The sequence below is a fragment of the Canis lupus genome, chromosome 8 (assembly GCF_003254725.2).
Source record: "Canis lupus dingo isolate Sandy chromosome 8, ASM325472v2, whole genome shotgun sequence".
In the NCBI taxonomy this organism is placed as follows: domain Eukaryota; kingdom Metazoa; phylum Chordata; class Mammalia; order Carnivora; family Canidae; genus Canis; species Canis lupus.
The window spans coordinates 18,817,857-18,962,035 of record NC_064250.1 but is presented as its reverse complement, the minus strand read 5'-3'; the positions used below and the strand labels follow the sequence as shown (position 1 = coordinate 18,962,035).

Below are 144,179 nucleotides of genomic sequence, written 5' to 3'. Positions count from 1 at the left end.
TGGTGGGAATGTGAACTGGTGCAGCCACCCTGGAAAACTGTGTGGAGGTTCCTCAAAGAGTTAAAAATAGACCTGCCCTACGACCCAGCAATTGCACTGTTGGGGATTTACCCCAAAGATACGGATGCTTGAAACACCGGGACACCTGCACCCTGATGTTTCTAGCAGCAATGGCCACAATAGCCAAACTGTGGAAGGAGCCTCGGTGTCCATCGAAAGATGAATGGATAAAGAAGATGTGGTTTATGTATACAATGGAATATTAGCCATTAGAAACGACAAATACCCACCATTTGCTTCAACGTGGATGGAACTGGAGGGTATTATGCTGAGTGAAGTAAGTCAATCCGAGAAGGACAAACAGTATATGTTCTCATTCATTTGGGGAATATAAATAATAGTGAAAGGGAATATAAGGGAAGGGAGAAGAAATGTGTGGGAAATATCAGAAAGGGAGACAGAACGTAAAGACTGCTAACTCTGGGAAACGAACTAGGGGTGGTGGAAGGGGAGAAGGGCAGGGGGTGGGAGTGAATGGGTGACGGGCACTGGGGGTTATTCTGTATGTTAGTAAATTGAACACCAATAAAAAATAAATTAAAAAAAATTTTTTTCAATGTAAAAAAAAAAAAAAAAAAAGAAAGAAAAATGAGTGGGAAATATCAGAAAAGGAGACTGAACATGAGGGACTCCTAACTCTGGGAAATGAACAAGAGGTGGTGGAAAGGGAGGTGGGCGGAGGCTGGGGGTGACTGGGTGATGGGCACTGAGGAGGGCACTTGATGGGATGAGCACTGGGTGATATGCTATATGTTGGCAAATTGAACTCCAATAAAAAAAAAAAGACAAAAAAAAGATGATTAATTGGGATATGGTTGTCTAAATTGGGAATGAATTCAAGATTAGTAAAGTTTTAAACTGGATATGAAATAATACTTGTGTTCCGTTGTGGTTACCCAACCATAAGTAAGGGAGCTAACCTCTTGGTTGTTTACCTCCACCTCTGCCCTTAAAATTAGAATTTATAGGAAAAATATAACACATGGTATATATTCAGACTCTTTAAATTGTTATTCATATTATGTTAACATAAAGGAACTTAATAAATGAAATAAATATTAAGTCATTGGATGACTAAGGTTTGCAAACAAGTAAAGGTAAATCAGCATGGGTATCTTTATGTTAGAGTGCAGGAGATCCTGGGAAAACTGTGGAACATTCTTCTGAAGTATCCATTTTAATCAGTAAAACTAATTGGAAAACTTCATTAAGCATTTTTCATGGTAAATGGACTACTTCTACAATGTTACCGGTTCATGGACTGTGATGCATAATATTACAAAGTTCAGGTAACTACTCAAGGGTTGCTCTTATAAGGAAATTGAATTTATAAATTAAGTATAATTCTGTTCACTGAGAAAATATTTTAATTCAGCTCTCAATTAGTTATGAGTCATGCACTTCTTTTCAGGAGATATCAGTTAAAGTAGTAAGTACTGTTCAGAATTAATAATTATGGGATCTTTGAATAAGACAATATTGAATAAGTTTTCACAGAACCTGGATATTTTGAACTATAACAATGGTTTACTGTTCCTTTAATAAAAATATGAATGCATTTTTTAAATTTTTTTATTGGAGTTCAGTTTGCCAACATATAGCATAACACCCAGTGTCCCCTTCAGTGCCCATCACCCAGTCACCCAACCCCTTGCCCACCTCCCCTTCCACTACCCCTTGTTAATTTCCCAGAGTTTGTTGTCTTTCATGTTTTGTCACCCTCACTGATATTTTCACTCATTTTTTCTCCTTTCCCTTTATTCCTTTTCACTAATTTTTATATTCCCCAAATGAATGAGACCATATAATATTTGTCCTTTTCTGATTGACTTATTTCACTCAGCGTAATACCCTCCAGGTCCCTCCACATCGAATCAAATGGTGGGTGTTTGTCGTTTCTAATGGCTGAGTAATATTCCATTGTATACATAGACCACATCTTCTTTATCCATTCATCTTTTGATGGACACCGAGGCTCCTTCCAGTTTGGCTATTGTGGACATTGCTGCTATAAACATCGGGGTGCAGGTGTCCCGGCATTTCACTGCATCTATATCTTTGGGGTAAATCCCTAGCAGTGCAATTGCTGGGTGGTAGGGCAGATATTTTTAGGTTTTCAGGATGATTTGAAAGTTATCTAGGTAAGTTGGTGGGGACCGGTGACTTGGGGACCCTACTCTTCCACCATCTTGCCCCGCCTCCTCACTCAATAAAAGTATGTATGCATTTAGCACTTAAAAGATGTTCTCAGCTGGATATATTTTACTCTCTTGCTAAACCCATAATATTAGTCTTAAACTGTCTCATGTCACAGTAATTATCCCATGTTACTTATGGAAAACAAATCTGTCATAAGACTCAAATACCCCAGTTGAAGAAAGTGAGAATAAATCTATCAGAAAAAATATCAGAAAAAATATTCAGAGACTAATAAGAGAAGACCAATATTTAGAGTATAAAAACATGACCTAAAATAGTCTGATGCCATTGGGAAAGAGGCCCTTTCCTCCCTGTAGACAGTGGATTAGAAAGATTTTTGAAGCCTAACTCCTTAGATTATCACTTAAACTCTTATCCAGGAAATCTACCTGTGAAGCTAGATGAACTCTTCTTCATGGACTGCTCACTGCAGAGGTAGATTCTATGTGCAACAGGGCAATTTCAGTTACAAGAAAAAGTGTGTACTGGATTTTCAGGTCTATAAAAATCCATGCTTTATTTACAAATTTAGGTCTGTCCACTGACCACAACTTAAAGATCAAAGTTTTAAATGCAAACATTTAGGTTAATCAGAGTAACAAGGCAAATGTCAAGAAAAAAGTCATAATCATCTTATATTACTAAATAGCATTACTGCCACTTGATAAGTCATCAGAATAAGTCGACATCACTGTTAAAGACATAGTGATATTACTGTTATGCTTCAAACAGAACATGGGAAAAGGGAAATACTACCTGTAAACTATGCTTCCTCTGTTTCCACCTTCCTATAATTTTTTCCACTTAACATCAGTGAAGTGCAGTGCAGTAAGGGACTATATGCATGTAAAATTACAGAGAAAACTTATTTATAAAAAAAATCATTGGTACATTTATAGATCTTGCCCTGATGATTACATCCCTTCAAAAACGCAATTTTTCTTGTTAAGGAAATAAAAATAATGATACATTTTCACACAGGATTGCAATATGTATTGTAACCTGTTAAATGCAACCACCCAGTCTCCAGGTGTTAAGCCAACTACAGGGAAAAAATGATATTTGAATATAGATTACATTTTCATGGTTCAATCTAATAGGCAAAATTTTACATTTATATTTCTAACACAAATATCAGAATGTGAATATCTTTTGAAAAGTGCCTGGTTGCTTAAATAAAGGTAATAAAAGCCTGAAAAAGGAACTTGTGAAAAATAAATAAGGGATAATTATGTAGTAATGGAATTAAATTCCTTGGAAGCCATCTAATTAGAAAAGACCGCTTATTAGTGTTAGATAAAATTTTAGTGTAATTTCCTCCTTTATGTCACCATTTAATAAATATTAAGCTTATAATATTCTTTCCTAAGAATGACATTAGTTTTTTACAAAATAAAAGATAATCATAAAAACCAATATCATTAAGATGTACAGTGCTAATTATTGTAATAATCAAACAACGACTGAAAGTAGTTAACTGTTGATATATAAAATTAGCCAAACATTTTAACTCAAAGATAGGTAGTATATTTTACATCTATGTCCTTTCTCTACCTTTTCTGTTTTATCTTTCTTCTTATCTCTTTGATTAAACAGAAAAGTGACCTAAATATAATTGTAACTTTTTTCCAGAAACACTTTTGCCCATAAACAATCAAAGTGAATCATGGACTACAGAAGAACAGTTTATATGGTAGAAAGAACAAAAAGACTCCTGAAGTTTTTGTAATGAAAATCAAATTTTCTGAAATGCTTTAAAAGTTATCTTGTTATAATTGCATACATATGATATTCTGGAGAGTACATTTGAAAAATAGATAATAACATTAATAATTTATAGGAGAAAATATTTGGAAAATGTTTCGGGAATATATTTCCCACCCCAAAACTTTAACATAAATGGAATGTAATCCCCTAAAGGAGCAACAAAGACACGTGATAAATATTCAGTGTTTGCTTCTGTACACTGAGTGACAGGATTATGTGTGAGTGGTAAACTACCAGAGTTTTTTAAGCTTTTAGTTTTTACTTTTCTATGGATTTTTCCCTCCATCTTGCATATGTAGAAACATAGATCAAAATATTATTACTAGATAATAGAATATATATTTTTAAATCTTTAGAATTAAGACAAGAAACCTACTTAATTATAAGTCAGTTTTGGTACTTTTTTAGTATTTATTCATGATTAATTGCCATAGTAAACTTAAATGATCAGGGTTGTGGTATGATGCATTTTGTATAAAAAATAGGTCTTTCAGTATTATAATTGAAAGAAGAAAAGAGGGATTTAGATACAAAGTCAAGAAGAATTTTCATATTATGTAAGTTTCATATTGTACTGTTTTAAAGAAATTGAAATATTTTATGATCATCATTTACTGAACATCAATGCTTAACATAAAATCACATCTCTCTCTAATTCAAAAAACTTTCAAAAGTTAAAGTAAAATATTTTCAGGAAGTTGTTTAAAGAAATTTAGTTATAGATGTTGGAGATATTTTTTAAAGATTTATTTATTTGTTTGAGAGAGAAAGAGAGAGAGCACATGCCTGTGCTAGTCAGACGAGAGACAGGGAGAGACTCTCAAATAGATTCCACACTGATCATTGAGCCCAACTTGGTACTCAGTCTCAGACCCATGAGACTATGACCTGAGCCAAAACCAAGAATAGGACGTTTAACCAACTGAGCCATCCACGTGCCACTGAAGCTATTTTTTTTATAAAGTTCCTGACAATTACTTTTTCATTAACATAGTTATGTGTAACACATATGCCCTCAATTTACCAAACTAATATTAAAAAACATTGGCTGCCCATTTTAATTTTTTTTTAAGATTTTTATTTGTTCATGAGAGACACAAAGAGGGAGAAACCTAGGTAGAGGGAGAAGCAGGCTCCATTCAAGAAGCCCGAGGTGGGACTTGATTTGGACACTCCGGAATCATGCCTCATGCCCTGAGCTGAAGGTAGATGCTCAACCACTGAGCCACCCAGGTGTCCCACCCATTTTAATTTTTTGTTCAGTTTTTGCTTATTTTTTAAAACCTATTAACTAAGAATATTATGTATTGATATTATGAGCTGAAAGGACTTAGTATATTTGCAATATTTCATTCTTTTCCTCTTGCCTAATTTTTATAACTTCTTCATGCTATATGACAAGCTATGGCAATTATCTGGAGACATTATTGATTATCATAACTTGAGTATGGGTTGTTACTACCCTCTAGTGTATAGAGGCTAGAGATGCTGCTAAACATTCAAGAATGCACAGGAGAAGCCTCAATAAAAAAAGAACTAGCCAGTCTAAAACATCAGTATTACTGATATTGCAAAACCCTGTTCTAAGGGAAATACTAAAATTTCCACATCTTGCTTCAATTTTGTCTTTCAGGTACTCACTATATTAGAATAACACTTGTGCAGCCCTAATAGCTTTCTGCTCTTCTCTCTCTTTTCATCTCTTTATTTAAGAACTATCAAAGTGATAATATTTAAGTCACATTCTATAACAATATTCAATTCTTCTAAAAGAAGAAGAATCTATAGGTTGATTCAAAAAGTTGGAAACTGTACAAACAATACTTGCATTATATTTTTGTAGCAAGCTTAATTTTTTTCTAAAGATCCAAACAGTAGGCTAGGATTACTTTTCTTTATTGGTATAATGTCATAACTTCTGTTTCAGTTATAAAATTATTGTTAGCATTAGGTCAAATTAAATTTTATTTTTTATAAAGCCATTAATTATTCAAAAATAATGAAAAATTAAAACATAAATTTGACAAAGGTGTTGACTATGGCTTTACCTTGTATTCAAATTTGACTCACTGGCCTTTTTTTTTTCTTTTGAAGAAAAGAAATGAAAACCTTATTTTCTATACTACAGTCAAATAGTTATATAATTTATTGTATTGAATGTATTTCATTTTTTGTTATTGTTTTTGAAGATATTTCCATTGAAACTCAGCTATTTTCTTCTCTAATTTTTACCAACTGATTTTAGGTGTGCCACATGATTTGGGGTTTATTCTATTTGAATTCATTTTTTTAGATATACAATTATTTCATTCCTTTTCATTTATTTCATTTTTATTTTTGCTTTGTTAACTCTATAATTCAAGGTACAATGAATGGCAAATTTTTCAAAATTGTTTTATACTTGAAAATGCCACTTTCTGTCGTTTTGGGGGGTTTAAGTCTCACACTTACATAATTGCTTAATGGCATATATAATTTTTGGTCCATAATAATATTGATTCCAAATTTTGAAAGATTTTGTTTTAGTGTCTTCTTGTACTCAATATTTCTGATCAGAATCAACCTGAAGTCAGCCTGAATCTTCTTCCTTTGTAAGAGACATATTTCTACTTCTAGAGGCTTTTAGCATTTTTTCTTTTTTTCAGTCCTTCAAAATTGCACAATGAAATGTCAATCTAGATCCCCCCCCCCCTTTTTCTACTCACCACTTGATATAGTGAACTCATACAGTTTGAAGTTTAGAGTCTCTCTTCAGAGGATACAAAATGTCATACACAGTTCACCTCTTTGAACTAGAGTTCTTTAATCAATGGCTTGAATAAAGAATTTAAATGATGTATTTTGTACATACAATAGAAGGATTTCAATGAACCTTAATTTTCTTGGTTGTGAAATATGAACAATAATAAGATAATAAATAAGTAGCTCTTTTTGCCATATTAACATAAATTTGACAACTTTTTTTTGTCTTATCCAATCTATATGTAATTCATAATTTAAGTCCTGGGATCCTTAGTTTTTGTTTAATTAAATTAGAAGAATAAAGATTGCAGGTTCACTATATCCATGGCAAAGTTCAGTTCAATGTTAAAAATCAAATGAACACCAATTCAGTACTTAATTAGAGTGTCAATGTCTTAATAGATTTCTTTTTTTAATTTTTCTGTGTCCTCAGCTATGACTAGGAATCAGAAAATCTTTTGCCTTTCTCTGATTTTCCTTAAAATGGGCTTTTTAGCTCTATTATACAATAAAGTGGCCAAGTATTATTAGTTCTATATCTAGCTGATTCCCATCCCCTCATCCCATCCCCAAAAAAACACTAATTAATTCTGGGTAAAAAAGGAATCATTTTTTTCAAATTGCCATATTACTTATTTTTTAAAAGACTTATCTATCTATTTGCAAGAGAGAGAGAGAGAGAGAGGTGGGGGAAGGGCAGAGGGAGAGGGAGTCTTAAGCTGACTCTGAGCTGAGCGCAGAGCTTAACAAGGAGCTTGGTCATGTGACCTTGAGATCATGACCTGAGCCAAAACCAAAAACTGGATGCTTAATTGCATCACTCAGGTGCCATAATACTTTTAAAAAGCCAAACATTTGTTAGATTAATGAGTTATAGATATCTGCTGTACAACCTAATGCTTATAGTTAATGACATGGTATTGAGCACTTCAAAATTTAAGAGAGTAGATCTCATTTGAAGTATTTTTATCATAAAAAAAACCAACAGAGACACAAGGAAACTTTACAGTATGTTGAAAATGTCTATTATCTTGATTGTGGTGATGATATAACAGTTGTTTGCATATATCCTAATTCATTAAATTTAATACATTAAATGGTACAATTGTGTATCAATTATACCTCAAAAAAGCTGTAAAAATGCCATATGTATTACTGATAAAACATATAAAAATTTAAATAGCATGATATGAAATTTATGCAATAAAACATTTTTTCAAATGTTTCTGATTATCTTAGGGTACATTTCCTGAAGGCAAATTTCCAAAGGCATACCTACTCTTGATTTGTGGTAGCTTATGGAATAGAGGACTGAAACTGAATAAGCAATAAAACTGGGGCTGTATATCAGGGAGGAAGTTTTAAAAAGTTATTTTACTAAGTTAACTATTTCTGCTCCTTTTAGAACCATTTTTTTTTTCAAATGAGACTTCATCTAGAAGTGACTTTCCCTGCCCAAATACAAAACCTATATAATTCCTTTATTACAGTATATTTCAGAGGCAGAGAGAGACACTCTGGATGATGCAGACAGCTAAAGCAGGCATTTTCCAAAAAAAAAAGTGGAATACAAAAAAAAAAAAAGTAGAATACAAAAAAAAAGTAGATCAGAGAACATTGAGCAATGAGTAAATCCATGGGAAATTTTGTAAGATATATTGAAAAATTAAGAACTTGCTGTAGTTTGTCCTGAGGCAAAGTGGAAGTGTTATATACCAGAGAAGGAAGTTAGATTTTAGAGATACTACATTTAAGAACAGGGGCTTATCTTATATATAATACTTTTCCCACAGAGAAGTTAGAGCTTCAGAGAGATTTGTGGCTTAGATGGGAGCCTGCTCATTTCCTCCAACTTCCCAGGAAACAGAATTAATTATTTCTCCAGCTTCAATCACTGCACTGTTCCTTACCCTTTATCACCAAGTGTACACAAATCCCTCTCATATTAAAACCAGAAAGTTCTTTATTTCTAATGTGCCTATTTCATTTGTCCTATCCTTTACCTTTGCATTGCCAAACTTCCTTAAGGAGCAATTCATACCTATTTTTTCTTTTATCCTAAGGTCTGAATTACATCTCAACCTACTTTAGCTGGCTTTTCATACATATTCTTACATAATTTTTTTCTTTTAAAGGCTATTAATGGGGGCAGCCCCGGTGGCTGAGCGGTTTAGCGCCACCTACAGCCCAGAGCCTGGTCCTGGAGACCCAGGATCGAGTCCCACGTCGGGCTCCCTGCATGGAGCCTGCTTCTCCCTCTGCCTGTGTCTCTCCCTCTCTCTCTCTGAATTAAAAAAAAAAAAAAAAAAAAGGCTATTAGTGATCTTTTACTTTTCATATCCAATAGTTTATGCTTCAAAGTTTATCTTATTGGGCTTTTCACCTTTTCACCTTCATTTGGCAATTTCTCGTCTGATCATTATTGAAATCATCTTTCCCTATTGACGTCTACATATTTCTCAAATTATTTCCTCTTACTTTAACTTCTCAAGTGTTCATTGTATCTGTAACTTTCTATATTAGGAAACTTTTGTGTTTCTCCTTTTCTCTCACAGTATAACATACTTCATTTCAATTTTTGACACCAGATATGTGGGTTTTCCATACATCTAGCAAATCTCTGACATCAGCTGAATGTCCTACGGTTTAACTGAATTTTGACACTATCTACCTGCCCCTCCCTTTAGGTGCCAATTGCAAGTCCAAAACTGTCCCCTATACTTCTGATAGACTAGCTATAAATTGTGGTTCCCATTATTCCCTCTATGGGTTTGAGAATTTGTTAGAATGGTTCACAAAATTCAGAGGAACAATAATGCTTACTGCTTTATTATATTAAAAAGAGGATATAATGAAGGAAACAGATGAATAGCTAGATGAAGAGATACATAGAGTAAGGTCTTGAAAGCTTCCAAGTTAGGAGCTTCTGTTCCCATGAAGCTTGGGTGCATGACTTTCCCAGTATATGGATGTATTATCCAATCTGGAAACTATCCAGTCCCATATTTTAGAGATATTTATGGAAGTTTCATCATATAAACATGATCCATCTTTAACTCACCCTGGAGCTCTTCTTCCTCTCCTGGCACTTCTAATTATGATTTGATCTTTCTGGTGATCTGTCCCTCTTCTTAGAAGAGACTTCTAGAAGTTCTCCTGGACTTCTATCCAGGAGTCCACTAGAAATTGCCTTATTAGAACACAAAAGACACATTTATCACCCAGGAAGTTTCAACATATTTAGGAGCTCTATGTCAGAAACCAGGACCAAGACCAAATACTTGAACAAAAGACATCCCTAGTTCTCTTGTCACTTAGGAAATTTCAAGGATTTTAAGAGCTCTGTGCCAGGAACCAGAAGCAGATCTAGATGCTAGATCTAGATGATAGATAGATAGATAGATAGATAGATAGATAGATAGATAGATAGATGATAGATGATAGATAGATATTTTTTTCTATTATTTTATGCATCCACCATTATTTTATATGTAATTGATTTCAGAATCAGTCAATGCAAAATTTCTCAAGTGCCTATTGAGTATCTGTTTGAATAAGCATAGAGCCTCAAACGGAATGTTTAATGGTCATTAACACTCTCTTCCAAATGCTCATTTGTATTCTCTATCTCACTGAATAGTGAGATACTACAAATATCCCAACATACTGTGAAAGTGAAATCATGGTAGTTTCATGAATCCTGTAACTTTACCCTATCTACTTCATCTGCAACTGATATGATATTAAATTGCATCAATTTAGCTTCTAAATACTTCGCTACATTTATCCCTATCTCCCCATTACCTTTGACACTGCTCTCTCTCTTTTTTTTTTGATCTGGGCTATTACAAAAGTATTCCAACAGATTCTGTGGAGTCCATAAAAGGTTGAGACTTCTTTTCTCCATTCACCTACTTTTCGTATCTTTTATTTATTCATTCATTCATTCATTCATTCATTTATTTATTTATTTTTATCTGAGTATAGTTGACACACAATGTTACATTAGTTTCAGGTGTACAACTTAGTGATTTAACAAGATCATACGTTAACTATGTTCACCACAAATATAGCTACCATCTGTCCTATTACATTGCTATTACAGTATCATTGACTGTATTCCTTATACTCTGCCTTTTATTCTCATGATTTACTTAATGAAGAAAAGAAAGAACTGATTTGCACTGATTCAATTCCATGGATTGGATTTTGCCATACTCTTAATAGATGGAGCTTTCATCATCATCATCATCATCATCATATATTATTGATTAAAGGCATACTATAGGTCAGGTGCTATTCTAAATAGTTTACATGATATATCCAACCATGTGAGTCATCATGAACATATTACAGGAAAGTAATAAGTAACTTGTTAATAAATAATGATATTTGGGGTGGAGTTAGTCTCTGTTATTGTCTTTCTTATTTTCAAATACTTTGTCATAATTTGCAATTATATTCTTTAATTTTTGTGTTCTTTATTTTTTTTTTACTTTTCCAGAACTGAATAGACGAAGAAAACAGTGAACTTTGTCTGTTTTGACCGTGATTGTATCCTCAGTGCTTAAACTAGGACCATGTACACAATAGACACATATTCAATAAACAATAAGGAAATGCAGAAAGTCTAGCTCTCAAGTTTGTGCTTTTACATTACCCAGGACACCGTGCTGGTCAAATGAACGTAGGTGATTTTCTTTTCGGATTCTCTCTATTCTCTCAAGTGGCTATCTATTTGTTGGCCTTAGATGCAGGTACCTAGGACTGAGACTATTTATTTAGTCCATTCTTGTCACAATATTACTGCATAGAAAACCAGTCTAAAACTCAGAAATTAAAACACTAACCAAGTATTACCATATTCATATTTCTGCAAGGTCCAATTACTATCTCTAGCAATGACTCTAAGAAGCCAAGCAGAACTCCTGTAACAATCAGCCCTAAACATCAAGACTTGATTATTAACTGATAGTTACCCTAAATCCTGTCCCTATTTCCAGTTAAGGCCAATTAGAAAAATCCAAGAATGTCTCCTGACCAATCACAGAGTATGCCCCACTTCTGGTTAGGCCGTCCATGGCTACTTCATACCAACAGCCTATAACTAGGGCATATCGAGAAGGCTTCTTTTTAAAATTTCCACTACTGGGGCACCTGAGTGGAACACTTGGTTAAGCATTTGACTCTTGGTTGCAGCTCAGGTCATGATCTCTGTGTCTTAAGATCAAGCCCATATTGGGCTCACTCTGTGGTAAGCATGGAGTCTGCTTATTATTCTCTGCCCTTTCCATTCATGCTCTCCTTCTCTCTCTCTAATAAAATACATAAATCTTTTAAAAAAGAAATTAAAAAATAAAATTACCTCTATAAAACTTTTGAATCCCATGTGTAAGAATTTCTCTGTATTCATTTATTAACATTAAGCAACTAACTGCATGTTCACTTTGCTCTATGTGCACTTAATTTTTAAATTTTTTTTGAAGTTATATTCATTTTACTGTTCTTTGAAAGTGCAGCCATTTATACAGTATCAACAATGTGTGCGTGGATTTTCTTGCAGACACTCAACACAGCTTGCTATTAAACTTTGTAATCTTTAAAAATTTTGATTCACAGGCAGCCCTGGTGGCTCAGCCTTTTAGCGCCGCCTTCAGCCCAGGGCCTGATCCTGGGGACCTGGGATCGAGTCCCACATCAGGCTCCCTACATGGAGCCTGCTTCTCCCTCTGTCTGTGTCTCTGCCTCTCTCTCTCGCACACAGGAATAAATAAAAAATACTTTAAAATTTTTTAAATTCACATTTCTATTATTTGTATGAGGATAGATATATATTTTTAATAAGCATCACAATATATTAAGGGACAATTTCTTCTGAAGGTTCAATGGACAGTGTTACTGTCCATAGCTCATTGAAAAAGGACAGTATTTCTCTGACTTGGAAGAGTTTAAAGCTTAGAACACATAGCCAAATGATTGTTTTTTTGAAAAGGAAATTTAGATACATTTTAGGTTAGCGATTCATTATTTTTCCATACATATGAATATATCTTATTTAGAGAGTAAAGTTAAATAATCAGAGCTGCTTTTATAAAAACATATTTTCTTTATTTACAATGTTTTATCATCATGGACTTTGGGATTTCTAGATATACTGCAAATAATTTGACTTATGAGGTACAGCCTAAGCATCTTTCTAATAGAAGACATTTATTGTAAAATATTCATTTCTCACATCACTACAGATTGAGGTCAAAATGACTCAAATACCTCATTTCACTCCTAGGAACAGAGAATTTCTGAAATATCAGTAACACCATGCCCACTAAGGATGCTAAAATTACCATTTATTTGTGTGTGTGTGTGTGTGTGTGTGTTTTATTGCAATAGTGCGATGGAATGCTATTTTTTCTGATACTGGTTTTCTCTGATGACAGTTTTGGAGTAGGTGAGGCAAGGGAGATCAAAGCAGGAAGACAGAAATCATTCTTTGTAGTTTTCAGATTTTTTTTTCTTTTTACTGAAATTTTTCAACCAGATACATTAATTAGAATAATGACATCAATTGTTGAAAGAATTTGGGAAAGACAATTGCGTAAGTTGCTAATAAGCTTTGCAAAACTTGACATTCTTTGAGGAAAGTTCCCCTAAGAGATAGGAAATACTATTGAACAACAGTGAAGTGACCACAGACAGCATCAGCAGAAACTAATCAGTGTTTCTGCAATATATATATCAAATGAAAAAAGATTTTTTACCACATAAAAATGAGAGCATTTAGAATTGGTTTAATTAGATGTAAATTTAAATGGAAGGAAAAAGAGAGAAGTTAAGAAATCATTTTACATTGTATTCACCAACTCTTTTGAAAGCTCAATCAGTTAAGCCTTTGCCTTCAGCTCAGGTCATGATCCCAGGGTTCTGGGATAAAGCCCCAACATCAGGCTCTCTGCTCAGCCAGGAGTCTGCTTCTCCCTCTCCTGCTGCCACTCTCCATGCTTGTACTCTCTCTCTCTCTCTCTCTCTCTCTCTCTGTCAAATAAATAAATAAAGGCCTTTTGTAAAAAAGAAAGTTTTTAAAATATATTCTTGAGGCACATATTTCAAATGTGAAGTTAAATGAGATTTTAATTTTTTCAACAATATTTTATATTGAGAAGGTGTGATGCAAACAATATTATAAGTTGAGAAGGTACCATGTACCAGACAATGTACTAGATGCTGAAAACACCATTAGTAATAAATAAAACAAGCAAAATCCCCTGTTTTTGTGGAGTTTACATTCTGGAGGGAGACAAAGAAAATAAATGACTTAAAACTAAATAGTTATTATTTAGTGCAAACCGCTAAGGGAAAACACAAGGAAAGAGGACAAGAAATGCCAGTGGGGGTTGTTGACACTTCAGGTAAAGTTTTCTGAGTTAGTAATTCTCAATTAAGAACCAGGAGAAAATAAGGGAGCTAGCTGCATGGACATCTAGGGGAAGAATACTCAAACAGAGGTAAGAGTAAGAACGAAGACCAAAGGAAATATTGTGCCCACTGAGTTCAAGGAGGAAGGAGAAGAGTATGGCTAGAAGACAAGAAAAAACAGGCAGAGTCACAGATGAGAACAGATTAAAAACGAAGAGCCACATCATGAAGGTCTCTTAGGTCACAACCAGTGTGTTGGCCTTCACCCTGAGAAGGGAGAGCCTTAGAGAAACGTGATAGAAGCATAACATAAAAAGATTTACAGTTTATGATCTACTATTTAGATAAATAAAGTGATAAGAAATTATATTTACACTGGGTCTAAAAGGGAAATGCCTGGATCATCTCAAAATGACAACATTCTTTTTTGGAGTTTTGTATGATGTGTAGGTGTTGTAAACACACTGGGTTCACAGATAAAGGATTGAACTAGATGATATACAGGGTCTTGACTATAGTCCTGTGGTGAGCTGTTTAAGGGTTAAGAAAATCAACACACAATTTAAATCCTAAACATGGAAAGTTTTAAGCCATGTCTATGGAAAAATGTTCTTATCAAAACCATGGCATTACAACTAGACCAGACATTATATAGTCTATTTTGGATGACTTCTTTTTAGCTGAAACTGAATTTCACTCAATTTTTACAAGTCCTATTTTTCAGATGAAGAAACAGATTTCATCTTCAGAAGAAACAACAACTCCATACAATGAAAGAAATAGCGGCTAGCCAATTAAATGTTAGGATAAGTTTTGCCTATTACAAATATATTGGGAAAGAAATTGACTTATAAAAGTAATTTTTAGGAAAAAAGCAACAATAGGATTAACAATAAAAATCTTAGGCATGGGGCGTCTGGGTGGCATGGTTGGTTAGCATCCAACTGTTGGTTTTGGTTCAGGTTATGATCTCAGGGTCATGGGATCAAGCCTCATGTTGGGCTCCACACTTAGTGTGGAGTCTGCTTGGAGTGCTCTCTTTCTCTCCCTCTGCCCCTTCAAGTCATAATTGCTCTCTCTCTTGCTCTTTAAAATAAATCTTAAAAAAATCTTAGGTGCAAAATTTAAGAATAATGCTTTTTATATACAGTAATGTTAAAAAAATACTGTAAAGCACTGATACTAGTAAAAAAACAATTGGTTGAATACAATAAAACAGCACACTTTGTTAATTTATTTTGACAAGTATAATTGAGTTTCAACTATTTATGAGTTTTATGAGTTTTCCATATGAGGTAAATGGACTATATCATTATTAAGGACCATGAAATATTTATTCTTATCAATTTATGTCATTATCTTATTACTGAGATTATTCTTTGAAAAAAAGTATGAATACCAGATGCATTTGTTAGAGAATGTGCTTGGAACTTAATAAAGTGGACAAGGACTCAGTATATAAATTTCATATGGCTTAACAAGAAACATAACACTATTTACTAAGATTTCTCTCTAGTTACCTCAAATTAGAAGAAAGAAGTAAATAATTGTATGCTAATATTATACAGAATCATTTAACAAAAATCACTTTGCTAAGAGTATTTAAGAATCATATTTAAAAAGTATCTATATAATCTTATTCTCAAACTATAACTAAAAGCATAAGAATTGATCATAAACTCTATCATGATATGGGACAAAAGATTTGACCAGATTGATAAGTATAATTCTGTATGATACTTCAGGTTAATATACAAAATAAGAGAAAAGGAAGAGAATATAGAGGCTAAGGAAAATAAAAGGCAACATTGTATAGTAAATATAGTCCAATAATTCCTTATTATCAAAAATTAAAAAGGCAAGTGGCAAAATTCATTCAAAAGAAATGTAAATGCACTAAATAATGACAGAGCTACAAATAAAAGTCAAGTCAGTAATATATTTTTAAATTTGACAGGAGATAGAATATACTTTATTCACCAGTTGTCTTCAGAGACAATAGAATACTTAATTAAATTAAGTTGATAATGTCCTTCCTTATATCCCCAGTGAGCCATATTCTCCATAGCTAGTAAAAAGCCTAAAACATTAAACAGGATTTAGTGACTTGGCTACCCACTAAATTATGAGCTTCTTAAGAATTGAATTTATGTTTTATTTATTTGTTCTAGTACTTTCTTTTGTGCAGCAATGACTCATTAAAGAAAGCCTAAAGGACTGATCTGAATCACTGTCTTCCTTCTTAGTCACCCATTTTCTTCTATTCATTTTAGTTGGTTTTATCCGCAATGATTCCAAAAAAAAGGTCACCAAATGGCATCTTTTTATCATAATTCTATTATTATTTCTACTTCCACATCTTAATTTGCCTTACAACAGCATTTGCAATAATTAATACTCCCTTTTAGGATAACTGTTTCTAAGGCTTACACCTCAGTTTTGTTATTTTTTCCAATCTGCATTATTTCTTTTATACTGTTTTCTTTGTGGCTTCCATTTCTTGTTTTATCTCCATGTTTTGGAGTCCCATGACAAAGACTGCTAGTTCTCACCAGTATCTCTGACATGTTCTTTTTTTTTTCTTTTTTTTTTTTTTAAATCTAGTTATGGCTTCAGCACATATATTAGTCTTCTTAGTTTATGCCATGAAATTAGCTCTGGCCAATGAGATATGGATCGAAGTGATGCATATCATCTTCAGACATGATACTTGGAAGCTTCAATATTCCCTATTTTCTTCCCATGCTTCCTGGCCTGATGCAGAGGATAGGGAGAATTGTTAATTATTATTAACTAATTATATACATCCCTTTTACCTTGCCATTGTGGGTGAGCGGATCATTTGTTGAATTATTGGGATTCTAATTTTGTTTTATTTTTTAGTGTTTTATATAGATGAATACAGTTTATCCAGATGACAGTTTGCATTTTTGCATTTTATGGACAGAGATGACAATTTTGTTTATCGGGTTCTTATTTCAAAGTTATCTCTTTCCTTTAGTGTAGTAAAGAATGGTTTATTCATTGGGTAGTTGTTTTGAGGAAAATTTGGGGAAGCATTGTGTTTCTTTACATATTTAATTTTCTTTTTTCTTGTACTGTACTAAGTTACCCCTTCTTGTTGTTTTCATCTTCACTGCTTATTTTCCTTAGAGCATCTCACACATGATTCTATTTCCCTTCTGTCGTTAGGACACTATCATTCAAAGGCTATCCTCTCATGCATCCCATGCACTATTTCATCTCTTCTCTGGAGTTAGTGCTTTAACCTACTAATAGATTTTCTCAGTATTTTATTATTACATAAAATAGGCTTTCTTATTCTGGGGATAGATTTGATCAATATTTGTCCTGCTGTCATTCCTCTTCTTCTTCTTCTTCTTTTTCCTTTTCTTTTCTTTTTTTTTTTTTTTTTTTGCACTATTTCCTCCATTTTTTCTTCTATGAATACATGCAGTGGAAATGTGGTAGATATCTTATGGATTGGGTGATATTATGCGTGAGAGTGTTTCACAAGACTTGGTTTCCCAACTAAACCTTTGAAAGTCCTCTATGAGCTACATATACTAATATATTTTGCCAATATTAAATTTTCAATCCTTAATATATGATGTATTCATTTGACATATATTCATTTTGGCTTTAGAGAAAAGCTGATTTCACACCATTATTGGGAGGAAAAACCTACAAAATTAATCCAAGTCTTCAAATTTCCTAAACCCATACTTATTTCCTTGTTCAGAGATCAGATAATATGGTGACTTGTCTGATTTTTTAGCCTTCTCACTTGTTCCCATCTCAGATAAAATTCAATACTTTAGTAGCCCGCTAGGAACAGAGACTTTAAACACTTAAAGTTCAAATTGAAAAGTTATTTCAATTGGACTTGTGCTGAGCTGGGATTTCAAGATGTACTTAAAATTCTATTTGATATTTGAATAATTTTAGGCAAATATTATTTAATCTCAGTCTCCTAGTGACTATGAGTTACAGTCAAAGTACTATTCTTATTTCCTCTTATAAATAATGAAAAGCTGCAAAAGAAAACTTATCGTGATACTTTATCCCATAAGATATATAATATACATTTAATATATAAAGTAGGAGATTTTCATAATATTTTTAGATATAATTTTGGCATACATATACATATATGTGTTTGTGCATGTGTTTGCATATACTGCTAAACACATCGAGTTTCACAGAGAGGCAAAAAGCCATGTGAGTAATTTTGTAAGATGTGAATCTATGGTAACAAGTGGAGGATTTGGTTTATAGATGCCTGGCATTTGTGACTTCCTTGAAAATACTATTCCTTGTTTCAAGTTCTCATTACCTCTTTTCTGACTTTGTGGTCTTATGAATACTTTTCCTGAAAATACTGAATCTTCTTCAGACTTGAATCCAAACTCAACAGCTACTGTTGTCCAAAGACACAAACTTGCACATTTGGTACATGAGTCCTCAATAAACAACCAAAAATATCCTAGCTTCATATTCACCACAATTTGTCACAAAAACAATAATGTGACTTTTTACTCTCACCTCCTCAAAATTCTGATATGTCTACACTGCAAACATGAACTTCTACTTATTTTTTCTTATGTGTATACTCAACCAACCTTCCTCCCTGTTTATACTCAAGCTGTCTCTTCACTATCTTAGGCACTATAATCAAGAAGAATTTATTAATCTTCTGTTAGAACCAAATTCTCCTTAAAATTCTTCATAGTTACTAGACTCCCAACATGCTATGTTATTTGTTCTGTGGTGATGGTGGTTCTACAATTGTAACTGATCACAGGCTTGATCTCATTAAAAAATATATTTGGATAAGTTTTTTTGATAGTGATTATGACAGATTTACATACATGCATAATTTTTTAAATGTCTCCTAAGGCATGGCATCGTGCTCTGCACTTTTCACATGATGTTTTATTTAAAAACCAGAAACATCAACTGGTAGAAAGACAAATTGACATGTAAAGAAGTTAAAAGAGCTTGCTATTTATTTTCACTGAACTTTTTGCTTCAATTTAATACATTCTTCAGTTATAAACGTAAACAACACAACATAGTACTATTAACATTTTCAGCATATTTGTCACCAATAGAAATCACATATATTTTTATAACATTATAGATATTGTATATATTTAAGCATATTGTTTACTCCAATCACAGTTTTTAAATGTTACAGTACTTAATAGATTCACTAATGGATATTGTTATTTAACATGTAATAAAGAAAATGCTATAGTAATCTCTTTCAAATTCATTTTTTCAAATAATATTTATTTGTTAGAGTTGTTTTAGGTTCTAGCAAAATTGAAAGTGAAGTACAGAGATTTCCCTTATACCTGCTGCTCCTGCATATGCATAGCCTTTCACATTATCAACATTCCCCCCAAACCAACTGGTGCATTTGTTAGAAATGATGAACCTGTACTGGCACATCATTATTAGCCAGAGTCCTTAGTCTACTTCAAGGTTTACCAGTAGATAACTCCTTAACCAGGAGATAACTGGGGTATAGCATTCTCCTAACAAATGAAATGATCATAAAATCTGAGCCAAACTGTGTAAGCATATTAAGGCCTGCTTGAAACATATCTACTAATATTTCATTGGCCAAACATCTCACCTGACCAAACCCAACACCAGTAAGGCAGGGAAGTATACCCTGCCCACAGAAGAGGGAGTTCAATATTTACTGAGAATAATCCAAGCTATTCTAAGAATCTCTGCTCCAACCCTTATGATATAGTTATTTTTATTATTATTAATTTTCAGATGAGGAAATCAAGACTGGGATGGTTAAATAATTGACCTAGTTATTTATATTTGGGAAATACCACAGGCAGATTTCAAGACATGTCCGTTTGATTCCAAAGCCTCTTATATTTCTACCATATGTTTATCTATATGGTGGCTATTATTAAAAAAAAAGAGAGAGAAAATAAGTGTTAGCAAGAATATGGAAACTTGAAACAGTTGTACATTGCTGATGATAAGGTAAAATGATTCAGTTTCGTGAAAGACAATATGAATATGGTAGGTCCTCAAAAAACTATGCATAGAATTACCATTTAAACCAGCATTTCCACTTATAAGAATATAACCAAAAGAATTTAAAGCGCAATTCAAACAGATATTTGTACACCATTGTCCACAGCAGCACTATTCACAATAGTCAAAAGGTGGGAACAACTCAAACATCCATTAATAGGCAAATGCATAAATAAACTGTAGTGTATTGCATACAATGGAATACTAATCAGCCTCAAAAAGGAATGAAAATCTGATACCTGCTTCACCGTGCACTCACCTGAAATAAGCCAAGTACAAGAAGACAAATACTGTATGATTTCACTTAACAAAAAGTACCTAAAATAATCAAATTCATAGAGACAAAAAGCAAAATGGTTGCTACCAGGGATTTGGGGGAAGCAGGTATAAGGGGTTATTTTTTTATGTGTACAGAGTTGCAGTTTGTGAGGCTGAACAGGTTCTGGAGATGGACAGTGGGTGATGGTTGGAGATCAATGTAAAGGTATTTATTGCTACTAAAGTGTACACCTAAAAATGGTTACAGTGGTAAATTTTATGTTATGTATGGTTTGTAACTATTAAAAAAAAACAACCTTTCCCCCCTAAAAAACTAACCATGAAAGAGTCTGAGGTGGGTGATTTGAATACACAAGTGTTAACTAAGTGGATACACAGTGAAGAAGCAGGGTTTTCCAACTTTCATAAGCCTGAATAAGGCAGAACCATGTATGTGAGCATAACTTAAGCTTCTTTCAATACAGCTGGTGAAATGAGTAGGGACTTGGATTGAGTTTTGTGAGCTGAAACAGGAAAATGGTGAAATCTCAAGAACAAACTGGAAATTCTGTAATGAGAATTGATCAAAGACCAACAAACCCAGGACCAGGTAACTGGGCTAAATGGTATTAAATTCTTCTTACTTCTTCTAAAGATTTATACTTTAAGGTGGAGGAAGTCAGAATTATTGTTGGCATCACGTAACTGAAGATGTCAAGAGAATGAGACCAAAGAAAAGTAAACAAGACTGATAAATGCACACTTTCTTTTATTCAAAGCCTGTATCTGTGGCTCCAGTAGTTTTAATAAATCCGTGATACTTTATAATTCAATAGAATTTTCCCATAGCAGAGTAGAAATTGATAAATGTGACTTCAGCTAGCCTATCAACAGTTGATGTTTGTCAAGAGAAAAAAAAATGGAAGTATTTTCCCTCTGGTACTTTTTTGTAATAAATCACAACACTTAGGTTATTTGACCAAAGAAGACAATGAATCAACAAAAGTTATCATTAATTATCTTACCTTTCTATAGTCCAGAAATTTGTTACTTTAAAATTGTTTCTGTTTTCTAGCTTTTACACATCAATCATGTAGTTCACCTATATTCAAAAAAAGTCAATATGCAACTAATATCTGATTATTAAAACTGTGTTACAAAGAATAAACCAGATGTCATGTAGCAGCTTTTTACCCAGGTAATAAATTATGAAATAATGATAATTTGACTTTACAAATTTATCTTCCACACGAGCATCCGATTTATACTTGTCTAAGTCCCTGTCAGTATTAATAATGTGCATCATTAAAGAACACTAGCGGCAGCCAGGATAAAAAGGAAAGGTGAAGTAGAATAAATAGAGAACTATCTTTTAGTCAGTGAAGGTAATCCATACAAAAGGAGGAAAAATAAAATCTTCAAGAAAAATATTTGAATGCACTATAAAATATTTTAAAACTTATGGAGATCAGGCTATTAAGAAAATATTTTTTTCATGCCAAAATCAATCGATCTAGTTTAATTTTATACATACAGATGTTTATAACTATAGTTTATAATGATTTGTTGCACAATTAATCATTTTGACTCATATCTAGCAAGAATGAATGTGCATCAGTGTAACTGTTATAATAATTACTCCATAAAAGTTAATTTTAAATGTCTACTATAATTCAATATTTGTTTTACTCTATAAATTAATATCGAAATAATATTTTATTATTCCATAATACTAAATATAATTTTTCTTCCAGCTATACATACACATATGTATATGTATATATATATAAATTGATAGTATATATATCAAATTTATAGTGGGCATTCTGAGTATCCCAAATTAACCATATACCTTTCCTGGAAGGTACTCAACTCCATTTTGAAAAAGACCCTATAGAAAGATTGGTCTTCTATAATCATTTCTCAGTGCTAGGTTTGTGGGAAACTCTGAGTTATCGGAGAAAAAAAGAAAAAGAAAGACCTCTTGTAATAGGCCTACAACCTCCTCCTAATATTCAGACACTGCAGAGAAAGTTGAGCCGCAAAACTTGGTTTGTTATGGATCATCTTCTTAGTTATTGTTTACACTAATTGATCGATTTACAGTTAACCACGCATTACCTTCCTGAAAATGAAACCCAAAGAATTTTGCAAGTAAAAATAGAACAAACAGAAGTCCAAATTCCAGTAGCAATGTAACTTTTGTAAATTTCAGACTTAAGAAAAAAGGTTAAAGGCACTGGAGATTCACCAAAAACAGGCAGGAATTAGAAAAATAGACCCACAAATGATGGAAACTATATTGGGTGAGGTCCACATTGATATGAATTTTACCCAAGGACATTCTACAACCTATGAAGCATAATGTAGCTATTGTCCAAACAAAAAAATCTGTTATGGCTATAAGTTAGACAAAATTTAATTGGATTCATGGATCAGAGAATTAAATTTAGGCTACCATAGCTTGTAAAAATTAAGAGGGAGAGCCGCAGATAGGAAAACTCATGAGGAATTTATAAATGTTTCTGTAAACTATGCTTAAATTCTTGAAAGACACCTGAATGACATGTGCAGGAAGTTCTCCATGGTTTCCAGAAGAAACATTAACTAGAAACACTAAGAAGACTAAGCATGAATTTCAGCTGCTGTTCCCCTATTTTTGAAGAGAGATGGAGTTTAAAAGTTAAATGTAGCTAAATTCAAAAATCTACGAAAATGCTAATAAAAATTCCAGTGAAAGATAACTGAATCAGGAACTGTACAATGCATTATCAGTAATATGGAGTATGTAATTAAATATAACAGAAATATTGAAGAAAGAGGAACATGTACACCAAGAGACACAAGAAAAATAAGTAAGTAGAAACTACAAAAAAAATACAGCTGTTAGAATTAGCAAAAGGTGGCTTTTAAGGAATATTATAAATATGCTTAAGGACCTAAAGCAAAATGAGTGAACAGATGGAGAAGAATCACAGGGGTAAAAATGAAAACTGTAAAAAAAGTACAAATTCCTAAAGTGAAAAGTATAATACCTAAAATGAAAAATTCACTGCATAAACTTTGCATCATATTGGAAAAAGTAAAAAAAAAAAAAAAACGTGTTAGTAATCTAGAAGATAAATTAACAGAAACTAGTCTGCCATGACAGATTGGGGAAAAAAAATATTTCAATTAAGTTATATCTTAAGTCATCTGTAGAAAAATATCTAGTGGTAGACCAAATGCATAATTAAAGCTATAGTAGGAAAGGAGAGAGAGAATAAAGCAAAAGCAATAGAAAAAATAATTTCTCACCATTGAGGAAAATCTAAATTTATAATTCCAAGAAATTCAACAAATTGATATGATAATTCAAAGAAAAGCACACCTATGAACAATGTAGACAAACTGTTAAAAACTTAAAAGTAACCAGAGAAAAATACCAATATATCACCTAAAGGGAATTAACAATACAAAATAAGCTGGTTTTTCCTTAGAAATAATGGGACCAGAAGACAATAAAATGGGATTTTTAAGAGTTGAAATGAAGACGGGCACCTGGGTGGCTTAGTGATTGAGTGCCTTTGGATAAGGTTGTGATCTCAGGGTCCTGGGATCAAGTCCCACATCAGGCTCCAGGCAAGGAGCCTGCTTCTCCCTCTGCCTATGTCTCTGCCTCTCTCTCTGTCTCTCTCTCTCTCTTTCTCTCCCTGTCTCTCATGAATAAATAAATAAAATCATTTAAAAAAAGTTGAAATGAAGATATTTCAAATGAACAAAAATATATGATAATCTGTTAGCAGAAGAAATAATAAGTGTTCAGCATAAAAGTGAATGGCAACAAGAAAATTTTGGATCCAGAGTAGAAATATGAAGAAAAACAAACCTAAAATATGGCAAAATTAAAAAATTATCTCTCTTTTAAAAATCCAATTTATTTATTTGAAGCACAAATAATGAATTGGAGCTTTAAAAACACTGAATTATGGAATTCAGTATATGTGAAGTATATGACAGTAATACAGTAATAGCATTAAAACTAAGGAGGGGTAAATATAATGTTTCAAAATATTTATATTTTATATGATCTAGTTAGTAATAACTCAAACTACTTTGTGATAGGATTAAGATGCATATGCTAATCCTTCGTATAAGCACTAAGAATCATATAAAGTGGGATAGTTAAAAACCTAATGAATAAATAAAATTAAATCCTAGAAGAAAAAAAAAAAAAGAGCACTGCATATACCTGCAGTAAGTCAGGAGAGAGGAAAAGAACCAAATGGGAAAAATGGAAAATAGATTAAAATGGTTAAACTAAACCAACAGGATTCAAATTTTCTTTAAGTGAAAATGGAACAACCTATCGAATTAAGAGTGGAAATTTTTAGGAAAGATAAAACAGGAAAAGAAATGCATGGTTTCACAAGTGATGAACTTAAGAGAAAAATACAGTTATTTAAAAAAATAAAACAATAAGGAAACATATACCATGCAAAAAAATAAATAGCCCAAGTGTCCATTGACTGATGAATGAATAAAGAAAATATGTGTGTGTGCGTGCATGTGTGTGTGCACGTGCACGGATATATATGTATGGAATAATAGCCATAAGAAGAATGAAATCTTGTCATTTGAAATAACTCATATGGAATCAGGGAGTATTATGCTAAGTGAATTAGGTCAGTCAGAGTAAGACAAATATCATATGATATCACTCATATGTGGAATTTAAGAAACAAAACAAACGAGCAAAGAGAAGAAAAAATGACAGAGAGAGGCAAACCAAGATACAGACTCTTAACTATAGAGAACAAAGTGATGGTTACTGGCGGGGAGGTAGGTGGGGGGATGGGTGAAATAGGGATGGGTATTAAGGAGGGTACTTGTGATGAGCACCATGTGTTGTATGGAAGTATTGAATCACTATTGTACACCTCAAACTAATATGACACCACAGTTTAAAAACCCTAAAAAAATAGTTTAGTTTAAAAACCCTAAAAAAATAAACACATGGAAAATCACAAAGCTATGTTAATACATGTCAACTAGTCTAAGTAAGTAGTAAAACCCAGATATAGTGGGAGATTTGATCACAAAACCCCAGAAAGACATAACAATTATAAATGTACACACCCGATAACAGAACTTGAAAATATGAACCAAAAACTAACAAAACATGAGAAAACAGTAGGTTTTAGTACTCCTCTTTTACTAATTGTTGAAACATATAAACAAATATTTAAGTAAGAATATAGAAAATTTGAACAACTCAATAGAGTTGGCATTAACTAGCATTTCACAGCATTGCAGTCAGTAACTGGATATACTTTCAGAGTTGTATATGCACAGCTACCAAGTTAGTTCATATGCTCAGGAGCTTTAAAAAAACTTAATAAATTATAAAGGAGGATTGAATCCTAACAGATAAACTGTTTTACACACCATAAATTAAATTAAATAGTAAAAAAAAAAAAATAAAAAAAATAAATTAAATAGTAATAAAAAGAAGATATTTTGAAAAACCATGTGTTTGAAAACAAAGCAGCACACTTCTCTGAGTAACCTTATGTCAAAGAAAAATATCATTAGGGACATTATAAAGCATTTATGAAAACAAACATATCAAAATTTGTGGAACACAGCTACAGTATGCTTAGAAAGACATTCACAATATTAAGTAAAACTATCAGTAAAGGAGAATGATTTTAATTACAATACTTAATTGTAATTAAGTTTAAATCCAAAATTATTAAAAGAAGGAAGTACACAAAATAAGAATAGATATCAATGGACTAAAAAACAAGAACACAATTATAACCAAAATTATGTTCACTGAAATAATAAAATGACAAAAGTTTGACAAGACTGTACAGAAAAACAAAAGAGAAAATAAAATTTACCAATGTCAATACTGAAAGATGGTTATCATACTTTCCACATTTGCTTAAATGATAATAAGAAAATAGTGTGAATAAATTTGTGCCCATAAATTTGACAACATAGATAATATAGACAAATTCTTTGAAAAATAAGTTACCGGGACACCTGGGCAGCTCAGCGGTTGAGCGTCTGCCTTGGGCCCAGGGTGTGATCCTGGAGTCTTGGGATGGAGTCCTCCCTCCCATGAAGGGAGCCTACTTCTCCATCTGCCTATGACTGCCTCTCTCTGTTTGTCTCTCATGAATAAATAAATAAATAAAAATCTTAAAATTAATTAATGCATTTGACTATACTAGCAAAATAAGGGAAGCAGAATTTAATCATCTTAGTATATGCAAGAAAAACAATTGACAAATTTTCAAGATGCATTTATAATAAGAACTCTTAGCAAACTAGAAATAGAAGGAAAAGTCTTCAATTTAATCGAAGGCATCTACCAAATATTTATAGCTACTATTGCAGTAATAGTAATATTTTCCCCCTATGAATAGGAACAGGAAAAGGATGTCCATTCTGACCACTACTTATTGATATTATATGGAAGTTCCTACCTATTGAAAAAGGAAAGAAATAGAAATAAAAAGTATAATAATCAAAAAAGAAGTAAAATGTATTATTTGTCAATAACATTTACACAGAAAATTGTAAGTAACTTAAATAAAACTTAAAACTAGTAAGTGGATTTTAAGAAGTTACAGGATCTGACACTAATTGACAAAAATCAACTTTATTTTTATGTGCTAAGTAGCAGCAGCAACTGAAAAATGAAGTTAAAATTTCTGATAAATGTAAGTGATTGGTATAATAGTCACTATAATTTGACAATAGTAAGCTCACAGTGCATATGGCATGCTCTGGATCAGCCAATAAGAATGATAAATAGAGGCATATCTAAAAAGCTAAGAGTAGAAATATGATGAAGTCCTAAAACAACATTCCATCCCCTTATAATAAGGCTGGATGAGGAGAAACAGGGGAAAAAACCAATGGGACAAATAGCAAATACACAAAAATTGGTAGTTCTATGTGTGATAATATCAGTGACAGCATAAATGAAAATAGGATAAACACTCCTAGTAGAAGTAGAGATTATCTAACTCTATACTAAAATCTCTAAATATTCCTCAGATAAATTAAAGAAGAGCTAAATAAATATAGAGATATACAGCTTTCCTGAATTATAAGATCAATACTTTTAAGATTTCATTTGTAGACAACTCGATCTATAGATGTAACCACTTCTCGTAATCTTGGCAGTTTTAGGTAAACAGTAATCCTGACTGCACCATTTTATGAAAAAACAGAAGGATATATAGTATAGCATACTTGGGACAATTTTGACAAAGAACATAACTGTAAGTTGTAAGACTTACAATCTGGTTGTATTACCAGATTTCAAGATTTATTTCAGCCTAAATAATAAAGTAAGCACAGTACTGACATAGCACAATAGGGATTCCAGAAATAGGTCAATTTATATAAAATCATTTTTTTCTTGCCAAGAGGCTAAGATATTTCAAAATAAAAGAGTGACCTTTCTTACAAAGTGGATGCATTTATTATATATTATATTATATTATATTTATTATATTATATTATATTATATTATATTATATTTAATGATAAAAAGCACTGATATCACACTCAAATAATTCAAAGTGGATTTTAGAAATAAATATAATGTGTACAACTATAAATCTCCCATTGAGTAGGAAGAAAAAGAAAGAAGGGAGAGAGTCTGCAAAAGTGAAAAAAGATGCAATTATGAAGTCTGAAAGCACTTACATGGCATTTAAATCTTTAGTCTGTGTGCCATTCTCATAATGAATATAAGAAAAATATATTCATAATTCACAAATAATTCATTTCATGCAGCCCTTAAATGTTTGCTTCAGATATTGCTGAGTGTAGTCAGTTTAATGCTTCATGGAGTAATATTAGCCAAGTCACTTCCTGGAACAGCTGCTATGGATAAAAAAGCCTCTGATAAGAATTTTTAGTTTTTCCTATACTTCCTGTCAGCTTTTTTTGATGTTTGTGTAAAACGTTCCTTAGAGAAGTGCAAAATAAAAGGATGCCTAACTTTGAATGTGGTTGAATACCTAATGAAATAAATATTTTAAAAAACTCTCTTAATCCCATATAGTAATTTTTAAGAATGATTTTAGCACTGTGTTTATTTTCTTAAATAAATATCTTATTACTCACTACTTAAGAAATATGCTGTGATGATATTGACTTTTTGGATACTGAACACTACTGAGGATTGTTCCCAATACTTCAATCTGGGACTGACCTCACAAAGGCAGATAATGACCTTTACAGTTATGTCAACTATATCTTGATTGTCAAATGCTGTTTGCCATCTGCCATCCACATGCCTAGACACTACTGAACTCTAGCCTTGGACTTGGTAATACCACCTCCTGAGAAATGAAGTTCCTTTGTACTTTTAACATGGGAAAAATATAGAACGCTAGACACTATTACTTAGATAAGAAAGTTGTAAGAATAAAGTAAAGATTTCCTTACTGTCTTTATTATTCATATACATCATGTCAACCCATATCTGCATGTATATATTGTTCTAATATAAATTGATCACCTGTGGGCCTGTGTGACATATATCATACAGGTTGTATAGGGAAATAAATGCATTCCTGAAAAGATAAGGTATAGCTGAGAGCAGTTTAAACAAAATCTCCAGAAAAAGTAGGGATAAGGCATAGTAGAAAAAAAATCCATAAGAATTATAAAGGACAAATATATGATGGAACATGTCTGATAGCATCATGGTTATGACCCAGAATAAATGGAATGTGCTGGAGAATACCTCCTCCAACACTGGCAAGACCTCATACTAGAAGCAAAATATCAGTGAAACAGGACATACTGTCATTATAGCAATGTTTAAAGTGTATAGTAGCATAGGCATATGCTGGAGTCACATAGTGACTCTACTTACTTTTCTACACATGAGAAGCTGCAGGATCTTCAAGGTGGTTATGTAAAGTTGAGTTAAAATTATCATTTTTAATAGATAACTATGGCATTTAGATAGAGATGTACTATCAACTGAGAAGCCCTAATCTTAGAAGACTCAAAGTTATCTTCTTCATCCTTATAGAAGGTTCATTGATACAGAACACTGTTTTTATTGGCTTTCATCTTCCATTTGTCAAGGTTTGACCCACAGGTAATGAATGACCTTCATCCATTTCCAGGAATATGCATGTGTGAGTATCCCACAGTATCCCACACACTGCCTCAGGAAGGCCCAAAATAAATAGCAAGAGAAACAATAGTCCATTTTCCTCACTGGTTTCAATCTGTCCTCACAGGTTGCAGTATCCAGATTTTTTTCCAGAGTGCCTGTGGGGTTGACCTATAACAACTTCAAGCCTACTACCAGGCAAAGAAGTAACATCTTCCCACAAACTTCTTTATTAGTGTACTTTCATGATTTATGGTGAACAACTTTTCTTTAATTCTTTAATTATCTTTCAAATCTTTGCTTCCCCAGTTGTTGCACAATTTTAGGGTTTAATAAAAAATCTAATTTCATATCACTTATAATGGTTGAATTGACCAGACCAAACCCAAATGATAAAGATCCTAACTATAAAACAGAATAAAACAAAAATTATCTGGTTTCTTGGCTCACCCATAATACAGGATTTTGGTAACTGTCAGATAATAAGTAGCAATAACTTATTTATTAATTGGCTAATGAATAAACAGTATGATGTCTATATGCCCAGAATTCCATATAGGTGAGCAATGAGTTACAGAAAAAGAACAAAATAGGTATTGGAGCAGAATATTGTGAAGAATGACATCACAGTGCCAAAAATTTAGAGTCATTTCTGTTATATTGAATTTGGAAAAGAATAAAATGAAGGAGGCAAAAGGGCAGATTCCTTTTCTCTCTGTGTTAAAGGAAAGTGTGCCTGGGCAAGTGGATGAGACCATAAAGAAACTAAAAGCAAATAAAGAATCCATTTGTTGGCCTTGTCTTTGATGAAAAAGCACACACTTGGGGTGTCCAGACATGGATATCAAAAGACAGCATGAGGATTTACCTGAGAACAAGTCCAAAAAAGAAAAAGATCCAGTTTAGTGGTGGCTTTCAGTAGTGGCAGACACTGATAAGACACAAAAATCTGAGCCTGGCATGCAGAAAGCCTAAACAAAATTTTATTCTGAAGGCTTTCTAATATAGCCTTCACAAATTTTAATGGGTATATGCATCACCATGGGTTCTTGTTAAAATGCATATTCATAATCAGTATACCTGGGCAACGACCCAAGTTTCTGCATTTCTACAAGTTCTTGGGTGATGCCTATGTTATAGGTCTGTCGATAGCATATTGTTTAGCAATAAAAATTAGTTGTAACCAAGAAAAGAAGAGGCATACTATTGGAAAGGAGATGTATAGATAACCAAATATAATCAAATGAGTCAACAAAGTATAGAAAGATGACCTTTTACTAGATAAACATAGCAATTTTAAGTCCCTTTACAGATTAATTATAGTCATCCACAAATTTTAATGAAATATATTACAAAACAAACAAGAATGTAAAATGCCTTAAAATATTAAGAAGACAAAACAAGGAAAGACCAAGGCTAAATATCCTCTCATCAGAATATATTATGTTACCTAGAAGAATACATTTCTTCTTAGAACAACTGTATAAGACAATTATTCTCAATTTAATTGATTCTAACCAAAGTCAGTGAGGTTCTCACAGACTTAGTCAAAAAGACTTAAATATCACTTAGAATAAAAAAATTTTTTTAAAGTTTAAAAAAGAAGATTAATAAGGAAAATTTACCACGCATAAAATCTACACATTATAAAATAATTAAATTGTCTATACTGACACAGGAGTAGATAGATAAATTGAACATAGCAAAAAATCCAGAAAGAAATGCAAATACATGTTAGGAAACAGAATAGGATAAAGGTGGCATTAAAAACTGCATGTAAAAAAAATTATTTCTTAAATAATGTTACCAGTAGTAATGTATAATTTTTAATCACTATGCTTCATATGCCAACAGATAATCTAAATTTATTGAACATTTTAAGTATAAATTAAAATGTAATAATTTTAATAAGAATAATAAACTGAAAATGCATAATTTCCTAAGGATGTGAAAAAATTTTAAACATGGCATTTAAAAGCAACATAAGAAGAAAAAGTTAGAGCTACTTCTATTAGTAACAGCAAAAACAATAGACGTTTGTAGCATAATCACCACTAATAAAAAGAAAAGACTACTGATGTAGAAAATTTACTGCAAGGAATTTATATTCTTAAATATAAAAGTATGTTTAAATAACAATGGAAAATAAATACTTTGTGAGTAAAACACTTTAAGAGAAAAATATATGGGGAATCCCTGGGTAGCTTAGCGGTTTAGCGCCGCCTTCAGCCCAGAGCCTGATCCTGGAGTCCCGGGATCAAGTCCCATATCAGGCTCCCTGAATGGAGCCTGCTTCTCCCTCTGCCTGTGTCTCTGCCTCTCTCTCTCTCTATGTGTGTGTGTGTCTTTCATGAATAAGAAAATAAACTTTTAAAAAATAATAATAATAAAATAAATAACAGCAACTTTTTTAAAAAGAGAAAAATATATGTAAACAATAAAAATTTGAAAATAATGCAAAATCACTTCAAATATACAATACAGTGAAAACCTAACTTACCCTGCATTTTTCAAAGTTAAATTATCAAAGTTGAAAATTATTTAAAAACTTAGATCATTGAGGTTTTTTGTTTTTGTTTTTATGATAGTCACACACAGAGAGAGAGAGGCAGAGACACAGGCAGAGGGAGAAGCAGGCTCCATGCACCGGGAGCCCGACGTGGGATTCGATCCCGGGTCTCCAGGATCGGCCCTGAGCCAAAGGCAGGCGCTAAACCGCTTCACCACCCAGGGATCCCTAGATCATCAAGTTTGTATATAAGCAGGTAAACTCATAAATGACTTAGGAAATGTCAACTGCACAACCATTCTGAAAGAAAGAAGAACTAACAACACACTTGTCATTTAAAATATATATATAGCACCTGAGACAGCTTATCGCACCCAGAAACTGACTACAAAGATTTGGTTGCAAGAGTACTTACTTGAAACATTTATAATAGCAAGAAAATGCTAAAAAAATGCTTCCACCATAGTTCAATGATTGAAAAATACAGGCAGATTATTACAGTTAAATTTTCTTCAGTGGGGATCCCTGGGTGGCGCAGCGGTTTGGCGCCTGCCTTTGGCCCAGGGCGCGATCCTGGAGACCCGGGATCGAATCCCACGTCAGGCTCCTGGTGCATGGAGCCTGCTTCTCCCTCTGCCTGTGTCTCTGCCTCTCTCTCTCTCTCTCTCTGTGACTATCCTAAATAAATAAATAAAATATTTAAAAAAAAAAAATTTTCTTCAGTGTAGAAAAAAGTGTTGCATAAAGTATATCGGAACAGAAAAAAAAAAAAAGGTTTCAAAACATTATGTGGAACAAGGTTGTATAATAGATGCTCTTTATATATTGATCCACATTCACTTATTCTAGCCAAGAGCTCTTCCCCCAAACACCATGGCCCTCAATATTGACCTTGTTTTCCAGATGGAGCTGGCCTGAAGGTAGATCGCATGATTACTATCATCACCAAACCCAGATAACTGCAGTGGTTGGACTGGACCTGGAGACTTTGGCTGTATACTGGCAGGACAGTCCTGGTAACCCACCAAAAATATTGAGGAAGTTAACCCATCACAGGAGTTTACTTTGATGATCTCTGGAAGATGGAGGATGGTATCGAGATCGTGAGTAAATTCTTCTCTTTATCTATACCCCTGTCCCCTCATACTGTTTTGAGAATCTCTAGGATTCAAATAGGCTTTCTGAACATATTGTGAAACAATTGGGTGTGACACTGGACAGACTGGTAGTGCTCTCTCATGTATGTGTTTTCCCTACATCCCTGTTATATTCCCCCCTCCCTATTTCTCCTCAAGCTTACCTCTCTGGAATTTCACTCCTCAAAAGAGTATAAGCCTTATTTTGGCTTAATATTACATTATAGTATGGGATATTATATAATTCTATATATATAACATATATATTACTATCATCTAGGTATAAGGAGTATTTGAATTATTTTTACTGATCGACTACTACTATGCCAACACTCAGCTAAGCACTTTTACATGCTTTTTTTTCAGATTTAATCCTCTAAACCATTGCATGAGGTAGATGGTGTTATTATCCCAATTCTACTGATGTAAAAAGTAAAGCAGAGATGGTACTTTGATGTCAGGTAGCTAGTAATGGAGTTATACAACTCATTACAAATTGCATTATATGATGTATTGTCTAACAATTTGTAAAGGAAAATATACATTTCTACAATAGTCACAACTCTCATGTAATAAAAAAACACATAAAATAATAGCTACTTCAGGAAATAGCTAGTTCAGAAATAATTAGTGGTAGAAAACTCTTAGGAAGCATGTAGCCCTACTACATCATTTTACAGATAATCACTATTAATCTGAAACTAAGAATTTTTCTTGGCCTCTTTTATCTGGATCGAAGTGGATACTTCAGACTCATAGGTGATATGCCAGTTCAATTTAGAAAGTAGGAGATGTCAATTAGAAAATGTCCATCGCCCATCATAACTTTTCAGGAATAACATTGCTGAACAACATTGTTTTCTATTTTAGGTAAGTCTAAATGGTTGTACTTACAAAGCAATGGAGATACAAAATATAAATAGTGTAGTCTTTATAAAATATAAAACTAATTTAAATATCAAATATATTTATTTCTTAAAATATGCTATCATTTATTGCACATAACTATCATTGCATATTTCAAATATATGGGTATAGATAATACTTGCACACACTCATGTGTATCTAATTGAGCTATGTTAAACCTTAATATGTTGTCATTTGTTTTTAGAGTTTTTAATGAAAGAAAACATTATAGTTAAATTGAAATCCTCTGTGAATCTTTCCTCTCCACTTGCCTTTCCTAGAATTAGTTAAAATGTAATTAAAATTAGTTCAATCTCAAATGATAAGAATTCTGTAAAATGATCTAGAGCTGGATGGTGACTAGAATTTAATAATTGTTACATCAATTTTCATAAAGTCATTAAGATTTTATATTTATTCTAGAGTAAGTTTTGGTAAGTAATTTTTTTCCGGGAAATTGGATAATCTAGCTATGTTTTGCAAAGTTGTTAGTTTAGAATTGTATTTAAAATTTTTAATGTTTTATCCTCAGAGATGTTCAGCATAATGAATTCTCTAGAAGGAAAACATCTATGCACGCACCAAATAAGTCAAGAAATATATCATCACTCTAAACTTTAAGCACAGTACAATATTATTGTTAGAGCACTGAGAAGTTAAGGTATTAAAACCAATAGATTGGAATCATAAAAATTATGCTTCATATTGGACAAAAATAAAATAAGAACATAAGATAATAGAGAAAAACTCAATGAATAAAAAACGGTTTCAGTGTGCCTGGGTGGCTCAGTCAGTTAGGCATCTGACTTGATTTCAGTTCAGGTCATGGGTTTGAACCCTGCATTGGGCTCTGTGCTCAGCATTGAATCTGTTTCTCCCTCTCCCTCTGCTCCTTCCCCAAAATCAATCTCTCTCTCTCTCTTTCTCTCTCTCTCTCTCCCTCTCAAATGAATAAATAAAATCTATAAAAAAAAAACTCTATCATACTCACTCCTCATTACTTTCCCAAACCTGACCTTAGTTTTAATTCCATAGATAAAACAATTTCAAATATGTTAACAAACCATAGATGTTATTTTGTGACTTCTTTATTGAACATTACGTTTGTAAAATGTAGCTGTATTGCTTCATATATAGCAGTTCTGACATTTTACATGTGGTCATATAGGAGGATATTCATTGCTACATAACATTCTATTACATAAATAAACTACATGTTATTTTTCAGATTCTGCAGTTGATAGATATTTCGGTTGTTTCCTAACAGGGTTATGAATAACATGGATATGAACACGTTTATGCATGTCTTTTAGTGCATTGCTGCTCAAATTAATAGGAATAGAATTTGCAGACAGTGATCTTCAGATCATGCTTTTAGTAGTAGTGTTCTATTTCTCAGGTATACATGTGTTATTTGGAAGTGGAATTGCCAAGTGATAGCAATTGGAAAAGGATTTAATGTTATTCACTAAAGAATTTTATTCAACGTTTGTACTGATTCATATGTGTAATGATAATATGTAAGAGTTCCTCCTCCAAATCCTTGCCAACACCTGTTTTTTTCCAGTATTTCTCACTTCAATCACTCTCGTAGATATGTACTGATACATTATTATGGTTTTAATTTATATTTCTGCCATTATTAATGAGGTTGAGCAGTTATTACCTCACCAGAGGATCATACTGAGCCTGTTTAGTAAGAAACCCAGTCTTATATGTCCATTAAATGATGTATTATAAAATACATATTAGTATCTATAAATACTTCTTGCCAGAACTATTTAAGCCATATTTATTCAAACCTTAAAAATGACCAGTACACAGGAAATAGTCATTAATAGAAGTTAAAAAGCAGATAAATATATAAACATACAAATCCAGATTGTGAAATGTATACTGTAAAACTCCACTGACCTATTCCTTTCAAAAAAGTCACTTACTGGGAGAATGAAGAAGATAAAACTATTCTAAATTAAAAGAGACCAAGGAGCTATAAAATTCAAATATAGTTCTTGAAACTTAATGTGATCTTTTAATGAAGAAGCAGCTATAGGACACATTCAGTGGGAAAGGACAGAAGAGTTTAAATATGCAATGGATCTTACATTTTAGGGAATGATTTTATATTTTCTCATTTGAGATGAATAACCTTTAGGAGATGAATGCTGAATTACAAAGTGTCATTGTTATTCAAGTTACTTGAAATTTTTCACCTATAGAAAGATAGGCAGAAAGATTCAGAGAGACAGAGAGACAGGGAAATTAATTTATGGAATATGTTAATCATTATTAAAACTGCATGTCTGTAAAAGATGTTTACTGTACAAGCTTTTGAATTTTCCTGTATACCTGAAATTTCCCAATAAAACATTGAAAAATATTGCTTCTCTGTAATCTCTTTTTTTTCTTCTCATCTCTCTCTTAGAGATATCTCCAATCTTTCCATTTAATCATTTAAGTTTTTTAAACTTAATTCCAGTGTCTACTCTGTGCTAGTTTCTCAGTAATTTATTCAGCTCTATTATATGATCCATCATTTAACTTTTAATTTTAATAACAATGTGTTTTTCCTTGTATTTTTATTTGATAGTTTTCCAATTAAGTCAGCACCATTTTTTTATTGGGTTTTACTGTATTCACTTATTTTCTTATTCAATATATTTTAGACATAAAGCATAATTTTTATGAAACCTAACAATAGTCCATTAATATCTTAAATTCTTAGATTTCTATTCTAGTTTGACCAAAGGCTTGACTTTCATAGCAAAAAAATTTAAATATATGCATTTTCTGATGCCATGATTTTATATGTAGAAATTCCTGGGATCCCTGGGTGGCTCAGCAGTTTAGCGCCTGCCTTCGGCCCGGGGCATGGTCCTGGGGTCCCAGGATGGGGTCCCATGTTGGGATCCCTGCAGGGAACCTGCTTTTCCCTCTGCCTCTGTGTCTTTGCCTCTCTGTGTCTCTCATGAATAAACAAATAAAATCTTAAAAAAAAAAGAAAGAAATTCCTGAGGAATTTATGTTAGAATTATTAGGTTAATGGGGTAAGTTGACAGGACAGAGGACATATCCTAAATAGTGTGAATTTCTATATATTACAACAAAAAATTGGAAACTGAAATAAAAATAAACTACTTAAAAAATTAAACACCTATAGTATCTAGGAATATGTATGCTTTAATGTGAGGAAATCTGTACTCTCAAAATTACAAAGATTGTTAAGAGAATTAGAAAGATCTAAATGATCTAAATAAATATTCATTGATTAGAGGACTTAATATTTTTAAAGTGTCAGTTCTCACCTAAGCGATCTATATACGTGAACACAATCCAATATAAACCTTCAGAGACTTTTCCTTTTATAAATCAATGATCTAATTCTAAACTTAAAGTGGAAACAAAAGGATCTATAATATATAAATGTTCTGAAAATAAAAGAAGAAAACTTACTTAAGTAGTTCTCAAAAATTACAATAACATGACAGTGATTGAGACAATGTGTTATTATTGTAAGGATAGGCATAATAGATATTGGGGAAAAATTAAGTCCCCAGATGCAGACAAGAAATGAAAGATATAGAGAAATTTTCTCACAAATATATAATCAATAGACTAAAATAAAACAATTTTTGTATCTTATAATTCTGTCCACTTGCAGGCAAATATCTAGCTTTCTAGATGGCAAAAAGCAAAAACTTCAAGCAGGTTAAAAGTCACGCCTGAAAATGCTACATTGTCACTTCAATTTTATTCTATTGGTCAAAGCAGTCACAGGGCTAGTCTGGATTCAGAAGGATGTAAGAACTCCATCTCTGGATGAGATAGTGGCAAAATTACAATGCAAAAGAACATGTTGGATGGGAGATATTGTTAAATCTATCTTTGGAAAATACAAATTGTCACACTCCAAAGGATGGGTGAATCTCAAAAAAAAAAAAAAAAAGTGTTCTGCTAAAGAAGGTCATCAGTTGATGCCCTTATATGACAAGACACACACACACACACACATATATGACAAGACAAACTGGAAATGGGTATGAGGACTTTTTTTGTGATGATAGAAACATTCTATATCATGATTGGGGTATTACTTGCATGGGGGTTATATATTTGTCAAAAATCTGTAGCTTTGGCTACTTTACACACTAATTATATCTAAATTTAGTGGCTTAAAGCACAAACCACTTATTATTTTTCATGATTCTGCCGGCAGAGCTGGCTATATAATTCACAGGGTTTAGTGCTAACGGGAAATGTGGATTCCCTTCTTCAAAAACCTGAAGGGGGGAAAAAACCTGAGGGGATAGGAAAAGTGTTAAAGTATTAAATATAGGGATCCCTGGGTGGCGTAGCGGTTTGGCGCCTGCCTTTGGCCCAGGGCGCGATCCTGGAGACCCAGGATCGAATCCCACGTCGGGCTCCCGGTGCGTGGAGCCTGCTTCTCCCTCTGCCTGTGTCTCTGCCTCTCTCTCTCTCTCTGATGACTATCATAAAATAAATAAAATTAAAAAAAAAGTATTAAATATAAAACTTTTTTTTTTCTTTCCTCCTAGATGTTTACTCTCATAACCTATCATGGTGGCTTTTAATTAAAAAAATAATAATAACATCATTCCTCTTTGGTAGTGGCTATACTCCCTGGTATGAACCTCACAGGTGCTGGGAGACACATCTAATTATATGGCCAGTGGCTGTGGCTCACTGGCTGCAAGATTCCTTCTCCTGTCAACTACCAGAGAAATGCAAGATAGGAAACCTATCTCTTCATACTATGGGCTTGCTGCCCCCAACCCTGGCAGATAAAAGAATTGCAACCTAGATCAAAGCTGAGCCAAAGTCTCGCTCACCTAGAAATTGCATGGCATTGCACCCTTAGAAAAGCCAAAAGCATTTCCCTCTCAGATGCTAATAAAGACATGTCCCAGGCGCTGCTGCTCACTCTCTGCCTACACCCTGCCTTGAACTTCTAAGTGGCCCCAGCAGGCGGCCACGTACTTCCTCCAGGACCTATGAGTAATAAACTCCTCTCTATTTAATATTCCCTTGTGGTCTTTGTTGATCCAAGGTTCACCATATGACACCCTGGGGCTCTACTTAACAAATGTTAATCTAACAAAAGTCACAACTCTCACAATTGTGGTTTGAGGATTCCCAAAAGCAGCAAGCAAGCAAGTCCCAGGTGAAAGCACTTTTCAAACTCTATTCTTATCTCATGTTGCAATATCCCAAGGCCAGCCCAGAGTCCGTGTGGAAGCATGTTTGCAAAAGGCTTGGTTACAGGGAGAGGGATAATTGGTAGTCATTTTTCCAATATACCAAGCTCATAAAACTGTACACTTCAGATCTGTGTTTTTCCCATGTGTAAGCTATACAACAATAAAATCAATTAATTAAAAAGTGAAAAATGATCTAGTAGAACACAAAATTCAACAGCTTCTAGGGGATGAGAGGATTATTGCTTTAGTTCGTTGGTTAATTTGGTTTTAAATTGACTCTTTTTTTCTATTCTATGAGTTTTTATTTTTTCTTTTGTTGTTTTCTTGTAAGCACAGTCGCAAATTTATGTATAAATATATATACATATATATTTGTTTAGCCAGCTTTTCCCATAAATTTGATTATTTGTTGTGAAATGGCAAACAGTTTAAGATTCATTTTTACAATAATGTTTATTTTATGTCAAGAGTATATATCTATGAAAATAAAATATGCATTTCCAGTATGGAATGCTCAAATATGTAATGTCAGTATCATTTGATTCTTAATTTAATGTGTTTAACCTATTTTAAATTTTAATGAATTTTCTGAATGACTACATTGCATTTGCCCCAGCATGCAAGGTTCATAAAAGATATACATGTCCTACCTTCTCTTCTGTGATATTTCTTTTAAATTATTGTTCAGTTAAGCAAAGGGAATAATTAGGATTTTAATTAAGTTCCCAAATATTCTATTTAGTTCCAAACCATTTCAATTAGTATCATTTCCTTTGATAGAAAAAGCATCTTTTCATAGATTCAACTGACTTGTCTTCAAGGCCATACTTTCTTCCATTATGTTATGGTTCTTTGTAAAACATAGTAACAAAGGCTTTTTTAAAGGTCATAAAATTATATCAAGAGGCACCCACTGTCAATTTTGTATTGCTGTTCCTAAAAGAAATTTGATCGCACTTACTACAATCCTCCTTTTACGAATTCCTGCTGACCAAAAATGAATTACATACCTAATTTTTAGGGAATAATGGCAGACACCCAAGTGCTCCATGGCCCTGAGATCTTGACATTTACAGTTTGAAAGCTACTTGAATTTACCCACTGCACATTATATTTTCTTAAATTTTCTTCTAATTGTATTTTTTCTTTTTCATTTTTAAGCTTGCAAGTTGTAACTTATTAGCTTTCTATTTATTGTGCCTCAACTTCAATATGCCCTGTGCATTTTTATACACATTTTGATCTTCTCTTTATCACTGTATCCTAAATCCTACCAAATAACTAGCTGAAGGATATTAAAGTATTTTCTCTCCTAAAATAAGCCAACTTTTCAAATCATGAATTTAGAATGTACTTCTCTATTCTTTCTTTCTCTCTAGAAATCTATTATATTTCATCTATCTATATTTGCCTGCAGTTCATCAATTTCAGAAGGCATGCTGTCTACATTTTAATGCCTCTGAAATTGAGTTGTGGTTTAAAAGGTGATGCCATCTTACAACTACTGCTGCTTGAACAGCTGTCATGACATAGCTGTCTTTGCCTTTGTGTGTGCAAAACTTGAAAATATTGTCATAATTTTCTCTCTTTGATTGCATTTAGGTTTAGATTTAATTGTCATATAATCTACTAAATAGACCACTGTAGATTCCACATTGCAACAGATATTCATTGGTATATATACATATATGCACAAGATCCAATCATGGAGGTATAATTGTTAATACTGAAGCAAGAAATTATCACTGGAGAAGTGATGAAAATTCCCTATTCTCTTACAAACTGGCAATCAAGTGCTTTATATCATCTAAGAAAGGAAAATATCTATAAGTAGATAGAGTTTTGCTATATTTTATTTACTGAGCTACAATAACAACAAAAAAAATTATTTCTCCCATCAGAATGAAACTGATCAGGGTAATTATAAATTATATTTTAAAATAATAATAAATTTTAGAACATATTTATATCCCAGGGGAAGAACTTAATAGAGGAAAAGAAATTGGTTATATAAAAGAAAAAAAAAGAGAATAATTGCAAGAAAGGAATTCTTGAGGTAAGAGATGATAAACTATGTATAGAAGTCAAAGCCCTGACCTTAATATGTAATTCTAGAGAGTTTTTCCAAAGTTATTAGAAAGTACAAATAACATTCATTTATTTAACTATCTATCAAACATTTCTTATATGCAAGACCTGGGCTATGCATGGGAACTTGTGCTGGGAAATGGAAAGAACAGATAATCCTGCCAATGAAGGAGCAAACTATTAGAAAAACTGTCAACCTTGAAAAATATAATTAAATACTATCATGGATTAAATTGTATCCTCCCAAAAAATATTGACCCCTGTACCTGTGAATGTGACATTATTTGGAAATAGAATCATTGCATGTATAATTAAGCAAAATCATACTGAATTAGATGGGCCCTAATCCAAAATGACTGGGGCCCTTAGAAGAGAAGAGACACAAGAGAGAATGGCCATGTAACAGTTGAGGCAGATTTTGGAGTGAAGCATCTACAAGCCAAGGAACACCACGGATTTGCCAGCAAATATCAGAAGCTACAAGAGACAATGACAGATTCTCCTCCTTCCTCTCAAAGTTTCAGAGAAATCTTCATCCTGCAGACACATTGACTTTAGGCTCCAGAACTATAAGATAATAAATTTCTGTTGTTTTAAGTCACTCAGTAATTGACAGTATAGAAAACAAATACATACTTTTTTTAAAGTGATATGGAGAAAAAGTATACAAGTGTGCAAGGGAGAGTGCAAGAGAAATCTATGAGATCTGTGGATCACAAAAGTCTTGTTCGAGCAATAGTGGGCAGAAAGAATATTTCAGGCAAACAGAAGTGTGTATACAAGTGTGTAATGTATAAAGAAATCATATGTGAGGAAGTACAGGAAAGTACAGGAGGTACAGGAATGTGGTTAGGTATAGTTATGTATGAATGGTGCTATGGTCTGAATGTCACCTCTATTTGGCAATTTGTCACCTCCAAAATTCATATGTTGAAATCCTAATTGCCAATGTGATGGTATCAGGAGGTGGGACTTTAGGATGGTGATTAGATCATGAGGGTGGAGTCTACAAGAATGGGATTAGTACTCTTAAAAAAGAGATCCAAGAGAGGGCCCCTGGGTGGCTTAGATGATTAAAGGGCTGGCTCTTGCTTTTGGTTCATATCATGTTCTCAGGGTCCTGGGATCAAACCCTGAGGCTCAAGTTGTACTCCTCAGCAGGAAGTCAGCTTGAGGATTATTCTCTCTGTCTTCCTCTGCTCCTGTGCTCTCATGCACTGTGCTCTCTCTCTCAAATAAATAAATAGTGTTTAAAAAATAAAAATAAATAAGGGATCCCAGAGAGTCCTGTTACCACTTCCACCAAGTGAGGATTTTGCAGGAAGACAGCAGTCTGCACATAAAAAGGGTTGTCACCAGAACCAAACCATACTAGCAATCTGACCTTAGACTTCTAGCCTCCAGAACTAAGAGAAATAAATTCCTATTGTTTATAAGCCATCCAGTCTATGGTATTCTGTTACAGCAGCTTCAATGGACCAAGACAAATGGCATCATGATATGCAACAAAGGGTGTCCACATTATTCCCAATACATTGATTGTGCAACAGCAAGCTAATGGAGGATTTTGAGGAGCTCATTTTCTCTTGTCTTAACTATCTCTAGCATAGTGCAATTTCATAATGACTGTTGTCCTCCAAATAGGTGTTAAAATATAAAAGAAATAGATGATATGGCCAGAATTTGGGGAAATAGTTATGATATGTTTAGAAAGGTATTCTGTGGATTCAGGGAAGCTGTCACAAACTATAAGAATAACAGACTGCATGGGTTTAGTTAAAATTTTCCAATAACCATTTGTGTAGTCTATAGTACCCAAGGGAAGGGGAATGAAGGTAAGAATTCTGATGTCATAGCATAAAGCTAATTAGTTGTTTCTGTTGAGTTTATTTTCTGCAAAACAATAAAAAATTTAAAAAATATACTTTGAAAAACTGAAACAATGGATGGAAATCTAGGAGACAAATTATTATAAGAATGATTATGGGGACGCCTGAGTGGCTCAGTGGTTTGGCGCCTGCCTTAAGCCCAGGACGTGATCCTAGAGACCTAGGATCGAGTCCCGCTGGGGTCCCTGCATGGAGCCTGCTTCTCTCTCTCTCTCTGCCTGTGTCTCTGCCTCTCTGTATCTCTCATTAATAAAAAATAAAATCTTTAAAAAAAAAAGAATGATTATGAAAGTTCTGATTTTTAAATTAATAAAACAGGGAAGCCCGGGTGGCTTAGTGGTTTAGCACCACCTTCAGCCCAGGGTGTAATCCTGGAGACCCGGAATCGAGTCCGGTGTCAGGCTCCCTGCATGGAAGCCTGCCTCTCCTTCTGCCTGTGTCTCTGCCTCTCTCTCTCTCTCTCTCTCTCTCTCTCTGTGTCTCTCATGAATAAATAAATAAAATATTTTTAAAAATAAATAAATTAATTAATTAATTAATAAAACAATTTACTATTAGAGACTAGGCTTAATAGAATTCATGAAAAATGCTAATGATAAAAATTGAGCATCACAAATGACCAATATACATATACATATCTAATGTATTCACTTAAAAGCTAATAACCACAAATTGAAATATGAAGGAATTATATTTTTTGGAATTATTTTTTGACAAATATGCTAATACATTAATTAATTCATCTTAATAATTTAACACCATGTTAGCATGGCTAGGGTTTAAAAAAAAGAAACGCACTTTTTTTGTGGCAGAGAATGCACAGGTATTTATGGGTCAGAGTGAAAAACTGAATGACCTCTTAAAGTGGAAGTATTCTCCACCTTGAACAACTGCTAGATCAAAAGGAACTCCATCCATACCTGTGAGGAGGGCTGTGGGTCAGCCAGTAAACCTGAATTTTGAGCTCAATGAAGTAAAAAAGATGTAAATTTGGGTTGTTCTCCCTGGGGAAGGGGTGGAAAGGATGAAGATGTGTACTCTGCAGGTCAAATGGTGCCCGGAGATGGACCAGGGCAAAACTATTAGCTTGTCCCCTTCCACAGTATGCAGTTGTAGATTGGAAGCAACTTGAAAGAGAATGTCCCAGCCCCTTGTAGCCATGTTAGGTTAATGGAAAAGGAATATGAGTGCCTGCCTTAGTCTTCCAGGCTAAGGCTTTTTTTTTTTTTTTTTTTTTAACTTTTTTTTATTCATGAGAGACACAGAGAGGCAGAGACAAAAGCAGGCTCTATGCAGGGAGCCCGTGTGAGACTCAATCCCCAGACTCCAGGATCACACCCTGGGGTGAATGCAGGCACTAAACCACTGAGCCACCCTGGAGCCCTTAGGCTAAAACTTTTAAAGCAGTCATTGTTTATCCTAGCTCCTAGCTTCCTTGATACGGATACCAAAAAGGAAGAAATTCAGTCCTTAATGACTGATAGGATGACAGTGGCCCCACAGAAACAAATACTCATATAAAAAATATTTAATTTTTTGCTCCAGAAAGATTTCAGGTTATATTTGTATAAGTCTTTAGTTTTTCCCACCTGATACATTGATATAGTGCCATTTGTAAATCAGTAAAACTGTCTGGTGGGTAATCTGATAGTGAGTTTCATGATCCTTACAAAGGTATATCTATTTTTAATAGATTTTTTAAAATATTTTATTTATTTATTCATGAGAGACATAGAGGCAGATACATAGGCAGAGGGAGAAGCAGGCTCCTTGTGGGGAGCCCGATGCAGGACTCAATCCCAGAACCCCAGGATCATTGTTCACAACGTAGCTATTTACTGAAGAATAAGTTACAAACAATATAATTACCCTAAATTTGGGAATAATATCAAAATTACAATGCATCCATATAAAAGAATCTTCTGCAGACAAGGAAACCATGCTTTGGAGTACTGAAGAATAACTTTTCAGTTATCAAAATATAATAAATAAAAACAAGATATATAGCATTATGTATTATATTTTTCATTTTTGCAAGAAAGGAAAAGGGGAGGTCCATGAAAATGTCAAGCATTAGTGTCAAGGTGGTGAGATTATGCATACATGCACTTTATATATTATGGTGAACATATTTTCTGTAAGTAGTGTGATCCAAAGAGTTCCATTAATTTTTTTTATTATTTTAGTGGATTCAAATTTAGGGTCACTTTAAAGTACATATTCACTTCCATAAGCCCAATCAGAATCATAACTTAAAATTAGAACTGTTTGATAGAAATGTTTCTAGTAATAATGTAAATATTCAGGTGACCTGAATTGTGTATAAACAATTATATATACTAGATACTTATTATCATCAATATATTCATGCTGACACTGCTAATATATAAGATAGAACAATGAACAGCATTTCCTTAACACATAGTTAGAAATTATACTTTTTTAAATAAAAAAACAAAATCTTGGGGCACCTGAGTAATTCAGTCAATTAAGTGGCCGACTCTTGATCTCAGCTCAGATCTTGATCTCAGGATTATGAGTTCAAGCCCCATGTTGGGCTCCATGCTGGGCATAGAGTTTACTTAAAAAAAAAAAAAAAAAAAAAAAAAAAAAAAAAAAAACAGAAACAAAAACTTGAGCAACCACAGAGGGAAAATATGTTTTCTAAAATGCATCCTTTCAAAGGCCTTCTAAACTAATTCATAAAATACCAAAGAAAACATTTAAGCCAGAGGGGAAAAAAAAATGCACAATGCATGTGGTTTGACCAAGATAAGACTTTCTGTCCCTGTGTGAAATATCTTACAATGCAAACTGGCTCTTCCTTTGGGCAAGTCATTATCTCTGTGCTATTTGATTTCCAAAAGTATGTATTTTCCTCTTTGATTAGATTTTTAAAGAAAATTCTCAACAGTCAGTAGACTTGCTTACAGTTAGCACAGCACTTATCGGATAGTAGCTATTTAATATTTATTATGTCAATAAATATATTAATTAATGCCATTACAAAAAAATGCAGTTAAATCTCCAAAATTAGTGACAGATATATTTTCCTACCTTGTAACTAAAGCAATAATAATATTAAAATATGCATAATTTTAAAAAAATTTAATACATTTTAGCTTCCATTGATATGGTCATAACTTCTATAGTGCAAGAGAGATGTAATCAAAGACATCTGATTGTAGAAAGTTGTACAGATGGTAGACAATTTGACCACAGGCTAAAGGGCCAGAGGGTAGAAGGAAGAATTAGCATTTAGAAATAGAGCAGCATCTTAGTGATTGATGGTCATGTACATCAATGAAAAGCTTTCATCAATGATGAAAGTTCACAGCCATGCCAACAAGTAGTGAATATAAATACTTTAAAAGCAGGGACTATGTCCTATGTCACTCTGTACTTCCAGTTCCTGTGTCAGCAATCTTTACAGAATAAATGTGATACAATTTTTTATTAAAACTAATAAATGATATTGAACAATTATATAACTCAAACAAATGAACTATACAATATATATCTTCCAATCATAGACAATCACCTGTAATCTTACCAAAATTTCAAGTAATTTTAGTTAAGTAATGCTTAAATTCAATTTTTATGTAGACTTCTAATAAATTGAATCCCTCTATACTTCTCATATTTTTCTTTTCTCTCTTGCTTGAGAGGTATTGATTTAGAGAAGCTTCAATGACAGCATAGTAAAAGAATATTCAATTTAAATGACTAAAGCCAGATTTTAATTATATTTCTTTTTGCTTATTTAAAAAAGAAGATATTCATGAATAAGGGTGCATATTTTTAATAAAAGCAAATTATATATATCTCTCAATATTATAATCATGATTTTATTTTATTTTATTTATTTTTTTATCATGATTTTATAAGATAGATTGATTTTATATCAAAATATCTATAAATGAATGTAAGCACACATTGATTACATGAAGGAAAAACAACAGAATTTGTGAATGGGGGCTTGATCACAGTAACTCTCGTATGAAATATTAGTTATGTAAGTTACATATTAGTCATATAAGTATAAAAAATATTTGCTATTGAACAAAAACTCTCAGATATTTCTTTAACCAGATTAAATAGTCCTTGGAGGTAGGAAATGTCATACAACTCTGAATCATTTACGGTATTGATGACTGGCTAATATAAGTAATAAGTAACACTAGGTGCCTGTTATTTTTTTATTGGTGCAAACTTGATCTTTACTAAAGATCAAAAGATTAAAGATGTGTGGAACTCAACTGTAAATGTGATATAGAACTCCTTTTCTTAACCTAGCCAAAGTTAATCAGTCATGGTAGAGGTTTTATGTAGATAATGGATATATGATATATTCTTAAATATAAATATTTGTTCACATTAAAAAATAACAATCATGTGTGATTTATGTACCTGGTACCTTCAAAAGTTGGTTAAATAATAATGCAACTAAAACCAGCTAAAAGAGGAAAGGATATCAAAAGGCTTTTTTTCTATTCCCTAAATTGGGATTCTAGTTCTATTACTTTCTGCTTGTATCAATTATTCTTTTCTTTCCATGTCAGCCTTATCCTCAAACTGGCTTCCTTCAAGAAGCAAGTGATTTTAACAGATCCAGGCTTCCAGTTATATATCACATCATGAAAAAGGAAACCTCTGTTTCAATGTTCCAAGCAAGTTATCTGAAATTCAATTACATTAAACCAAACCTGAATCACTTGCTATGTGTAGGCCAAAGTCCCACTGACACCATTATTCTATGCCTGGGATATATGAACACATCATTGGTGGCAGGAGGCATAGGACTGTCACCAATGGTTTTAATCAAAAAGCTAAGGGAACAGTCATGCCTATTCAAACCACGTCCTTACACAACAGGTGAAAGGTGGAAAGAATGTTACAGAGAAACCTCAAGATCCATTATAGCATTCAGAAGTAGCTGGTAAGATAATGGGAATATTATGCTATTTGTGTGTTTACATATATAATTATTTAATGAGGAACACTGCAAGGCTAATAGATTTTAAAATCAATATTGGTGAGGTCATTGTGTCTTGTGTGTATGAATCCATATTATTGCCATGATGTAGCCCCAACTGACTAAAACCTGAAGATAATAAGATTATAAAGTTGGGGGAGGGATTTTATTTGAAGGAGGGATAGCCAAGATACTAGAATGTATCACTCTTTCCTCACTCTTCCTACTGTTAATATTGGGTCTTATTGTTAAGTAAGCATTTCAAATATTATCATGTTTAAGAGTGGGATTTTACCACTAGTAGAGTAAAATTTTCTGGCTCTGATTTGCTCAACGAAAATTATGTAAAATTTATGAGGAAAATAACATTTTCAACATAAATATTATCATTTAATTCTCAGTTTATAGGCATTTACCTTTATTTTCATATCCAAGATTTCCTTTCATTGGGAAGCTGTGGAATACAAGATTTATGCCCTATAATCCTGATCTCATTGTTTTTTCACAGAAAATCACAAAATAAAGTTTATCCCTAAAGAAGAATGGTTTTTAGTAAATGTTACACAAAAAAAGCATAGTTCATAGAATTTAATTGAAATTGATACCAATAATGATAAACAGGTGTGTGATTAGCAGTTGTGTGAGAAGAGCATAGGTAATAAGTTATCTGAATAGGCTGTTTGTTTGTTTATCTCAATGGCAAAACCAGGAAAGATATTACAAAAAAAAAAAAAAGAAAGAAAGAAAGAAAGAAAGAAAGAAAGAAAGAAAGAAAGAAAGAAAGAAAGAAAGAAAGAAAACTACATACCAGTAACCCTCATGAGCTTAAATGCAAAAATCCCCAACAAAACATTAGCAAGGTGAATCCAATAGTGAATAAAAAAGTTATAGACCACAACCAAGTGGTTCTTGCAGATATGCAAAGCTGGTTTAACATTTGAAGACCAACTAATGTCATCTATCACATCAACAGGCTAAAAAAGAAAAGTCACATGATCATATCAATAGATGCAGAAACAGCAGTTAAGAAAATCCACAACCCATATATGAAAACATAAAGTAGGAATACAAAGGAACTTCCCAAATGTGATAAAAAAAAATATACCACCAAAAAGCCTACAGTTAACATACTTAATGGTGAGAAACTCAAACCTTTCAAAGATCAACAAGTTTAGGATATCCCTTTTCATCATTCCTTTTCAACACTGAATGAGAAGTCCTAACACAATAAGACATATTTAAAAGAGGATTTAAAGCTTGTGTAGATTTTTTTTAGGACTTTTACTTATTCATGAGAGACACAGAGAGAGAGGCAGAGACATAGGCAGAGGGAGAAGCAGGTTCCCTACAGGGAGCCTCATGTAGGACTCCATCCGAGGACCCCAGGATCATGACCTGAGCCAAAGGCAGACACTCAACCACTGAGCCCCTAATTAATATAGATTTAATTTGCTCTTCTCTTTCTAGTTTCATAGAAAGAAACTATTCAAACCATTTTTTTGTTTTCTCTTGAAATTTCTTCTTTGACCCATAGTTTATTTAAAAGTCTGTTACTCCATCTCCACGTGGTTTGGGATTTTCTAATTATGTTACTAATTTCTAGTCTAATCTCATTATAAAATGAAAGAAAGACATTGTATTATTTCTATTCTTTTAAATGTTTTAAGTTGTGGGGGCACCTGCATGATTCTGGTGGTTAAGTGTCCAACTCTTGATTTTAGCTCAGGTCATGACCTCAGGATCATGAGACTGAGCCCCATGTGGGTCTCTGTGCTGGTCATGGAGCCTGCTTAAGATTCTCTCTCTCCCTCTGCCCCTCCCCCTACTCTCTCGCCCTCTTTAAAAAAAGAAAACAAGGTAAATTTTTTAAGTTGTGTTTTATGGTCCAGAATGTAGCCCTACCTTGATAAATGTTCTATGTAGCTTAAAAAGAATGATGTCAAATAATCCAGTTTATTAATTGTTGACTTCACCTATGCCCTTACTGCTTTTCCTTGCTGGATATGTCCATTTCTCATAAAGGAGTTTTGAAATCTTCAACTATGATAGTGTATTCATCTATTCCTCTTTGCAATTCTATTAATTTTGGGCTCACACAATTTGGCCTTCTGTTAGTGACCAGTGATTTTCAACTAGAGAGCTAAGGTAATTGAATGGAGGAAAACAGTCATTTTGACTAATGTTCTGGGACAAATGGATATTTATATGCAGAAGCATGAAGCTAGATCCTTACCTCCCACCAAATACAAAAATTAACTCAAAATGAGTCATAAACCTGCCATCACTGTGCCCACCTAAAAAAAAAATGAGTCACAAACCCAAATATAAGATAAAAGTATGAAACTCTTAGAAGAAAATACATGAGTAAATCTTCATGGTTTTGGGTTAGACTAAGACTTCTTAAATATTACAGAAAAACCATAGGTGAAGAGCAGATATAAATTGGACTTTATTTTAAAAATGTGTTTCAAAAGACATTAATGAAATGAAAACCATCCTATAAAATGGGGAAAATATTTGTAATTACATAGCTGATTAAAGTATGTAGGACCTAGAATATAGAAAGAACTACAACTCTACAATAAAATACCAACAAGCAAATTTTAAAATGGGCAAAAAATCTGAAGAGACGTTTTTCTTTTTTTTTTTTTTTTTTTGAAGAGACGTTTTTCTAAGGAATATACACAACAATTTATACAAGTAGAAAATGTTCAAAAAAAAAAACAAGTAGAAAATGTTCAAAAATAGATAATGGTCATGGTTGCATATCTTTATCAATACACTAAAAAACACTGATTTGTACTTGAAAGGTTGAATATTATGGTATTTAATTTCACATGAATAAAAAATCCTGGTGGTCTTATCATCGGAAGATTATACAAATGTTATCTTTAGTTGGTCCAAGATAATTCCTTAGCATTCTTTTCTTATTTTATTGTAGCAGGAGCTCTTAAATCATCTGATAGGAAATAGTTTATTACTAACATTTAAGACTGAATAGATGTAAAAATCAACTAAAATAAGAGAAATAATTACAAGCAAATTGATTTTGAGTCCCTTTAAAAGTAAATGAGTACACATATCTATTGGTAAGCCTAGGCCATAATAACATGTCTTATTGAGCAGTTGAGTTTAATCTTAGGAAGTCAGGTGGATTTTTTCTTTAAGTTTAGATGCATATTGTTTCACCTGACCAGTGCTATTTATACTGATGACACATGAAACACTATTAACTCTCTTGTCTCACAAAAATAATTCAGATCAGTGAATGAACCCTGGTTAATAAATGTAAGCTAGGCCTCTAGAATAAAATTAGTCCATTTTCTTTCTTTCTTTTTTCTTTCTTTCTTTCTTTCTTTCTTTCTTTCTTTCTTTCTTTCTTTCTTCTTTCTTTCTTTCTTCTTTCTTTCTTTCTTTCTTTCTTTCTTTCTTTCTTTCTTTCTTTCTTTCTTCTTTCTTTCTTTCTTTCTTTCTTTCTTTCTTTCTTTCTTTCTTTCTCCCTTTCTCTCTTTCTTTCTTTCCTTATTTTTCTTTCTTTCTACTTAGGCCAGGATATTAATAAGTTCTGGTTCAAATTTTCTTGTTTTTTGTATTCTTGCTGTTGGAAAAGCAGCCCAAATTGTGCATATGAAAAAAGTTTATTATCTCTCTAGGTAGTAATCCTGAGTACTCTGTGCTTACGTTAATTTGGAGATTTCCAGATGTAATTCCTAGGGAAACATAGTCCCCTGGTGAGATAGGGAGTTTTAATAAATGGAACTCTCTAATAACTGTAGCATAAACACTAGGCACGTTGCATGCCATAGTAGTCAACTGAAAGTCTGCTTTCCACTTAAGAATTAATACCCTGGTGAAGAATATACCATACAATTTTTCACAACAGGGATAAACCAATTATCCATCCTCAAGATTAGTAGATTCTCTTAGTAGAAATGAATAATTCCTGATAAGCAGGCTGGAGGATCTCTGAAAAGAACAGACTGGCTACTGTGGTGAGAAAGCTCTTATAACAGTTGTTCCCCCTGGTGAGCTCAGCTATGCCCACAGGGTGGAATGCTTATAAAGAAGCATTCTGGTGATTTGTGGTGAGGATCCAATTATTACAAGATTGAAAGTTGGAGTTGATGGGAGAATAATTTCAGTATACACACGCACACACACACACACACACAAACCTGTTGTAGAGATTTTCCCTTCCATATTATTTAATGAAACATAAATTAGATGTTTATCAGGAGCACAAATGAAAGTAAATAGATTCAACAATCATAAAGACAGGATTCAGAAAAATGTATAGATAAGTGGCTTCTTCACATGACAGGAAAGACTGAGGGGAGTTAAGGGTGTGATAGACATGTCAGCGTATAACACAACCTTGGAAAACCTTTTTAGGCAATTGTTAAGCTTCATTTAAATAAAATATAAATATTTATAACAAAGTAAACAGAAAAAAAGGAATAGCACAGGTCTCAGAACAAGACTATTTTTCTGTTATTGTGGATGGAAGCTTCTTATTTTGTGCCAATATTGTCCTGACTTGAAAGTGTTGATTCATCTTGCCCTTAGCCCAAGATCATCTACTTCTAGACAATTTTTAAGACTCCTCAATTTGAGGTCTCAGAGCCTTACTAACTTGTAATAAATGGAATCTAAGATTGGATGTTATATTTCCAGATTTATATGCTATCTATTTATCAATTCATATGAAGAGTGTCAATGGTCAAAGACATACCAAAAGAAACAACCCTGTTGTAATTAGGGCCAAAAGCAACTCATCAGATCAAAGAAATACAGGATTTATAAAATGTTGGCTAATTTGAATCTAAGAATACTGTTTTACTTCCTACTTTTCTACTTTACTTGAACTTAAGGGTGATACAGAAAATGCATTTTTTTAATTAAAATTCAATGCCTGAGAAACGTTTCTTAATGATATTGCCAGAAAATATGCAAGCTTTTTTTCATCAGACAGCTAGATTGGCATTTCCTAACAGAGTTAAAAGAGAATTCAAAAATACCTGAATCCAAATAAAGGAACTGTTTGTAAGTTGCCTTGATAATAGTCATGATCTATTTTTCCCTAGATTTGTTGAGACATACTTGACATATTGTGTAAGTTTAAGGAGTACAATGTGTTGATTTGACACACATATATCGCAAAATGCAAAAACTTTACTGCTCTAAGGTTAGTTAACACTACCATCACATCACAAAGTCTTGGAAGGATTTTGCAAAGCCAACAACACTCTGAAGGAAGGTTTCCAGATGAAATACAGGATTCTCAGTTAACTTTGAATCTCAGACAAACAACTCTTTTAGTATAAGTATTTCTCAAATATTACATGGGCATACTTTAACTTTAAAACATTCATTGTTTAGCTGAAATTCAGTTATCTGAGTATCTTTTCTTTTTCTTCCTAAATTTCTCAATTCTCTGAAAGATTAGCTGTTGGATTAAATGCCCCAACTTAACTTTTCCCACTCTCTGTGTTCTTCAGCCAGAGTTTTCCACAGCATTTAAACTACCAGAAGCTGTAGTGAGACCAGCCTCATTACTGTAGTTCACCCAATTAGTCTCTCAGGTAGAAAGCAAGAAAGAAACTGTGGTATAGCAGATTATAAGGAGCAAACAATACACCCAGCACACTTTAACTTGAGCTTTCTCACAGAACACATTGAAACCTATTTAGATCTTAAAGTATCAGTAATACTGCACACCATTTCTACAGAGCTATTGAATGAAGTATTTGTGATTTCCTTCATGCAGAAAGATCAGATCATTTACAATTACACAAGTAACCAGCAGTTTGAGTGCTAAGTCTTGCCACACTGTGAAAGACCATTTCTACTACTGTGCATTACAATCCCAGTTCCCAGCTGTAGGGGCTAATATCCGGGTCCAAACACCACTAACTGATTTGATAACAGCCTAAACTTTCAATTCTGACTTCAAAGTACCTTTTCATTCTGTCAACTGGCACAAACTCAAGTGTGTGTGTGTGTGTGTGTGTGTGTGTGTATCTCACATCTTTTTGCATTGTTTCTTGTTTGCAGCATAGAGTTTTGCATCAACTTATTGTCCTACTTAGCATTTTAACTTTAGGTCTGTCCAGCACCATTGTAGGTCCATGGAATATCATAGAATCTGGTACATAATAGAAATGCACCTTATATTTACCCAAAAGTTGGTGAAATAAAATTAAGAAGACTCAAAAACACTGAATCAATGGATTAATTTTATAGCCTCATGATATATATATATATTTAAATGTTTTATCAAATACAATGACTTACTGACCATGACTAACCAAATCTTTAAATAATTGAATATTTATATTTAAAATTATTCTATCACTATATTGCACTAAAATTACACCTAATTAATAACTAAGATGGTGAATAATTATCACAATTATTTTTCTAGCTGTCATTTGCAATGAAATGAAATTGCTGTTCAGGTATCAAGCTTTATATTAATACTTCTTTTATTTATTTTTCATTCTTGACATATCTGCTGCAAATGTTTTCTTTGACTATTTGGTTTTTTTTTTTCTTTTATGTCTGTTTGTTTATAAAATATATACAAGAATACAATGGTTCACCTTTCTATGCATCTTGGCAAAAGCAGTCATGTAACCATCATCATAATCAAGATAATTTCACAATCAAAAGGAATTCCCTCCTGTTACTATTCTGTAATCAATCCCACCCTTACACTAACTCCTGACAAAATTTATCCTTTCTGCAATTCCTATAGTTGCCTCACCCTAAAAATTTATTTATTTATTTATTTATTTATTTTTTTAAAGATTTTATTCATTTATTCATGAGAGACAGAGTGGGGGAGGGGGCGCGGGGGAGAGGCGGGGACACAGGCAGAGGGAGAAGCAGGCTCTGTGCAAGGAGCCTGATGTGGGACTTGATCCCTGGTCTCCAGGATCACACCCTGGGCAGAAGGCAGGCATCAAACCGCTGAGCCACCCAGGGATCCCTAAAAACTTTTTTAAACTTTAAACTGTATTTAGACTTAAAAGTATAAAAATAAGAGAGATGCTCCCCATGAGGAGTCTGCTTCTCCCTCTGCCTATGTTTCTACCTCTCTGTATGTCTCTCATGAATGAATAAATAAAATCTTAAAAAAGAAGAAAGTTGCTATATATTCCTTATTCATCTTCCCCCAAAGTTAACATCTTACATAATTTTGTAAAATTTTCAGAACCAAAATCAAAATTAAAGACTTTAATCAAAATTAAAGACTATATTGGAATTTCACCAGTTTTTCTACCACTTTTTTCCCCATGCTCCAGGATGTCATTCAAAATCCCACACTGTATTTGTTCACTTTTGTTTTCTTTAGTCTTCTGCAATCGGTAATTGTTCTTGATTAGATCTTTGTTTCATCATCTTAATACTTCCAAAGTGCAATAGCTAGTTATTTTGCTGAATGTTCCTCAAATTAGATTTGTTTGGAGTTCTCATAGTATCGGACTAAAATATTTTTCCAGGGGGCCACAAAAACTATGTGTCCTTCTTAATGCATCATGTTATATTTTATCACCAGGTAATTACTGGTGATGTTGGTTTCAATCAATTAGTTAATAAGGTTTTTGCCAAGATTATCCTCTCTAAAGTTAGTGTCTTTTCTCTATAGTTACTAAATATCTTGGGACAGACACAAATCCTTATTTGACTTTGAAACGGGTTTATATTGGCTGACAAAGTCTAGTTCGAGTTTTTTATGTGTAATTTATAGTTTGCTAGGTGAAAACTGCCTCTAGATATATGCATAAACGGGACCTACATTTCTCTGGATTAAATTTCTTATCAGTTTGTCAATTCTTTTAGATGGCTTCACTATTTTTAGAAATTTTATAATTCAATTTTATAATATGAATATATTGAATATATGAATATGAAATAATCCAAATCTTAAAACTCTATGAGGTTTTTTTAAAGAGTTAAAAAGTCAATCTCAATTCAAATTTATATAGTTTAAACTAACATTAATTTCAAGATAAACTCTTTGATTTGTAAGAATTAATTACTTTACCTGTGTTACCTGTAGATTTAAAGATTGACCAAGAAATTTGTTTTTAATAAAAATAAAGCAAATGTTATACAAGTGAATCTGTTTCAGTCTTTATGGAGAGTTAAAAATAGAGGTAGCATAAAATGGATAGAGTTGTTAAAAAAAGAAATAGATGTTTTCCATGAAAATTTTCTGATCCAGCTTCACCTTAAATCTGTTATACTTTAAATTTCCATAATATTTAATATGAATATATCAAACAACAAGCTACATTTCTATTCATCATTCTCTGTCTTACATGATTTTGAACTCTTTTAATGATCTTGCTAGTTCAAAGTGAATTTATTCTCATTTTCTCTGAGGTTACTACTTTAAGAATTATTTTCTCTTGGGGCACCTGGGTGGTTCAATCAGTGAAGTATCTGCCTTCAGCTCAGGTCATGATCCCAGGATACTGGGATCAAGCCCCAATGAGGCTCCCTGCTCAGTTGAGAGCTTACTTCTTCTTCTACCCCTCCCAATCTCTCTCTCTCTCTCTCTCAAAGAAACAAATAAAATATATAAAAAATAATTCTCTCTTATTTTTAAATAGTTTACTTTCCACCTGCCTCTACCCACTCTGACACTTGAATGAGGCTAGAGGTCACACTACTTGCTGTGATAAAACCAATTACATACAACTCTACACATATATAATGTGCAGGTAATTATAGGTAATTTCCACAGGTAATTATCTATCACATTCTCCTTTTCCTCAATTGTCCATTTAGCAAAATACCAGATTCTTCTAAAAATAATAAAACACTTTTTTGGTCTATTTATTTTATCTGGTTGAATTCTGCTTCATAGAGACAAAAATCACAGCATAATCTTGGACTTCCAACCTCCATAATAGTGAAAACTAATTTTTGTTGTTTATATGCTACCCAATATATGGTTATTGTCATAGTAGTCCAAATTGACTAAAGCATTCCAGTAAAGATCTACATATGGCAAATAAGCATTATGAAAAAATGCCCCATATCATATGTCATTAAGGAAATGCAAATTAAAACAAATTTGGGACACCACTACACACATAGAATGACATAAGCTAAAGCACTGACAACACCAAATGTTGACAAGAATGTGGAGCAACCAAAATTCTTGTATTGCTGGTGGGAATGCAAAATGGTACACTTTGGAGGACAGTTTGACGGCTTCTTATAATACTGAACATACTCTTCCCATATAATCTAGGAATTTCCCACCTTCATTTTTCAAAGGAGTTGAAACTTCTACCCATACAAAAGTCTGAATATGGATATTTACACTAGCTTTACTCATTATTGTCAAAGTCTGGAAGAAACCAAGATTTTACTTAGTACATAAATGGGTGAGCTAAGGTACATCCAGACAATGAAATATTATTCAGTCCTGAAAAAAATGAAAAGATATAAAAGAAATGTAAATGCATATTGCTAAGTGATAGAAGCCAGTCTGAAAAGGCTATATACTGTATAATTCCAACTATGTGACATTTTGCAAAAGGCAAAAACTATGGAGGCATTAAAAAGGTCAATGGTTTGCAGGAGTTCAAGGAGATGAAGTATGAATAAATAGAACACAAAATAATTTTAAGGCATTGGAAATACTCTATATGACACTATAAAGGTGGATAAATATCTTTATACAAGCCCATAGAATGTAAAACATCAAGAAAAAGCCCTAATGTAAGCTATAGACTTTGGGTGATTATGATGCATCTATGTAGATTGACCAATTGTAACAAATCTAGTACTCTTGTAAGGGATGTAGATAATGGGGGAGTCTCTGCATGTATATCTATCTAAATCTATGCAGGGACTATATAGGAAATCTTTGTCTCTTCCTTTCAATTTGGCTGTGAATCCAAAACTCTGAAAAAAACTTTTTAAATTTTTTTAAATTAAATTATTTTGAAGTATAGCTGACATAAAATATTATACTATAACGATGCAGCAATTAGACACACTATGATATGCTCACCATGAAAAAGGTAAATACCATCTGTCACCATACAAAATCATTACAATATTATTGACTATATTGCTCATGATATATTTTTCATCCTTTATTTATTTTATAACTGGAAGTTTGTATCTCCTTATCTTCTTCACCTATTTCACCCACTCTCTGTCTCCCCCTCTCTGGCAACCTCCTGTTTGTTTTCTGTATTTGCATATAAATTTCTGATTGTATTTATTTTGTTTTTTAAATTCCACATATAATTGAAGTCATATAGTATTTGTTTTTCCTATCTGAGTTATTTCATTTAGCATTATATCCTCTACATTCATCCATGCTGTCAGGAATGGCAAGATTTCATTTTTTGTGGCTGATAATATTCCATTTTATATATACTATATATATATTTATAAGTATATAAATATAGCATATAGAAAAATATACAATATATTTACATATATATATTAGCCATTCAAAAATAAGCTCTTTAAATAAGTTAAAATAAAATGGAAACTAAATAAAGCGATATGTGTAAAACATTTACTTAATGTTCCTCATGTTTAAATGGATCACTGTGATTTCTTATCTCTTCCAGTTTTGCTGTTTGCTGCTATCAAGATATTAGTAGTTATCATGATTTTCTCCATCAACTCTATTTAGAAATCAGTTTGAAGTCCCATATGCATAACTTTTAGTTATAAGATAAATAAGATCTGATGCTCTAATGTACAGCATGGTAACTATCGTAGTACCATATTGTATACCTGAAATTTACTAAGACAATAGATCTTAAACACTCTCACCATGACCAACAAAAAAAAAGTTATCTATGTGAGAGGATTGATGTGCTAAATCATTTCATAGTGTACACCTATATAAAATCATCTCATAGTTTACTTTAAATATATTATAGTTTTATGTCAGTTATACCTCAATAAAGCTGGGGGGAAAGGAAATAGAAATAAAAGGATGCACAATTATTTTCTAGAAGATTAGAATTTTTGGGGTTATGGACTATTCACAGATAAAAACTATAAATGAAAAAACTAAAAAAGTATACCATCAACATAGTAGTAAAGGAGTCAAAATTTTTAATTTTGAAAATGGAAAATTTCAGAATCTAAAAATGCATTGGTCTTATGTCAAAGATATAAATTCATGGTTGGAACATAAAAGAGAAAAAAGCAGTTTAGTCTAACAGTCAGGAAAGAGATATTTTAAGTATAAAAGCCCCAAGTGAGACTATTTAATGAATGGGCAGGGATATTTGGGGTAGCAGCTGAAGCAGAGAAAAGAGGCTGCTGGCACTGAAAGTGGTGTCATGGAACATTTTCTTCCAAAAAGAGGGAAGAAGGGACGCCTGGGTGACTCAGTGGTTGAGCATCTGCCTTTGGCTCAGGTCGTGATCCTGGGGTCCTGGGATCAGCTCCCACATCAGGCAAGGAGCCTGTTTCTCCCTCTACCTATATCTCTGCTTCATTCTGTGTGTCTCTCATGAATAAATACATAAAATAAAATACAAAAGAGGGAAGAAGATATGGAATTATTTGTATGTTAGATACAGCTGGGCAGTGAAAATGAGGGTACGGTAGGCAGATTAGAGAGGAATCAGATTTTTATGAGAAGACTGAACACAGACGAGGTGCATTGGTTGACAGAGACTGGGTCATGGAGGAATCTGTACATCTTGATATTGGATTTCAATGTTACTTTTAAGGCAGTTGAAAGACATATTAAAAGTTTGGTAACATACAGTAAATTTATATAAACTGCTTCTCAAAAGATCACACTAGTTACAGTTCAGAGAATAACTGGGAGGTGAGTAGGTTGGAGAATTTTCATCAGGAAAAAATATTCAATGTAAATATATATGAATCAATTATATTATAGATAAACTCGTTTTAATAGGATTATATATATTCAAACAAAAGCAACAAGTACAAAAGATGTCCAACATTTGTATGTGCAATCTACCCGATAGTATGAGTAAACTATTAAGAAACTCAAGTTGTTGAAACACTACATTCTAGAAGCATAAATGGAGTTGAATAACAGACATAATGACATTAATGGGTTTTTTGCAACTGGTGTCTTTGTCTTCTCACCAAGATCCAGAACAATATAAAATCTTACACACTTACTTATTAGAAAGCAAGGAAAAGACCACTGACCAGGTTGAAAATATATTCACTTGGTAACAGACACAGAAAGAAAACTTTCCCCAGAGTATTATGCCTATTAACACAAGGATGTTTGTCTGTTCATCTTTTTTTTAAGTATATGAGGAAAGAAGTAAACTTCCTTAAGATAAAAATGATCAAAGATATAACTTTGATATTAACCCAGTATCATATTTAGAAACTTATCACCATGAAATCTAAAATATTTGTTTATAAGAAGAACCTTAGAAATGCTTGGGTGGCTCAGTGGTGGAGCATCTGCCTTCGGCTCAGGTCATGATCCTGAGGTCCTGGGATCGAGTTCTACATCAGGCTCCCATAGGGAGCCTGCTTCACTCTCTGCCTATATCTCTGCCTCTCTCTCTCTGTGTGTGTCTCTCATGAACAAATAAATCTTAAAAAAATAAGACCCTTATATTTTTCATAAAAGAACATATATAGGTCAAATACAGAGAACAAAAGTTACATAGAGTATCATAGTTCTCATCAGTTAATTTTTAATAAATATTTTAATTTTTTAATCTAACTTAGATGTCCACCAAACTTTCAATCAAGCATAAAGGCAAATTAAAGGATATTTCATATTAGCCCTTCTCAGTATGTGTACCTTAACTCTAATGTACTTTCTTAAGGGTTTACTTGAGAATGAGCTTCAGAAAATTAAGATGGCAACCTAATAAAGATAAAGACTTTGGACCAAGAAATGCTACATTTAATCTACAATTGAAAAAAAAGGTAAGATTTCTGGAAATGATAGCTTCAGTGCAGAGCTAGAGAAAAATCATTAAAAAGATGAGAAAGATGAAGAGAGATGAGTCTCAGACTGGATTGGTTCAAGGAAAATAATTCTACAAATAGATATTACACTTGATAGCTACAACTACTTTAAGCATGAAGTTGCATGACAAAAGAAAAAATGAAAAAATAAATTTTGGGGTGGGAAGGAAATATAGTTGTAACATTTTACTTGAGTATGCAATTATATAATTTTGTTACATTGAATTATTTGTCTTTTTTTTTTTACTACAATTTTAGAGTATACATTAACAGACTTGTCATTGCTTTAGTAAGGTCGGAATGTGTCTCACCACCCCTTTACTTTGGACTTGGCCAAGCGGTTTGTTTTGGTTAAAGCAATGTTAGCGGTTATAACAAAGAAAAATCTTTAAAGTGTGTTTCCTGTCAGGTTTTCCTCTCACATTTCCCCCACCTCCATGAGAAAACTCTTCCTTAGGTAGCCAGCCTTACTGTACTAGGATATGGGAACAGCCAGTCCAAACTTGAGACCTGAAGAAAGCTGAGTCCACCTATGTTCCATTGAACTCCAGGTAACATACAGATGAGTTAGTAAGGAAGAAATGCTCATTGGTTATGAGATTTTGTGGTTGCTTGTCATATACAACAGCTGTCTGATACAAAAGTGAACATTATATTCATATCAATATAAGGTAAATGTTGAATATATATTCCTTTTTAGACTTTAGAACCAACTTTTAGACAAAGATTAGTGTATTTATTCATAATGAGTATTAATGTTTTCCATTTTAATATCATAAAAGTACAGATGAGAGAAGCCAAGAAGTTGAGGGATAAAGGACATGAAGAAGACTATAAGAGATACTTATAAAATTGAAGTTAGTGTACTACAAATGGTAGGAAGTAGGGGTTTTTTAGTTCTTCTATATTTTTATAAGGTTATCAAGATAAAAGTTTATACTGGATAAATGAAAATATGTTCCAGGAAAAAAATAGTATGTCATGGAAACAAGGGATGAAGAAACAATAAATCTAATCCAAAAGTAAAAGTTCATTATAAAGATATTTTTCAATTGGATTATAAGAGGAAATGCCTTTTTTACTTGAGATAGGGGGTGATTCAAAAATAGTGCCTTTCTTTGCAAGAATGCCTGTTTGTAAAGGGTAAAGGAAAGTGTAGAGATAATATATGTCAAAAAGTTGGTTTTGTGTTTTTTTAAAGATTTTATTTATTCATGAAAGACACAGAGAGAGAGAGGCAAGGACATAGGCAGAGGGAGAAGCAGACTCCCTAAGGGGAGCCTGTTATGGAACTTGATCCCAGGACCCTGGGATCATGCCCTGAGCCAAAGGGAAATGCTCAACAATTGAGCCACCCAGGTGCCCACAAAAGGGGTTTACAAAAAATATTATATGCAAGTTGAAATATAAAAGGGAAGAAATGGTCTCCAAAATCACTGATTCCTGGTTCTAAATTGTACCTCACTGACAACTTTCCTAAAATTTACCTAGCTTCTGACATTTATTCTTAACCACATCTTGTAGATTTTCCAGGTTTCATGCAGAGACACTGTTGGGATTACAGCTTTTTTTTTTTTTTTCAATTAAAAAATAAAAAGCATCTGAGAAATAATCAATGCTTTGGAATATGTACAACAGTTTTTGGAAATTCCATTTATCCATGAAGATGAAAAGCAAAACCAAAATACAACGTAAAAGTGATTCCTATTATCAGAATATTTTATCCTCTTTTTTTGATGCACCTAATTAGAGAGTACTTGTAGACAACAGAAAAAAAAAAAAAACTTATTGATTTATAATGTCTTTATTGAGCACTTTTTCAGCCTGAACTCCTAACTCATATATGACTCAAGCTGATTTTGAAGTAATTTTATATTTGAGTCAGACTAATGTTCAATATCTTTACCCAGCACAGCTGTCATGGGTTAGGGTTCACACACACTTGAAGAAGTAGACAGCTGCTATGCTCTTATTAGCATGCCACAGTTATATCAATTACCATTCACAACAATGTCATGTAACTATTGATATTTTTCTACCAGCCTATTATCTTGAGTATCATAGGTGGCAAAGTCATTATCAAAGTTTCATTATCTTTAATTACAGAGAAGTAATTGGCATAGTGATCATAAGGAACCTAAAGATCTCAAAGTTCTCAATAAAGCAAATAACAAACTGTTACAATCTTTGCATAAATGAAGAGCAGTTTGATTAAGGAACTTCTTTTGAATGATTACCAAATATAAACAGCCATCTTACATTCAGGGTAATTAAGAAAACTGTATGTCAGGAGAAAGGCATCATCCAGTCAGGAATGAAACCTTCTATACAAAATTATATGCTGGGAATTGGTACTTTATTCTCACCATTTTAGGGAATAAACTGGTTCTGTTCTTCTGATGTATATGAAAATTATCCCTAAATAAGATAGACTGAGTAAGTCAGGTCATTACCATTAGGATCAGTTGTTTGACCCAAACAGACTTATAAGCATTCCACAAATAACAAATAGTTTGTAATTATCATATGAAACTGATGTCACTCTCCTCTATATATCTTTTATCTATTTTCTTAATTTGGTATACCTTTAAAGCAATATGATGATTTTGTAGATAATATAATTACGTATGGCATGGCTTTTAAATAAATATGGAGCATATACTGAATCAAATAATGATCAGACAAATCTCTTGAGTTGAGGGGCATTCTACAAATTAAGTGCCTGTTTGAGTAAAAAATGACAAAGTACTAAAAGATAAAGGGCAATTTAGGAAGTGCTCCAAACTGAAGAACACTAAAAAGACATGTCAACTAAATGCAATGCATGATTTTGAACCTATAAAATCAAATATTAGAATTCTCAGAATCATTTTAACATCCTTGGAATAGATAATAGAATTTTGCCAGTGAAAATATCCTGATTTTGATGGTTGTACTATTTTCTTTTAAAGATTTTATCTATTCATCCATGAGAGACACACAGAGAGAGGTGGAGACATAGGCAGAGGGAGAAGCAGGCTCCCCACAGGGAGCCCAAACGGGGGATTACTCCCTGAGCTGACAGCAGATGCTCACCTACTGAGCCACCCAGGCGTCCCTGGTTGTACTATTGTGATAAATGGAAACACTGGTACTTTTAGAAGGTGCACACCTAAAGAGTAACCAGTAATTTGGCATCATACCTGCATCGTAAGTCTTTCAGACAAATATTTTGTATATAGAGAGATAGGTAAGTAGGTAGATATTTATATACCAATACATTGACAGAAAATAAGATGAATATGGTGAATGTTAAAAATTAGGAAATCTGAGAGAGCGTATGTGATATATTTATATGCTTTTTTATACTTAAAACTTTTCCAAGCTTGAAAATATTTTCAAATTGAAAGATTAAAAGGAAAGAATTATATTGGAGACCAAGAAAGCCGCTAAATTTAGAGATGTAAATAGGAAAGAGCCTGCCAATTTTTAATCTGAAATGTCTACCAGAGAGAGAGAAAAAGATGGGGGAAAACCAGTTATTTCCTAAGTTTCTGTAGTTATAAAATTGACAATTTTTTTAAAGCCAATGAATAAAAGAATCATTTTTCTCTCTCTTCTTTCTTTCCTCCTCATAAAATATTAATTAGAAATCCAGTATATGTTAGGTGCTTTTCACAGTGCAAAGATATAAGCTGAAGGCAGAGTTTACTCTTAGGGAAGAAAGAATCTTATAAATCAATTACGATGCAAGTATGATGCCAAATTACTGGTTACTATTTAAGTGTGCACCTTCTAAAAGTACAAACAAAATAGAAAGATGAGTTGAGAGAGTTTTCTTGAATCAAATGGCCAGTGAGTGCTAGAACTGGTATAGGAATTCATAATTTCCGACTCAATTCATATTTGTAATTAATTCAGTTAAATTCCACTTCAGTACAGAGAGAATGGCCTTAACTACACTGTCCACTTTTACCAAAATCTTTTCATTTGAATAAATAGTCTGTTACCAAGAAAGACTGTTTGTATTTTTGTGGTAGTACCGCTCTGGATTTCCTTCCTTTACTAAAAAAAATTATCACATGTTTAACTTTACTACTTGTTTTTGCATTTTAATTATATAATAATCTTTCCAGACTATTCAAAGAATTTTATATACTCAGGTTTTCTTAACTTTCTATTTTGTTTGTATTTTTAACTCTACAAAAGCATAGGATATATGAAAAGAGAAATAGATTTATTCTTCCTACATACTGTATATAGAAAACCCTATCATGCTACTTTTTTAAACAAGATAGAAATGTAATGGATACAGAATGCCTGGGTGGCTCAGTGGGTTAAGCATCCCAATTGATTTTAGCTTAGGTTGTGATAGATGTCAGGGTCCTGGGATAGAGCCCTGCATGGAGCTTCCCACTCAACTTGTGAGTGCTGAATTGGTTTCCATAAATAGTTGGTAAGAATGATTTCTTATTTTCTTCTTGTGTCTTTGTTGTACTTAGTGTTTGTTTACCCACTCCCCCACTTGTGCACAAGCACACACTCTCTCTCTAAAATAAATAAATCTTTTTTAAAAATGTAATGGATTCTATTGCAAAAACTATAGCCACACTGAAAAAAATGAATTTAAACTCATTATTCCATTCTCCAGAGTTCTCCAGAGTTTGCTGTTGTTAACATTATAGTAGTTCTTTTCAAAATATATATTGTATATATGAAGAATGTCAGGTAACTAAATTAATCAATCTGATAATATATCTCTAGTAGTGGAGGAATTTGGAAAATCCATTAGACTTTTCTCTTGGGTATGCCTTTCAGATGACTTCTGCCCTTAGATATGTTTATTCAAAACATATATCATTGGTAATAGAATCTAGTAAGCATAACTTAGGCCATGGTATCATCCTTGAGGCCAGGATATCAGGGTCATATGATTGTCCTACCAGAGCTACAGGAGTCAATCAGGGCATAGGCCAAAGTGAAGAATAGTTACACAGAGATTAAAAACAGCTCCTCATTGCAAACATGCATATGCTTACTGCATATGTATGTATACATCTACTTCACACATATGCCCTCCACAAAAATATTTGTTGATATACCCTTTTAATGAATAAAAAAAGAAATATAGAACTATGAAAACTTAAATCTTACACCCATTTGACAGTAAATTTTGTAACACCTGACTTATTTCCATGTTTTGTATTGACTGCTAAGAAAAATGACTTAAATCTCATAAACCACCATGTTTAAAAGCCAAATATATCTTGAAAAGATATAAAATCCAATATATAATTCCACTGGACAAATAATTGTTGAATTATTACTTGGTACTTCAGGAAATAAAGGACAATTTAAAATAGAATGGTCTGTAAGTTCTTATAATCAAGTAAGGGCATCAGGTAAAAACACACATAATAATAATATAATATGTGTTTCAATTCTTTTTAAATTGTCTTTGTATATGGCTGACTTTACTAAATCTTGAGGAGGAGAAAGCAGTTATTTCACTGCACAGATAAATTACATAATATTATATATAATATACTCTGTTACTAAAATATGGTGAGCCACTCAGCCATGTTCTCTGGCTTCCTCTTCCTTCTCTCTAATCATTTGGGTAAACAAACACTAAGTACAATAAAAACAAAACAAGAAAATAAGAAATTATTCTTAAAAATTATTTCTGGAAACCAATTCAACTCTCACAAGTTTCTTCTCAGGAACTCAAAACCTGGCTTTTTTTCCAGTATATCCAATAATTTTCAGTATATTTTGGCAAGAATAATTTTTACACTGGAGCCTATAAACTTCTCATTTATACACCAGTATAGAAAATAGAAAATAGAAACTATGAAAGGGAAAAATGAATGTTTAAGAGTTAGGATATAAAATTTTAAATTATATGTAAAATTACTGAATAGTTGGGAAAATTTATTTGCAACTTCTGGATCCAGGTCAGTGGTATAAACATCTGATAAAAATAAACAAGGACTAGATTTTCCACCCTTCTTTTATCCTGGCTATTTAGAATGATTCAAGTGAATTGAATGAATATTTTAAATAATCAAGTACACAGGGGCATCTGGGTGATTCAATCTATTAAGCATCTGCCTTTGGCTCAGGTCATGATACCTGAGTTCTGGGATTGAGCCCCGCATCTCTCTTGAATAAATAAATTAATTAATAAAAAATAAATAAATAATCAAGAGTGCAAAATCAAAATAAAATATGTAAGTCAGACTCTGTGATGTAGTTTCTAGATTTTTTTGTTTTTGTTGTTAAACATGGAACTGAATGGGTTTAACAAAGTTATACAAGAATCTCATGTTTTTGTATCAAGTATTCAAACAGCTAATAATCAATATGATATTGTTATACTAGCTATAAATTTCTATATGCATATGTGTCAGGATTTCTATATACCTTGAGAATCTTTTTTTTTCTTTTTTTCAAGTTTTTATTTAAATTCCAGTTAGTAAACATACACTATAATATTAGTTTCAGGGGTAGAATTTATTGATTCATCACTTACATACAACACCCTGTGCTCAAGTGCCCTCCTTAATACCCGTCACCCATTTAGCCCATCCCCCTCTAGCAACCTTCAGTTTATTCTTTGTAGTTGAGTCTAGTTTGCCTATTTTTTTTAATTTCTCCTATATTTATATGTTTTGTTTCTTAAATTCCACATAGGAGTGAAATCATATGGTATTTTTCTGACTTATTTCACTTAGCATTATGCACTCTAGTTCCATCCACATTGTTTCAAATGGCAAGATTTCATTGTTTTTATGGCTGAGTAATATTCCAGTGTGTGTGTGTCTGTGTATGTATATATACATATATATATATGTGTGTGTGTGTGTGTGTATATATACATACACCACCTCTTCTTCATTCAGCAGTTGATGGACATTTGGGTTCTTTCCATAAGTTAGCTATTGTTGGTAATGCTGTTATAAACATCAGGGTGCATGTATCCCTTCACATAAGTATTTTTGTAGCCTTTAAGTAAATACCTAGTAATTCAATTGCTGGGTCATAGGGTAGCTCTAATTTTTAACTTTTTGAGGACCCTCCATATGGTTTTCCAGAGTGGCTGTACCAGTTTGCATCACCAACAGTGTAAGAGAGTTCCCCTTTCTTCACATCCTTTCCAACATCTGTTGTTTCCTGTGTTGTTAATTTTAGCCATTCTGATAGGTTTGAGGTGATATTTCATTGAAGTTTTGATTTGTATTTCCCTGATGATGAATGATGGTGAGCATCTTTTCACATCCGTCAGTCATCTGGATGTCTTCTTTGGAAAAATGTCTATTCATGTCTTCTGCCCATTTTATAACTGGATTATTTGGATTTTGGTTGATAAATTTGATAAGTTCTTTATAGATTTTGGGTACTAACCCTTTATCTGATATGTCATTTGTGAATATCTTCTCCCATTCCATAGGTTGCCTTTTAGTTTTGTTGATTGTTTCCTTTGCTGTGCAGAAGGTTTTTATTTTGATGAAGCCCCAATAGTTTATTTTCGCTTTTATTCCTTCAGGAGACATATGTAGTAAGAAGTTGCTAAGGCTGATGCCAAAGAGGTTGCTGCCTATGTTCTCCACTAGGATTTTGATGGTTTGAGGTCTCACATTAAGTCTTTCATCTATTTTGAATTTATTTTTTGTGTATGGTATAAGAAACTGGTCCAGGTTTCTTTGTTTTTGTTTTTGTTTTTGTTTTTTTGCATGTTGCTGTCCAGTTTTCCCAACGCCATTTGTTGAATAGACTATCTTTTATCCATTGAATATTCTTTCCTGCTTTGTTGAAGATTAGTTAACCATATAGTTGTGGGACCATTTTTGGGTTTTCTACACTGTTCCTGTGATCTATGTGCCATCTTTGTGCCAGTACTATACTGTCTTAATCACTACAACTTTGTAATAGAACTTGAAGTCCAGAATTGTGATGCCTCCAGCTCTGCCTTTCTTTTTTAAGATTGTTTTGGCTATTCAGGGTTTTGGGGTTCTATACAAATTTTAGGATTGTTTGCTCTAGCTCTGTGAAAATTTCTGGTGGTATGTTCATGGGGATTATTAGATTGCTTTGCTTTAGTAGTATAGAAATTTTAACAATATTTGTTCTTCCAATCCATGAATATGGAATGTTTTTCCATTTCTTTGTGTCATCTTCAGTTTTTTTAATCTATAGTTTTCTGAGTAAAGATCTTTTACCTCTTTGGTTGAAAATCTAATCTGTCTTGGAACCCCTGAGTGGCTCAGCAGTTGAGCATCTGCCCTTTGGCTCAAGGCTTGATCCCAATCCGGTGATAGAGTTCCACACCAGGCTTCCTATGAAGAGGCTGCTTCTCCCTCTATGTCTCTGCGTCTCTCTTTCATGAACAAATAAATAAAATCTTTAAAAAAAATCTAGTCTGTCTAATATAAGTATCACTGCTTTGGATTTCTTTTGATGTCCATTTGCTTAATAAACATTTCTCCATCCCTTCACTTTCAATCTGCAGGTGTCTTTAGGTCTAAAATGAGTCTCTTGTAGGCAGCATATGCATGGCTCTTGTTTTTTAAATCTATGACACCTTATATCTTTTGATTGGAGCATTTAGTCCATATATATCCAGAGTGATTATTGATAAATATGAATTCAGTGCCATTTTATTACTTGTTTTGTCTTTGTTTCTGGAAATGTTCTCTGTTTATGTTTAGTCTTTTTCACTTTTGGTCTTTCTTTCCCCCTCTAAGAGTCCCCTTTAAATATTTCTGGCTGGGCTGGTTTAGTGACACAAACTCCTTTAGTTCTTGTTTGTCTGGGAAACTTTATCTTTTCTTCTATTCTGAATGATAGCCTTGCTGGGTTTATCCAAATTCATGGCTGCAAATTTTTTCCATTCAGCATGTTAAATATATCATGCCATTCTCTTCTGGCTTGCCAGGTTTCTCTGGAGAGGTGTGTTGGTAGGCTTTTGGTCTTCCCTCACATGGTAGGGACTTCTTTTTCTTGCTACTTTTAGAATTTTTTCTTCATCTCTATATTTTTTAAGTTAACTACAATATGTCTTGGTGTTGGCCTGCTTTTGTTGATTTACATGGGAATTCTCTGTTCCTCCTGGATTTGCACATTTTGTTTCTTTTCTCAGATAAATTTTCAACTGTAATTTGCTCAGATAAACCTATTCCCTTTTTTCTCTCTTCTTTTGGGAGTTTTATGATACAAATGTTATTATGCTTGATGTAGTCACTGAGTTCCCTACATATTTTCATGCTTCAGGATTTTCTCTCCCTCTTTTGATCAGCTTCATTATTTTGCATAATTCTATCTTCTATATCACCTATTCATTCCTCTGCTTCTTCTGTCCTTGTAGCCATTATATCCACTCAGTTTTGAACCTTTGTTTTTACATTTTTAAAAATTTTGGACTGATTGGTTGTAAGCCGTTTTATGTCTATGGTAAGGGCAGTTTTCTGTGCTATTCTCAAGCCCAATTAATATCTTTATGATTGTTGCTATAAATATTGAATCAGGCTTATTACTTATATCTATTTTGATTAGATCCTTGACTGTGATCTTTTCTTGTTTTTTCTTCTTGGGTGAATTCCTGTCCTGGCATTTTTGTCTAGTCCTCTTCTATGTGTTAGGATTGCCTGCTCCTAAGAGTAATGGCTTTATGAAGAAGTCATATACTGTTCATGGCCTGGTGCTTCAGGAAGTGTTTCTGGTGTATGCTATGTGCACTCTGCTGCTGTATGGCTGCTCTATCCCTCAGGTCAGTCCTCTGCAGAATTTCTCCTTGTTTGCAGTGGGGACTGTTTGGACCTTGGCCATAGTGTAGCAAGTTTTAACTAGGCGTTCTCTGGTCTGCTTACTAAAAAAAGACCTGATGCTATTTCCACTGGAATTGAGTCTTTGCAGAGCTCTGTGATCAGTAGACGTCATGTGTGTAGGGTTTATCCTGATCCGGGTGTGGGGCCTCCTTGCTGGTTGGTAGGCATACTTGCCCTAGAAAAGCAATACCAGAGGAGCACAGTTTGACAGGTCTTGGTGTAAGCCATTTAGTCAGTCAGCCCTGGCACTGTCCTGTTTCCTGAAGTTGGATATGCTGAGGGGCAGGTGAGGGAAACAGCAACAGCCAGCAACTTTTCCCTGGGGAAGAAAGTCTGTGCCTGCTGCTCTCAAGGAAGCACTCTCAGCAGAGTGAACAATTTCCCCTTCATGCATCACAGGCATTTTTCAGATCACTGATTTCACACTGTCTGGCTCTGGACTGCTTGCCTGCCTGGAACAGTGCAGAGCACCCTGGGCTCTACTCTAACCAGGCTGTTGACTTTTAAAATCCCAAACTTCAGGGACCTGGGGTGGTGGGGATCTGTGTTGTTCCTCTGGAAATGTGTCTCGCTGTGTTGTGGGTTTGACCAGAAGGGCAGTGGCACTGGAGACAGGGCATGAGATTTGGAGCCAGAAGGCAAAACAACCAATGTCCCAATTAGCTGCCCTCGGCAGGTGTCTCTGTGCCTATGCTGAAGGGCGGAGGAGGGAAATGACACCTGCTGGTTGTTTTGTCCCCAGATGGGCAATGCCACCTCTCACAGATGTGCTCCAAAAAACAGTCTTGTCCTGTGTCACTTAGGTGATCCTCAGATCACACAGTCTTCTTCCAGGTTGTTTGCCTGCCTCCACTCCAGGTCTCTATTATAGCCAAGCCTGTGGACCTCTGAAACTCTAGTCTTTGAGCCCTGCTGGTTGCAAAAGTCATGAAAATTAGCCTCTCTCATTTTCCCAGCCAATGGCTTTGGGGAAGTGTGTGCTTATGCCCATTCACTTCATTCTCTCTTGCCTTTCTCTGCAACCAGAGCTCACTTCTCCTCCACAGCATGCATGATCTGTTTCCCCCCAGACTACATCTCCACACTTCTTACCCTCTTGAAGTAGCCTTTTTTTCTACCTCTTTGTGCAGTTTGTTTTATTCATTCTCAAGGCAATTTCGTGAGTATTCAGAATGATTCCATAGTTATCCAGCTGTGCTCAAGGGAGGAGGCAAGGCTTGGGTGCTGTCATCTTAGCTTCCCCATCCCACAGTGTCCTTCACTGAGAATCTTGATGGTGGAGACATGATTATTAGCAAAGTGGAATTTGACATCTCTGGGTAAAGTAACCAAATTATAGATAATAGTATCAAAAACCCACAAAAATCCTTAACAAAGTATACTGATTTAACATTATGATTAAATTTAACATTGTGCTGGATTTCAGAATACATAATGTATTGAAAGGCAAGCAATCCAAGGATCAGTGCAGCTTTTTATATTCTTGAGGATAATAGAGAAGAGAACTATCTGCTAAGCTATTATTAATATTCCCCCCTTTTTTATGACTGTATTTTAAATTAGTTGATCAATTCAAATCCCATTCAATTCCCTGGCAATAGTGATTCTTTGAGGGGGAGTGTCTGAATAGATATTTCCTATGTGAATGAAAATCAAATATCCTAAATATGATTTTTCACTGGTAGAAAGTAAGCCTGCATCAAGGAAAGACAAATTGTGTTCTGAATGTTCCAAAATCTGGAAACACAGGCAAAGGTGAAATTTTTCTGAAAATAATAGCTTTGTAAACATTTCAAACATCTTAGAAGTTATTTTATACAGATGATAAATATGCATGTTTTTTAATTAGCACAAGGTGTTGCTTAAGTTGTTTTTTCCCTTCTTTTCGCTCTACAACAAACGAAAAGATGATAAATAGAATGCTATTTTAATGTTACAGTTTCCTTTTTGGTAATTTGTTCCTTCTACTAGTGAACATTTTTCAAAAGCCATTTAATATTTATAAGAAATTTAATTTTTCCCCTAAAAGGTAGAATGGTTTTAAAAGCTGCCATATGCTTTAGGTAAGTACAATCTTGTTTAACATTGTCTATTTCAACTTAAAATGACTTAAAGTTGAAGCTTACCTGTGTTCTACAACAATTTTCAGATGTAGGCAAAAAACAATTTAATGAATTGTACTGGTTGAACTCAAAACATATAAAAATAGAAACTAGCTAAAGGATCAAATATTATTGGGCCATAGTTCTGATAGATTGTGAACATGTACAATTTTTTCAATAATGGAGTCATAAATAATCAAGTGTTATTCAATTTTCCTCCAGCATCGCTTTGGAAAACTCTAGTACTTTAGGACCTGACTCATGACATCATAGCAATATTTTAAGCTGAGTTGAAGGAGTTCAAACGTATTGATTCAATTAATAAAAAGAGCATATGATGCTTATATTTATTTATCTTTAAAAAGTATAGAAGTTGGATTAGGACCTCTAAATGAAAAGCATATATGCCAATGAACAAAGTAACAAATCTATACCAGTAAATGTTTTGTGTGCACTATACATAGAGAGAAGCAAATTTAGTTTTTCCTGAAAAAAAATTTAAAGTTTAACACTACCATTTATTGTTTAGTTTTATAGATCCCATTGGTGAGTATAAGAAGGAATGATTCAGATTCACTGACCTCAGTGCTCAGAATCTATCAAAACAAATTAGATGGAATCTTCATAAGCACGCTTGAATACAATCTGATCAAATCTTCACAAGATAATATGAAATATGAGGAAAAGGAAGAAATAGTAGATAATTTCCAGGCATCTGGCTTGAATGATTATGTTAATGATAAACTTATTATCCGAAATATGGAACATCAGTGGAGACCAGGATAGAAAAGAAACTAAAGTCATTTTTTTACTTGATGATGGTGAGATGCCATAAGTACATCCAAGTGGAGATATCCAGCACCCATAAGAGGGAAAAAAAATTAACAAAGTAATTAATACACAATTTTAAATATTCTTAATTGGTTATATTAATAATTTCACATATGTAGAAAAATTCATTATTTATGAGGGAAATTTGTAGACACTAAGGAAGTGGTCTTATTAAGGGGAAAGGAGTATACAGTTACAGAGATTGTGTGATCTCATTGTTTAAAAATAAAATATATTTGTAATATTTACTTAATTCATTTTGAGAAAAGAAATAGTCAGAATCTCCACAAACTCTTGTGAAATACCTGTAGATACATGTCCTTTTTTCTTAGCTCTCTCATCAGTTGAGTAAACAGGAAATTGGAACAATTCCAACAAACAGGCTACATAAGATATAATTCATAATAATCCTGTGAAAGATTCCCCAGAAGTCTCCATATTCCTCTCATTCACACACAGAGAGTATGTTTTAATTACTTCATATACACATACATGAGATTTCATGATTATATATGTATGTTTAGCATATAATTATATACATTCATGTGTGTCTATATCTTTAACTACTTTGCTGTCCTTATGAAAAATATGAGAACATTGATAAATAGAGCTCAGCTATTTAAAATGAAATATTTTAATATGAATTTTTATTTTTATTGGGGCACTTGGGTGGCTCAGTCATTTGGGTGTTAGACTCTTGATTTTGTCTCAGGTCATTATCCTGGGGTCCTAGAATCAAGCCCCACATCAGACTCTGTGCTCAGTGGGGACTCTGCTTGAAGAATCTCTTCCTCTCCCTCTGGTCCTTCCCCTACTGACAGGCATGCTCTCTCTCTCTCTCTAAGATTGATAAATAAATCTTAAGAAAAAAAAAAAGCCGGAATCCCTGGGTGGCGCAGCGGTTTGGCGCCTGCCTTTGGCCCAGGGCGCGATCCTAGAGACCCGGGATCGAATCCCACGTCGGGCTCCTGGTGCATGGAGCCTGCTTCTCCCTCTGCCTGTGTCTCTGCCCCCCCACCCTCTCTGTGACTATCATAAATAAATAAAAATTTATAAAAAAAAAAAGCCAGATTCCCTTTCATAATAATTTTTTTAAAAGAATTTTTATTTGTATCAATTCTTTTAAAGTATCTTTAATCAATAGTCTTCATTATTAGTTATATTTTGCTTCTACATAGATATATATATAGAACACAGGTTCTGTGTTCTATATCTATATCTATCTATCTATCTATCTATCTATCTATCTATAGAAGTTTTAAGTCTTGTAAAGTGTTTTTCAAGCATAAAAGGGTATGAAACTTAGAGTCATTTTGCCTGAGGCAAAAATTTACCTTTCTTTTGAACAAGGTGTTCCATCATTTTTAAAAAATATTTTATTTATTTACTTAAGAGAGAGAAAGCACAAGTAGGGGGAGGGGCAGAAGTAGAGGGAGAAGTAGACTCCCTGCGCAGCAGGGAGCCCTATTCAGAGCCTGATCCCAGGACCCTGAGATTATGACCTGAGCCGAAATCAAGAGCCAGCTGCATAAATAACTGAGCCACCCAGATGCCCTAAACAAAATGCTCCATTTTAATGAAGAAAAAGTATCTCCATTCCTATAATCAATTTGCCTAGGAGTATTTAAAGTCTATAATCACTTATTGATGTTGTGTGTGTTCGTGTGTAGAATGTGTATACATGTGCTTGTGTGCACCCAGGTATATCTCTGTGTGGATACTATGAAACAAATTAAATAGCACTGACAACATATGATGAATGGGATAAACACACAACATATATACAAACAACACACATAAGCTTTTTCTAATCCTCTAATAAACACATACATTTATATTCTTATTTAGTTATGTTTGGTGCTTTGAAGCATGTATCTCATTAGAACGTAATGCCCTTCTGTTAGTGTCCTCAATTTGAAACAAAACTAAGGGAAAAAAAGTCGAAATGGAATGAAGTAACAGGAAAGGGAATTATCATACTGGAATATTGGGAGGGCTGGGAACACATGCTTGAGGCTAGGTTTCTAGAAATCATATCTTAATCTACTTTGCATAATTGGCATGAGGTCACCAATACCTTTGCCACTGTGAATGCAGGAGCCAGGAAGTGTCTATATTCCTGCCATGAACATAATCTTCAGCAGCTGCTATTGCTGGGAGCAACAAAACCATTGGGCATCATGAATGAAATCTTGCAACCACTCATGACTACAGAATAGGGATGCTTCTGTTTTCACCTTTCTTCAGCAACATTTTTTTAAAATATTTTATTTATTTGAGAGAGAGAGAGAACACAAGCAGGGAAGGGACAGGAGGAGAAGGAGAATCAGGCTCTGTATTCAGCAGGGAGCCCTACAGGGCACTTGATCCCAGGACTCTGGGATCATGACCTGAGCCAAAAGCAGACACTTAACCGACTGAGCCACCTAGTAGCCCTGCTTCAGCACCATTTTTGTTTCTTCATATTGCTCAAGAGCATGTGCTTAGCAGAGTCTATATCACCAGCTAGTGCCCAACCTGCAAAGAAGCATGGTGAAACAAATTTCTAATTTCTCCCTTGAGGAAATAAGGTGGAAATGTTCCCAAGCAATAGAAAAATGTTCAGTATGTACTGGGAATTAAGGCAAGTGAATGATACTGGTTTACTCTTAATCACTGGGCAATGAGTTGGAAAGTTACTCAGCTCCCTGTTTTGTGATGGCAAAATACTTAGCCAAGATTACCTGCTGTGTTCATTGAGATGCAGACCACATACTCAATGACACCACAATTTAGAGGAAGTATTTTAAAACAAGACAACAAGAAATTGAGCAAAAATTTACCATATTATTATACTTTTGCTAATTTTGAGCAGCTGTCAGTGAAGTCCGAAAAGAGATGAATGAACTGAAACCAGAATTAACCTCATTTTCAGGGGAGGTTGACAGGGAATAAAATCACATTTGTTAAGAGAGGCACTCTCTTCTTAACAGCCTGATATCAAACTTTTCTGAGAGTTCCCAGCCTAAAGCCTTGCTAGGTTGCAGAATCCACATGCCTCTGTACTTACTGATTCTATTAGAATTTGAAAATGTCAAGCAGTAGCTTTAAAGTATATACAACTGGAACCCCACACTTTTTAAAGCACCAGCCACTAAGGTGATTCTTCCAAGTGAAATGGTGGAGAAAAACCACAAAACTATTGTCGTATAATGGAAAAGTGGGATGGTGCATTTAAGGCAGTAGCCATTAACCTATGGGCTGACAGACAGGCAGAGAACACAGAGCCCAGTAAATGAAATATTATAATCTTCAGACTTAAAGACTATGTTGACTTAAGATTCTGGTTGTGTTTAGAGTCACAATAACATGACTGGAAGCTTATTAGTTATCTATACCAGTTTTGAGAGAACTGAAACTCTATGGCCTAAAACAACCTGTAATTGTTCAATCCCTACAGCAATTTAGGAGACCACAAATTCCACCAACCTACAATTAGGTGCTAAATCTATGCAGCCTGTGAGAAAAGTATCTTTCCCAATGGGATCTGCTTAGAAGTGATAAAGAAGTGTAGTAAAGCATACTAGGATGCTACCAAAACCAAAGCCAGGGCTTTCATACTGGTTAGAAGAGAAGCTTTCCTCACAGATGAGTGATTACTTCAGGATGTCCCCATCACTCCTTGGGTATAAAGGTACTTGTTTCCTCTTCCTTTGGTACCATTATGTATTACATGAGTTAGCTGGAGACAAACTGTATTTTAGGTGGCAGATTACCAGGCCCTGAGAAACAACATCCACATATCATGGAGAAATTCCAATTTCAAGTCAGGTACATTAACTGAATGATAGATTCAATCTTACCGGAGGAAGGAGATGATATAGGGGAAAAATTTATGTAGTCATGCATAGCTATAGGGGTGACATTGGCCTGCACTGTTGGTTGGTTGACTAAACCCCTAAATACAAGTCCTCTACCAGCTGCCAACCAACAAAGGGTGTCTGTGAACAGAGTTTAGGACAGTATGAAGCAGTTAGGAGTCCTTGGGAAAAGTCTCCATTTTTTATTTTAATTTTTAAAATTAAACATATCTCTTTCCATTTCTCCTGTGTGGAATGAAGTTATAAGACTCAAGGTCCACTTGCCATTTTAAATACATGAAAGGAAAACTATGAGCATCAGAGTTAACATATTAAGAAAGACATAGGGGGAAGAAATAATTTGAATTGAAATAAATAAAACTTTGTTAATCTCAGCCATTGGTAGGTTTTTAGTTGTAGTCAAAGACCTTTTTTTAATTTTATTTTGTTTTTTATTTTTTTTCGTTTCATTTCATTTTATTTATTTCACCATGGTAAGTGTATTCTTTAATCTTCATCTCCTATCTCCCCCACCCCCTTACCCACCTCCCCACTGGTAGTCATCAGTTTATTAAGAGTCTTATTATTGGTTTGTCTCTCATTCTTTCTTTTTCCCTTTGCTCTTCTGTTTTGTTTCTTAAATTCCACATATGAGTGAGATCATATAATATTTTTCTTTGACTTATTTCAGTTAGCATTATACTCTCTAGCTCTATCCTACTGTTGTAAATGACAAGAGTTCATTCTTTTTTATAATAATATTCCATTGTATATATACACCACCTTTTCTTTATCCGTTCATCTATTGATGAATATCATCTGCTTCCATAGTTTGGCTGTTGTAAATAATGCCGCTATAAACATAGGGGTTTATGTATCTCTTTGAATTAATGTTTTTATATTTTGGAGGTAAACACCCATAGTTCCACTCTTGGGTCATAAAATAGCTCTACTTTTAATCTTTTGAGGAAACTCCCTACTGTTTTCTACAATGGCTGCACCAATTTGCATTCCTTCAAAGAAATCTTTAGTTTTCTCAGATAATATGTTAATTGTTTGACTATTTGTGAAATTTGTAGATAAAATATAAGAATACTCCATGGAATTTGTGAAAACAGAAATCATCTCAATTACCATAAAAGTCATCACAAAGCAAAGAAAATTAGAGTGTTATCAAACAGTTTGAAAATCACGGATATCATCTACTCTGCTTTGAATTTATGCTTAAAGAAAATACACATAAGAATAGCTATAATTTCAATTTGAAATGGTACGTTTTGTTAGAATAACCTGTATTTCCTTTTTAAATTATTATTAAACATAAATGGAAACAGATGAACCCAGGAATGCACTTTTTACCAAGGACTACAAGCGATTTTAATGTGAATTGTTCATGGACCTTATTTTCTATTATTCCTATGTTTTAAAGAGTAATAATATATGTGTTGAAAGGACTATTTTGGGATTAGACTATCTGAGTCTAAATCCTAGGTCTATTTCTTATGAGGTATGTGGCCAGAAATTAATCATAAAAAATTCTGTGCCTCCAATTTTCACATATAAAATACAACTGTTCTTAGATCCTGTCTCTTAGGACTGTTAAAAAGATTAAATATAAGGAACACACAAGAATCCCTGGCATACAACAAACATTATGTAAATATTAGCTATTATTGTAAAGCAGTCAGATCTATTATTAATTGAATGTAGATAAGAGTTGAATAGGTAGATCTGGTTTATAGGAAAAACTAATAGATTTTTAAAGGATTTGTGTATTTAAGAGACCAAGAATTTTTCAGAGCACTAGGCACAGTTTTTAGTCTTATTACCCTACTATAGGTTAGCTATTGTGTGAATAATGAAAAATAGGGAAAATCTAGCAATTTTGATCTAACAATTTTGATGTAAAATTTAGAGATAATTTAGAATACATGTTTATGATATTAAAGAGAGGACTTAATTTTATTTTTTTAAATGATTTTATTTATTTACTCATGAGAGACACAGAGAGAAGCAGAGACACAGGCAGAGGGAGAAGGAGGCTCCATGTAGGAAGCCCGATGCAGAACTCGATCCCAGGACTCTAGGATCACGCCCTAAGCCAAAGGCAAATGCTCAACCATTGAGACACCCAGGTATCCCAAGGACTTAATTTTAAATTATTTGGAGTTTTAATGATTTCATGGGAAAGGATATTTTAAGTACTCACTAGAAAAGTTAATATTACCTGAAAGTAAAACAGTTCAGGAGCTCATCAAGTTATCAGAATGGTGTCATTCATATAAAATTGTCTCAGTACCTCCAGACTCAGGGCAAAAAATATGCAGATTAGAACAAAGAGGTAGGATAGACCTAAAATTTCTCACTTGATGAATTTGGCTTTGTTGTTTCTTGACTTTGGCATCTATTGAAGACTGATCTTTCCTGGGTATTTTCATGGGTTCTTCTGAGTCATTCTGTCATCCTTTTAAGACTGCCTTTGTGGACTTCACATGTGCAAGTTTTTTTATGCCTGTTTATTTTTGTTTGGGGAGGGCATTTTCATACATCCTTTGCCCTGACAGACTCCAGCATGCAGCTTTTCATGAACTCAAACCTTTTTACTCTGTTTTAATAGCCCCTTTTAGGCAGCCTCTTACCATCGTGAGCATTAATAATGTGTCAAACCAATAATAGGATGCAAAAGAGGTGAAATATAAGCATAATTTAGAGAAGAAGACACACAAGAAAAAAATCAACAAAGATCAAATATGTATGTTTACTATTTTTGAAGGAAGAAAGCAAGAAACAAAATATATTTACTGTTAGAAAAACATCCCAAATATATATATTAAGGAATATCTGAAATTGAAAAGATATATTGTGAAAAAAGTAAAAAAAAAAAAAAAAATAGCAAAGAAATACTTGACAAGATTGAATTTAGCCGTGATGCAATTACTAAAGTCAAGGAAAGACAAATCTTAAAATTTATCCAGAAATAATACGTTATTCTCCAAAGAAATAAAGCTTACCTCAGACTTCTCCCATGAGACTAGATGCCAACAGATATTACAACATCTAAGGAATGTTACAGGAAAGCTTATAAAACTTTTAATCTTTACTCAGTCAAGGTGCTGCTCAGTGGTAAAGGTAAAAAAGGGAGTTTGAAAAATGAGAAAAAGAACAAATAATTGAAGGCTTTCCATAAATCTACTTGGGTATTTAATTCTTCTCTACTCACAAATAGAGAAGCAGCAGTATATATATATATATATATAAAAAAGAGGAATAGGTAAGCATGAGCCATATTAAGAAGGGATTCATATATTTGTTCTGTCTTCCCTTTTCCCTCCCCTCTCTCAACTCCTCTCCTTCTCTCCCCTCCTCCCATTCTTGCTCCTGCTCCTCCTTCTTCTCTCCATAAGTGGCTAAATGTGCCTGCTTAGAGTGTTTCAGGATGGACAAATAAAATAGGACATTTGCGGGAACTGCTGAAAGGAAATCCCCCCGGGAGCATAAGGTGACTAGAAATAACAAAAATGCTAAGGAAATAGGATAAAGAGCTAACATTTGATGGCACTACCCAGTGGACTGTGGGAGTTCATTGTGTTTTCCCCTAGCCTTGTCAGCAAATGTTCCAGTTCTATTTTGTTTTCCTCTCCATATCTGTTTTCTTCTCCTAAACTGAGTCCCTAGAGGCTGAGCCTCTGGCAGGTATCACCCAGATTCTCTTTCTTGCTGGCTTTGGTTGGATTAGGCAGGTGGGAAACACAAGCAGAGATCAAGCAGGATGTTTCTTTCCCACTCCCTGCTTCAGTGCCTCTTATTATCTTAGCTGCAGCCCTCAAGTCACAACTCCAGACAAACATCCGCCATCCCTCACCTACCTAAGCTGCAGCTCTCACCCGGCTCTCAAGAAACACTGTCTTCCTTTGTCCCTTCACTGTGAAAGTAAGAGTTTCCTATTGTTGCTGATCTCTGCGTACATTATCATCCCTCATTTGTTCTTTAATTTTTGTGTCTGAGTAGTCCCTTTATTTAAAAATCATTTCATTTGAGCTACAGTGAGATGCCACCTTACACCAGTCAGAATGGCTAAAATTAACAACACAAGAAACAACAGGTATCGGCAAGGATATGGAGAAAGGGGAACCCTCTTACACTGTTGGTGGGAAAGCAAACTGGTGCAGCCACTCTGGAAAACAGTGTGGAGGTTCCTCAAGAAGTTAAAAATAGAGCAATTTAACAACCCAGCAATTGCACTACTAGGTATTTACTCAAAGGACACAAAAATAATGATTTGAAGGGACACATGCATCATGATGTTTACAACAGCATTATCAACAATAGCCAAATTATGGGAAGAGCCCAAATGTCTATGGAGTGGTAAATGGATAAAGAAAAGATGATATCTATATACAACAGAATATTACTCAGCCATCAAAAAGAATGAAGTCAGGCCATTTGCAATGATATGGCTAGAGCTAGAAACTATTATACCAAGCAAAATAAGTCAGAAAAAGCCAAATACCATATGACTTCATTCATACGTGGAATTTAAGAAACAAAACAAATGATCATGGGGAAAAAATAGAGAAGCAAACCAAGAAACAGGCTCTTAACTGTGGAGGCCGAGAAAATTAAGGCCATTCCACTTTCAGTTCAGTGTTAGCACAAGAACAGCCATCCCAGGCCCCTGTGAATAAGAGCTGAAATTTACATTACTTCAGTTATAGGGAAAAAAACAGCTTACAACTTAACGCCCTAGAAAGCCCCATATTAGAATGAGAACAGAGCTCACGCCAGTGGCAGGAAGCCCCTATTGGAATGAGAACAGAGCTCAACGCCGGTGGCAGAAAGTCCCATATCAGAATGAGAACAGAGCTCAGTGCCCTTGAAAACCCCATATCAGAATGTAAACAGAACTTGAGAAATTCCTCCCCCACTTCTGGAGGTCCCCTAGACCAGCCCATAAAACTAAGCTGGAACCCACCTCAGGTCCAAGTCCCTGCTCCGCTGTGTCGGGTATACTTGGACCCAAGCTCAAGCTTGTAAATAAACCCTCGTGTGTTTGCATCGGTGTCCGCTCCTTGGTGGTTTCTCAGATACGTAATCTTGGGCACAACATTAACTATAGAGAACAAACTGATGGTAAGCGGGGGGAGGTGGGCAAAGGCATGGGTCAAATAGGTGATAGGGATTAAGTAATACAATTGATATGAGCAAAGGGTATTGTATGTAAGTGTTGAATCACTAAATTCTATACCTGAAACTAATATTACAAAGTATGTTAACTAATTGGATTTAAATAAAAATTTTTAAAAAATCCTTTCATTTGAATCAATGGTGTTAAATTAGTTTTTCTTGCTGGACACCTGACTGACATATTGTTTTTAATGACAGGTGACATTTCTTAACAAAATTAATTAATTTGAATATTAATAAACCACAATGAAGACCTAGCTGGTTACTGTTCCTGAATTTGTAGTGATTTCATATCGCACACGTGATTTCAGAGTGGTTTCTCTCATTAATACAAACTGTAAATGTTCCAGACTAGAAATCCATAGGGAAATTATCTAACTTCTACTTAAGGGCTCAATAGTTCTGTTTTATTTTTACTAAAATAAATATACAGTACTGTTGTCTTGCTTCCTGAAATCAGGAGCTCCAAATGCAACAAAATATCAGTGACTGACACTATTTACTATTAGAAGCTAGGGAGAAATATTTAATATTTGACAATAGAAAAAATTTCACTGGAAAAATGACAATTTTATTAGATTATTAAAATTTCACATACATAAAGAATTATCTCCATTGGGAAACACTCAGGTCCAATTTTTAAGTTTAACAATTTCACTTTTTGTAACTCTTTCCATCAATAACATTACATAGAATAAATCAGTTTAAACAACATCTGAAGGGCTCACTCATAAAAGATACAAAAGTGCCTGGAGGTGCAACAGAACTGCTCATATAGCAAATTAGGAGATAATTAAAAGGAACTGAAACCCCTGCTGCTATGGTGGGAATTTATGGGATGTTTGGTGCATAATCTCTGCAGGACAGGTTCCGCAGAATGGGTACCTCTCTCTCCACTGCTGACTGACTCCATATCCCTGTGTTGGCATCAACAGAAAAAATTCTAGTTCTCAAACTCTCCACTTCTATTTTGCTTCCCTCACTCCTCCACAATCAAAGACAAAAAGTTAAATAAAAGATACATAAATTAAACCTGCTTTTGATGCATCTATTTGGAGCTATACCATTTTCAATTCTATTTTTTATTTCGTATTCCATTTTATGAAAGAATCAGTATGTTACTTGTTCATAACTTTTATAATTTGGAATTCTGTCTGATTTTAGGCAAAATCAAATAAAAAAATGTGCAGTACGTTTTTAAATTGTCAAGATGGATCAGCTGTTATTTTTTTATATAATTCTTCAGAAATGGCTGTGGAAGAGTTTTAAATAGTATTGAAGTAGAATTTCGGCTAAGATTTTTTAAGACTTTATTTATTTATTTATTTATTTATTTATTTATTTATTTATTTATTTGAGTAAGAGAGTGCAAGAACATGCATGAGTGGTGGGGAAGAGCAGGGGGAAGGAGAGAGAGACGGAAAGAAACTCAAACAGATTCGGCACTGAGTGTGGAACCTAAAAAGGGGTTTAATCCCAGGACCCTGAGATTGTGACATGAACCAAAACCAAAAGTCAGGTGCTCAACAAACTGAGTCCCCAGGCACCCCTAATTTGGATTAAGATTTTTTTTTCAATTGGCATTTCATTTTCCTTAGTATTCTAAATTAATTAGAATTAACTTTAAATTTATAATCATTTTTTATTTTTTTTAATTTTTATTTATTTATGATAGTCACACAGAGAGAGAGAGAGAGGCAGAGACACAGGCAGAGGGAGAAGCAGGCTCCATGCACCGGGAGCCCGACGTGGGATTCGATCCCGAGTCTCCAGGATCGCGCCCTGGGCCAAACGCAGGCGCTAAACTGCTGCGCCACCCAGGGATCCCTATAATCATTTTTTAAACAAATCATTTAGTGTTATTGAAGAAAAATAGTTTGCATAAGGGCCAACCACTTCAATACCTATAATTCACTAATGAAAATATGGTTTATATCTTATGCTAAAGCTGATTTTCAGTTATATCAACATATATATTCTAGAAGAGAAATTTAATTAATGCATTGCTAAACAATTTCTACATATAATTTCATGTCTGTAGCGTTGTGTAACTCTAATGAGAATTGACGTAAAGCTCAGGAAATCACATTTTAGCATTCATCTTGGTTGTTGTCCCACCAGTTTGATTTACTTTGTAATTATTCTTTAACTGAAATGAATACATGATGAAAATATCAGGGAATTACTAAATACCCAAAGGCATCTTTTTTTTTTTTTTTTTTTTTTTTTTTTTAAGAAATCGTAGTGTGGAAACATCCAAACTGAATTTTAAAGGACCTTTACTTATTCCTGCAAACCCTCTCCTTTTCTTTTTAATTTTTTTTTTCTGATTTTATGTATTTATTCATGAGTGACACAGAGAGGCAGAGACACAGGCAGAGGCAGAAGCAGGCTCCATGCAGGGAGCCCAATGTGGGACCCAATCTCAGGACTGTAGGATCATGCCCTGAGCTGAAGGCAGACGCTTAACTGCTGAGCCAGGCGTCCCAACCCTCTCCTTTTTTATGAAACATGTTTTGGTGTTTATATATATATATACATTTATTTTTTATTGGTGTTCAATTTGCCAACATAAAGAATAACACACAGTGCTCATCCCATCAAGTGCCCGCCTCAGTGCCCGTCACCCAGTCACGAAACTTGTTTTGGAGCAGAATTACAACTATGATGTGAGGAAAATTTTACTATAAATAAGCTTGCAAATATAAGTATCTTTGTGAAGACTAGGGAGTTAGCATGGAGAGCTATGAACTGATTGCAGATAAAGCCAACCAGTACTGTGGATAGGTATAGGGGTTTGATACGACATATTATTTCTAACCCAGTGATGATTTAAGATTGGGTGTTTATTATTGGAAAGATAGGTTAGAATAATATTAATAGTATTAGCTCAAACAGCAGACATTACTTGACTGCTATTATTATTTAAATATTCAGAAGGTAATTTCAATATATGTGAAATATAAAGAGCATATGGATGCAGGATGATATTTATTTTCCTTTTTAAAACTCTTTTGCATGCAACTTCAACTAAAATAATAGCTTGTTAATGGCTTATACTATTTTATTTTTCAAATGTTACATATACAATTGTCTCATTCAATTCTCTAGACATGGTAATTCTGATTGTTTATGTGAATACCATGTCAGAAATATCAGTTCTAACAGAATCATCAGTCTCACTGAAAATAATTGAAATATTTAAAACCTGTTGAAAAGAAACCCACAGGCCAAAAATGGAGTCACCTATGTTAAGACCTCAGCAAACCGAACTTTAGTACCTAATCTAACTATACTTCTACCCCCCAAACAGTGTAACCTTTAATGAGTCAACATGGAATTTCCTGGTGAGTAGGGGACATTTACTGATGATAGGCTGCTTTTATTCCCCTTAGGAAGGTGACCTTGCCTCAAACAATGCATTTTTTGCCAATAATAGCCCCCCATCCTCTGCCAAGCACACATACATATACATATACACACACTGCCTTTGAAAACGTTTCATTTCCTATAGAAGCAGTTCCTTTCTATTTGCTAGATGGGATGTGGCCTGACACATGAATTGTTCAAGAAAGCCAATTTGGTTTTTTAAATTACTCAGCTGAATTTTTGTTTAATAAAATAAAGATTGTAAAATAAAGTCATACCACTTTAGTAACACAAAACCAATAGGAAAATAAGATTTTTAAAATAATTATCAGTTTAAAAAACTTTTTCTATATTATTTGAACCTAATTTTTCTGTCCACTTAAATACATTATTTTTTATGATCAAAACACTAACATATACAAAGAACAAATGAAGATTGGGCATATAAATATTTTTGAAAGCTGCTCACGAATCCTTCCAGAACCACAATGATACAAAAGCCACTATGCCTTTTGGGACATAGTATTTTAAAATATATCATATATATGTGAGGACAGATAGCTGATTTTCATATTAAAACATCAGTTGAATTTTGGAGGAATTAACTCCATTTTTCACCTTGGAATTTGTTGATTGACTTCTCTCACTTCCTCCCCAGAATACTGTTCCCAAAAGGAAGTGATCACCCTTATAAATAAGTATAACATCTCATACACTAGATTTTTCATTCTTAAGTAGTGGATGGGAGACAACAGTATCAACATCACTTGAGACTTGCTGAAAATGCAAATTTTCAGGCCCCTTGTCAGACAAGTGAATCAGGATTTCTAGGGAGAGGGTCCAGAAATCTGTGTTTTAACATCTCCCAGTGACTTTGAGAAGCACCATCTTAACTATGTTTAAGCCAAGGTCAAGAGTTTAGGTCAGCAGTACTGCCAAGAGTAACTAGTTTATGTACTCACTCTTAAAAATTCTTTCCCAAGGGAAGATTAGATGAGTTAAATGCTTTCTTAAAAGGAGTGATTCAACCATTGTGATTACTATCATACCAACTGTGTATACAGAGGGCCTCAATACAGAATTTTACAGTTTATCTCAGCCTGATTATCAATAATATCTGATAAAAGCTTCAACCAAAAAAAATTAATTTGATTTCCTATTTTTTATATTATTAATTCATGTGACAGCTAAAATATAATGTTAAGCATAATTCAGAATTTTATTATACTTCATAAAGGTGCTTGTGTTCCATGTATCTAGTTAGCACTTCCATAGCAGTTGACTTATATATACATAGTATATTTGATATACATGCCCTCTGAAATTCCACTGTCAGGAGATAATTATGCAAAATTAATAGGCAATATAGTTAATATATTCAGAACTTACTTAATCAAAATTGAACTTTACTGGTTATAAGAAAAAAAATTTATAGATGGAGTGATAAAATTTGAATGAATACCATTCATAAGGGTTCATTAAACTAATTCATAGAAAATCTATCCTAGGAAATTTATTCTCAATGAAAAATAACATAAAGTATTTATAGACTTAAAATACAGGTGGAGATGACACTTATATTACAGTCATCAAGTTAAGTATAATTTTCAGAGCTTCAGGTACCAAAGTTTGTGAAGAAAGCTGGGTATTTAATTCACACATTTTTATTAATATAAATACAAAAGCCTGGAGATTTTATCAAACTTGTTTGTAGGCATCACTACTTCAAGAGCATTAAGTTAATCCCACACGCGAGTACTAATACTATCTGGATTCCGGCCCAAAGGCTCATGAAAACATGAAGTTGAATATATAATGGATAGAATGAGAAATTATAATAGCTTTGATTATTCAGATATACATATGTGCTTAAAAAAAGTATGTAGTCTTCCTCCTCCTAAATGCGTAACCAAATCTAACCATAAGAAAAATCCAAAACAAACTCTCATATAGGCACATTTCACAAATATCTAGCCAGTACTCATCAAAACTCTAAAAGTCACTGAGACAGGGAAAGTCAAAGAAACAGTCATGACTGACTGTCAGAAGCAGACATGATGACTAGATATAATATTGGATCCAGAAATAGAGGAGATTATATAAAGGAAATTTGAATATAATACAGACTTCAGTTAATAATAATATATCAATATCAGTTTAGTAAATATAACAAATGTGCTACATTAATAATATGGAAAAATGGGTGTGTGGTGTATGGAAACTCTTTCCACTAAGTTATTTTTTCTAAAACTAAAACTAGTTTTAAATAAAATTTTATCTTAAAATGATGCTGCATTATGAGATACTATATTTGGTATAAATTATAAAATATTAAATACTAAATTCCAACTGTAAGTCAAGTTTCCTTTTGGCAAAATATTTAGGAGTTATAAGGCAGTTCTTTTTTTCTTACTTCCATTTTGATCATTTTACAAATGGGCTACAGCAGAGCAGTTATTTTGATGAGACAATTAGTTAAAAACAAAGCCTAAAATAAACAGGCATATAATTTTATTTTATTTAGCATTGTGGTATTTTCTCCTGTTTTTAAATCTTATTATAAAAAATAAAATATCAAGAACAAAGGAAGTGGTAAACAATAACAAATGTCATATCATACATCATCATTCCAAGCAAATAACAGACTTTAATAGTTGATGATCCACTATTCTATCTGTATTAACTTTTTTTCACTGATAATTTTCATTTTACAGTTGATTCATAACTCATGAAGTGATTCAACCCTTAAGCATAGTGCTTCTAACACCAATAAACTGGTTTGGGAAGAGGATAATCATTTTTATTTAAAAGAGAATGAAATAAAAAAAATAAATAAAAAAAAATAAAAAAATAATAAAAAAAATAAAAAAAATAAATAAATAAAAAAAGAGAATGAAATATATTTGCAAACACAGATGTGCTAAATAGATATTAAGGGTTGAGAACCATATATGTCTATATTTAAATTTAATGATTCCATAGTTTTGTTATTTGTTCAGTAAGGCATGTCAAGCAGCACATAATTATACAGATATATTTCTAAAAATTTTGTTTTGTTGTCAGAACTTTGAAATCACACATTTCTAAAATTGCAATTTTCATATACATTTTCACTGTTTTTGTTTTCTCTTCAAGGGAAGTCCCATTTCATTGTTTTACATCTTTGAAATGCTAAGCAGAAACTCCAGCATAATGAAAAGAAGGAAATCATACACGAAAAAGTTTATAGCTGCTGGCATTGTTGAAGTGTTCCATTATAAGCAGCCTGCAAATCTCTACTGCTAAATTTATGGATGCTTTCTTATACTACAATAAAATTATTGAAAACTATTCAGCTGCTAGCAAGTTGTAAAGGAAAGACAAAGGATTAAGAGTCACAATACCTGAATTCTATTCCAAATTTTACAACCTTGTTACTGGTCCTCTCTGGACATTCGTAACCTCACATGTAAAATAAAAGGGCAGGGAAAGCAATCTCTAAATAACAAATGTTATTTTTAGCTTAAAAAGCATTGTATGAAAACATGTTAACATCAGGGACAAAAGGTATCCTATGAATTTCCAAAACAGATACACACTTTTCACAACTTAGATCATCTAATAAATAAAGGAAGTAAAATGAGTGTTTAGTTCTGAGGGCCTCACCTTCAGGCTTTGGAAGAACTTATCTAATTACAGACAAGATAGCATCTGTCACATAGACTTGAAATTATGCTGAGTCTGATCACAACTCATTCCAAGTAAAACAGATTTTAAATGGAAAAAAATTTAAAAAGAAAATGAAATGATCCTGGATATAGTAGCCAGCCTCCAAGTGATTTTCACATCATGGTATCATGGTATTCCCCTTTATGCAATCCCCTTTCACATTAAATAGGGCTGTGTAATCAATAGTATATTGCAGAAGTGATGTTGTGTGACTTCTGAAGCTAGGTTGTAAAAGACATTATGGCCTGTCCCTTGCTCTGTCTCATGAATTACCTACCCCGCAGCCACATCTCTATGACATTCACATGTCATAAGCCCTCTGGAAAGGGACTCAGGCCTCTCAGTAAGAGCCCCTTGGAAGTAGATCTTCCAGCCATAGTCAAGCCTAATAACTGTAACCTCAGCAGCCATCTTGACTCCCAACTTCATGGGAGACCTTAGGCCAGAACCATCCAACCAAATTGTTTCAGAATTCCCTACACACAGAAACTATAAAATAATTAATATTGATTGTTATTTTATGCTGCTAAGTTTCCCACAGAAACTTAGAAACTTGAAAATAATGAATATCTAATGTTTTTATGTTGCTATGTTTTGGGTAATTTGTTTCACAGCAATATGTTGGTTATAGATATTACCAAGGTTGCATTTCCTCAAACATTATAAGAACCATGCAAAGACTCTAAGGGGAAACACAATCACCATGGCCTCTTTGATTACTTTAATCTACAAAGAGGAATAGCTGAAACACTGATCAGGGTAATGTAAGCCAGAATTATTTGAATCTTTCAAAATGAAATTTTGAGGCAATAAATACCTATAAATTTTATCTCAATTTTTTGCTTACTTCATATTGTCTACCAACAATTGCTCACTTAATTACTCTGTTATCTGTGGCCACTATCTCAATATATTTATACTATCATCTTGGTTTCAGTGCTTCAGCTAACATTCTTTCTCATTGGGATTTAGCCATCATCCCTGGGATTTAATCATCACAGGCCCAAGGAAATATTCCTGTGGCTCACTGCTTTACCTCAAATAGCAAGGTCAATGTCAGGCATATACACATACATTTAATAAATATTCATTAAGTAAATAAGTGATCGGAAAGTAAAATCATCATGTTGTAATTAAATAGAAGAAAAAGTTTTAGTGAATAGAAGAAAAACCTCAGAATATTTTCTCTAGATGCTTCTGACCCCATAGAAAGAATCAAAGGAAAAAAAGAGTTTAAGACTTAAACAAAGGATATCTAATAAACAGAGCCACTTCATTTGAAAGGAAATCATTAGCTGCTGATACCCTAAGGCTCCATTTGCCTTGACTACAAATGGGAAAAATAGTGATACTCTGATTTTCCAACACCACATATAACTCATAGGTGGAATTGCTCTACAGATAAAGGTAGCCAACTGAGCAAGAAAATTGGTAGTGATTCTATGACACATAAGGAAAGGTTAAGTTAAATTTATACCATAGCTACATATCTTGGGTCAAGGAGAGTCCAAACTATATAGACTAGAAGAAAGTTGCTACAGTTTCTCATAGTTATTTCTTTTTTCTTAAATTGCCCTCTTCTGGTGTTTCCAGAATTTTTAATCTTTCCTTATTTTTAGTTTCTACCTGAACAATATTTTGGTGATTTAAAAAAAAATTGTTATATTCCCAATAAATTGTTTAATCCAGTTTACTTATGATAATTTACCTGAAGGTCTTCATATCTCTGATTTCTCAAGGGTCTGTGTGAACACAATTATGAAAATTTTAGATAGAAATGCTCAGGTACATACTAGTTATAAAAGTATAAATGTACAATTTCCATTTTATTGAGACAACCATAAATACAACTTTTCAAAAGTAAAACCAATAATGTCTCACTCATACAGTTATATCAGAAAATAAGTACATAAAAACACATATCCAGAAAAATTATCTAAATCAATTAAACTAAAACACATTTTAAATATATAGTGTGCACTTTTTGCCATATTAAAGAAATTCTAAGAAAAAAATGCAATCTAATTTTCAATGACTGACTTGATATAATGGATTCTTGTAACTTTTATTTCTTACATTTTGGTAAAATAATACCATAGATGTCTCCTTGAGCAGGTATCTTGTGCTATGTTAAGGTAATAACTCTCAAAAGATCCCTAAACCAAAATACTCTGACTTCTGGGAATTTCATTTGTTTGACTTTTCTCTTTGTGGTCACTTCTATCCTCCATCATCATTTACTCTCAAACAAACTTGTTTTTACTGATCCCATTTTTATTTCCCTTCTGAGTGTTCTGAGTATTGTGTATAATTTCTGCTGTTCGCCTTGAAGTTTATAAACATTACAAAAGATAAGACAGTCAAGTACTAAATATATATGGTACTAAATATATAGTATATTTGTATTCTAAATAGTACTAAATACATATATACACATAATATATATATACATATACATATATACACATATATACACATATATATATATTGCTTAAATATATTTCTTGAAAACTTCATACATTAGATAATTGGACTTGGGTTAAATGATTTTCCCTAATTTCAGAGTTTAAAACTAGCCTAGAAAGACATGATTACTTAGAGCTTCAGAACCTGGTAAGTAAGGGATAGCAAATTTGAAATAGACCAACATTATTGCATCTATCATTTAACAATATGTTTTGAGAAAGTATTATGTGCCAGGCACCAGTAAGGCATTTGAAATATATGAGAAACCAAAATAGGAAGAGAACCTGGCCTCAGGGAGATATATTTCTATAAGGAAAAATAGAAAATAAATTATTTGAAGAATATAAGTTATATAAAGAGGATAAGGAATTCTGAATGCGTATGTGTTCTGTGTCATGTAGCAGACAGAGAAGACCCAGAAAATGAGACATCTGAATAGAGACCTGAAAAACATGAAGTGAAATGTATATTATTTGGAAGAAAAGTGTTAGAAGTACAGAGAATAATAGCTGTAAAAATACTAAAATGGGAGCATGCTTGGCATTTTCTAAGAACAGTAAGATAGCCAGAGCAAGTGGAGTAAAGAAAACCAAGGGAAGGTATGGTAGAAAAAATAGACAGGGATGGTGAGACCAGAATTGACCATGGCTAAGGCTTTTTCTTATATTATAAGCTGGAGAGGAGGCCATCAGAGACATTAAGCAGTAATAGTCTCCCTTGACACCATGTTAAAGGACTTTGCTGACTATTGCATTGGAAATAGATTTTAGGGTGTAAAAGCAGAGGCAAGGGGACCTGTTAGAAGACAATGCAATAAAACAGGTAAGAAAAAATGGTGGTGGTACGCATATACTTTAAAAAAGACCTATAGGGTTTGCGTTTTGAACATGTCAAGTTTGAAGTGCACATTCAAATAAAAAATAAGCAGTTAATATATATGTGTTCAGCTGAGGAGAGAGATTCCAGGGGAAGATGTAATATTTTGAGATGATAAAAAGTACAAATTATGTGTGGGTTTGAGGTTATTATCCAAGAGATAGACAAGAACTTATAGTTGTAGGTGAAAAAAAATATTTATATGAAAAAAGTACTGACACTATGCCTTTGAGAAGAAGAAAGGGGAGATATAGTCAGAAAGGGGAGAAATTGATTTTAGAACAAAGCAGAAACGTTAGAGCTCTAGTAATAGAAAAAAAAGGCCAGGATATGTGGGCACAGAACCAAGTGGCAGGATATGTATGGCAGGGGGTGGGGGTAAAGAGGAATATATTTCAAGCTACTTTCTATTGCATCTAGTATTCACAGTAATATAGGAGGCTGGTTCATCTGTGGCTGATGATGGGGACAGGATTTTTCCAGGTGAATATAGAAAAGTTTCTATAAATGCAGGAGAATAAATTGGGAAATACGTAGGTTTTTATTTTTTTTATTATTTTTTTTAAGATTTTATTTATTCACAATTTTTAAAATTTATTTTTATTTATTCATTTTTTTAATACATAGGTTTTTAAAGAAGCACTTAGAGGTAACTTGAGGTAAATTGTGCAGAATTCTTAGAAGGGGAGAGGGAATAAATGCTTCAGCTCTATTTTTATTCTAAGACAGGAAAAAAAAAGCACACTAATATTTCAGTGAAGTCTGCAATCGCAGTTTCAATGGAATGAATAACATTGAATAGTTTCTAGGATAAATTACCATTACAGAAGGCGCACACAGGTTCCCTTGCTAGCTTGTGATATATATATATAAAATGCTTCTCTCAAAGGATCACTAGTACTTTTCTAAGTTTTAGGAATTTAACAGATAGAAGTCTAGGGCATCGGAACAAAAGGCTTCTTCCAGGACATGAGGACAGTTTTGACAAGCAAACAATGTATTATTTTTTGTAGCAAAGACAAAAAAAGATGGGGTTCAAAAATTTCAAGTAACCTATAAAATGTTTATAAAGTAAGATTTATTTTGCTGGTAATATAATGTATTATCTCAAGCACAAGTCAAGAAGTTTTATGAGAAGACTTAAGCTATCAGTGCTTACCTATGATTTTAGACCTATTTCATATGTGCTTGTGTAGTGTGGACAGAAGACAGCAGGCAAAACTTTACTTTGTTGATTTTGGCCCTTCTACAGACTAACTTTTGTTGAATTCCTGAATTCCCATAGACTTAAAAAAACTAAAGCCTTTAGCACTTAACACAATAATCTATAAAGTTAAAACTCTAAGTGTTTGACTTTATTTCAACTCTAAATATACTTATCTATTGCCTAAAATGAAATATAGTTCCACGTGTCAGCAATTCCACTGAAATGCAGACTTGGACAGAAATTCATAATAATGAATCAATATCCCTTTATTGAAATATTGTAACAAAAGTAGGGATCTTAAAATTAACACCTATATCTTGGTTTAAGATTATTTTAATATTTCAACCTTCCCTGCCATCCATTTTGAATATCAAGATAGGCTAAATAGGTGAAAAGATGAATAATGTTTTGGTGTGGATTGTAAATTCTCCTAAGTATATATAACAATAATCAAGTGGTGTCCACATGATATTTAGTTTTACATTCCTGTGACATTAACTAATAGGACAAAAATATTTTTTCTCCTTTACATCTATTTTTTCTGTCTGAACATATTCTTTTACATGTGAAGATAATACTAATAACACATAAGATATATTATTTAAATATTATTTAGCAATAGCAAAATCTAATTATGATATATGTGCATTTTATCATTACAGTTTCTTTCTAAATTTGCAAAGTGACTGATGAGGTTTACCAGTACAACTCATTATTGTAAAACAGAGCAAAGTTAACATTCTCAAAAGTAAATTAACCTTTGACCTGGGCCTCATTAACAGTCATTGACCAACTTAGCCAAACAGTTGCAGACTAATGCTCTAAGCCATTGCTAAACTTATCAAATCGTTATATTTTCAAAATCAGTTTTACTGAATCTTCTTGGAACAATAAAACAAACTCTTAATTATAATGTTCTGGATTTGCCCACCCATACGTGATTTTTATATATCTAAACTCTGGATTTCTTGATTCTCATGTTATCTTATTATGAAAGACAATAAACAGAATTTTACAAAATGGAAATAAATTGTAATATAGCTTTTACTGACTCTAATATTCTGATTTCAATAATTATATCATATTTCATTTCTGGTTCTTTCTTGAGATGTTTGAAATTGCTGATTGTATTTTAATTTCACACATTTTCAAGTAAAATTTTGGACAACTAACAATAAGTCTTCCAACTGTGTGTGTGTATATATATATTTATGTATACATGTAAAGATATACATGTGTGTGTTCGTGTGTCTATATAGCTAAAGCTCTGTCTGAAAACAAATACTTGAATTCTGGAAAAAAGTGATTTAGGGTAAACTGAAGGGTATTTTAAAGATTTATTTATTTATTTATTTATTTATTTATTTATTTATTTATTTATTTGAGAGAAAGTGTGTGCATATGCTGGAGGAGGGGCAGAGAGCATCTGAAGCAGACTCCTGCTGGGCACGAGCCCAGGGCTCCACCTGAGACTCTATCTCACCCCCTGAGATCATGACCTGAGCAGAAATCAAGAGTCCAGTGCTCTACTCACTAAGCCACTCAGTCACCCCAGGGTAGATAGAATTTGATAAAGCTCTAAGGTTGCTTCAATCATACTCACATTAAGAAACCAAATAGCAAGGTAGAATAGGACTATGAGTTTTCAAATCATAGATCTAACTCTGAAGCTCACTACCTATGTGACTTTGGACATGTTAATTTATGTCTCTGAGTTCAGTTTGCTCAGGTTTAAATGCTAAGTTTTAAATATAATAATTTAGTTGCTATGACCCAAATGTACCTACCAGGCAGTTTATTTTCCCACACAATTCCTCTAAATCTAAGAAACTGGAATCCAGATTGCTTGGGCTCCAAAAGTGTACTTTTCCCTCCTGACAATATGCTTTATCATGTTTTCCCTGTAGAAAGATAGAGCAATAGGGAGAGACAAGGTCTTCAAGAGAATGCATAAACAGACCACATATCAATAAGGTGTTGTGGCATGCCTCTTTTGGGAGACAGCCAGAGACATGGAACCCCCACCCCCCCCCCCCCGCCCCAAGCTCTCTCCTTGTGATACTTCTATACAGGCTATTATTTTTTTAACTCACACTGTGTGCTATTGTGGAGTTTGTCCTGAGACTTGTTGCAAGAGAAGAGGTAACCCAGAAAGGATCCACTTTGGATGTTAAATCCAAACATAGTGCCTGGCACAGAATAAATGCTGTCACTTAGATTTCCTTCTCTACCCTTTGAATAAATGCAGAAAACTTACAGACGATACTTCAAAGCTAAATTTGTTTTATTTTTGCAGAAAATATACAGAACAATATTCTTTTAATTTGAGATATGTGAACTGCATTCTTGTTTTTTTCTAAAAATAGGTGATTCATTGCTAGTAACAGACAAATGAATTTTTTTCACATAAGGAATATAAACTTAAACACTTAAAACCTGTCACTGTTCCATCTAAGCCATCGAAGTGTGCCATGGCATGCATGTATTCTTAAGCTCTGTTGCTAGAAGATACCAAAGTCAAAATCACAATTAAAGTATAGTATATTTTGGGATGCCTGGGTGGCTTAGCGGTTTAGCACCTGCCTTCAGCCCAGGATCCTGGAGTCCCGGGATTGAGTCCCACATCGGGCTCCCTGTATGGAGCCTGCTTCTCCCTCTGCCTGTGTCTCTGCCTCTCTCTCTCTCTCTCTCTCTCTCTCTCTCTTTCTCTGTGTGTCTCTTATGAATAAATAAATAAAATCTTAAAAAATATATAGTATATTTTTCAGCAATCATTTAAAGAAAGAATCTCATAATTTTGCTTTTCTCGCATTGCAATGGAAAGATTAACTGGAAAAGGTTTTTTCTTTTGTTTCAGTTTATTTTTAATTCTTTATAAGAGTAAAGAAGAATGTAGGTAATATATAATGTACGTTGTGTTTAAAAATGAACATCCATGCACTTACCATCGTTTTAGAAAGAAAATGATACCAGTGTATTTGTGAAACCACATGTCCTCCACGTGCATAGCAGCTGTTTTCCCAGGTTCCGAAGATACCTCCTCTTCCGTGTTAATCTCTTTCTTGCCTTTCCTTGCCATTACACTGTATGAGCAAGAGATTGCTGATTATTTATCCCATATCCTTCCTCCTCCCCTTTCCATACAGAGAGCCTTGATTTTATTGAAGGTGGCAATCTACTCAGCTAAACTACTGTATTTTCTAGCTTCTGTGACCTCTCAGATGAAAGATCTAAGAGAAAGGCATTGAGTGGGGCTCTCAAGAGACTCTTTTTCTAGTTGTCTCTTTTTCTTCCTCTTCTTATGACTATCTCTAATGTGTTCTTGATGTCTGAGCTTCAACAATCACCTTTTGAACTTGAACACAGAGGCCATGCTAAGTAAGGAGTAGCAGATAAAAAAAGTGGAATCTCCATGCAGTACCAGGCTTATTTTATTGAAAAACAAGATCTGAAATTATTTGAACTACTATCGTAAGATTTCTATTAGTAGGAATTTAACATAATCCCTACCTGATTTTCTACGTTTGTATTTATGCATAAAAATATTCTTTTTTCTCCATGGATTTTATACATATAAAAATGGAATTATATTGTGAAGAGACTTTTGTGGTTTTGCATACTCCATACTGACATTTTGAGATTCATTTAGCTCCTTATTCCTTGATTATATAAACAACAATTTACTTTCCACTTTATTGTTGATGGAGATGTGGGCCATGTCCAGATTTATTTTTACTACAAGAATGATACTATGTGCAATCTTTCATATATCTACTACACCACTTATGAAAGATTTTCTAGTATTTACTAGTCTTGGAATTCTTAGGTAATTTGATATGTGCATTTTTACATATATTTAGTAAAGAAAAATTCTTTTTCTTTCTGCCTTTATCTATTTAAACTATGGCTAGACATGAAAGAATTTCACTATTATTTTAATTAAATTTTGGTATTATTTTTTCTCTTTTTTGCCAGCATAGTGGATATGAAAATTTATCTCAGGATGTTATTTCATACATCTCAATTTCTAGTGAGATAATTTTTATCATATGTTTTTGCAAATAATGCTTCTATGAGATGACAGTTCTAACCATTTTTTCTATTTTTTATTGAAAACATTATTTTTATTAGTCTATAGCAATTATTTTATATTAAAATCTACATCAGTTATGAATTGTAAAAATATCTTTTTATGGCATCCCTACTTACTATTTTCAGTATAATGTAGTTGAACATATCAATCTTCTGCTTTATGATTTGTTGTTTTATTTTATGTCTTGTTTAGAAATTATCCTCCAACCACAATTAACTAGTGTAAGTCTATAATTAGTCTGAAATTAAATATAGGTGAAGTGCCAGGAAGAGATCAAATTTCTTTTTGTAAGTATATGGGGAATCAATTTTCCCAGCTCCATATATTTATACTTCTCCACACTGATCTGAAATCTGAAATACCAGCTATTTCATTAAACTTACATTAAATTTACAGAGAATTTTGATTATTTTCTTGGATCTCTATTCTATTCACTTAATTTTCTATTCCTGCACAATAGCACATGAACCTAAGTATGGCAGTTTCATAATTAGCATAAGCAATTAAAATTCCCCTTCCTTGTTCCCTCCAAAATTTAGTTATTTTTATTGTTAGCTATTTTTGATTATTGGATCTTCATATAAGTTATAGAATCAGCTTGTCATAAGATTTCATGAAAATCTCATTTATGAGTCTGAAATTGCATTGCATGTATAGGTGGATTTGGGGAATATTAACATTTTAATGATATTAAATTTTCCTTTATAAATATAGTGTGCCACTTCAGTATTTACATCTTTTAAAAATATTGACTTTCAAGACACTTTTATTCATGAAGATATTTTATATTCATCTAAGGTCTTTTAAATTTTTGTTGCATTTTCTTGGTTTTGATTGGTTTTATTTGCAGGTGCTTAAAACTGTGTATATAGCTGGTGCCTAAAACTGCAATGTTAAGGAGAACAAGAGGCATCAAATATATTTTTCGTTACTGACTGAAGTACTACTTTTTAGTATTTTAATGCACTGAGACTGCTATAATTTTTAGTTATCTTTTCCAGGTGAAGCAAGTTGCATTTGATTTCTAGTGGGATAGATTTTTTTTTTAAGTATGTGTGAATACTTTGCATAAGAACTGCATGTTCAATATTGAGATTGGCCTATGATATTCTTCTTTTACCTAGCCTGTCAGGCTGTTACCAATGTTTCACAAGCCTGACAAAATGAATTGTGGAGTTTTTGTGGTTATTATTGTTGCTGTTTTCTCATGAGAAAAAAAATGCTTTATTGGAGATATCTGTTCTTTGAATATTTGATAAAGACCAGATAAAAATCTCTGAGTAAATTTTTTGATGATATGTGTAATATTTACATTTCTAAAATTCATTAGAATGATGCCATAAAAATAATTCCTATACAAAATTTGGATATAAATATACGTTATTACCATATACATTTTTATTCCTGAGTTAGCTTAAATTTTAGTTTTGACATTATTCCCTTCTCTGAGATCTGTGGTTCTGATCAGTATCCTACTGCTGTCATTCCACCTGCTTGCAGCCTACTGTAATATTTAACCTGAGCCTGTCTCTCTTACAAGCGTTCTGGTTTCAGATATGTTCTGGTTCTAATAAAAGTAACTTGCTCCAAATAATCTCTATGTAAGCAAATCTTTATTACTGTTTTGGGGAGTATCTATTTTGATAAATATTGTGAAATAGAAGGCAAAAATGCTATGGGTAAAGAAAGAGATTCCATCCATCATACTGTAAAATCTAGCTTCATTTTATAAATAATATAATAGGTTTATTAATAATTGAATTGATAAGTGGCTGACAATGGCTTATAGTGGTAGCCTTTCCAGAAAATATATTTAAATTTTAACTGTCTTCTTTAAAACTTTAGGGCTGGCATTTATGCACTAAGTCAGTGAGAATGTATTTGGAGACTGAAAAGTCCTGGCAGTCTTCAAATGGCAACCTGTATCAAGTGGTCTGATCTGCATGTCAGGAAATACCTACATAGTCAGCAAGTTCCCTAGTGAAATCTGCAACTGAGTTTCCAATTTAAAACAGAGGGTTTTAAAGGTGAGCAGCATATAAAATCATAAATTGTTACTTTGCTTCCTAGTTCAGGGTTTTAGAACCTGTTTTCACCATGCTGAATATAGCTGATTAATAAAGGAATTGTGACTGCCACTTAGAGAAGCCTGTTATTGTCCATTTTGGCTTGAAGTTAAAATGCTGTCATTGTAAAGCATTGACACAGATTTATATCTACCACACAAAATATAATTCCCTTACAAAAGATTTGTTTGCTGATTGCCATTTTAATCATGGTTGTGTTTCCTATTTGATGATGGCAGATGCAGAATTAACCAGGAAAAGAGATATTGTAGTAGTTGAGAGCACATAGGGTCACATTGTGGGACCCAGGAAATTTAACAAAAATCCCCTACCCCTGGACAAGCAGAGCAGGACTAACTCCATTTTGTGCTGCACCTGCCACCTCCTGTATGACCCCCACATGACCTGCTTATTGCTTAAGACGCTGCCCCACTCTAGTCAAGCCGCTGGGCACACCCTTATCAGAAATCGGCTCATAAAAATGTAACCCCGCCTTGTGCCCGCCAAAACTGCACACCAATTCTGACCAGAGTGATAGGCCAGTTCAAATGGTCACTCTAGGGTAAATTGTGATTCAATTGGCCACCTGTGTGCAGACCAACATGACTGTGCAACTTCCAAGTGTGTTATAATCCCATTGGCCATTGGCCCCTATAAAGCAGCTAAGCCTCTTAGCCTCGGGGTCCAAGTCCCTGCTCCACTGTGTCGGGTATACTTGGACCCAAGCTCGAGCTTGTAAATAAACCCTCGTGTGTTTGCACCGGTGTCAGCTCTTTGGTGGTTTCTCTGATTCGCAATCTTGGGCACAACAACATTCTCTGAGTTTTCTGATCTGCAGATTTGGTTTTATTCTTAGCACTAACCTCAGAGAATCTACTACATCAATATTAGCCCTGAAGATATCTTTCATATATTGACATACTATATTGATGTGTTTTCTACTCTTATTTTTATAATTGTGATTATTATTGACATTATTATTCATTAATACAAAAAATTATGTATGAATCTGTATATATTTAAAGGGTTGTAAGGTAATGAGCATATACTAAAATTACAAGAGGATAAAATGTGCAAAACCAGTTTCATGTATACATTTATATCCCCTGGTTTTTCCTAGTAGTTAAGAGCTCATTCTTGCAAATCTATCTGTGTTCCAGTACCAGTTATTCCATTTCTTAGAAATATATTCTAACATTAGCATGAAAGTTTACTTCCACTGAGTTTCCTCATCTGTTAAATGATGATAATAATAGCACCAGTCTCACTGGTTGCAGATGAGATCTTTTAAATGAATGCATATAGAATATTTAGAACACTATATAGCACACAGCAAGTGCTCAATACACCAAAATCAATTTCTAGTGTATATGTGCATTTATATAATATTTAGCAACATCCCCATATGCATTTTAAAAGCTCCAAAGAAGGACAGTAAAAATATTAACCAGGAAATATGCACATATAGGTATTTCAAATGTATTATTTTATTTTAGATAGGAACTAATGATATAAATTAGAACTCTGCATACAAGCTAATAGAAAATCTGCCTCACCAATCTCAGTGGCTCAACATAATTTATCACTAACCATTTCACAGCTCAGTGAGATTGGAAGTTATGGTAAGGGGTCCTCTCCATGAAATTATTAAGAGATTTCGTTTATTCACCCTTGGATTATCACCATCCTTTATGTTCCCATCCAAGATTACACTAGAAAAGGAAAGAATGGGACAGGATTCTGTGTGGGATGTATTTATAGGCCAAGCCTGGGGTGGCTTATAACACTTTTGGTTATATTACATTGGCCAGAGCTAGATACTGAAAAATATGTCTTTCCCTGTCTTCAGGAGGAAAATAAAATGAATGCCATGTGTTCATCACATTTCTGTTTAAATATTAAAGTTTCATTTCAAACTTCATATCAGTTTTTCTTCAATCACTCTTGTCATCTAATATTACTGAAGCGTGTAAAGACAACTACATAATACCAATATAAAATATTGATCAATAAGAAGTGGTAATGAACAGGTTAATGTAAATCATGAATCTCTAAATTATATTAATGATAAGCTATTTATTATCATAGCTGTCATTTAACCAGTAATAAGGACTTCTGAAGCTTTGTTTTTGGAACTAACATTGCATATTAGGATTCTGGAAATTAACTAACAGAAAATCTGCTGGCAGTCCTCATTTGTTTTCTATACTTTTATTGTTCTGGCAAGTGATTGCTCTATAAAATAATCATTTCAATAAATATGTTATCATATACAATAATTTCTTCTAAGTATGCCATATGCAAAAGGTAATGATTGAAAAACCCATAGCTGACTTTTTATAATGCTACTCTTCACAAGAATAAACAGTGGCTGCCATATAAAGCTAAGTGTCACAATTATTTTCCTATGCAGTAGTTCTATCAGTTTACAATATTTATCCAGAAGCACAGAGGATGAGCCATACATAATGTCTGCATTCTACTGTGAAACATCTGTAAAGTACATTTATCTGAGGGAACTTTTTTCTCTAATTTTCTTCAACTTTTACTTTCTAATGATAATTTCAATAAATTTAGTGAGGCATAATTAATACATCATGATATTCATCCATAATTATTCTCAATTCAATAAATTTTCATTATTTATAACTAATTTTAGAGTTTTATAGAGTTGTATAATCACCAGAGGCCCCTTTTAAAGCATTTTCATCACCCTCAAATAATTCCAGTAAGCCTGTTTGGAGCCCGTTCCCATTCTCACCCTCAGTCCCAGGTCATCACAGATTTCTGTTTAAATTTGTCTGCTCTGAATATTTCACATAATTGAAATAATATAATATCTTATTTCCCATCCCTTAAGTGTGGTTTGCACACAATGATTTCTTCCGAAGAGGGAAGTGTGAAAAGAGTAAATTTACTGCAGAGAAACCAGACAAACACTATTTTAGCCAGGTGATCAAGGTCAACAACATTGGTAAGTCATGTTAGGATATATACTCTCGAAATACTGTGCTTTAAATAGCATTTTATCTCTGTGTTCTTCTGTCCAAAAACACAGAATTCCAACCTGATTTAAAAAAAAAGTAAGTCCCAATTTGAAGATAGACTACAAAATATCTAACCATTACACCTCAAAACTATCAAGGCATCAAAACCAAGAAAATTCTGAGCCTAGGAAGACATGACAACTAAATGTAATATAGTATCCTTGAGGGGATATCTGGAATAGAAAAGGAATTTTAAGTAAAAATGAAAGCAATCTAAATAAAGTCTGAACTTTAATTAATAATTATGTATTAACACCAGTTCCTTAGTCATGACAAATGTACCATAGTAGTAAGATATTAATAGGAGAAACTGGGTGTGAGATCTGCAGGAACTTTATATTGTCATAACATTTCTTCTGTAAATCTAAAAATATCCTAAAACTAATTGAATAGAAATACAATTTAACACTATGCTATGGATAAGAAATTGACTTAAGTCACAACATATTTATGTGAAACTAATATTACACTGCACTGCATATTAGCTAACTGGAATTTAAATGATAACTTAAAAAACCAAGTATCTAAGGGCACCTGGGTGGCTCAGTCCATTAAGAGTCTGCATTCGGCTCAGATTATGATCTTAGGGTCTTGGGATCAAGCCACTGGTAGGGCTCCTTGCTCAACTGGGAGTCTGTTTCTCCCTCTCCCTCTGCTTTTCCTTGACACCCCCCACCACCAGCTCATGCTATCTCTCATAAATAAATAAATAAATAAATAAATAAATAAATAAATAAATCTTTTAAAGATATATAAAAGAATGGAAAAAGATGTATCAGACAAACCATAATAAAATGAAAAACAGGAGTGGATATTTATAGCAGCTAAAGTAGATTTCAGAGCAAAGAAATTACTAGAGTTAGATGGACATTACATAATGAGCAAAAGGATCACTCTATCAAGAATCAAAACAATATATTCGGTTTTGTGCTCACACAAGCCTTCTTGGGCTTTTTATGTCCAACTATACAAAACCCTCCTTCTCTATCTAGGGAACGTACATTAAAACCCTAAAGCTTCACTTGCCTTTTTCCTATTCCTGTAACAGCCATTTTCTTCTAGAACTGTCACACTCTTCAAATTTACTCAGGTCATATTTTTAGGTTACATCAATATCCAAACAGATAACCCTTCAAAGATTCAGTCAGAGTGCACTCAGTACCTTGTGCTCCATTAAAAAAAAAAAAAAATCCTATTATCTATATCTGAATGCTAGAGATCTTTTGTTTGCTGTGCAAATTTAAATATGTTCACTTTGGGGGTCCTTGGGTAGCTCAGTGTCCAACTCCTGGTTTTAGCTCAGGTCATGATCTTAGGGTCATGAGATTGAGCCCCACATGGGGCTCCGCACTGGGTGCGGAGCCTGCTCAAAATTATAAATAAATGAATAAATAAATGAATAAATAAATAAATAAATAAATAAGCATTAAATATATTTACTCTGTTTATTCTTTCCCTCCAGGTTCTATAAACTCTTCCTCTCTGGATCTCCAAGTGAGTTGTTACTAATCCCCTCATTATTACACAATCCCTTATGTTTTCTCTATACTCACATTTTTACAAACAAGACCTCAAGCTATTTCAGTTCCATTGTGCTCCCTGTTTGCTATTGGCCCTCTCACTGATAAAAATCACTTACCCATATTTCACTTGTATCAATAAATACAACCAATCTATTATTTCAATTTTGAGTATCAGCATTGTATCACCCATGTTCACTATTTCTATTACCCTACCAAGAAAGTCTTCAAATTCAGCTCAACCAATAATACAATGAAACTTAGACTTTTTAATAATTCCTCCACCCCTTCATATGTTCACTTCCCTTTCAACATAGCTGAGATTCAAATAACCATTATTGTAACCACACACTAGCATTAACCTTCAATGCTCCTCATTTTACTCACCTGGAGAAAAACCCAATTCTGTGTTTATCAGCTTCTACATGCAAATGAATGTGGCTGAAGAAAATCACACAAATTTGCTGCCAGGTCTCGCCTTAAATTCTGGGCTATAAATTTCAAATGGGCACTTTAACATACGAAGGAATGTGTTGTGTATCCCTAATCCATTCATTTGCTATCTCTTCTAGATGGCACTTTCTCGGTTTCTTTCTCCTCAAACCACCAATACCTCTCCACATTCATATTCTCAACTGATAACTCTTTCCAAAGTCACTGAGAAGATGGAAACAATCAGGAGAACTTCCATATGCTCTGAGTGTCGTATCTCCCTACCAACATAACTGAATTTGTTCCCATATTTTCTGTCCTCTCTTCTCACAAAAACTGTCATCCATTTAAAGTAAAGTGAACCCTCCACTTGTGTGTTAGATCCTACTCCCTTTCATATAGGATAGAATATTGAACCAAGAATTATGCTCTTTTCCTGTATGTTGGTTACCTGACCTCTAAAGCTTTCTGTGAGCAAACAAGTAAATATTGTGTGAGTGAGGTCACTGATAATTTGATTATATATATCACAGCATAGCCAGCCTTGACTAAGTATTTTCCTGAAATCATTACAATAACCTAACAGATATTCATGATCTAGCCTTCTGCTAGCTAAAGAGAAGTAAAGACTTCACCTCCTGCTACACCTACCCTTCTTCCTACTCCTCCTACTGCTTCTGAAGACTATTCTGTAATATGAGCATTTTTGATATTCCTCTGCCATGCCAGGAACTATCTGATTCAGGGTCTTTGCACGTTTCTCTCTGCCAGAATTTTTTTTTTTCATGTGAACAAATGAACTCCAGGTCTCTCCTTAAGTGAAGCCTTTTCAAACACTATACATCAATCATTTCCACATCAATATTTCCTATCCAACTTTTATTTTTTTCCCATAGACTTAACACTCATCATAGGTTATATATTAACTTTTTATTTGTTTATAATCTATACACTTATATTAGAAAATAAGTTTAATGGAGGCAAGGATTTAATTTTTTTTATTGATATAACCAAAGAATTCATATCAGCCCTGGAAGTATGTGGTCCTCTAAAAATTGAGTCATTGGATCAGCACCCTATTGGAAGTCAATCGATTCCAGAAGAGCTGATGATATTTAATCAGATTTTATACCTTTATAAAATATTACTAGGTAAAATACAAATTGTTCCCAAGATTTTTGAGTTTGATTGATTTCACTGTGATTTGCTTGGTGAAGAAGGTATTTTCCGCATAGAAATAGAAAATAACATCAAAATTAACACTAGACTTCCATTTTCTGCTTCCATTTTTGTCAGCAGAACCTTTTCATCAGTGATATAAAACAACATACACATCCTTCTTATTCCATGCTTAGGGCTTCCATCTACTTTTAATTTTTTAGGTGAAAATAATTTTCATTCTTCAACTGTGAGCAACTTAACCATCTCCATAGATATTTTGTCATACTTCTCAAGGAAATGCATTTTAAGATTTTTCAGTTCTACCTCAGTGTTAATAAATTTCCTCCTAAAAAATAACTATGCCTTCCTTAAAAAATGCCTTGTCCCAGGTGTTAGGAAAATAAACAATCATTCTCTCTCTGTCTCTTTCTGTATATGGTTCTTATTCTTCTATTTATCAGGCTATATGAATATATGTATGTCATTTTATTTGTTTATCTATCTGCTTATTTTTCTCTCTATCCATACCTCTCTCTCTGTATCTGTTATCTGTAGATCTCTGCCTGTCTGTCCATAAATCTATCTTCTTGTCTATTGATCTGTATGACTTTCTATCATCTATTTCTGTCCATCTGTCCACCTATATACCTACTTCTTAATATATATTTGTATGTGTGTTTATCTATGCATATAACTGCCTTTTGTATCTTTCTATCATCTATTATCTATGATCTATCTATTATCTATCTATCTATCTATCTATCTATCTATCTATCTATCTATCATCTATCTATCTATCTATCATCTATTTATCTATTACCTCTCTGTACCTTTGTCTTTGTATCTGTTTATCTGTGATCTGGCTTTCTATCTGCCTATCTTTCTATTTGATTATGATGCTTTTAGTGGAATCACTAAATCAAAAGGTATGTAAATATATCATGCTTAAAACTAGTTACATGTTTTGATTTGTATGAATTTAACAAAATGCACCTAACTGTTCTATTGTTCTTAAGCATTTAAGTTGTTTTTTGGAATGCCTGGGTGGTTCAGTGGTTGAGCATCTGCCTTCAACTCAGGGCATGATACTGGGGACTGGGATCCAGTCCCTTATCAGACTCCCTGTGGAGAGCCTGCTTTTCCCTCTGTCTATGTCTATGCCTCCCTCTCTGTGTCTCTCATGAATAAATAATAAATAAATAAAATCTTTTTTAAAAAGTTGTTTTTTAATATCTGAAATAACATGGCATTGGAGATCTTAGAATTCCACTTGAATCAATCTTATGAAAATATATTGATTTACAAAGATAATTTTAATATAATGGAATGCGCTTGCTTTTAAATATTAAAAATGATTCAAATTAGAATGCATAATCAATTCTTTCAATAATCCCACCCCTGAGAAATGACCTATTCAATGTTTTTCCACATTTTTGATTCTTTGACATGACATTATTTTCAGAAAAGTTTCATTGAAGATTAAGTGCTATTAAGTTCCTTGAGAGAAGCAATATTTTATATACTCAAAAATTGTTAATGGTTATACATGGGTTGATTATTTACTAGAAGTCAACAATTGATGACCAACAATTGACGACTCAGTTTTATGTGGAAGAAAATAGATATTAGTCAAGCAAAATGCTGAAGTAGACACAAATTTCATAACATTTGTGACATGTTAATATTAAACATTTTCCAGTTTATTCAAAGTTAAACTTTAAATATAGCTATATTATATCACTGGAAAATCCACTGAAAATGTAATGTTAAGTTGTTCACATTTTTATAGCTAAAATGAAGAATTATGAGTTTGATGCCAATTCCATTAGGCAAACTAGTAACATACCAATGACCCCCACCAGAGTGAGTTGATTAAAGAATGAACGCCATCTCCTAGAAAGAGTATTAATTATGCACAAAGGGCTTCTTTTCTGCCTTAACCTATTGTAAATTTTTAATTAATTACCTGAATGAGAACATATTTGATATGCTTGTAAAACGATGAGAGTTGATGACAAAATTAGCATCAAATTCAGTCTGTGTAATGGGATAAATTTATAAGATTTAATATAAAAGCAATGCATGTAAATATTTGGACATTTATTCTTAAATGTAATGGTAAAATCTCAAAAGAGATTAATCTGAAAAGACATAATCATTTAAATATATTATTTAATAATCATTTAAATAATCATTTAAATCATTTTATATCATTTAAATAATCATTTAAATATATCATTAAAATTATATATTCAACAATTTTCTAGTTTATTTTATAATATGTATAGTGTACCCATTATGTACTAAACATTGATAGGACAATAGCCTAATATGGTTACTAGCATGGAAATTGTGGATTAATCCATAGTCCAATTACCCATAAATAATGGTATATAGATGACCAAATAGATAACACATTCCAAGTAGATTTTTAAAATATTCTAAGATATTGAGATGTCATCACAGGAGTTATATAAATTTAGGTCATCAAAAACTAGTTTCCTTGAATTCAAGGAACTTACAAGAGAACTGACTAAAGACATTCAGTGATTTATTTGAACTCTTTTCTTTGAGGGAACATTAAAAGAATTAACTATTTGGGGATCCCTGGGTGGCGCAGCGGTTTGGCGCCTGCCTTTGGCCCAGGGCGCGATCCTGGAGATCCGGATCGAATCCCACGTCAGGCTCCCGGTGCATGCAGCCTGCTTCTCCCTCTGCATGTGTCTCTGCCTCTCTCTCTCTCACTGTGTGCCTATCGTGAATAAATAAAAATAAAAAAAAAAAAAACAATGAAGAATTAACTATTTGTCTGGAGAAATCAGATAGGAAAACTCTCCAAAATTTGAACTTCCCATATCAATAAAAAAAAAAAGTAAATAGACTTGTTCTCAAGAATATAATTATCAACAGAAAAATGTTGATAAATGCTGAAGATATTGATTTCATAAAAAGAATTGACTGATAATTTTTTCCTTAAAAACTAAATTGGCCTCACTTATAAAGTGTAAGAAGAAATATTTTGTTTTGTTTGCTACTAATGAAATATAATCTAAATTATCCTGTTTGAAAGTGAAGGGACAAAAGATCAGATTCTAATTTGTCCAATATCTAATCAGAAAATAATAAGGATGTTAAACACCAATGGATATTGATTTTAATACAAAAATATGCTATTTTAAAATTAAAAAATAAAAAGATGAATTAAGGACAACATCAACGTGCTATTTCCAGAAGTATATATCTAATTATCTTAAAAAAAATTCTCCTGAGGACAAAAAATTTTAGATTAAAATATATTTTAATTTTTAAGCTTATAAACTCTGTTGGTCAGTTATATTCTCCTGGAAGTTTTTGATAACCCACCATGGGTTTTCTCTTGCTGATATCTAAAGCAAACTCTATCAAAATACTTGTCATACTGAATTGAAGCTCTGCTTACTCATTCCTGTAGACTGAACTGATGCAAGGCAGAGAGCATAATTCATTATTAATTCCTCAGTGTTTACAACAGTAGCATATTATAAATGCCTAATAAATGATTTCTGAATGAGAAATACACTTCTGTCCTCTTGTTATTTTTATAGCATCCTTGAACCGTCACCTACATCAATCATGCAAATTCTTATTACATTTTTCAATATATATGTAGAGTTATTTTAAAATACAAATTATTATTTAGAGCTCTTTCAATCAATGGCATTGTTACACTTATGTTTTAAAATTAATGCTGTGGGGCAGCCCAGGTGGCTCAGTGGTTTAACGCCACCATCATCCAGGTCATGATCCTGGAGTCTCAGGATCAAGTCCCTTGTCGGGCTCCCTGCATGGAGCCTGCTTCTCCCTCTGCCTGTGTCTCTGCCTCTCTCTCTCTCTCTGTGTCTATCATGAATAAACAAATAAAATCTTAATAAAATAATTTAAAAATCTAAAAACATAAAATAAAATAAAATAAAAAAATAAAATTAATGCTATGGATGATGAATATAGGCATCAAGATGATTTCTCTTAACTATAACTCTTTTACCAGGTATCCAACTTGACATTCTATAGGATGTTTTGACACTAAGTCAAATGGGTTTTTTGTTTCACTTGTTTATTATTACTTATTTGAATACAGAGGTAATCAAGATGTTATCAGAGAGCCAAGGGTAAAGTTAGTATGTAATTATGAAGATCAATTATCAATTTTGGATTAAAAAATATTGATAATGTAGAATAGAGGATTACACTGATATTATATTGCATTCCATCAAAATAAGTACAAATCTAAAAGTACATTATTCTCAGTAATAGGGCAAATATATATTCTTAAAGATTTAATTTATTTGAGAGAGAGAGAGAGCATGAGCATGAGAAGGGTTGGGGAGAGGCATAGGAAAAGGGAAAAGCAGACTCCCTGCTGAGCGGGGAACTGGATTGGGGCTGTATCCCAAAGGCAGACACTTAACCTACTGAGCCACCAAGGCACCCCTAGCAAATATTTTTATATCTGATATTACTGTGAAAGATTATGCAATTGCTTTTATGTAAATGATTTGATTTCAATATTAACAGTCTCAGTAGAAAGTCTAGCTATTTAATAAAGACAGAATTTTTGGACAAAAATAGAAACTTAGGGAAGTGAGAGCTTATAGGAATTAATACTTATATATAATTATTTATTAAAGCTATTTCCAGTAATGTAAAATAAATAATATAAAATATTTATATTCAAAAGCAAGTTTATTTACCAATAAATCAGTGGCAATTCACAATTCATAAGCTATATTCTGTCCTTAAGGGTTATAAGAATTCAATTAAAAAGATGTAATTTAAATTGAAAATAAATCAATTAAAATATAATATTCTGCATAGTAGAACAGGGAAAATCAGTTTATAAGTTTTGTCAAAATTAATTTTATGTATATATGAACTTCTAAAATATGTATATAAGGGGTGCCTGGGTGGCTCAGTGGTTGAGTATCTGACTTTGCCTTGAGTTGTGATCCTGGGGTCCTGGGATGGAGTCCCACATCGGGGTACCTGCAGAGAGCCTACTATTGTCTCTGCCTCTCTGTGTCTCTCATGAATAAATAAATAAAATATTTAAAAATAAATAAAATAAAATAAAATGTATACATAAGAATAAAATTAAACCATAAACTATAATTACTGGTTTATATATCATAGATATTTCTCAGTTTCCTTTGAAATAACAGAAAATATTATGTGACAGAAATTGTTAACTTTGATTTATGATGGCATGATATAAATTATAATATGTGGCAATTAAAATTGCTATTTTCCTCAGAAATATTGAGACAAATGTTTTTCTTTTTTTCTCTGTTTTTTTTTTAAGATTTATTTATTTATTCATGATAGACACAGACTGAGAGAGAAAGGCAGAGATATAGGCAGAGAGAAGCAGGCTCCATGCAGGGAGCCCCATGCGGGACTGAATCCTGGATCCTGGGATCAGGACCTGAGCTGAAGGCAGGTGCCCAACCGCTGAGCCACCCAGGTGTCCCAAGACAAATGTTTTTCTTGAGACATGATTAAGAATAATTCCAATGCATGCATAGTCATCATGTTTTAACTCATTTGCATATGAACAAGAAAAAAATAATTTATGATAATTAAGTTTTATAGTTCAAATTAATGAGTATTTTAAAACTCCAATATAAAATTAATTCAAGGAATGCCTGGGTGGCTCAGAGGTTGAGCACCTGTTTTTGGCCCAGAGTGTGATCCTGGAGTCCCAGCATCGAGTCTCACTTTGGGCTCCCTACATAGCGCCTGCTTCTCTCTCTGACTATGTCTCTGCCCCTCTCTATCTGTGTCTCTCATGAATAAATAAATAAATAAATAAATAAATAAATAAATAAATATCTTTAAAAAATAAATAAGATTAACTCAAGGAAAATAAATGTGTGTATTTTTTTTAAATATTTATTTATTTGAGAGAGAGAGCATGGGGTGAGGGAGACAGGAGGAAGGAGAGAGAATCATGAAGCAGACCACCCCTTTCATTCTCCCCCAGCATGGAATCAGATGAGGAGGGGCTCCATCCATCTCAGGGCCCTGAGATCATGACCTGAGACAAACTCAAGAGTCAATAGCTTAATCCAGGTACCCCAATACATACATTTCTTTTTTTAAAATTTTATTTATATATTCATTAGAGACGCAGAGAAAGAGGCAGAGAGAGAAGCAAGCTCCCTGTGGGGAGCTCAACACAGGGCTTAATCCGAGGACTCTGGGATCATAGCCTGACCCAAAGGCAGATACTCAACCACTAAGCTACCCAGGCATCCCAAAATGTAAAATATTGATTTTCTTAAGATAAAATTAATTCAAATATACCAAAAATCCATATATTGCTTTGTCTGGTACTTTTTAAAATGTCAACTTTTAAGTTAACATTTTCAACTCTAATGAGTATATGAGTTGATTTTCAAATATATTTTACAGCTAAATTCAGTTAGCCACCTGAGGGAATGTCCCAGAATGCTGAGAATTGGCATTCCCATGTTCACTGCAGCATTATTCAGAATAGTCAAGACGTATAACAACCCTCTGACCACTGGCAGATGAATGGCTAAGGAAAATGAGGTACATACATACAATAGAATATTGTTTTGCTTTACAAAAGAAGGAAATTCTGCCATTTGCAACAACATGTGTGAATCTGGAGGACCTTATGCTAAGAGAAATAAGCCATTTACATAGGAGCAAATGTTGCATGATTCCACAAAAACAAAAGAAAAGGGACTGAAGAAAATTTTGAGAATGCGTTGAATATATCTATTACCTTGATCGTAGTGAAGGTATCACAAGTGTTCAAATATGTTGAAATTCATCAAATTGTATTTGTAGTTGTTTGTATATCAATTATACCACAATAAAGCTATTTTTAAAAATTCAGTTAACCACCAAGTTGCTGACTTATGCACAAAACTTTGGATTTTAAAATCTGTTACTTTTTCCATGACAAAATTTAATAATTTCTACAGAGCTTGAACATTTGACCACATCTGCTAAATCTCCCATATGCTTTTATATTACTATATTAAAAGCAACCTATAATAAAACACCTGCTCAGTCACATCTGCAAACTGATGGGTTTTTTTCATATTTCATATGATTTACTGATTGAAGCCTTATTATAATAGATTTATATAATCTTTTGGCTGAATATGCCTTATATTTGGCTGAATTGCCTTATAAGGTTTTTTTCTCCATTTTATATAACATGTAGTTTCTCTTGCAATTGAGCATAATTAGTCTTATTATATTGAAAATTTATCATAGGTATCTATTATACCTTAAAATATAGTCTAAGCAAATAAATTTCTGTTGTAGTACCTGGGCCACTTTCACGTATTATGTTGTGAAAATATTTTAAAATAATACATCTCAGAAATTCTTTACAATATTACGCATTGCAAAAAAAAAAATTACGCATTACAAAAAAATAGGAAAAAAGACAAAATGAAGGTGAGTTTCCCAATTAATCACTTTAAAGCATAGTGGTGCCTTTTACATTATGCATTGGTTTTCTAGGTATTAACTCAAAATATACTAAATACTTGAATGTAAGACCTGAAATCATAAAATTCTGAGAAGAAAGCATAGGCAGTAAGCTTCTTGACATCAGTCTTGGCATTGAATTTTTGGACTAAATCCAAAAATAAAAGCAACAAAAGAAAAAATAAACAAGTGGGGCTATATTGAACTAAAAAGCTCTGCACAGCAAAGGAAACCACCAACAAAATGAAAAGGTAACCCACTGGAGAAAATATTTGTAAATTATATATCTGATAAGAGGTTAATATCCAAAATCTGTAAAGAGCTCTAACAACTCCATGCAAAAGAATCCACAAACAACCCAATTTAAAAATGGGCAGATGATCTCAATAGACTTATGTCCAAAGAAGACATACAGATGGCCAATAGACACATGAAAAGATGTTCAACATTATTAATTATCAATTAGTGATAACTGAATTATCAAAGGCATTCAAATCAAAACCACCATGACATATCTCCTCACACCTATTAGAATGGCTGGTCAAAAAGAGAAGAAATAACAAGTATTGGAGAGGATGTGGAGGAAAAGAAACACATTAATTACACTGTTTGTTGGGATGTAAACCAGTACAGCCACTATGGAAAACAGTATAGAACTTCCTCAAGAAATTAAAAATAGATCCAGCTATTTCAGCTCTGGATATTTATCTGAGGAAAATGAAAACACTAATTTGAGAACACCCCTATGCTCACTGCAGCATTATTTACAATAGCCAAAATATGAAAACAATGTAAGTAAATGTCTATCCATGGATAAATGGATAGAAATGCAATATACACACACACGCTGAAATACAACTTAGCCATAAAAAAGAAGGAATTCTTGCCATGTCATAACATGGGTGGGCCTTAAGGGTATTGTGCCAAGTGAAATAAGTCAGAGAAAGATATATATCATATGATTTCACTTATATGTGGAATCAAAAAAACAAAATAGCCACATGGGTAACTCAGTGGTGGAGCATCTGCCTTTGGCTCAGGTCCTAGAATCAAGTTCCATATCAGGCTCCCCGCAGGCAGCCTGCTTCTTCCTCTGCCTATGTCTCTGCCTCTTTCTGTGTGTCTCTCATGAATAAATAAAATCTTAAAAAAGAAAACAAAAACAAAAGAACAGCTAAAATAAAACAAACATATATACAGAGAACAGATTAGTGATTATCAGAAGAGAAGGGAATTGGTGTGGGTCAAAGGGTGAAGGGGTCAATTGGGTGGTGATGGTAACTAGATTTGAATGTCACTTAGTAGTGTATACAAATATTGAATTATTATGTTGCACACTTGAAACTAATGTGATGTTATATACCAATTCTACTTCAAAAAAAAAAAAAAAGAGAGAAGGAAAGAAATCTATTTGTCAGTATCAACTAAAGTCTAGTATATGCATAACTCATGACCTGGCAATTTTATTCTTTGGCTATACCCAATAGAAATGTGTTCATATGGGACACCTGGGTGGCTTAGCAGTTAAGCGTCTGCCTTTGGCTCAGGGTGTGATCCCAGAGTGCCAAGATTGAGTCTCATATCAGGCTTCCTGCATGGAGCCTGCTTCTCCCTCTGCCTATGTCTCTGCCTCTCTCTCTGTGTGTCTCTGATGAATAAATAAATAAATCATTAAAAAAAAAAAGAAATGTGTTCATATGTTCATGAAAAGACATGTAAAATAATATTCATAGCCTCACTAGTCTTTATAATGCCACACTGAAACAACCTAAATATCCACCAATAAATAAGAGAAAAAATCAATAAACCGTGATATAATCACCAAACGGAATATTTTACAGCAAAGAAAATAATATACATAGGGTGGATGGATATCATAAGCACATGTTGAGTCAAAGACACCAGGAACAAGCAGAATATATTATATAATTCTAATTTGTACAAAGTTTAACACAAGCAAACCTAACTATGATATTAGATGTTAGGACAGTGTTTACCTCTAGGGGTAAGGTAATGACTAGAGGGAGGCACAGAGGGTACTTCTGGGATGCTGGTAATGTTGTGTCTTGAAACATGTCCCACTGACATGGATTTTATTTAACTAAAAAATTCACTGACTTGAATTAATCAATTTTTTTTCTGTTTGTTGTACTTCAAAAATGTTTACATTAAAAAGTAATAATTGTATATAAAAAAAGGAAATTTATACCAGAAAGAATGGCTTTAACAAATAAACTGGGAAGTAATATATGATACATTTGAGAACTTTTAATTTTAAGAATGCATGAGGTATAATATTTTTAAGGTATAATTTTAAGACAGCTTTACCCATATAATTTAGTTCTCATTAACTAATTTTAATATATTTATATAAATATGTATATGTGTGCATGTCATTGTATTTAAAGAGATTAATAGGCTAATCAATATCAAATTAGTTATATATGCCTGTTTATATTCTCTCCTAAACTTAATAATTTAGACAGCTCTTAATTTCAATAAATTACCTCCCCTTTTGTAACTGTCATGGTATTATGGGCACTGGAAAAAGACATTATTTTTTGACATGTTCTACTAAAGAGCTCTATGTCATGCTTCTAAACTCGTAAAACAGCTTTGCATTAACTACAACTTACATACTTCCTTTTCATACATTAAAAAAATATCCCTGTGCTCTAGATTTAGTCTTTCTGTGTATACTTTATACCTTTCTGCCCATGCTTCTTCAAGGTTCTCCTGTAATCCCTATTTTTTCATGTACAAGTTTTTACTTGCACATATCCTTTCAATTCTCTTGGGCATATACCTAGAAGTGACATTGCTGAATCATATGGAAACTGGCTTGTTTTTCATCATTATCATCATTGTTTGTGTTTTTAAAGTAATTTTAATAAAATTACTTTTATTACAAAATAAATATATTTACAACAAGGATATCTATTCCTTCCCAGAAAAATTGACCTAATTTATCTATACACCAAATATTAATATAGAGGGAACTATATATCAAGAACTAAGTCTCAGTAAGTTTCAAATTCTAGTCTTTGGTGGGCATTGCCAGAGTAGTTCCTTCATTTAAGTGCTTCAAATGTTTTGACCAATGTTGGCTTATGTAGAGCTATAATATTGGTTCTACTGTGTACTGATTTTCTATGTTTAATTTGGATATATATTCTGCATCAAACATACACTGGTATCCTACCAGAAAGTCACGTTAGTATAAATGAATCTTAAATGTACTTTAGTTTGAATATTCCAAAGCATTTTCCATGGCTGCCCTAAATTAATGTCAGTAGTTTTCATTATGGATATGAGAGCCTGCCATGTCAGTCTTAGGCACATATTACACTCGATTTGCCAAACATTTTGCACTTTGGCCTTTGCTTCCTATATACAAAACCAAGGCCTATAGGTATTGCAGCACAGGATTCTGAGGCAGTCAGAACATATGTATAAGAATTTTCACTCATCATAATCAGACATTTTTTCTCAAATAGTTATGGCCCATTCTAATAGTTATATAGTAGTCAGTAGCTCTAATTAATAGTGAGTAAATCCCACTTGATTATTCTGGGGACAGCAACTATTTCCTGTACCTCTCAAGGGTTTTCCTTGATAATAGACATGATCTATAAAATTAGAGACAAAGAGTATTGCCAAATTAAGATCATTCCAAATGTTTATTGAAAATGTGTTTCCAATTACTGAATCTGCCTCATGTAGGTCATATCAGCTTACATATTCCTAAGCTTTTCTGGCTTCTAATTTTTCTCCTCAATTTTCAATAATGGTAGTATTTTTAGAGAAGCAAATATTTCTATCTTTCTGGGCATCTGAGAATATAGCTAAAAGACAGTATTTTTTTCCATGCATGCTTTCAAACTATAACAAGCCATCAAAGAAATACTAGTTTTACCTATTTTCTTTTATTTTCATTTATCGTTGAGTGCTATCCATATCTGCCTCCCACCCTTATCTCTCCTCTCCTTCCTGGAGTATAATCTAGCTCAACCAGAGTAGTTGCCAATAAAGCGGTAGTTGTGTGAGTCTGGACAATGATTTTCTCTTTATCTCATTCCAGTTGTATGGATTAGGAGTAGAGAAGTATAGTCTTGCAGATCGGGCTCATCATCTGGCCCACTAGTTTTCAAGAGTCTGAAACACTGAATCCTATATTGGACAAGAGAGGAGAAGGAGCAACTCATCTCATATTTTCTTTTTAGGAATTTAGGGAATTATATTTTGAGCGATTGACCTGCTATAAGTTTTTGCAATGGATCCTTCTGATATCTGTGAAGGCAATCCAGGTCCAAATACTATTGGATCAGACAGGAAAGAAGTTTATGCAAGTTCCAATGTTATCCCCACCTCATCTTCCTTATTTTCCTCACAACATCTTAATTATCCATGCAAAATGTAAATGTTTAATCACACTGATTTTATAGTGCAAACCACTTAATCACTTATCACTAAATTTGGTAAGAGGTATTTCAAATGTCCATTCCAATTTTCAATCGTGACACATTTTGGATGGTAAGGCTACAAGTCCACTATAAATGATGCTTCTTAACCCACAAATAAACTGCAATTTCAGTAAAATGGGTTTTTAAATCAGATGATATATAAGAAGGAAGTCCAAACTAAAACAGCATTTTTATTCTAATTCTCAAATGGCATTCAGAAAAAATATGAACTCTATATTCATAGAGTTATCATAACATAGTACCACATATCAGACTTCTTTATATTTTATTTTTTATAACAGGTAGGATTTAACTTCATTAGTTATTCTTTTCTATATTCTTAATTACATAATAACTTGAAAAGCATTCTTCCCTTGAGATCCCTGGGTGGCTCAGCGGTTTAGTGCCTGCGTTTGGCCCAGGGCGTGATCCTGGAGATGTCCCAGGATCAAATCCTGCATCAGGCTCCCTGCATGGAGTCTGCTTCTCCCTCTGTCTGTGTCTTTGCTTCTCTCTCTCTGTGTGTCTATCATGAATAAATAAATAAAATCTTTAAAAAAAAAAAGCATTCTTAATATGAAGATTCTTTTTTAAAGATTTTATTTATTTATTTGAGAAACACAGAGAGGGAAAAAGTGTGTGCATGAGCACAAGGTGGGGAGAGGCAGAGGGAGAAGCAGACTCTCCCGCTGAGCAGGGAGCCCCACACAGGTCTCCATCCCAAGACCCCTGAGATCACAACCTGAACTGAAGGCAGATGCTGAACCTACTCAGGTACCCAGGCACCTTTAATATGAAGGTTCTTTATCACTAAAGCGATTAGCTCAAAAAAAAAAGTGAAAGATCACTTTTGAAAGAGAAATCTCGAGCCTTGAAGAAAGAAAGGATGGCCAATGCTATTTTCATTATAAAGAAAAATGACATGAAATTGTCAATTCTCTTTCCCTTCAGTCTGGATCCCCCAAACTGTCTGATTGACTTTTACTTCTAATTCCATTTAACTATGTATTTGAGAATGACAACACACACAAAAAAAAAAGTACCATAAACTCTGTGCAAATAATAGCATTATAAAGAGAAAGTCTATAAAAAATAATTTGGAGTTCATACTCAAGTGAAAGTGAGATAATTTGGCATAATATATCTTTTTAAAAATAACTTGTCTGTACTACAAAAAGAAAGCCTATCATTTTTTTAATGGAATCGATTTTAGGGATTTTTTGCCAACTTTATTGAGATATGATTGCTAATTAAAAATTGCACATATTTAAGGTATACAACTTGATGTTTGATATACATGTACACTGTGAAATGATTAACACAATTAAGCTAATTAACAGATTAACATGTCCATACATCTCAACTTTGTGAATGTGTATGTGGAAAGAACACTTAAGAGTTTATCAAATGTCAAGTGTACAATATAGTATTATCAATTATAGTCACCAAGCTGTACATTAGGTCTCAGAACTTAACATGTTTTATAACTGAAACTTTGACCAACATCTCCCTATTTCTCCCCACTTGAGATTTTTTGTTTTTTTTTCTCTCTCATTAATGCATTATGAGGCAGGCACTCCAGGGCTGGAATAGCAGTAACTCACTGACCTCATTTTCTTCTTCACCAGACTTTGCAAGATGTTTCATTCTTATCCTTACATAACTTTGGGCACCATATCCTCATTCTAGGCAGGAAGAAGAAGGAAGGTACAGGACAAATGACATATGTCAGCTTAAAAGATGTCCTTTTTATTAGCTAGGAAAAAGCAGTTTTCCCAGAAGTTTTATCCTTTGATTTTTGTCTTACATCTCATTAGTCAGAACTTGGTAAAAAAAAAAAAAAAAAAAAAAAAAAAAAGCTCTTTTTAGTGGACCTATGAATCTATGGGGGCATGTTGTTTTTTTTTTTTTTTTTTTTTTGCAGTTTTTTTAGGTGTACTGCCAATCTTAAAAACAACAAAAAATTTTCTATAAGTATGAAGGAGAGAAATATTGAGTAAGAAAATAGTTATAATTACCACACACAGCAGCAAAGTCTAAGTGAAATAACTAAGAACTTTTCTTTTTCCCCATTTTTCACATTTCCATCAAGTCCTATATGACAAAAAACAAATTTTATGGTCACCTGCAGAGGCAGTTGATGTCCCATCCAAAGTTTGGTTCAGATATCAATGCTGATGACACTACATACTTGATGTGTACCCAGAACATATGAAAAGCTTGATTACTTAAGTAATTCAGCAGGTGTGAAATAGTTTGAGAGAGCAACAAAAAGGAGACTCACTTGGGTTGTTATTGTGGTTAGGGAATAAGGCCAAGTGGAGGGTTCCCACTGAGAGAGAAGGAGCTTATGTAGTTTGAATCATCCACTTCTACCAAAGGAGGGAGCACAGGCTTTCTCATCTGCTGGTAGAGATGTGAAGCACAAGGGGAAAGAGGGAAGGTTGAGGTTTAAGAGATGTCAGGGGTTCATAATAAAAAAAATGGAATCAGACTCCTTATGACAATAATAAAACCAACTTTAAGTATCTCCAAGCCTTCTCTTGAAAGGGTCTTTCTTACTTGCAATCTCTTCCAATGATATTGAGATACCTATCCTACCATTTCTATGAAGATTCAAAAGGTTCATCAATATATTTACTACCCTTCAGGGTAGAAGTGCTTTCGTAAATACATCGTTCTGTCTTTGTAACCCCATCGATAGCATTCACTGCTCAGCTAGGAAGCTTGGTGGGATTTTTATAATTAATCAGGAAAACAAAGTCAGGTTAGCACATTTAAGTTGGAAAAGACAAGTGAGTATGATGAAGTTCTGGAATATAGGTGAGGTCTGGAGCTGATGAACAAGAAAAAATTCTTGAGACATCTTGAGGAAGAGCCCCTGCCCCGGGCCTGTGAAGGGTGGCTGATTATATACCTGGGAGTTGGGAGGGGTTTGAGGATAGTGTACTCTCTAAGGAATTTTGGAAGCCAGGTTTCCAGGATCCTGAGGGGGCTAGCTATTGTTGGGGAAAGGACACTTATTACCATCTAATACAACCTGAGACCCTTCAGATGTATATCGGTGGGCCATGTGCTTGGGGATGATTGCCAACATGTATCTTGGGGGTTAGAGATAAAGAAAATTTCTAAAGGAATTTTTTATATGTTAAAGTAGATTTACAGGATCCTGGGGGTCAGGCTAAGATTGCCTTTTGCCCTTAGCAAAGTATGAACATTGAGGCAGTTGAATCCATAGAGGAATGTCCCTTTGCCTGTTTCAAGGACTTGTCAGTGTGCTGCCCCCGGGCTCATGCTTTCTCCTCAGCTAGTCCTCTGTTCCTCCATCAAGTACATGATCTATGCCACGTGGTTTGATTTCTGAGTAGGTTTATTTATTTATTTATTTATTTATTTATTTATTTATTTATTTAATTTCTGAGTAGTTTGTTAGTTTTGTCTCTTGTCCCTCTGTCTGTGCTTCCTCATTTCTTGTTTGGATATGCTGAAAATGTTCTCATATTTATTTCCAACAGCATTTTTGAGATGTAATTTATGTACCACAAAACTCAACCTATTTTACCTTGTGTGTAAAACTCAATGCTTTTTATTAAATATATAGAGTTCTGCAAACATCACCACAAACCTATTTTGGTACATTTCTCTTACTACATAGATAACTCTTGCTCATTAATAGTCAATCTCTGTCTACCCCTGCTCTAGGCATCCTTAATTTCCTTTCTGTCTTTACAGATTGGTCTTTTCTGGATATTTCACATAAAATGACCATAATATATGTAGTCTTTTGCCTTTGATTTCTTTTACTTAACCCATGCTGTAGCATGCAGTAGTATCTCATTCCTTTTGTATTGCTGAATCGTGTTCCATTGTATGGGTATGTTACAGTTAATTATCCGTTAACCAGTTGATGAACTTTTGCATTTGTGTCACTTTGGGGATGTTATAAAGAATTCTGCTATGAATACTCACATTTGTCTTTTGTGGACATGTATTTTCCTGGATAGTTACCTAGAAGTGGAATTACTAGTTCACAAGGTAAATTCTTGTTTAACTTTTTTAAACAGTGTGAAACCATTTTCCAAAATGGCTGCCATTTTACATTCCAATGATAAACGTAAACTAGTTTCAGTTTTTCTATGTCTTCCTCAGCTGTTGTTTGTCTTTTTGTTTATGGCTATTCTAGTGGAGACATAGAAGTATGTCATCGTGATTTTAATTTGCATTTCTATATTTGTCACATATGATGTTGAATTTCATTTCCCTTTGTTCTATTTAATTGGACACTTGAAATGTCATCTGGATTATGTCTTTGGCTAATACTTGTTTGTTTACTGTCACACAGACACACAAAGACACACACACACTGCTTGAGATCTAGTCCATTATTGATAAATTATTATGCCCAGTGGGTGTTTTGCTTCTCTAGTTCTATTACCTTCTTGTAACAACAGCCCCTGCTCTTTTCCTACAGTTTTATATTGCAAATTCTTCAGATCCATTAGTCTCCTATGGGGATATTTTGATACCAACTACAAAGCTATAGGATTTATTACTCATGGAAGTCAGATTGTTTTAATAAGCATTTCATTTTCTATTTAGATGTTGCTATGCTTTTAAAATATATCTTTTTTAATATTTGTAACATACATATTTATTTAGCATACAGGTGTTGTCGATTTAATAGCTGTTCTCAAGAGGAAAAATAATCTTCAGGGAATTTTACTTTTGATTAGAGTGACTTCAACAAGAAATTGTCTCCTGATAAGATTATAATTGCTTAAAATCAAGTAGAGAGACTCTAAAAATCTACTCTGGGAAACCACTTTGCAAGTTTTGGAATTATCTTAATCATATATATATATATATATATATATATATATATATATATATATACCTGGTACTGAATGCATCTATCACTCTTAAATGGACATTTTGTGAACTATTTCTTAACATACTGTATTGATCACCTGGGAACTCTGAAAAGGGACCATGATCAATGGGAAGAACAGTAATGGGTCTGACAGCTAATTGTGTGTGCCTGTGCCTGGGGGCATGCTCTTCTCTACTGGCAGATGATGATAGCCTGCTCATTATTTTTCCAAATTACAAATGAACTCCCTACTTTTTTCCTATTGTCTCTGAAACACCAAATAAAATGTCAATTGGACCCAATATTATCAAGTAATGAAATCCCTAGAGCAAAAGAACCCTAGTAAAGGAAGAAAACACCTAATTAAAATGAAAGAATGAAGCAAAATGCTTTTATTAGCCTCAGTAAGACAGAATATGTTGAATCCCCAATGCAGGTCTTGGATTTAAAATGTCTTTATGCCTAATATAAACAAAGGAGTCCATTTCTGAGGACTCCCAAATGTACCATTATGTTGCTAAATCAGAACATTTTTCAATGGCATTCCATTAACTTGCTTTGTTGAAAAAAGATTCTCACCAAAACCTCCTTTGCCAAATAAATATAGTAATGTTTTCTCTAAAATAAAGAAAACCTGGTAGGATTATATTTAAACTCTCCAATGGAGACAGAATCTCTATATGAAGCTCTATTACACAAAATAAAATGAAATACATACTTCCTTTGACACAATCTAAAAAAAAAATAAGTAATATTAATTTTGATGACATTTTGAGACTAGAAATTGAGTTTCTATAGAACTGAAATGCCCTGCTCATTATCACACTATAGTATATTATGCTAAGATTCTTTTCAATAATTTTTAAATTCAAATACCAGTCTCCTTCCATCTTGTTTGTTTTCCCCTTTGTACCAGTGACAATATCTCCCTTGGATTCATGTATGGAAGGAGAGGGGCATTGCCACCATCATAACTAGCTAGCTCTGCAGCCTAATAAGTGACTTCATGAATCCAAAAAGTCATCTCACTCTTCAGGAGCATTAAAGAGAAAAAGCCAAACTTATGTTATGACTGAACTTTTTAGAAGAGATTTCATATTTCTTAAGAAAATTATCACCTTTCACCAGGACAGTATCATACATAGAGGATCCTCAATTAAATCAAATTTCTTAGTGTTAAAAAAATGTTTAAAAACTTTATTCATCAGGTACATAAAATATAGGCAATTAAAAAAACACGACTTGGCAACATTATATGGAAAAGGTATTTTAATGCACCGTCTTTGGGAATATGAACATATACATTAATGTAGTACATAGCTAAAGAGGAAAAAGATTTTACTCAGAGGAAAAATGTTTTTTCTTCTACTCTCTGAATACTCCAAATGTACGGGGTTTTCACACCAAGCAATTCTGGGACACCAGTTGGGTATCCTACAATTTAACTCAATTCTGATATGCTATCTGCCTAGAGAGAAAGTTTGATATCCTAAGTTAAGGGCTTTGTCTCACAAGACTTCCCCCACTTCCAATGTCAGTTGCAAGTCCAGGTTATCATATAGACTTTTGACTGACCAACCATAAATCAGGGTTTCCCATGACTCCACTTGGGAGTTCAATCATTTGTTGGAATGGCTCACAGAACCCAGGAAAACAGTTTACTTAACAGATCACTGGTTTATTACAAAAGTTGTAACTCAGGAACAGACAGATAAAAGAGATGCTCAAGGCATAGTTTGGGGGGAGGGAAACAGTTTCCACGTCCTCCCTGAGTGTACCACTCCTCGAGCACCTCCATGTGTTCACCAACCTAGAAGCTCTCCAAATCTATTCAATTAGAATTTTCTATGGAGGTTTGGTTAACTAGGCATGATTAATTAAATTACTGGTCATTGGTGATTACTCAACCTCTAGCTGTATCCTCTCTCCAGGGATAGGGAGGTGAGGCTGAAAGTTCTAACCCTGAATCTTGCGGGTGGTTCCCCTGGCAACTGGGCCCCATCCTTAGGGATTTTCTAAAATCATGTTATTCACATAAACCCAAGTGTGGTTAAAAGAAGCTTGCTTGCTATGAATAAAAAAAAGACACTTTCACTTTTGTCACTGGAAAGAATTCAGGAACTATAGTGATTTGAAGACAAAAAAACCTCAAATATTATAACAGAAGATACTCCCATTACTCTTACTGCTTGGGAAATTACAAGGGTTTTTGGAGCTGCATAATAGGAAAAGGTAAAAAGACCAATTAAATATTTTTTATTATAAATCACAACATCACAGGACAACTGGGTGGCTCAGTGGTTGAGCATCTGCCTTTGGCTCAGGGCGTGACCCTGGAGTCCCCAAATCAAGTCCCATATCAGGCTCCTTGCGTGGAGCCTGCTTCTCCCTCTGGCTGTGTCTCTGCCTTTCTCTCTGTGTGTCTCTCATGAATAAATAAATAAATAAAATCTTTTAAAAAATTTTTAAAAATAAATCACAACATCACAGCAGCTTAGTACTGATGGGGGAACAGAAGACTAACTGAGGACAAAGCACGAGCCAGGGGTAACACTTTGACAAGTCCTTAAAACAGGCAAAGGGACATTCCTCTATGGACTCAACTGCCTTGATGTTCATACTTTGCTAAGGGCAAAAGGCAATCTTAGCCTGACTCCCAGGATCCTGTAAATCTACTTTAACATATAAAAAATTCCTTTAGAAATTTTCTTTATCTCTAACCTCCAAGATACATGTTGGCAATCATCCCGCAAGCACATGGCTCACCGATATACATCTGAAGGGTCTCAGGTTGTATTAGATGGTAATAAGTGTCCTTTCCCCAACAATAGCTAGCCCCCTCAGGATCCTGGAAACCTGGCCTCCAAAATTCCTTAGAGAGTACACTATCCTCAAACCCCTCCCAACTCCCAGGTATGTAATCAGCCACCCATCTCAGGCCCAGGGCAGCAGCTTTTCCTGCCCATGGGTCCTGACCCCATGCTTTAATAAAACCACCATTTTGCACCACAGATGTCTCAAGAATTCTTTCTTGTTCGTCAGCTGTGGACCTCACCCCACCAAACCTCACCTATATTCCAAAACTTCATCAGTACCATCACTTAAAATTAAGAATATTTCTATGTCCCAGAACTTCTCCTCAACTGTCTAACTTTGAGAAACTTCCAACTACACACAAGACATCCCAGATATTAATTGCATCATTTAGTATATAAAACAATTGGAATCTAAATGTCCACCAAAAATCAATGTCTAAATTAAGTATGGTGCATTTCTACAATTCAGTACAAAGGATGTATAAAGGAATGTTCAATCTGCATGTTTTAATGGATATTTTCTAGGAAAAAACAGTTGGTTAAAAACAGGTGAGCTCCTGAGCAGTATTAAAGATGCCATTTACCTGAAAAAATACAGAAAATCATACAAAATGTTGTCTATTAATTTTCACAATATTTTCAACTATTCATAAAAGTTCAAAAATTAGTCAAGAATGATACAAGAAAATAATTACCATCTCTGGTGAGAAAGAGAGGTGACTAGAGTCCAGAATGATGATTAGGGAGCAATTTTAATTTTATTAATAATATGCATATGTTATAAGGGAGAACATATTCATCTATTAGTTATATAATTAAAATTTAATAAAACTGGGTAGTTATTAAAATTTATTACTCATTAAAATTTATGAATAATTTCATTGGAAACTGTTAAGTAAATACCATGTCCTCCTATATTCATAGACTCATATTAAAGATTAGGGTCTATTTCCTGCAGTGAAAATAGTTTCAACAACAGATCCATTTTTGTCAAGTTTGCATACCACAGATTAATGCATAAGTTGTCACTAATTTACCTTGTGAGTTAACTTACCACCACTATAAAACATCTGTGTAGTACATCTGTGAAGAAACTGCATACTCAAATTGAACTCAATCACCAAAATGTTAGCATTAATATTTTTTTTTTTTTTTAGCATTAATATTTTTATAATAATATTAACAGCAATGTTGCACATACAATGTGGCCTCCTTTTATCAGCCCATAAGCTTACTTTATAATGAACTGTATTCCATTTTCTGTGGTTCACAGGGTTATTATGACTACAAAGAGTTCATGCTGCCATATCACTGTATTGAGAGGCCCTCCAAAAGTCACATGAACACCCCCACAGTTTTGATCCCAGATAGTCTCACACTTACATAAATTATTTTGATTAAGCTGCTATATAGGTTATCTTATCAACATTCAATTTTAATAGCCATTTTTAAATACACAGGGATGCTTTAAATGTGTCCTGGTCCATGACCAACAGATGAGTAGTAGCATTAAGATGTTTGAAAATGGACCCCAACTATAGTGAGGATCCAAAAAACAGAAGGTTGTGGTGGACGTGGAGGAAGGAAGGTGAAAGTAAGTAGGTGTGGGTCTGGAGATGGTGATAAACTTCATACATGTTCTGCTGCCAAGCTATTCTCTGAGCCTACAGCCATGAATATGCACATTAAAATCAGCATATGCATATTAAAAATGAATTTAATTTTTCTAAGAAAATAGGTGAATTTCTCTTTAAAGAAAAAATAGAATATTAAAACTTCTGTTTGATTCATTTTCTGTGTGCTTTAACAAGTTTGCAATATTCCACAGTCGAACGAAGTAGAAATATATTGATAAAAAGCCACTTTAAAATCAATCTTGTCACTTCAATGTGTAATATCTTGACATATCTATAAATATCATTGAAATATTACAGTAGCGGAGTAGCTCTTAGTCCTAAAAACACAAATTTGTAAAATAGCATACAAAAGTTTTAATTTTCTAGCCAGTATGATTATCTTTATGCTTGATTTTATTCATAATATAAGAAAATAAAATATGGGCTTGCGATTCTAGAAGATGTTTTGGTCCTTCAGAAACATAAAGTAGCCTGAGGAAGGAGAGAGCCAGATGCCATAACTATGAGATAAGGTAAGAAAGAGCTTTTGAGTTGTGCCCTTTCTTTTCTCTACATTGCCTGCATGGATCAGCGTTTTCTTCTTTGCTTTTCAAAAAGCAATGATATCGGCTAAAGGCAGTGAGGCAGTATTATGACTATAAAGAATCTGAGTGGTATGGGGAGGATCTGAAAGCGATCAGTATAGACAGGCTACCTGGCATCATTTTGCTGATTCTTCACTTCACCTTTTAAGCAATATAATTATATCAGAATGAGATAATATTTTGCAAAGAACAGTTTTAGGGTATGCATAAAGTGAGGTGCCCCCCGCAGGCACCTGAGTGGCTGAGTTAAGTGTCTGCCTTAGGTTCAGGTCAAGATCTCAGGGTTCTGGAATGGGCTCCACATCCGGCTCCCTTCTCAGCGGGGAGTCTGCTTCTCCCTCTCCCTCTGTGTGCTCTCCCTCACCACCACCACTTTTCTTATAAATAAATAAATAAATAAATAAATAAATAAATAAATAAATAAATAAAAAACAAATAAGAAAAAAAGTTAAATGCCCTACAGAGAGCCCGCAGTTAACATTGTAAGGTTGAGTCCTTATCTGACAAAACAGAAACTCCCTAACCTCAAGAAGGGCTCTTTTCAGTGAAGCATGCTCTTCTTAAAGATGCAACTGCTTGCATTCATTACAATGACTGTTACATAAAATCTTGAGATTCTTCGATAAAACAAAACCCGGAAACACATTGCTATGATAAATGCATTTAAGACAACCACAAAGAGAATATTAGGGTTTTGTTTTTGTTTGTTTCTTTCTGGTTTTTTTTTTTTTTTTTTTCATTTCCTGAGTTGATGATACAGGAACAGAATATGACATCCTAGGCAAACATCAAGATACCTACAGTGCTAATATTTATAGCTGACAAATCTGAACATGATGTGAAAAACACTAGGGGGATGTTCTAATTGACAAAAATAACATATTTGTACTTAAATTAATGCTCAAAATAAATTAGTAGCTATCAGCTTTTTGCATAAATACAAAGAGATGAAATAAAATTTGCAGCCAAATAACATAGAATGCACATTTTTTTAGTATATGAATATGGTCATTTTGTGTGTTTGTTATTTTGAAATAAACACACAGTCTCCAGTTATTAAGTCAAATACTATTCTTAGTGTTGCTGAGGAAATATTTTGTAGGTGTAATTAAAATTTGTATCAGTTAACCTTAAGGGACATTTTCTAGATAATCTGGGTGGGTCTAATACAATTAGTTAAGGCGAGGGTTCCCTGAAGAAATTCTGCTTATGGACAACAGCTTCACTTTTGCTTTAGAGTTCTAGACTGCCTTTCCTGACAGCCTGCCCTATGGATTTTGAACTTGCTTAGCAGGACCCCATGATCATGTATTCTTACATTAACTCTCTCTCTCTCTCTCTCTCTCTCTCTCTCTCGAGGTTCTTTTTCTCTGGCTGAACACTGACCTGGTATACATAGATCATTCATAAAGATGAACTATTAAACTAGGCCACAATTCAAAGAATCTAGAGAAATGCTATTCTCTGACCCCAACACAGTAAAATTAGAAATATATAATAAAAGGTAGTTAAAAAAATCCTGTATAATTGTGAACTAAAATCTAAACTATGGGCAAAGACTAATAATGTGGTTAAACATATGAAAAAAAATGGATGAAGAAAACTAAAGCTAATAAAAATAAAATAAATAATAGATTTTAAAAATTAAGATATTTTTAAAGAATTAAATTCAACAACCTTAGAAGACTAGATTCATATCTAGATGTATGAGTAATTCTAGATGATAATAGTAGTCAAATTGTTTTAAAAGCCATTTCTACTAAACTTGCATGGAAAAAATATTACCTAACTTTGTAAGTTTTTCTAGATAATGTAAAAAAAAGAAAAATGGTTTTTTTAATCTAAAGAATTTTTAATGGCATATGTAATATTATTAGCAAAATCAGATAAGGACTTTTTTAGAAAAAAATAGACTTTATTCTTCAGAGCAGTTTTAGGTTCACAGTAAAATTAAGTGGCAAGTACAGAGAGTTCCCATGTACTTCCTGCTGCCTTTAAACCCAATGCCCCCATTAACATTTGTTATAATTAATGAACATGCATTGACACATCATTATCACCCAAAGTCCATATGGACTTTAAAAAAACCACCGTATGGGTTTTGATAAATATATAATGACATGAATCCACTTTTCATACAGAAAAGTTTCACTGCATAATATCTAGGCAGGAAAGCAGAAAATACTAAGGAAGCATCAAACAGAGTATTAATGAGAGAAACAAGAAGAGAATAATAATTTTTACCCTACAAATTAAGAATAGCTGGAAGCTGCTACCATTTCTAGGGTTGGTGGAGTGAAAGTACGAAACATGTTGTGAAGTGATCATTGTGCTTCCAAGACTACTGTGGTTATATTTACAAGACACAGGTGTTAAGAAAGGACAAATACAAGCTACAAATATAGATGCTGTGGGAATTTGACCTGTCTACTTGTGACACTTAAATATTCCACTACCACTTGATAATAATATAGTTCTGCTCTATACAACATCCTGGCTAAGCAAATCAGAAAAAGCCCAATTTATGATGGGAAGCTCAGGTTACAATATTATTTGGTGTGGCAAGGAGAAGCCATCAGTTTTCCATTAAGGCCCACTAGCAAAGCAGAAGAGTTATTTGTAGATATTTATATGAATTTTCTCCCAAGCTCTAAATGTCATTGACCAGAGATAAACACACATTTTATGTAAAAAGTCAAATAGTAAATATTTTAGACTTTAAGGACCATGTGGTTTCTGTCACAACTACTCAACTCTACTGTTGTAATGCAAAACAAGACCTAGAAAATATGGAATCAAGTGTCTTCAAGGAAACTATGTACACACACAAGTGATGAGCTAGTTTTAGCCATCAGGTTGCAATTTTCCAAACACTACCATAGACACTTAAAGCACACTTAGATCTACTTTGGACATACAAACAGAAGGAAGCTTGCAGAGGGCTAAACTTGGCCTCTTAAAACTAAATTTTATTGGCTACTTGGTAAGGGACTCAGAAAAGCACATTCAAATATGTACATGTTTCTTTAAAAAAATACAAAGTTCCACCAGATATTGGAATTTTTCTTGATGATAGGCAGTACAGGGTTCATCTTGCAGACTACTTTATCTATGATAACTTCACCAAAGAGGATGGCCCTTGAATTTCTATTGAGATTTTTCACTCAAGATCTGTCATTCACATGACTTTATTAAGTTGTGTAGGATAGCTTCTACTTTCTGCTTACCAGGTCTAGTTAGTACTATGTTTTCTGAGAAACATCTGATTCTGTGGGATCTATCATCTATCTAATATTCTGTAGGATATTGACATAATAAGTGTCTTTGTTGACTAAATCTGGCAAAAACCAAGACAGATGAAATATCTTCAAGGTAACCCAGGAAGATACACTGCTGTGAAAGTGCACCTTTCACTCTCATGTGAAATAAAATCCAGTCTAGCTTTTCTTGTCTATGATGTGATGATTATCTTTAATGTGTCTACCTGACTGAGCCATAAGGTGCCCAGATACTTCGTTAAATATATCCCTGTGTTATCTATGAAGATGTATCTTGATGAGATTAACATTTGAGAATGAAACAGACTGCCTTCACCAATGTGGGTCCTGTTGGAAACCTACAATTTAGCCTGCCAGTTTCACTGAAGTTGATGGAAGAAATGGAATTCTTAGATCCAAGACAAAGGACTTTGTTAGTCACAGTACAGCAAGCACCATGAGTATCAGCATATTGTCAGTCTCTCTTACTTCAAAGTTCCACAAAGGCAGCTAAATGGTCCCAGCTGGAGTCTTCCACATACAGTGGACTATGTTATAGGACAAGAACCCTGAACTTAGCAACTCAAGTCTTTTAGAATTAGAAAGCATTCTTGTCCTTTGCTTCAGCATGAGACAAGATCTTTATTATACTAGATGAAAAGAATGCATGCCCTTTGCTTTGGAGAAAGACACTATCTCTACATCCCAAAGCTCTTTGTAAGCAGTCACCCTTTTCTTCCTAGAGAATCACCACTCCACTAAAGGCAGTCGTGATTCTTTTCATAAGACACACAGAAACATGAGAAATCCATGAAGAATTGTCTTTCAGCAATATGTACCCCTCAGTCATAAACCATCTTGGCCTCAGGTTAATTTTTCTATATGTACTCCACCCTGGTGGCTACTCTGATTAATCTAACTAACAGAGACTGGCACCAGTTTGTTTCATTTAGCATTTAATTAAGGCTACTATTAACAGGACTCTAAGCAGCAAGAAGATACTAACCTGCAGTACTGAACTCAAACACATCCCCAGGTTCTGTCCCCAAAGCAACTGAAGAAAACCATATCGGGGTATTCCTCCTTTTACCATTTTAAATTGGTCTTTCCACTTGGTCCAATGCATTGGTTACATTAGCTATTGCACAAACAGTGATTTTCCTGAAAGTTGGAAGTCTAGGTTAATTTTATCATCCATAGCAACCTTAGTGAGTAAAGCAGAGACTGACCTATGCTCTCTATAACTGAAATGGTTTCATTGATCATTTCAGCTTTTCTCACTGGATCATTTCCACTGTAAGATAATGAGTCTTTAAAGACAATTATCTTTATTATTATCTATTATTTATCTATTTATACTTTTTATTATTTTTAAATTTTAATTCCAGTATAATTAACATACAGTTATATATTATTTTGAAGTGTATAATGATTCAATAATTCTACATGTTAGTGCTTATCATGATAAGTGTACTCTTTTTAAAATATTTTATTTATTTATTCATGAGAGACACAGAAAGAGGCAGAGACATAGGCAGAAGAAGAAGCAGGCTCCATGCAGGGAACCTGATGTGGGACTCGATCCCAGGACTCTGGGATCACTCCTTGAGCCAAAGGCAGATGCTCAACTGCTGAGCCACCAAGGCATCCCATGATAAGTGTGCTCTTAATCCACTTCACCTATTTTACCCGTTCTTCCATCACCTCCCCTCTGGTAGCCATCTGTTTGTCCTCTATATTTAAGAGTCTGTTATTTTGTTGGTATCTTTTTCTTTATTTTTTCTGTCATAAATTCCACATATGATTCAATTCAATCATTGAAATCATATGGTACTTTCTTGACTGGCTTATTTCATTTAAGCATTATACCATCTGGATCCATCCATGATGTTACAAATGGCAAGATTTCATTCTTCTTTATGGCTAATACTCCATTGTTCTAGTAAGCTCCCCTGAGTCAACAAGGGTATCTTCATTTTCAAGATATCTCTGAGGACATCTGAGGAATACATGATCTTTAGTGGAGTTTCCTTGTACACTTGAGTATCTTTTGTGATACTTTCATGGTAGAAGTTATGTTTTTGGCAGAGTAGCACATTAAAAATTAACACTTGGCTTTCACACAAGAGGCACAATTTCTAACATGCATATAGTACCCCTGGAAAAAATACTGTGTACAATTTTTGTCCTTCCCAAGTGATTTACATCAATTCAGGCTCACAGGTTGACAGTGCCGCCAGCATGGCACACCATCATCTAGGTGGCATTCATCTGCCTTATAAAATTACTGTACAATGGCTATGGGATTAAGTATGGGGAAAAAATCCAAAGGTGTTGAGAGATATTTGTCTCATTGGCTCCACATACACAGACAAATTTCGTCTCCAGTGGAGATGGAAAGTGTATTTTCCCATTGTTATGACAATAGCTCTTCCTTGTCTGTAAAGTAGTGTAAGCAACAACCACAGAACTATTAGAGCAGCGTGTGTCAATTCTTCTCCAGTTGCTCAGCCTTTAAATATTCATTTATAAGTAGTATAATGAGGAGCCCTTGTTACCCCCACCACCAATATGACCGCTTGGTTGAGAATATACACTACTGGATCTCTCAGAATCTTTTCATATCACTGAATCTAGCACACAGGAACCTTCTCCTTTGTCTTCCATAAGGTCACGTCTCTCAAAGAATTCCATTCTGACTGACAAAATTGTCAGTAAGTATGAATGGTCTGAGAGTTTGCTCTAAGGGAGAGCTTACAAATTTATCTGCAGATAGAGCACATAATTTCTGAATCCAAAAGAACAGTCTTTATTTTTTTTCACTGTACAGTAAGTCATATAAGCATCAGCTTATTTGTGTCTGTTCAACTCGTCCCAATACCAGGGGATACTTAGACATATGACTGATTACATTCAGAACCCTGAGCTTAGGAAACTAGCATCCATTATAATTAGTAAGCATATCTGCATTTTGTTCCACATTGAAACATTATTTTATTACACTGGGCAATAAGAATGACTGCTCTTTGCTCCAGTTGAAGACACTGTCTTTATCTTTCAGAGCTATTTGGTATATAGACATGCTTGAAATTAGAGTACAGAACAAAGGAAGTTAGTGTCTCATTTTGTATGACATGCAGAAATGAGAGAGATCTATGAAGAATTTTCTCAGTAACAGGAATAAGACAACCATGCCTGATATCATCATACATATTTTAATGATTATAGTGAATTTAATTTAAAAAATACTGCTCAATGTTTAGATATTATTTGAAAATGAAATTATTATTTAAGTATAGAATCCAATATAATCACCCACGGCTTAAGGCTATAATGAGAGTCAGCTAAAATACTGGATCTAAAGTAAACACATGTTTTCCTCAATTCTATGCAACTGAGATTAAAAGAAAAATATAACCAGACAAACAAAAACAAATTGCTAAGTGAAGCAGTCCATCAGGGGCCCTCAAAATTCCTATGCATATCTGATAAATGTGGCAAACTGCAAGCCTTTTCTCTATCCTGATACTGACTAGTTCCTGTAACTGTTCATATAGCTAAATAAACAAGTCAAGGTGAATACAGCATGAATATCACATGACAGCTTGTTTCCAGTAAACGTTGACTGACTTGTTTGGTGGATTGCTATAAAAAATGCTAAGACCCCGGAATTGTTTTCCTTCTTTTTCAGATAGTTAAATGTTAGTGTATAAAAATGCAAACAATTTTTGTGTTGATTTTGTATCCTGCAACTTCACTGAATTTATTTATTAGATATAACAGGTTTTTTTTTTTTTTTTTGTCAGTCTTCAGGATTTTCTTTATATGTCATGTCATATGCAAACAGAAACAATTTTACTTCTTCTTTTCTGATTTGTATCCTTTCTTTATCTTTCCTAATTTCTCTGGCTTAAACTGCCAGTATTACATTGAATAGGAATAGCACAAGTGTGTACCCTTGCCTTGTTCCTGATCTTTAAAAAAAAAACATTCAATCTTTCACTGTTAAATATGATGTAAGCTATGGGCTTTTCATCTATGTTTTTTTTTTTTTTAAGATTTTATTTACTTATTCATGAGAGACAGAGAGAGAGAGAGAGAGAGAGAGAGAGAGAGAGAGACAGGTAGCAGGAAAAGCAGGCTCCACGCAGGGAGCCCGACGTGGGACTCAATCCCGGGTCTCCAGGATCACGCCCTGGGCTGAAGGTGGCGCTAAACCGCTGAGCCACCCAGGCTGCCCTTATCTATGGTTTTTATTATGTCAGGGTACATCATGTCTATGCCTAATTTGTTGATGTTTTTTATCAGGAAAGGATTTAATTTTGTCAAATGCTTTTTCTGCATTTATCGAGTTCATCACATCATTTTTATTTTTCATTCTATTAAGGTAGAGTATTACATGCATTGATTTATTTGCGTATGTTAAATCATCTTTGCATGACAATGTAGGATCATGGTGTAGGATCTTTTTAATGAGCTTTTGGATTTGGTTTGCTAGAATCTTGAGGATTCTTGCATCATATTCATCAGGGTAATTTCCTTTAGCGTCCTTATCTTGCTTTGGTATAGGATTATTTCCTTTAGTGTCCTTATCTTGCTTTGGTATAAGATTATTCTGGCCTCATAAAATACTTTTGGAAGTATTCTCTTTCCCTTAATTTTTTGGATGAATTTGAGAAAGACTGGTATGAGTTCTTTTTTATTTTTATTTTTTTAAAGATTTTATTTATTCATTCAGGAGAAACACAGAGAAAGAGGCAGAGACACAGGCAGGGGGAGAAGCAGGCTCCCTGGTGGGAGCATGATGCAGGACTCGATCTCAGGACCCCAGGATCATGACCTGAGCCAAAGGCAGATGCTCAACTACTGAGCCATTCAGGTGCCCCAGCATGAGTTCTTTTTTAAACATTTGGTAGAATTCACCAATGACACCATCTGGTCCTGGGCTTTTCTGTGTTGGGAGATTTTTGATTACTCATGCAATCTCCTTGCAGGCTATTGGTCTGTTCATGTTTTTATTTCTTCATGACTCAGTCTAAGTAAGTTGTATATTTCTAGGAACTTATCCATTTCTTCTAGGTTATAAGCTGTTGCAATTATACAGAGACTTAAAAAAAAAAAATTATACAGAGACTTTGGCCCTGCTATGGTCAGGAGGTCAACAGGCTGTGCCCCAAAGTAGGTCAGAGCTATAGGTTATGGTTTGCTATTGGACAGACTGCTAGCTGTGCTCCTCCATTGGGCAAGACTGCAGGCCTGGCACCCTGGTGCTGTGAGGCTACCAGCTGTACCCCACATTTGGGCAGGGTCAGAAGCTATGCTTCATGGTCATTTGAGGTCACAGGCTTTCTGCCAGGCAAGGCTGCAGGCTGTGCTCAGCAAGTGGGTGGGCTGGGCTCAATTACTAGTTTGGGCTGTAGGCTGTGCTTTGTGGCCCTGCAGTACCATAGATTGGACTTTATGGTAGCCTGGGATCATTATCCAAGTTTCCAGGTTAGATGAGGCTGCATGCTATGCTCAACAGTTGGGTGAGGCAGCTGCCTTGGCTCTTTATCCAGACAAGACCAAGAAATCATCTAATCAGTCAAGATGGCCCATGGTTGAGGACCCAAACTGGACAGAACTGCCAACAGAGCTCCCAAGCCAGATGGGGCCCCAGTTTTGCTCTGCAGATGGGCAGAACCACTGGCTAGGATCTCCACTCAGGTTTCATCAGCAAAAGGAATGCAGTCTGCATAGATCCACATGCTCTTTATTGTGAGCCCTCCACTCTTCTCAGTCTCTAGCTGATTCCCCAGGTAAATTCCATGAGGCAATACCCAAGTGAGCCTCCCAAAAAAACATCCCTGAATGCTGGGCAATTTGCGTGTCCACTTTAGGTTCTCATGTTCCCACTGGGGAAACTATAGGCCTGGGTACTCCCTTAGTGCAGTGCTTAACCAGCTTGGGGGAGGGACAAATGAAGTCAAAGTGAAACAATTCCTTTTACTATTTCAATGTTGGTGTTCTCAGTTTTTGTGCTCCAATGCGGCTCATCAGCTTCACCCCTAGGTTCTAAGATCTTCACAAAATTGTTTGGTCTCCAAATAATTGCAAGTTTCTTTCTCTCTGACAGGCACTGAAGTCAGGGGACACTTAATTTGCCATCTTGCTGATGTCTCTCCAACGTTCTCTTGTCCTATTTATAATGTTTTACTTCATCTACTCTTGGTTATTCAGGTCTGCATTTTTCCCTTACACAGTAAGAAAGGAGGACAAAGAGTGAGATTGAGAGAGAGATTAAGAGTAAGAAGAAAAGAGAAAAAAAAAAAACAAAAATTGTAGCAACTAAATAGTTTTGTATAAAATATAATTCTGTGTGATAAAGTGAACAGTGAACACCATCCTACAAATGTCATAATGGATATTGAGAAACTTTCATTTGAGATTCAAATCCAGGTATGTTTTAAAATTGCTGTACTAATTCAGGCAATTGGGTGCTCAACAATTAAGCATCAGACTTGATTTTGGCTCAGGTCATGATCTCAGGGTTATAAGATCAAGCCCTGAGTGGGGCTTTGCATTGAGCATGGAGCCTGCTTAAGATTCTCTCTCCCTCTCCCTCTGTTCCTCTCCCCACCCCCTGCCCTGCTCACACATGTGCACGAACGTCCTCTCTCTCTCTAAAAGTAAATAAATGCACAAAATTGCTTTACCAGTGGGCAAAAACAGAAGTGTGGTGATATGGTGTATTGGAAGAGCCACAGCAAAGCCTTCTAAGTTAAATATGCTGTGTTTTATAACATTGAGAGAACCTCAAGCTGACACAGAAGGCAACAATTGGTCTTTTGTGTTTTGCTGAAGTATTTCCTTATTTGATCTTGTATTGAAAAGTATAAATATTTCCCCTGGTAATAAAAATAAAGCAGACATGTAAAGAAGTCCTACAGAGGACAAGGCTGGAAGTTAGACATAAATGTGCCCTCTAAAATATAAACCTTACAAAAATAAAGTCTACTTCCAAATGTTTGAAGGAAACATTCTCAGCAAAGGACATCTAATATAACTTGCTAAAAGCTTTACAGATCTCAGTAGGTTTTCATGGGAAAAACACTTGAGTTGGTGGCAACAGTGTAAGATTTTGGAAGGTTCCAAGTTGGGGATTATCAAAAATCTCATATTCCCCAAAGACTTAAATACCAGTGAAAGTATGGCCTCTCATGGTTACAAGCACTGTTTCTGTAGGTGACAGTTTGTAGCATGCAGAGTCAGTTTTCCAGGTGATATGCTAAAACACACCATCCTACTGATTTGAAGGGCTGGTATCAATAATTTAAATAATCCTGAAGCTAGACAACAACAACAGAAATATTAGATATGATGTGAGGCATTTTCAAGAATTCATTATGCTTTTCTGTAACTCAATTAACATAGGAAATTGAAAATAATTACATTTTTCTTCATCAAGGATTTTAGGGATTTAGTTTCATTATCTAACAAGAGAAGAATGAAATATCTTTTCTTATTATTAAATCTAAAGATATGTATGACTCAGGTGACTCAATATTATTATGATTTTTTTTACTGTCTGACAATGTAATTATGCCTTTAGAGGTACTCGAGATGTATAAAACCATTTTACCAATTTTTAGTTAATGTTTGCTGAGTTCTTACCATGTACCATTTTCTAGCTAGGCACATTCTATTTATTACTTTATTGAATACTCATGAAAACATTCCCATTCTCATTTTATAGATTAGGGACCTAAAGCTATTTGCTATTGCACTGTCAATGTGCTGGACCTGAGCCATTGTTTGATTCCTAAACTACTGCTTATTAACTAGTGTACATATGGTTCAAGCAAATGGTCTCTGTTATCCTTTTAAAATAATTTAATCTATTTTATAATTTTCTATTTTTTTCTAACCTATTATAATGAAGATTAATACCTGCATGTCTTTATGTACATATACATATATACACAGAGTCACATACATATGTATGCATATATGTATGTGTGTATGTATACACATATATGCATATTCCTCTACAGTATAACAGGTTAGAAAAAAATAGAAAATTATAAAGGCAGATTAAATTACTTTATGAGAACAACAGAGTCCCTTTAGCATGAAACTGTGAATATATATGTGTGTGTTACTGCATGCACACATCACACAGAAACATACATATGCACAGTTGTATATAAAATCATTCATTCTGTTTAATGTTAGAAATATAAATAACAAAGCTTGTTGGTGAGACTCTTGGACTAAAGAAAGTTTATTTTTAGATTCTAAAATGTATAATTATAGGATGCACTTGAATAAGCAGAACAAAGGGCAACTGAGAAGTCTTTTTCATTTAGACCTTCACAACTGTGACTCCAGTGTGTTTTAGAAATCTATCCTTAAAATAAGTAGGATGCAATTGACCAGAGTCTATGGATAATCTTCTAAAGTGAATTTTAGAAAAACATTGGGTCATTGTACAAAGAAATGTTTCTTTTGGAAAAGATGTTCACCTTAATACTTTAATCTCAAAATATTATGGGTTAGATTATAGATTATAGTGGAATATTAGACATTTTCATTGTCATTTCCTAAATAAAGGTGTCAGCTATTTCCTAAATATAGGTTTTTAAAAATTATGATGAGGTTTTTTAATATACTTCAAAACTGTATGTAAATAAATGAATAAATTTGAAAACATATTATAGATCGATTGACATTGCTGAAAAAGCATATTCTACTCTATAGAAGTTTCTTTAAAGAGATAAATTTCACTTTCTCACCTAGTTAGAAAGGGCATTCATCACTACTTGACACACAGATGCTGTGAAATAAATGTACTTCCAAAGAACTCAATACCTAGTTCAATTTCCTCTTGACAGTAGCTTTCAAGTTATTTTCCTGGTAACTTTTGTGGGTCGACAGATAGTGTTGTAGAACTGCTAATTGACAGACACATTCCCCGAGTGACAGATGGTAACACAGATCCAATTGTCAGAGTGCAATAATGCTAACTGTCGAAATGAAAAACAAACACATCAAGGATTCCTGTTTTATACACACATACACACGCATACACAGAACTACATATAAAGAGTTCATGTGATTGAAGTCAAATACCATCCTTAAGACTAAAAGCTAAAGGACTTTGTAATAGGGGCTCCTAGGTGGTTCAGTCAGTTAAACGTCTGACTCTTGATTTTTGGCTCAGGTCATGATCTCAGGGTCATGAGACAGAGCCCCACAATAGACTCCCTGAGTTGTGCTCATGGTGGCTCTCTCTCTCTTTCAAAATAAATAAATAAATAAATAAATAAATAAATAAATAAATAAATAAATAAAATTTAAAAAGAGGACCTTTGGAATATAAACAATATTCCAGAGAGTTCCCTAAAGGAAATGGCAACTTCTCATAACAGTATCCAAGTTGATTTTAGGGTAATAGAAACGGTTCTGACAACAATTTACAACAATAAAACTGATGCATGCTCTTCATATGTTTTGCTTTCCTCATTCATCATAATTCACTAAAGATGTCCCAGGATGGAAAACAAAAACTTCTGTGCATCATATCACTTCTAAATAAATACTTTATGCCTAAATTCAAACTGTATTTGAAGTGGAGAGAATGAGTATCAGTGGCAAGAAATCAAGGTATTAAAGTTGTATATAAAATCGGGTTACTTTAAACTTAAATTATTCTTAGAATTCAGAGAAGAAATTCCAACAGGTATGTTGTTCTTTTATTTTTAAGACTTTACTTAAAATTTCACATGCTTTAGTAAGTCAACAATAGTTAGAACTTGTGAAGGAGATCAGAGTTATAAAGATCCATCAGAAAACAGAGGGAAAATGGTCTTTAAGATTTTACCTAGTCCCAGAAAACTTTCAAACAGTTCACCTATAAGTCATTTTATGGGCTGGATTATAGATTAGACTTGGCATAAATTTTATATAATGAATCCGAGAATAATATTCTTATGTCCAAATTCACATATCACTCTGCTAAAACTGTCAATCAGATCAATGAATTAACAATAACTCCTGAGGAGATTTATATTTTTGCCTTTCCTATTTTATAAGACTATTTCTTTAAGTGACAGTCACTTAAGCATGTCTCAGCTTCCATGTCCACAAATTCACATTCACAGCTTATAAAATTTGTTTCTGTGGACTTGGTGACGTTGCAGTCCTACTGATAACATCACTTTAAAAGCAAACTCATGTATATATCAGGTGGCTAATGTATTTCTAAGCATGGCTAAATCAAGAGGATTCAGGCTTCTCTTTTGGTAACTAAGAAGGAATCTTGAGAATTGTACTAAAAGCAACTGCCTCTGATTAAGATAGTGGGCAGAACAAGAAAAGATTCGCTTCTTCAAGCCACACTAAAATGACAGGAAAAGGTGTAAATACTTAAGTACAAAGAGAATAGGAATGTAATGATAGCTACAAATTTTGGAAATTGTAAAATAAATAACAGGTAGTAGCTGATTGAGTAAACCTAAGGAAGTCATATTTTAAATAGGATTGTAATATTTACCAAATGCAAATACATGGTACCCAGGGAAATTTGAATCTCAGAAAATCAATGAACATTTCTTTTAGAATAAAAGTATGTTCACATTTAACAGAGATTCCTGTATCTTATCTGGCAACTCTAAGTTTTCAGTGGAAAAAGCTGAAAAGCAGCATGACTTAGAATAAAAAAAAAAAAATCTTAAAAACTTCAGGAATATTTGGCAACAGTTACCTCTGGAAATAAGGTTTTAAGGAGGTTCATAAAGTGATACATAGCTGAAAGTTTTTATAAAGCAATTACCCATTTAATACAGCCAAAAGAAGACTGGAAATTTATTCTCTGGAGAGAATAAAACAAAAGTATGTGATATTTAGAAAATTCAAAACTGGTTGAGATTTAATATTCTACTGAAAACTGGAAATTTGTGAAACAGGTTCTAAACTTTACTCTCAGAACACTAGTAGCAAGGTTTATTCCCTTGGAGTTGGAGATTGAAAGAAACTTCTTTATAAAATCTGACACTCAAGAAAGACAAATTGTAGATACTGATAGGGAATTCTCAAATGAAATAGCCTGTCCATATCTTCGTGCATTGAAGACAGAGATGATGGCTATGCCCACATGCACAGAGATTCCCATCAAAGTCTGGTGTTGCCTTCATTTCCAAGTTTACAGCTAAGAATAACCAGATATCTGAAGAAAGTGTCCAAGATGAAATACTGAATCAAAACAAATACATAAAAGACACTTGGAGGAATAAGAAACTGCAAGGTGAAGACAATTCCAAAATCTCAATGACTAAGAGCATATATTGCATCCATGAAAAAAAGTAGTGTTTTAGGAATAGCACAGCAGGAAAAAAAAAAAAAAAAGGAACTGGGGGGGGGGTGTTAAAAATAAAATTATGGAGCAGAAAATCATATTCCAGATTTGATATGCTTTAGAGTAAAGAAAACCTCAATTATAAATAGTAGACTTTTTCATGGTGGAGGAAAAAGTGGTTTTTTATTTTAAAATGTAAATAAAGCAATGGTAAGGAAAATGGCAAGGAACATATTCTGAACATTAAGGGATATTTAGTGTGACTTTCCTGAATGATACTGAATAGCATTTTGAAAACCTTTGGTATTTCAGGTTTTTTTCTTTTTTTTTTCTTTTTTTTTTTTATGATAGTCATCAGAGAGAGAGAGAGAGAGAGGCAGAGACATAGGCAGAGGGAGAAGCAGGCTCCATGCACTGGGAGCCCGATGTGGGATTCGATCCCAGGTCTCCAGGATCGCGCCCTGGGCCAAAGGCAGGCGCCAAACCGCTGCGCTACCCAGGGATCCCCAGTATTTCAGTTTTTAATGCAACTTGTGATACATATACATTTGGTAATTTGTGAAATAATATCCCCTAATATTCTACATATAAAGTGCTAAATATCAAAAAATAAAAAATAATAAAATTGTTGAATAATTCAGCAGGCATTTCTTAGGTAAA

The 144,179-nt window shown here is 33.6% G+C and overlaps 1 long non-coding RNA gene across 1 annotated transcript; it reads left to right on the top strand.

The window, feature by feature from the left end:
* Nucleotides 1-28,786: 28,786 nt before the first annotated feature.
* On the top strand, nucleotides 28,787-105,595 carry LOC112657797 (uncharacterized). Its single transcript, XR_004818161.1, has 5 exons — nucleotides 28,787-28,846; nucleotides 33,060-33,259; nucleotides 100,668-100,849; nucleotides 103,749-103,862; nucleotides 105,398-105,595. It is a non-coding gene; the product is annotated as an uncharacterized LOC112657797 (long non-coding RNA).
* Nucleotides 105,596-144,179: the final 38,584 nt, after the last annotated feature.